Source organism: Chelmon rostratus, chromosome 11 (assembly GCF_017976325.1).
Source record: "Chelmon rostratus isolate fCheRos1 chromosome 11, fCheRos1.pri, whole genome shotgun sequence".
Taxonomy (NCBI): Eukaryota; Metazoa; Chordata; class Actinopteri; order Chaetodontiformes; family Chaetodontidae; genus Chelmon; species Chelmon rostratus.
Genome location: NC_055668.1, coordinates 19,094,610 through 19,238,788, shown reverse-complemented (window position 1 = coordinate 19,238,788; position 144,179 = coordinate 19,094,610). Strand labels below are relative to the sequence as shown.

Here is a 144,179-nt window from a genome sequence, read left to right as displayed (position 1 = left end):
TTGGTTTGGCATACATGCAAATTTTGTTGCATCAGAAACGTCAAAGGCATACACTTCCCTCAGGGTTGGTGGTAGACAACCTTACTGCGTGTATGTGAGTGAGACATTGTGTGTGTCTAACCTTATCGATGTTCTTATATTTAAAATAAAAGAAATGCCCATGTGTAATGTGAAAGGACTCACTTGTAGGGACAAACCCACAGTTATCACCTGACTCTGCAGTTTAGCTTTGCTCTGCAGCTCTACAAAGCATTTTAGCGTCTTTCAGCTCATTGTTTCGATTCACTCTGAACGCTCTCACTAGTGACATTTCCAGCTGAAGCAGGCAGCTGTTTTCAGCCCTGAAAATCCACTGTACACTACCTGCTCAGGACCAAACGGCTGGCAGACAAAGTCAGCGACTAGCTGCTGAACACAGTGGAGCATTTAGCAGCTGAAGAGCCAGATATTTCCCTCAGGAGTTGGTGGAGACCAAAACAGCTGAACGGAGAGTGGATATTGGACTTAATCAGGCGGCCTGAAACAACTGAATGATCATGTTGCTCTGTGTCTGCTGGATGTGTAAACAGGCAACTGCTTGTGCCTGATGACTGAGACTGCGATCATTTCATGCAGATCTAGAAGTCCATACTTGTGGTTTGACATGTTTTAGTCTATGACTCTAATTGCATACACCTAAAGAGTGATTCTAGTTCGCTAAGAGTTTGATCTTATAATTTCCATCAGATGTCTTTGTACTCACCAAAGTAATAAAGGAAGTGTTCAGACAATTGGGCAAGTTTTAACAGTTTAACCACTTTATCTTAATCATTTCACTCAGAGATAAAAAAAAAAAAAGGTGAGTGCCCCTGGAAATGTCAGTAATAAGTAATAGTAATATTATTACTAATAGGAATGATGGCTCAAATGACAAAATAAGACCTAGATTGCAATGAACCTGAATTATACTATAACATCTCCCCCAGCAATTCCCAAAGCATTTCACAGCATCTTAGATTGATTTCCAACCTTCCAGGGAGCCACTGAGCAAAAGTCAACTTAAAAAGGCTTGAAACTTACTTGACACAAGTGATTCATCAAAGTGGCATTTAGTCTGATTTACTTATTTTAATTACTCTGTGAGCTCTTGGTTCACATGACATCACACTATCTCACCTGCTTCTTTCCATACCTCTATATTCTCTTTCTCTCATCTCCTTCATTCCTTCATGGTGTCTTTCCTTGTCTCTTCAGTTAAAAAAACTGGTTGCAATTTACTCCTCCTGAATAATGAGAGTATGGCTCCCTCCATTTAGCCTGAGGCTTACAGAACTAACATCTGGGCTGTTTGGCAGGCTTGTTGGAAAGCCTCTTCAATGCTGCTCCAGATGCAGGCAAGGGAGGCCCAGCACACACAGATGGAGACACACATACACACACAAGAGTTGGCACACACACACACACACACACACCTACAGTGCACACATTGGAAACATCCATAGATGCATATACACATCGGCACTGTGCACGCTACACACATGAGAGAGGCTGTGTGTGCTCATGCATACAGATGCAAGCACAAATACAGATGTGGGGCGAGTTAAAGACACAGTAAGCTACAGACAAACAAATACACACACAAATCCAATCTCGCACCCAGATGGAGACAGAGCGGCAGCTGATGTGGTGGGCAGAGCCGGCCCATTGTTGGCACAGGTAACATGTTCTCAACAGCTGGCGCAGGTTAGGCATTCCTGGGAATTGGAGCCACAAGGCAAATGTTCCCGCTGGCTCGGGGGCTGGCGATGTGGCAGGCAGGCTGGCAGGCTGGCACGCCATCGCTCGTGCACACACACACACTTTACGCAGAATGGATGAATCCAGGAGAAAAAAGACACGTGAAAAAAAAAAGCACTGAATGAAATGAATTTGTTGATAGCGAGTATCCATACACACACAGCAACATGCAGCGTCATGAAGATGCTCAGTCTTAATCATGCGCACGGAAAAAGAATTTGATATGGTCTCAAGAAAGAGGCATGAAAACTTTTTGCGTCATCCTCTGCACAATTTCCATCATCCACTTGCTTTCTTCTGAGATAGTCTTTGTGTGTGTGTGTGTGTGTGTGTGTGTGTGTGTGTGCATGTTTTGTTTTGGTCTCTCTCCTCTGTGTGGAAGTGTATTAGCCTTTTCACTGCCTGGGGGCTCATTTCCTGCCGCAGCTGTTGGCTAGTTCCTCTGACATCTGGACTGAGGAGAGACAGACAGGCAGTCAGGCAGGCAGGCAGAACAGAGGCTACAGTGGCACTTTTCATTTCAACATGATCTCTGAGATCTTACAATAAAGATTTGAGGAGATCACAGTGCTGTTTGTGCATTCTTGGCTTGGACGGGCTGTTATGCATCTGCTCCGGCTGTATTTATTTAAAGCTCTGTCCATGTCAGTGTTTCCCGCTCTGCCTCTCTCGCTCCCTCATTGTTTGTATGTGTACTCTGCCTGGACGGATCTAACAGCTGCAAAAAGCCATATCCATATCTGGCTTTTGGAGATCTGATTTTTATTATCAGCAAATCGTGAACTAATTTCAAAGCACGTTGTTTATTTTCAATAATACAAATAGGTCTAGATTTTTTTTAGCTTTCTTTCTGAACAGTGGATGCCGTGACAATACAAAAACAGCAGCAGCTTGTCTCTGTAATCATCAAGGAACTCCTCATATGCAAGAGCGGTGTAGCATTTCAGTGTGTAGGTAATTTCAGCTCCCATAAAGCACTGCCAGCCATGTTTCATTGGTTGCTATGGCAGCTTTTGTGATATTCGGATACCTGCAGAGCAGCATTGTTATTTTCCTCTGCTGTTTATTATCATTTATGTTTACCTGTAAACATTGCTTATAATAGCTATGCAGAATGGAACCATAACACCATCCAGGGCACTCTTTGCAGTGATTATGGGTGCTTTGCTAAACCTGTTACATCAGAATGACATTATTGCTGTAATGAATGGCCCTGCGTCGTATTCTTGCTCACTTTCTAAATCTCACAGTCTCAGTCACACATCTGTAACACCTTTTGTTTTGCCGTCTCTTTCTTGACCTTCCCGTCTGGCTCCTGTGTTGCACTGCTGTTATCAGTTATCATCATCCATCTCCTTTTAGTTTCTGCTTAGACTGTCTCATTTTCCATGTCTCTCAATTTTCCTCCAGTTGATGTTTTATTTTCAGCGGAAATCACTTTGGTGACCCTCTGAGTTCTTCTTCTAGCGCCATCATCAGTTCAAATTCTACTCATAGGACTGACGACACTCCCATCAGCTGTACTCTGTGTTTAGGGCAAATTAGCAAATGTTAGCATGCTAGCACGCTAAACGAAGGTGGCGAACATGGTAAAACATGTTACAGGTTACACCTGCAAAAAATCTGTGTGTTTGCATTGTCATCGCGAGCATGTTAGCATGCCGACATTACCATTTATCTCAAAGCACTGCTGTGCTCCTAGACTGCCGTGTACTTCTGAGTCACTATGAAAGCAGACATGGGTTGAAGTTCCTCAAAACAAGAACTGTAAATATCAAGCTGCCAGTAAAGGTCACATCACATGCAGTCACATGCAGCAGTGGATTGTGGTATGGCTATCAAAGACCAATGTGCTGCTTCTCTGTGATCCCAAACGCATCCGTTTGCTCATGTGAGCACAACAAATTTGATTTTGTTTGGAGAGTACTCTGAAGATAACCCCAAAAAATTAATTTGGAAGGGAAAAGCCCTTATATGTCCAGCAGGGGTGTTTGTCTGTGGCAGGACGACTGGCCAGATGTAGAGTCCCCCCACCACTCCTCCTACCCCCCATTACACGCTCACACACACACACACACACTCACGCACACACACACACACACACCATCTCTCAGCTCAGCGAGGGGACGGCCGGCTGGCTGTTGGCTTGGAGGCGCCATTAACCAATTTAGCTTCCAGATGTCCATCATACAACCACAGCCAAAGCTGCACAGCTCTCTGTGAGCTTCACACGCACGGGTGCGAACAGCCCCCCCCCCCCCCCCCCCCCCCACACACACACACACACACACACACTGCTGAGCTGTGATGTGCTGATGCTGAGACACAAACAGATACATATATAATGGCAGAGACTTCAGATGTAGAAGACACATTTACTTTAACACATCACACACCGTGACTGCATTAGTGCTCTGCTCCGTGTGTGTGTGTGTGAGGGTGATATTTGATTGGCAAGCACAGATCCTGATAGATGAGACTCGCTTTTTGATCATTTCTAAAATGATCCTCCACCATCTGGAGAAAAGCAAGTTAAATACACAGTTGTTTCTCCTGATGTCTAGTCCCCCTGAGACACGAGCACACACGCATACACACACATACAACAGAATGTGTGCTCTCATACACATATGCATGTCTAGAAAGGCATGCATGCATGCACACACACACGCACACACACACGTAAACTCCACTTACACAAACACATATTCACTTTCCTCAAATGGACAGATGCTGCACCTCTAGAGGCACAGAGACCCAGCAGCTGTTCCCCAGCCAGTCAGATGGGGTACCATTGGTAGTTCATGAATATTTTACACTCAGTCAAAATGGCTGCATTCCAGACTCCTACAACAGCAGCCTCACTGGGCCAGTTGATTAGGTCATTAAACTATATGGACGGACTTCCTCCCAACGTAGGCTGAAGAAAAAGGTGTTTGAATACTTCTTAGAAGTTCTTTCGAGAAGTTTTGTGTGGCAGGAGTTCACTTAGGGACGTTGGGTCTGTAGTGTGAGTTGAAGCGTATTTATTGTGTTTTTAAGCCATAATTTTCTCTCTTTGAATCTCACTCACAGTTGTGTTAAATACACTGAATCCAGAACTGAGAAATGTCTGCTCTTTCAAGTTCCACTTTATTTTTTAACATTTGACTCATCATATCAAACTTGGTAAAAATGGGAAACTACAGATCTGTGGGACGCATAAAAGTATTTACAAGAGCAGTGGGTTAGATGTGAACATTTCTCTGCTGTTCCTTTGATGAAACCAAAAAATGATCAGGCCGTCTAGTCCTGATACAGGATCTGTCTCCACTTTGTTACTTTACTCACACCATGAGCTTACGAGGAGCGATGTGCACTCGACATATATGATTAGTTCGCATATAACAGCGTCTCTTCCAAGCTGAGAGGCGTTCTCCTTCTCACAGTGGCAGCTTGCTCCAGGGGCGTTCAGGGTGCTTGGATCTTTAATGGGTTTGGATATGCTGCTCACCTCAGCAACAAAAAAAAAAGGAGATCAGGATGTCTGAGGTTGAGAGAGGAAAGAGGGCCGCCAATTTTACTAATAGACATTGCTTCCATCTCTTTTGCTATCTCTCTGTTTCTGTCTCTGCCTCGGAGGATGGATTGATCTCATCGGCCCCAGGGCTGAGATTCAAACATCTGTCTGCCTTCCCCCCTTTCCCTTCCACTTCCTCTGTCAGCCAGCCAGTGTCTCCCAGGGAGTCTTCCCTCTTGCTTTCTTCTATTACGGGCATGATGAGGGAAGCTGTGGAGGACGCAGGCGGCTGCAGGGGTGGGAAGCTCTTGGATGGACGGACAGACGGACAGGATGTGTACCAATCGGTGTCCCTGTCAGGTGATTTTGCCAAGCCCGAACAGGAGAATCCCCCTCTCACTTCCTGTGTCTTGAATCATACAACCAATTTCCTTTATGTTCGGCGCTCAAATCAAAACCAGAATTTGACAAATGAAGTGAGACAATGAGCTTGGATGCTGCGTTCTCTGTTGCCCTTGTGAGCTGCTTTTTATGGGTTTATGTCATTATTTCGGCCCCCTGCTGCTTTGAAGCGGAGCTAAACAATTTACAATGAATTCAAATGAGCTTAAACATCTTGATCCCCAAATTTACCAGTAAATTAAAGGTCAGATTCACAGCAAGCAGGCAACAGATGGGGCAATATTTCTGTCCCCGCGGAACGAAATAAAAAGTGACAAATAAGTTGTTTTTTTCAGACTTAATAAATCAAAGGGGTTTTATATAAGCACGCCATTTGTAAAAGAGAACACTGTGTATTTAAAATGTTTCATTAAATGTGTTTTCAATGAAGAAATCCCCCATAAAGCACACTGAGACGCCACTTATGCTGCATCTTCATTAGAAAAAAAAAGGATCATCGTCAGAATCCTTTTCAAACAGCTGTCTGTGTTGAACACCTTTGAATATTAAAACCCATTGACAAGCTAAATATAATTAATGCTGGCAAGGAAAGGCAGACTCTGTGAAGCATACAGTCATAATGTCTCAGGGATGGCCTGAGGTTTTCTCTAAATCGCTTCTTCTGCCAGATTCATAAAATGCTTTTACTTTACTTCAGACAAAAAATAAACCTCTACTCAGGGCTATCTGCTGCATGGGACCAAAAATAAAAGCTGAATCCGCTGGATATTAGCATCATACACTTTTGTTTCAAATTAGCAACACAAATACAGTGAATAGAGGTAATATAGAGAATAGAGAATAAAGTTGATTGTTGCACCAAAGGCAGCAAGTCAGGTAAGAGTAGAAGAGGAACGCCATCAATTTTTATTTTCATGTCCAGTACTTTGATAAACATAACTCCCCTTCTGTCTTTTTCTGATTTTGAATATTTCCTCTCATTTAAGCGCTCAGTAATTAATTGTTTCAGTCCATGCCATGCACATCTCCACTGTGTTATGTTTTCAATGTATTTATTATGTACTTTCCTCTACCTATATGCCTTGGCAACATATTTTGTGATCAATATGTCATGCCAACAAAGCTTCATTGGGCTGAACCATACAGAGAGAGAGAATTGGAGTGTAAAACATGGGATCTACAGCGACCTCCAGAGGTGGAAAGCAGAAAATCAGCTAAAAATGTTGCTGCATTTACAGAACAACACATACTGATTCAAATCAATTGGGCTCTGTGTAACTTTCTTACATGTTTACTGTAGAAATCAAGGGAACAAACAACCAATTGGACAAGACCTGAGGAAGTGAATGATTCCCTCTAAATGTGAGACTATTTGTGAATGGGTGCATTTCATTTCCTCTCAGTTTTGAGTAGAAAAAGAGCTACCAAAAACTTTTTCCAGTGTTTGAATTCCAGTTTGAATTCAAGCTCTGCTTTGTAGGTCTACATCTTTCTACCTTTTTTTTTTTGCCTGCCTTCTGCTTTGTCTTTATTTTTCAGCTGTGGGAAGGATGAAATAGTAGTACAGATAATTTCAAACATCAGGCTGGCTCTGCTTTTTTGGCTCGCATGCACACACTCGGCTGTATTCTGGCATCTGTCAGAGGCTAAACAATATGTGGATCAGAGAGGGGAACGTAGGAGCTTTGAAAGAAGTTTAGAAAATTGCACAGGAATCTCTTGTGGTATTCACACACACATAACAGATTTCAATGCATGCAAGCCTATCTGAAATTTATCTTTCTCTTCACAGCATCCCATACATGGGAGCTACAAAAGAGACCAACAGTGAGTTGAATCTTCCACACGTCATGTTCCTACACACTGAGAGGAAGTTATTTTTTATTTATCTATTATTCAGAGAAATCTGCAATTATCCTCATAAAATGGTTAGACTACTTTATATTTATTGTTCAAATTAGCTAATAGTTTTAATCCATAATTCCATCCATTCTTAAATCTGATGTTCTGTAGAGGCCTCACGTTGAACTGTTCCTGCCCGTGGGCCTAATTGTATTTTCGTGCATGAACAAGGGCCTCATTGTAATGCGCTGGTAACGTGGATCCCAAAACTGATAGACACATAACAGGGTCATCATTCATTAGCATTTTAACAATTCCTTCAGCTATGACACCGGATCGTGTGAATTCATTACCATACAGGGCTGCAGTTCATCCAGCCATCTATTAGTAACGCCAATTAGTTTACTGGGACAGGTTTAGAGGATGCAAATAGGCCTGCAGACTCACTCAGGCAACCAGAGCTGCCCAAACTTTTTCATGTCAAGGCTCCCATGACAGACGTTCGATAGAGGTTTTTGTCCCAGTGACCTGCGTCTGAGAGGGTTTTTAAAAATTGTTAGATTTTACAGCAGCAGAGTGAAACCTCTGATCAGAAGTAATTTTTAAGTGTAATAAATTATTAATTTTGTCTATTTTTGACTACCTCCTTCAGATTTATTTCTAATTTCACCTTCTTATAACACAATTATCTTGCTCATTTTGTTTCTGGGGCCCCTTTTAATTTAGGTCCCTTGGGTGTCCTGTGTGCACTCTGATTAGAGCACTTGAACATCCCTTTCTTAAAAAAAAAATGCTTAACAGACCGCCTTTTTGGTGGACAGCAAGAAACACTGCTGCTGATGTTGCTCTGTGTCCTAGATTTGCTGTTCTCTTCTCTTGGACGTCATGTAGGAAACTTACAGCCCAAATGTCTCCAGCTCTGCAGCACATCACTCTGCAAAAGACACATTTTTCATAAAATGGGTAGAAAAATCAACCTCAGGCAGATAAATGAGAAAGATACAATCTCACATAAACTGTGGGGCCTTGGGTTGAAGACCACTGCAGTGATAAACAAAGTGCTCATGTTTAGTTTAATACTCCGCTGTCAGCGAAAGAACAGACCAGTCTTTGTGAATACATGCAACAGCCTGTTTAGTGTAAACGGCAGTTTACAGGTTAAACAGGCCATGCCACATAAAGCCTCTGTTTTTCTTCAGGAGGGAACAGCAAGTCTTAGGTTTCCATTAAAAGTGCCAGTCATCTTAGTGGAGATAATAACACTTTATTTTACTTTATTCATCCTACATTACTCATTTAAAGACTTCTATTACATTCCTTGTAAGTCATTTCATTCTTTGTGCTCTAATGACTCATTCTGGGCACTTTAGAATTTGATTCACCTTTAACATGCAGTGAATCAAATGAACACATCTGTCTTTCACACGCAAACCTGTTTCACGCAGCTAGATTTTCTCTACATCCATGGCCTTTGTCGCCAAGGGTTTGTCCTTTCCACTCCTAGAGCTTAGGCTGGAAATCTGACAGCACATCACAAGCTGAAGGCAGCCATGCATGTAAACTGTAATCAACACTGAAAATGCTGGACAGACACCATCATGACATATACAGTGCATGAATAATCATTACGTGAGTGTGGTTTCTCAGGATTATTTTGATTGTTGAACAGAGTCAATGTCTAAGCGAGTGCCATCTGTAACTCGAAGGGTTACCGGTTCATTGTTGATAATGCCAGCCCACACCATTATTCCTCCCCTACCTTACTGACACCACCCTCAGTCACTCTCATCTTGTCATTACATAAAACCTTTGAAAAGTCAGTCTTCAGGTATTTGTTGGCCCATTGTTGACACTTCAGCTTGTTTCTTTTTCAGTGGGGGCTGAGTGTAAGCCTTCCTTACCTTGGCAACGCTGAACACTCTGCACCTTGTGTTCCTGCACTTCATGAAAATGGTAGCACTGGAGGCTAAACAGTTCCAGGAGGCTTGTTTACTTGTGGCTTTTCTTCTCAGTTTGTTTTTTGCAACCCTGTTGACTGTTGCTGATGAAGCGTTTAGTTGTGCCGTGATTACATTTTAACAATTTGGCGAATTCAATTATTTTGCATCCTTACACTTCCTGTCTTTACTGTGTGTGTTAGGCCCCTTTTATGGCCCATTTCACCTGCAGGAAAAAGCTAATAATTGTGCACACCTGAATATAAGGCATGGCTCACGTTAAACCACACCCTCTCTCAGTCAACCAATTAGATCACATGAAAATGATTCCAGCCAATGAATGTTCAAGTTGATAGGGTTGCAAGTCAGTTACCTCACTGTTTGGGTGTTTATAAGTGGTGACTGTATATGTCAAACTTATAATTCATAATTGATACATCTGTAGACAATTTTTCCAATTCATTAACTTAAATGTTCAGTTTGAAAGCATCTGGTCTGCAAAACCAAATCAGGGTTACTATTTTTGCTTCAAAGGATAAGTCTGGTGGTATTCTAAGTATTTAATCCCAGTGAAAAGAGCAAAATAATGAATTATTCCTACTGACAAGTATTGTCTGTGTATCTAAAGCCTGATCATATTCATCCGTTGTTTTTAAAAACTGTTAAAAACATATCAATGAGCCACACATGTTGCGCTCGGTGACATGTTTCTTCAAGGCATGGACATGGGCAAGGTAGTTTATTTTGAGTCAATCCCACGTCCTGCTGACATCCTGCTGCTGTAAATACTCACCAGTGCGCCAAATCTGCAGCTAAAAGTAGTTCCCAGCGTGTACATCATGTACTCCTGTTTGAGTGGCATTGCTAAAAACGACAGTGCCCAGCTGTTTTAGGAAATTATTAACACATTGTGGTTTTGGTCTTTTCATAGGATTTGGTGACAATAACAAAAAAAAAAAAAAAAAAATGATGATCATCAGCCATCTCCTTTAAGTAATTGTAAACAGTAGCTACCCCAGCAGCCTTTAGGGGACCATGTTTTTTTAACCTCAGGTGCTGCACCTGTTTTCCACCATTAATAAAGACCTACAATTTTTTTTTTAACAGTAGCAAATAGTCTAACAAAAAGCTGTTATTATTTCAGCAATGGACTGCTAAGCAGTAACCAGCACCGCTGGAAACCAGTCGTGTGTTTTTCTCCAGTCAAGGTGGTGCACCTGCTCACATCAGCTCCGCCTCCCTCCTGCTCCAGCTTGACTACAGTACCCAGGCCGCACCGCGCCGCTCTCCACTCGCTCGCTCTCCGCTGCGCCAGTCCGCCTCACTGACTCGCAGAACCAGTTGGTTTGGCCCAGCTTCTTCTTTCCTGCCTTCTCACTGTGTGTGCTGCTGTTGTTGTTGCCTGGTGTCAACCTACGCCGACGAGAGAAGACATATCCCTCCCTCTCTTCTGTTGGAGGGCCGCTTCCAATTTGCCTTCACTTTCCTCCTCGCCGGCACCATTGGCTTCCGCGCCGTGCCAGTCAACTCGCCTCCTTTCCCAGCCCGAGTTGAGCAGCAACAGCTCGGAAACATCTGGCCGCCGCAGAGTGCTAGACTCCCCGTCCCTCCGCCTGCTCGCCTCGGCAGCCTGTTATGGAAATTAGTCCAAAGTCAATCTAGTTTTGTCTCCGAAGGAAAAAAAAAGAGGGATTTGACGGAGGAAGCGGGGAAGACGTTGGACCGTGTTGTCTGTAAGTGCTGCTTCTAATACCGGAGTCCGATTAAAGGAGGCTCAGGAGAGAGAGGGTGGGTTACGGAGGGGAAAAAGTAGCTAAACCTTCCTTAGCATGACTGTGTTGTCTCCGCGCACCAATAGTTGCTATGTTAGCTCTCCCTCCGCGGTGTTTTAGCAGCTGTTGTCATAGCACCGGGGCCTTCCGAACAACTGTAAATAGCTCAATATTGTAGCCTCTTCGCCTTACTTTTGTTAGCCACGATCGGGCTATAGCTAGCTGCGTGGGTCAGTGTGTCTGTGTGTGTGTGTCTCTCTCTTTCGGTGTTTGTTGTGTCTTCTGCTAAGAAATTAATTACAACCTCACCGTGTTGTCAGTTTGTTCGACGAGTCTCACAGCCTGTCAGCAGTACTTTGACTTTTATGCTAATTTTCGCTCGCCGGGACAAAGCTCATAAAGGTGTCGCGGTTGGACAATTTCTGGCTGCTTTAAACGAACTTAAGGGGTATATCATTGCAATTTATGCCAAACTTATTGATCACATTGTTGACTTGTGTGAGTCAAAGTGTCGTATACAGCGCTGTCACGGTATTAAAATGTGTCAAAGTAAACTAGAAATAGAAATAGTGCTATCAGTGGTTGTACGGCGAGCAGCCTGACACGACTTCCTAACACTGTAATTAAAGATGCTAACTGAAACTCCAGCGGTGAAGTTAATTAAAGTTTAAGTCGGATAAATTAATGTGTCCGACTATAAAAGCGGGGGCGAATTTTTTACCTAAGCTCATTAAAGATTGTAGAAGTTGGAGTCGACCAAATTTTCCAACCTGTTTTAAGTTTTAAGTTTTTTTTGTTTTTTTGGGGGGTGAAGTTCTTGGAAAACTTTAAGGAAAAGTTCACTTATGTTATCCAGAAATGTTTGTAATTATAAATGTTGTGCACACTCACATGTTGATCATCACCACGCATTATAAAACAAAGAAAAATAACTTTAATGTTTAATCTTATAATATTCCTCAACATTCATGTGCGTCTGTGGTTAAAACCTGATTAAACCTAACATTTTCGCTCATATTTGTTTTTTTAATGGTATAACGTCAGCAGGCAGCAATATTTTAATACTTTCACATGTGCATGTTCTATTAGTCTTTTAAACTTTATTTAAGATTTTCTGTGAGAGACAGTCGCAAAATAAATATAATTGAAAATGAAAGTAGTTTTGTTCCTACATTTCATAGCCTGATGCTCTCAAACGTGCACACTTTCACTAAAATGAAAGTAAAATAAGGCTCTTGTAATAAGTTTCTCCCCGGCTTATTAAAGGCTTGTACACCTTTTGTTCAGGATTTGCACTCATTAGGTTCTTTCTTTCTGACTTGTCCCCATTGTTTCCTCATTTCATTTTTGTTCCTGTCAGTCGTCCGAAGGGTCTGAGCAGGGAGGAGGGGGGGCGATTGGGTGGATGGATAGATAGACAGATAGATGGATGAATGAATGAGTGAGTGAATGAATGAATGCAGGACAAGGCGGCAGCGCTGAACCGTAAAGAAGTGGGAAACAATATCAGCTGCGTGCGTCTGTCAGTTGCAAATGTGCTGTGTTGGCCTTTGTTTATGGTTACTGGAAGGAGACAGAGATGTAGAGGGAAAGACAGAGGAGGATTAAAAAAATTCACAACACTAGAAAAAGGTTTTTTTTTCCTCAGAACCTCTGTATATATCCTGTAAACTTTCCCTCTCTCTTGATGGTTTTGGTAGCAGTGGGTGGTTGTGGTTGTCTGATTCGGTGAGTAAACTCTTTTCTGTTTTCTAAAAACCAAATCAGCATCCCACTGCATTTAGTAGACCCGGGGATTTTTTCCCAGCGCGAGAGAGAAAACAGGAGAAAGAGAGACGGAAAGACAAAGTTGCGTGGTGTTAGTGTTGGTAGAATGAAAGAGGAGTCTGGTGGCAGGAGTGTAGAGGAGGCAGCATATGGCTGTAGAAAGAGCACAGCTGGAGGTAGCATCTCCATCTGAGGATGATGTCAGAGCAGCTGACAGGCTGCCATCCACCCCACCTCCTCCTCCTCCTCCATCCCTCCACCGCCTCCACCCCTCCCCAGTCCTTTATTGTGAGTCTCAGCGGCAGCCTGGGAGAGTTAGTGCTGTGTGTGTGTGTGTGTGTGCGCACACGCTGTGTATGTGTGTGTTTGTGGCTGCCGATCAGCGCCAGTTAGGAGGAGGAGGAGGAGGAGGAGGAGGAGGGAGGTGGTATCTCGTTCCCCCTCCAACATCTCCTCCACTTTGCATCTGTCCCTCGCAGTTTGAACAGCGTGTTTTTTTTTTTGCCTGCCTCCCTCTTCTTCTTCTCTCCTCTTCTACCCACTCATTGATTCAGAGAGAGCGAGCGAGGAAGAGAAAGAGCAAGAAAGAAAGAGAGAGAGAGATACACAGCCATTCCCAGCCAGAGAGCCCAGCTATTCTGCTACAGTGGAGTTAATCAAGTTGATGCATACTGCTGCAGGTATTGTTTTGTGTGTGTGTGTGTGTGTGTCTGAGAGAGATGGAGTGAGTAGAGTCGGAGAGTCTGGGGTAGTGGAGTAGTTATTTTGTTTTGTTGTGGGGATCTCCGGTGTGTCAGAGCAGTGTGAGCGCTGTGTGAAACTGCTGGTGAGTGCTTTAGTAGTAAACTCATGTTGGTGCTGCTTGTCTGAGGGGTAATTGCAGTCCGGGAACGCTCCTGCTGTGTTTTTAGTTTGCAGTCTGGAGACCTGCATTTAAAACTTAGCTATGGTTTTGCGTTTTGTTTCCTATTTTGTGTGCGTCAGGCTTTCTGTTCAGATTCTCATTAGTTGAAAGCAAAGTTACAGCTGAGGAAACAGTTTTTAAAAAATCGAGCTTAGTATTTGTTCTTACGAGTTTACTCAGTCGTGAAATCATCATTAAATGTAATGCTTTTTTTCAACATGTTAATGAAAAAAGAAATTTTGTCATTTTTTCAAAATGTAGTTAAATTTGAGTGAAGGAAAAATGAACAGGTTTTTTAGTTAACAAAGCCAAACTTTAAGTGAAAATTTAAATGAGCAGTTATTAAGTCCTCATCATCTAATCATTTTTTTTCCTTTCAGTTGAATCGCACTCGCTGTAAAATTACTTGAAAGCATGTGCGCTCTCTACTCTGCCCTCTTTTTTTTTCTCCTCCTGTCGGCTGGAGTAGAGGAGACTAATTTAGAAGTTGCAGATTTGAGCTGCCTGAATTGGCTAGACAGCTGTAATCGCACTCCCTCCTAGTCTTAATCTCTTTATCTGGCTAGCAGCTGCCATATGGCCCCCGTCAGCTGGATCAGATGTGGGTAAGCCTCCCTCCCCGGCCGTCCCAGCCTCTCTCTCTCTCGCCCTCTCCCTCCCTGTCCCTCTGTGTCTCTCTCTCTCTCAGACCCCTGCCTGGGCTGGCTTGCCGGCCGGGCCGGGCGACGGGCCGCTGCCCTCCTGAGCCTCCGCCGATGGCTCCCTCCCCACCGCCGCCACCGTCGTCTTTATTTTTAGCCATCTTTAAGGATTAGGATTGATGCTGTGACGAGCAGGGCACTTACAGTGATTGTACTGTAAATCTTCTCTTCTGGGTGGTGGTGGGCGGAGGGTGGGTGGGGGTTGAGGAAGAGGGCAATTTCTACTATGGGGCGGATGTGCGGGGTTTTTCTTGTAAGATTCAGATGGGAAGGAGTGCGTGAGTGACGGATGGTGTGTGTGTGAGTGTGTGTAAGGAGGAGGTGGCAGAGGGGTTTGGCTGGACAGAGGGGTGGGGTGGGGGGTGGGGGTGGGGTGGGAGGTGGTACACCCTTGTCCCCGTAAGCCCCCTCATTAAAAGCAGTCTGAACGAGCCGGAGGGCGAGAGCACACACACATATACACAACACGCACACACACACACCGACATTCTTGGTTTAGCTTCATTCAAATGAGGTGATTTAACTGCTTTGGTTAACACAGTGCAGAGCGGGACCGATGTATTTTCTCAGGCAGGACAAATCGACTTGGTTAACAGGTGGGACTTAATGATTTTACAGATTTCATTCTCGTTATTGCCTTCTGCCATCTGAAATTTTGCCTAATTAGTTGTTCATTTATTTTATCAACTAGATAAATCTTTTTTTTTTAAGGACACCCGAAGAGCATTGCTGCAAGTTTTCTGCCTTTTTCCCCCCCTCATCTAATCTTACACCTAAAGCCGGGGCTTGCAGGTTAAACGGGGGACAAGCTGTTTTGTTTTCAACAGCGATATTTCAATTGGCCAGTTTTCCTGCTCGACTTAGCCTGTGGAGGTGGTTGGTAGGTAGGCTGGTACTACGTGTGTGTGTGTGTGTGTGTGTGTGTGTGTGTGTGTGTGTGTTGTGTACGTGAGGACAGTGTGTGCAGCTGAAAGCCGGTTACCTAAAAGGGCTGTGCCAGGCCAGGCCAAAGTGGGTTAATAAAAATAACCAGCGTAGGAGCAGCGACAATCCAGGAGTGCAGGCAGAGGAGTTAGAGAGATACAGAGAGAGAGAACGGAGAGGCAGACTAGAAGAATCTGTCGCTGGTGGTTTACCTGAGATTAAGTCTTTCTGTGGGTAAAAACTGAATCAGTGATTATTCTTTAATTACTTAATCTCTACTGTTCCTCTTTCTGATCTGTAGCTACCATCAATTTATCATCTTCTCCCCTTTTCTTTTTATTTGTTTTAAATGCAGTAAATAATTCTATAAATAAAATGAGCAATTGGGATTGTCGTTCAAAGGAATGTGTGCATGACTTTACAGTCACCTGAATGGTGTTTTTGAATTTCAGCAGAAATATTTCAGTTGATGTTGTGATTGTGAGGAAAAAATCATGGCTGTGCGTAGGTCATTACATAGAATACGTAAAAATTATAAGCAGATTTTAAATATATGTATTATCTTTGCTGCATGTTTTGTTGTTTTTTTGTCTTATTTAAATTAGTGTTTAAGAATGTTCTTCTTTTTACTTCTCGGTCTTCCTGTTGTTACTGACCCACCTTCTCCTGATGTGTTTCTTGTCTTTGTCGTTTGTTTTCAACATCTCATACTCTACGTGTTCTTGCCGTTTGTCGCTTCTCTCGTGCGTGTCTGTTCAAGTGGAATTTGTGTGCAGAAAATGCGTGTTAACAAAAAAAGTGATGATAGGAACAATGTCACAATCTATACGTGTAACTCATCAGTGTGTGTGTGTGAATTTTACCTCAGACACGTTTTTCATTTTACAAATGAAATGAAGTTTTACGTCTTGCCTCTTCTTAGAATCTCTCAGTTTCTGCTGTCGTTGGAATTTAAATAGTCTTTTGTAGGTTTTGCTGTTCACCTAAATTTCTTGCTGACTTTTTTCTTTGTGTATTTATCTTTGCTGCAACAAATATTTTCTTAAAAAGGTGCAACGCTTAATTTGAATCTTGCAAAACTTGTTTAAAAACCCACATTAGGTGTAAATTTAAAGTCTGACATCGTGGATGCTGAGACCTTTATCCGATGCATCTAACTTTGACTCTGGCTCTGTGTCTCTGTGTGGCTGCAGGTTATGAGGACGGCAGGATGGAGTTCCCAGACCACAGCAGACATTTACTCCAGTGTCTGAGCGAGCAGCGGCACCAGGGCTTTCTGTGTGACTCCACGGTGCTGGTGGGCGATGCCCAGTTCCGGGCCCACCGAGCTGTGTTGGCCTCCTGCAGCATGTACTTTCACCTCTTCTACAAGGACCAGCTGGACAAGAGAGACGTGGTGCACCTCAACAGCGACATTGTCACAGCCCCGGCCTTTTCCCTGCTCCTGGAGTTCATGTATGAGGGCAAGCTGCAGTTCCAGGACCTTCCCGTAGAGGATGTGCTGGCAGCAGCCAGCTACTTGCACATGTATGACATTGTCAAGGTGTGTAAGAAACGTTTGAAGCAGAAGGCCACGGCGGAGGCAGACAGCACGCGCAGAGAGGAAGATGGCGGGTCCAGCTGCTCCGATAAGGCTGATAGTCTATCAGATGGTTCTACAGGCCGGCCTGCTACAGCCGACCTGCTGCACAGTGACGAAGAGGAGGAGGGGAAGGCCGAGGGGGGACCACTGTGGCTGAGGCTGCCGTCTGCAGACAGACCAGGGACACCAGCCATGGCTACAACCAGCCCAGGGCATGGCGAGGCAGAGATGCAGAGTGGGGAAGGGCTGGGAGAGGGAGGTAAGCTGCTCTCCCCGGCTGGCAGCCCCACCAGCTCCACTGGATCCCTCTCACAGAGGTCCCACTGCTCCGTGAGCTCTCGTGGAGGGCACAGGGGCAGGAGGGTGTCAAACGATGCGGCTGACTGCGTCCTGGATCTGTCAGTCAAGCCGATTGCCGGTAGCAACCACAGTAACCACCACCAGTCCTATTTCAGCGGGGCAGCTACACCGGACAGCCTCCAAAGCCCATTGGCTGTGAGGGTGAAGGTGGAGAGGGGTGTGGCTTCAGACGAGGAAGAAGAGCTGGGAGGTGGGGACTACGAAATGGAGCACAGCGGCATCACCAAGGCGACGGTTCCCAGCACCAACGGGGGCCTGGCCCACCACGGGGTCGGAGGGCCTCTGTCGGCCCAGCGGAGGCTCGGCCTGGAAGCGCACCTGTCCGCCCTGCGAGAGGCCTCTCTGGCCTCAGAGCTGGAGCGGGACGAGAAGCCTTCGGCCACGGCAGACGACGAGGACATACTGGGGGGTGAAAACGAGCGTGCCCAGGCCGAGGCGGCCAGCATGGATAGTTCCCTGCTACCCTATGTGTCCAACATGCTGTCGGCTCAGCACACCCAGATCTTCATGTGCCCGCTGTGTAACAAGGTTTTCCCCTCCCCGCACATCCTCCAGCTTCACCTCAGCTCCCACTTCAGGGAGCAGGAGGGCATCCGCTCCAAGCCCGCTGGAGACGTCAACGTGCCCACCTGCACCATCTGCAGCAAGACCTTCTCCTGCATGTACACGCTGAAGCGCCATGAGCGGACACACTCCGGTGAGAAACCCTACACCTGCACCACCTGCGGCAAGAGCTTCCAATACTCACACAACCTCAGCCGCCACGCAGTGGTGCACACGCGTGAGAAGCCCCACGCTTGCAAGTGGTGCGAACGGCGCTTCACACAGTCCGGGGACCTCTACCGACACATTCGCAAGTTCCATTGCGAACTGGTCAACTCGCTGTCAGTGAAGAGCGAACCGCTGGCACTGCCCAATGTCAGGGATTGGGCGATTGAGGACAGTTCCCAGGAACTGTGGAAGTAGAAACAGACTGCTGGGTTTGATAAAGGGAAGGAGAGTGGAGAGTGAAAGAAGGGCAGAGAGGCATGGGGAGGTGAAAGGGAGGTGGCAAAGTTTGATATTCGGGGTTCAAGTGAGTCATGTTCTTGTGTGTCGCAAAATCTCATTCAATTGCACTTTAATAGCACATGAAAATGTTACTACTGAGTTTTTTTTGTTGTTGCTGTTTGGGGTAATTTTGTTTTATTTTATTTTATTCTGAACTTTTTACTTTTATTTGGCATAAGTTCTGTTTGGTGGTTTTCATTGCGTCTGAGGACATGGGTCCCAGTGAGAATGTCTCGCCTTTCTGAAGAGTTTTCACTCTGTTTCATCTCAGACACAACACTCCGACGCTGGCCAGCGTATCGGTCCCAGTTCACCAGACAGCAAACACCACTGCAGGAGTTCAGGTCGAACACACTGAAGTGAAAAAGCATTACAATACACTAAACGGGTACTGTGATCACCACAAGTCGATACCGCCACACACACACAGTTTGAAGAAGTGTGTGCGTGTGTGTGTGTGTGTGTGTGATACTGCACTACTCTGGCAAAAATTTTACCTGACTTGCGTGAGTGTGTATGAGTGTGTTTTGTGTGTATTAATTTTATTTTCTACTGGCATGGAGGTGTCGTTGGCGAAGCGCTCCCCGCTTCTCTCGTTAAGCTCTTTGGTGTTGTGTGTTCAGGGTAAAGCTGACTGACTGACAGACAAACTGATGGCACTCATGCAATGCACAGCCTCCTTTTTTCACTTCCAATCAATTTGAAGTATTTTCTAAAAATGAAAAGACCTTTACAAATTATAATTATTATTATTATTATTGTTATTAATAGAATTTTTCTTAAATGTAGCTGGCAGTCTTTAAAACATCTCTTGTTGAAAAGGTATTTAATTTAAGGTTGTTGTATATTGTTCTGCTATAGTTTTAGAACTTTAATCCGTTACAATTTTTTTTAAATTAATGATTATTATTATGATTATTTTGTTACTTTTTTTTGTAATGGGACCCGCTGTTGTTGCATGACGTCCAAACCTGTATATTTTAAAATAAAAATGTGAATTTGCTGTATTACTGTACACATTGTAATTGATCAAATATTTGACAATGGGCTTTCCTTTTCTTTTCTTTGTGAATACTACTCCAGGGTGCGGTCTGTTGAAAACTGAATATTATTCTCACGACTATGGAAAAAATGCATGAAAATTTGATTTTGTCTTAAACCTTTAATTTGTGGTTTTTGCATCGGGGGAAATGTTTGAACATAACACTTCTGACAGTGAAAAGTTGGATTTTTTTTTTTTTTTTTTACTATTCGTCGTAGGTCTGTCGCTGGGCTCCTAGAAGAATGTTACCGAATGTGTTTCCGTCGGATGTTGAAGCGAAATGATGAAGCATTTTAAGCCTGTGTCTATATGCACTGATCTCTCTGCTGTGTGTGTGTGTGTGTGTGTGTTTGTGTGTGTGTTTATGAGCGTGTGGCTTGGTTATGACCAGTCAATTTAACCTACTGAAGATCTATGTCCACCCAGCACTTCCTGCTCCCGCTCCTCCTCAGGCGTTAAAGTTCTCCACTGCTGTATGTTTGTTTTCCATCTCTCATGTGTCCGTCCTCTCCAGCTCTAGACGTGGTCGAGCCATTTCTTAATTTTCTGTGCTCGCTGGAGACTTCTATCAGGTCTGTCGGGCGCAGCTTCGTGGCTCTGACTTGGCTGAAGTGTGAAGAATAACGGGGAGAGAGAGAGAAAAGAGAAACTGAAACTGAGCTGTCCTGCTGAAAGTTGAAGGGTCAGATATCTCTGTCACACTGTTGCGTCACGTCGAGCCGAGCTGTGCTGAGCTGAGCGGTGCCGTGCTGATTCAGTACAGTAACCTGCCTCGGCTCAGCGCAGTGCATTTCACATTAGACGCAGTGGTGTGAATGTGATACGATGTCTGTATGTGTGCGTGCATTTCCCTCTTAAAACACGACCCTCACGCTGAGATCGATGGAAGAGAATTGGCAAGCCTGAATGCACCTTTTTAAGCTTAAAGACATAAAATCAGATTTTTTGCTGAAAAGATGCCTTTATTAAAAAAAACATTTTTGACGCTATGGAAGTATTTGATACTGTAGAGCATTGGGAAATAGTTGTTTAAAATCATGTATAAATTCATGCAATTTATTGAATTTATCTGAAAGTGATGTCTTATTATATTTTGATCACATGATTGGAAAACTTCTTTTTTTGTACGTGAATGTCGGTTTGGGGCTACATCAGTTTAATATTTTTTCTTTAACCTTTCTAACTCAAATTTGTTTTTGTTATAATTTCAGAATACCGGTCAAGCGTTTATACAATCCGAAAACATTTGACATAGAGACACCGAAAAATGAACGCTCCACTTTTCTCCTCACTTTATGTGTATGTGTGTGTGTGTGTGTAAATGTGTGTGCGCACGCCCCCATTGATGTGCATGTGGTGGGTGGGGTGGTTGCGTGTGCTGCCCTGTCATCTGGTGGCACCTACAGGCTTTGCCAATGCAACAGTGTGGGTGACACTGCGGCAGTTTGCACTGCGTCGTCTCATTTTCTTTTTCTCGAAAACGTTATTTCTTCACTGGCAGCGTCTCTGCATATGGGCTCACTCCATCCTGCTGTTGTTTTCATCATTACTGCTGTTTTTGTTTTTTTTTGTTTTGTTTTTTTTGCTCCGTTATGTTCCTCTGGTTGTACTTGACCGCCTTAAACTGCTGTAGTCCGGGCTGTTTTTTTAATTTTATTTGATTTTTGAAGTGTGAGTGTGGGGTGGAGTTGCGGGAGCGATGTCAGCCGCTCAAGACGCTGTGAAGTAACCACCCTGACGAGACATCTCCATCTTTTGCTGTGCTTACTTGAAAACAAAGGGGGGAGAATTTTTTTTTTTAAGTAAGGTATAAAAATAAAATGTTCAAATGTCAAAGACAGTTTATGAAAAGGCAGGCTGGTGGGTGGAGGGTGGGGGGGGGGCTGGGGGGGCGTGAAATGAGTCTGTTTCGATAAAGGACAATCACTGTCTGGGAAAAAAAACAAGCAGATTTTGATTCAGATATATTTGCTCCCTCTTGAGATTAAATTTTTTTTCTTTGCTTTTCTTTTATGTTCCCTTTTCAGATTTAGTCATTTTTAGCTTTGACAATCATAGTTGGGTTGATTTTTTTTTTCTCAAGGGGAGTAAATTCTAATTGTGTTTAGTTTTGTAATTTTTTGGTGTGCTGTTGTTGACATTTCTAAATTGTGTGCAAACTGCAATAAATTATAAGAATCTTGAAATTCAGCCTGCGTGTGAAGTTCTGGTTTTTCTTTTTTGCTCGGACGAAATAAAAGCAGCGACGGCTTGTTTTTTTTATATCATAATGTGTCATTTTACCTCCAATAAATCTGTGTTTCTGCTCACATTGTTTCATCGTACAGTTTCTCTTCTGCCATTAAAATCACGAAGATAACTTAATATTCAGTTTTCACATCTTTTCAAGCACAGTTTTGCATGGGGACAGTTCAGAAACTTTGGTGTGTGACCACGTCTTATTTACAGCTCACACACACACACACACACACACACACAGTTACAGGTTGCGGGAGGTTTTGGCATCTTGTTCCTCAGTGACTTGCGATGTGGGTGGAAGTTGTGTATGTGCATGTGTGTGTACATATTTGTGTGTGTGAGAAGCTCTACAGCGAGCCGGGCTTGGACACAGCATGATGGCCTGCACACTCACTGCGTGTGTGTGTGTGATGTGTGTGTGTATGTGTGTGCACAGCTCCTGATATATCTGCTGCACCAGTTGAGGTGTAGGCTGCTTCTGAGAAGAAAATGTGCAGCAGCTTGTTGAGATCCAAGCCCCTGCAACACACACACGCACACACACACACACACAGCCTCATTCCAAAGCTCCTCAAGTACAGTTTTCCCGCAAAGAAATCAGCTTTAGCTAAAGTATTGCTGCTCAGTAAACCTGCTCTTACAGATGCATTAAAAGCCCCTGCTCTCTGAGGCCAAGGAGCAGCGTTCATTAGGCCACAGATGGTCTCTTCAGTAAGCCCCCAACGCACACTCACGCGATAAGCTCACTCCTAATCTTTATGACATTGTCCTCTGTCTGAAGAATGCCTACTATTGGTTTAAGAAACTTAGAAGTGTTGAACAGATTTCAGTTTGGTGTCCGTTGAATATTTAAAACCTGTAACCACACAGGCATTTCATCCGATGAGATTTATGTTGCATTTGATGGCAAGCGATCATTATGTCGTAAATATATTCATAATTCTATATTTTACAGTTCTGGAAGACGTCTCCTTTTTGAAATTGAAATGATTTCCAAAAAGTCAGTGTTTTTTGAGGTACCTGCTCTCAGCACTGCTTTCCATCTGCATTTCAGACAGACAGCAGACATGATAGCTGCTGTGGAAAATAAAACAATCCTATCCTTTGGTCATGCGCTGCTTGGTGATCATTAATTGCAATCTGCAGCGTTGTAAGTGAACATCTGCTTATAGACAACTGCTGTCTCTCTCTCTCAGTGCGAGGAGGCCGTGCGAGGTTTGCTGTGAATGTAGGTCATTAATTTGTTTCTGTCCTTTGTTTACTTAAGGAAGGGGGACAAAGGGGCAGCTGCAGAACCATTTGGCTGTGCCCAAGGCAGGCCAGCTCAACATGTTGGGAGGCTGAGACCAGCTTGGGCTCCTGTCTGGGGCCCGGGCCCCTGCTCTCTGCTGCTTAGCGTGAGGGAGCGGCCTCTGCCAAGCTGCCAAGGAGGGCTCCCATACCAGGAGAGGGAGGGCGGGGGAGGAGGAGGAGCGGAGAAGGAGATAAAGAAGAAGAGTGTCGTGGAATCAAAGCGTGCTGATGTTTGACTGTTGTGCCATATTTTCAAAGCGGTTTCCAGCTCGTCTCTCTAAACTGACATCTGCAGGTTTGGCTGAGGAAATGGCCGCCATAACTTTGTTGCAACTTCCAAAATCAGCTCAAGACAGCTGTTTCCATTGGAAAGCTCAGTCTGACACACATGTTCATACATCTAGCTTCTTGTTGCGGTGCGTTTCTGCATGATGTGTGCAAAATAGTGAAGAATTGCTGTTTTTATGTCACAACAAACAGCATCTTTCAGTATGGATTTTGTCGTGCCTAAACAATTAAGCTTGTTACATATAGAATAAGAACAAAGCTCCGCAGCAAAGCCCACAACAAACACGATGTCAGCTTTTAGGCCTGACAAGACGCCCAGTTCATAAAGCAACTCATTCAGAGTTTGTGCCGCGCCGACGGGGAGAAAAGCCTTCTGCATCCTTTTCATGTCTGAGACTTGTTGATTCCCTGTGAAAAAGGAAACACTCCCAGGCCAGGTCTAGCTGCGGAAGAATTGACGGAGAGAGAAAGAGGAAAGCAGGGACAAACGTGTGTGTGTGTGTGTGTGTGTGTGTGTGTGTGTGTGTGTGTGTGTAAGTGATCGAGGATTGTCTGCATATTTAAAAGAGCCCCTTTGTCAGGCACTCAGCACAGCAGGACAGAAGGCAAGCAACAAGCGGCCCGCCTGCGAGCAGACAATACAGTGGCACTACACTGGCCGGGGTGGGAGGGAGGGCTGCGGGAGGGAGGCAAAAAAAAAGGGGGGGGGGGGTATTTTTTTTGGGAAAATCGGGGGGCACAGTGTCCCAGCAAACCATCCAGCCACCCACTGCACCCTCCTCCCCCTCCTGAAAACAAAAGGCGACGCAACTCGAACTTGAATATCTGTGTGTCTCTGTGAGAGGGGGGCCCCCAAGTACTACTTACCCATAAACCGCTCTGCTGCAACCCCCTGCACACCCCCTCACACACACACAAAGTTGTGTTTCCATCACTTTTGGGGACATTACGTAGACTTATATTCATGTCTTAGAGGATTACCCGAACCATAAGTACAACCACTACTTGTCTAAACCTCTCCATAACCCCAAAATTTAATGATTCATGTTATGGGGACTTGAGTTTTGTCCCCATAAATACAGCAAGTCCCCACAATGTGGCTGTGAAAATGGATTTATGTCCCCACAACCTGAGTGATATGCCTATAAACACACACACACACACAAAATCACACATATCAACATACACTCATAAGAAAAACTCAGATAAGATAGTCATTCAGCAGTTCATACACTTACTTGCAAGAGCACACACACACATACACGAAGAACACCGGTTTATATAACCTGTCATGCAGCACACACACACACGCGCACACACACACACACACACACACACACACTCACACACACACACACACACTCACTCATACACACAAACACACACACTCATACACAAACACAAAGGCCTCCAGCTGGTCTGTCTTTAGGGCTGGGCTACGAAGGGATTAAACAGTACTTGTCCTTTGTGTGATTCTTGTATGGAAGGAGAGCAGCCATGAACTCTCAACATAAGAGAGACATAGAGAAAGAAAAAAGAGAAGGAGAGAGAAAGGGATGGAGAGACGTAAATCTTTCAATCAAGAGCATTCATTTGAAGAAGAGGCATCTGGGATGAACAGGCAAATTAATTGGATTTAAGGTTAAAGCAACAATGAAGCAGGAAGAAAATGAAACCTCTGCTTTTCATCCCTCCATACTTCTGCCATCCTCTCCCAGCTGTGTGTGTGTGTGTCTGCCAGATAAGGGGCATTACCAGGGCGTGTTCGGGGTGTTGTTGGAAACTGCTGGCACGGGGACACATGTGCACGACTCAGCACTTTATCATCGCCATAGTGACCTGACGGGGTCACGCAGGGACGGGTCCTTTAGTGTCACTAACTCAACCTGCCGGGCTGCCGCTGTGTAGATGTTAACAGTGTTACTCTGTGTGTGTGTGTGTGTGTGCCGGACATCTGCTGCACCTGCCTGCTGAGTTGTACACATGTATAAGCACACACATACAGACACACACACGCACACGACAAGCGAGCAGCAGTCAGCCAGCTGTGGTGTTGTGGAAGAGTCAAGTTCATCCTCCCTGTCATGTCTTTCCTCCCGCTGAAACACAGTGGAGACATGTTGAAATGGACACACAAACACACACATGCACACACACACACACAGTGCATTCTGGGTGACAGCACATACCCCTGTTAGCATCATAAGCTGTGCGTTGTCGCTTACCATTGGGAGGGTGACAAATGGCAAAATTCACAGTTGGATTTGATGTGCCACAGCGCTGTCAAGATGCAATACGTTTTCAAATCAGCAAAAATGAGGAGCAGCATGTGTCTTACAACCATTTGTCGGTTTATAATAACCTTGATATAAGTTTAAGATTTGGAACTTTGAGGTGAAACATTCAAGTTCTTCCTGACCCATTTTGGAGAAGTTTCTCAGCAGCTGGCGACAACAGCAGGTATCATCTCATCTCAACTCTGAGTTATATGGTTCGATAGATTCTGAGCGAAACTCCGAGTGAATAAGTTGATTTGATTCTGTCACAGACAACAAAATAAACACATAACCCAAAAGAAATGAAGAAACCCAAAATAAAAAACACACACACACACACACACACAGATTCAATCTAAAATCTATTCCAAAATGAAAAAATGAAACACACTGTAAATTGCATGTAACACAATCAAGGTGTTACGCATAACACTGACGCATGGCAGCAGATAAAAACCCCTAAAAAATGCACCTCAGCCACTGAATTGAGAATTGGTACTGGACGACACCTACCTTCTGCTACAATGCCATGCAGTGTAATATGATACAATACGGCACGGTGTGATACAGTACAATATGTTACAATACCACATGATAATTAATGTGCGAGGGACTGAGCAGATGCAAAATAAGCAAATTAAACTGCAACTGTCTTTGAAAAACTGACACTGGAGCGTTTATACTGGCTGCAGTGAATGATGGTGCAGGACATCGCAATCTGATATGATACAGTGTGATGTATTGCCATATATGGTACAGTCCAATACCATAATATAGGCTGATATGATGCAAAGCAATGAAACACAATGCAATATGATACGATACGGGTCAATTAGCACCATTTGATGGTCTTCAGCAAATCTTAAACTTTTATCAAGGTAATTATAAACCATGGATTCTACTTTTTGCCACTATTCAGTGTTTTGCAACAAGGTAGAGAGACAATATGATAGGAAGATACAACACGGTACAATACAGTAGGATAAAAGAAGAAAAAGACTTCACACAAAGGAGGGATGCAAAGATAGACGACTGGGACAAGTTTAACAAGTTTAATCTTTTGGCTGCTCGGATAAAGATCACTGACTGTAATTCAATTAAAAATTTTGCCCAACACTAATGTCCAAATCAGCATGTGCATGTTGCAGTTTTACTTCAAAGTGCTGCACATGTGATGACAGGATGAAGACTCTCGTGCATCAGGCCACGCTGATCTCACTGACAATTCAGCAAAGACGATCTCGATTTTTAGCACAACTTTGACGAATTCTGATGTGAAACAACAACAAATTAGACCCAACATGTTGAACTATTATCTTAGCCTGCCAACGCAGAGATTGATTGCAAGCGCACGCAATTAATTTATGCAAACAGTATGTCGAAACATGTCCGCCGCGCCATCCATTTGTCTATTTATCATATGGTCGACGTTTTCTTGACACAAGGAAAGACATCGAAAACACTCCTGACAGCAGAGAGTGTGCATGAGAGGAGTTAACTGGCGCACATGCATGTATGCGTGCAGTTATTGTGTGTGTGTGTGTGTGTGTGTGTGTGTGTGTGTGTTCTCTCACCCTGTGATGCCAACCTCTCCGCTCCCTCCCAGCTCTGGCCAGGCACGACCCATCTGTCACATTCCTCCTTCCATCCCTTCTTCCATCCCTCCCCCATCCGCCGCATCCATCCCTCCCTCTGCGTACCCATCCTTCTTTTCCATCCCTCCTGTTTCTCTATCTGCCTCCATCCCTCCATCTCTCTCTGCCTCCGTCCCCCTCCATCCGCCCTCCCTCACACTCTTCTTTTTCTGCTCCTTCCTGCAAACGCCAAACTCCTAGTCTCTGCTCTCCATCTCGTCTTCCTCCTGAGAAGTTCCTTTTCAGCGTTCGCTCGTCTCCCTTTCACCGCTTTTCTTCTTGTTTTTATTGTCCGTGTCAGCTTTTGTGTACCTCTAAACGATCGGCCTTAAAGAGATGAAAACGAAAACATGTGGCCACTCCAGCTTGTGTAATAATAACAATCGTCGTCATCAAAAGATAACACAATCAGGCCCAAGAGCTTTTTTCCATCGCAGCCCCAGCTACTTGAGGCCAACGTGGGACCCTGCAGGCCCATGTAGAGCCCTAAGGCCCAGTGTTACTGCTCCATGCTGAACCAAACTGATCCAATCTGGGCTAGAGAGACAGGGGTCCTGCCTAGGGAACTGGCACTGTCTCCCTGTATGTGTGTGTGAGTAGTGTAGCATCAGGGGTGTAGCCTGGGGTGTACTGGCATGGCTGTGCATTGGATTATTGAAGGCAGCTTGGGACCATCTGTATGGTGGTGGGGAAGAAGTGGAAAGGAGGAGACCGAAAAAGAGTTCCTTCTTTCTTTTTTCTGCATCTTTAATTTTTTCCTTATTTTGCATTTGTGCAAACAAATGAAACTGAATCCACCAGCGTCAGTTTCGTCATCACGAAGGCCATGTATATCATCAGGTCTGCTACGTGTTGGACAGTGGTTCTCAATCAGAGGGGTTGGGACCCCTCAAAGTGGTAACAGACGATAGGAAAAAAGCAGGACAGGAAACGTGAGTCTTCTACATGAAAATATCAACCTTTCTCTTTTCTTTTCCACTCACGGGATGTCAGTGTTAGCAGCTCAGTCAGTCAACACTTTGATCCAGACTGAAATATCAACAACTATTGGATGGACCACCATGATATTCATAGTACCCAGAGGATGAGTCCTACTGACTCTGGTGATTGCTGACTGTTCCTCTAACACCACCAGCAGGTCATATTTCACTTTAACTTTTGCACAACATCACCTTCATGACAGATTCCCTCTGGATAAACTGCAATCACTTAACTGATCACTTAATTTTTTTTATCTTGGGCCGTCATCAGGTCAAATATACATTTTCCAGTTCTTTGGTTTATGACTAAATCCTTGCAAAACTACTGTCATTCCTATCAGCCTCCGCTGTGAGCAAATATTAGCACGCTAAACACGTACTAAACATGGAAAACATTATATCAGCTAAACATCAGCATATTAGCATTGCCGCAGCATTTTAGCATGACTGTAAGTTTACAGTCATGCTAAGATGCAGTAGTCTTGTAAAATACTGGATAGCTTGACCTCTTGAGGCCTATGAAAATATTCAAATGAAGCACCCTGACAGGAGAAAATCATTATTTGGCCAAAATGCCCACAACTCATTGACATATGCATGACGTGATAAGACTGCATAATTTTAAGGGTTGTTAGGCAAAAACAAGTAAAAAGTATCTGAGCTTTCGCAGTGCTTTTACACCAAAGAGCTCACAGTCTCAATGGTGGGCTAAACCGCACTAATCAGTAACATAATCAGTAAACCTGATTAAATGTGATACATGTGAGTCTGTAGGGAAATCCTCACACGGGAAGGCGAGAGGTCAGGGTCGGCTACAAAACAGCTTGTGAGAATGAAATGTTTTCCAGTGTCTCGAGGGATTCACTGATCTGCCTTTTCCTCCCCTGATACCAACTGATACCTAGACACAGGCCGATACAGAGCATAGATCTGACGCCACTGTCCTGTTTTCTCTCTCACTTTAAAATCTCACTGTGTGGAACTGATCTGTTGTTTTACGTGTAAGGTCAAGAACAGGATTTAGTTGTAGGTTAACTAAATTACCATCTTATAATTTCATAACTACACTGACTAAGAAGCAGTGCTTGTTGTTCAACGGTCAGCTGATACACATCAGTTCAATAAAGCCTGTATTGACGCAGATCCGGTAGCTCTATCGAATCGTTGTATTGTCAGCCGTCACAGAGGTTTTTATGTGGGCTTTCCCTTGAACAGAAAGTCTCTGAGGTGACCCAACGAATCATCTTGGTGACCCATTTTCATTCCTCTTACACGGAAGCAATTACACTGAATCAGGACATGGGCTGGTGAAAGAAACCTGCGGTATTAAGAGATAAGTGGAAAGCTTTCACTCCACTTACTTCCAGCTCTTATTTATACTGTGCAGGTCTTGGAGCGCTTCCCAGCACACGAGTGTGAGCGAGAGGTGGGTACAACCTGGACAGGTCACCAGTCTATCACAGCGTAGCACACATAAACAAACAGGCATTCACGCTCAACTGTGGTTTCCAGATCATCTCAACTGCATGTCTTTGAACTGAAGGAAGAAACTGGTGCACAAGGAGAACATGCAAACTGGACCAGCTTCGCTATTTCCAGTCGGGATGCAACGATAAAACTTCGTTTCTCCCAATAACAAATCTGGTTAATACAGAGGGCAAATTTATGACACAAATAAGCTGTATTTACTCTGTTCAAGTCAAGTCATGGCCAATACCAGATCAGTAAGGTCAGCATCAGCACCAACACGTTCAGATCAATGCATCTTCTTTTGAGTGGACTGAGGAGCAGCATGTTGCTCGAACAGCTTCGCTGTAAATCACAACATGAAAGAACTGTTGCTGCTCAACCACTTCAGAAAGTTTGTGTTGATATAAAACCGAAAATCACCTACGAGTTTGAGCTTTGAAGCTCTTTGGATGCAGAAATGTGCGGATCAACATTAAAAAACAGCTGTGTGGGTGCGTCTGTGCGTGCGTGTGACATGTATGGTTGCGAGTCTGTGTGTGTGTGTGCGTATTGTAGGTCTTCCAGAAGGTCCTCTCAAGACGGCAGACAGGCTGGCAAGCAGCTGTGGTTGTAACTCTCTTTCTCACACACACACACACACACACACACACACACACACACACACACACACACACACACCTCGGAACCCACACATGCACACGCACTCACTCTCTCTCTCTCTCCCTCTCTCTCTCTCTCACACACACACACACACACACACACACACACACACACACACACACACAAAACACAAGCTGTTGTTGCTTAACGACTGGGCTGCTCCAGAGCACATCTGCACTCTGCATTATCATTAGCTCTCTCCCGCATCCCCAGGATCGCTGACAAAGTGAACAATACCGACAATCACCCCCATCAGCTGCGGCCATATGGGCGCCATCCATAGCCGTAGCCCCCCCCCCTGGCTGGGTGGTTGGGTGGAGGGGATGAGGGGTAGAGTTGGTGGTGTTGGGGGGGGGCATAGCAGCAATTGTGCCAGCATCTGTTTGGCACTCACTTGCTCACTCGGCCATTTTTGAAGATGAGTCGGCCGAGCTGGCGTTGAGGAAAGTTTCTTTTTGCTGTTATCACAACAATCCTGATGCGTGCATGTGTGTGTGTGTTGTCTTTTTTTTCTAATTATCTCCCTTTCCCACCCATCTCATTTGTTACTCCTCCTTTGCTGCCTCCCTCTCCATCCACCTCTCTATCTCCACCTCCCTCCCGTTTCCCTCCCCTGGACAGTTAAATGTATTGCCAGGTACGCTCCTGTCGGCTGCGTCTTGTAATTGCCACCACCTTAATCCTCCGTCCTAATGGGCTGGGAGGAGGAGGAGGAGAAGGGGAAGGAGGTGTGTGTGTTTGTGTGTGTGTGTTTGTGGTGGAGGAGTCAGCCCAGATGGCACAACAAGGTGCGCTCCACCACTCTTCTGCTAGATCCCCAAATCTCTCCCTTCCTGTGGCCCTCTCTCTTCCCTCTCTGTCTTCTCTCCTCCTTGTCTTTTCTCCCTCCTGGACTTTGAACCCAGCTGGCGGAGGTGTTTTTTCTGGGATCAGCAGCAGAATCCTTCACTGCTGTTCTAATTATCTTTCAACTCCAAGCCCCAACTGTATATCATTCTTTTATATCCACATTCCTCTCTAACTTCTTTCTCTCTCTTTGCATTTCTTCCTCTCTCTCTGAAGCTTCAGTCGCTCCTTGGAGATTTTCGGAAAAACAGACTCTTCACAGCGCACATGTCACCTTGAGATAAGCGTTTGTTGATGCATAGTTTTAGCCTATTGGTGTTTTGGCTGTTGTTCTCGTGCGAAATATGAAAACGTTGACAACAGGTGTAGCCACTCATTGATTCTTCTTTTGTTTAGCTATTTGCTGCACGTCTGCTGTGCAGTTGCTTTAAACCCAGAAGGAATTTGGAAATACTTGCGGCAAACTACAGTGCAGAATCAAAGGGAATCATAAATTCCTTTGATTTTCATGTGCACATTAGATGATGTACTGCGTTTCTGCCCTCTTTCGACAGCGTTACATGATTGAGCCAACTCAGAAAAAGCTAGTAAGTGTTACAGAAAGATTATGTTGTTCAATCAAGAAGTAGATCTCTACATTTATCCAATTTAATGATATTTATATTATTTATTTCTATTTATAATAGACTTTCTACTGTAATTGGTGAGGTGAAATATTCTTTAAAGCAGCATTAATCAACTTTTTTTGACCGCCTGGGGTAGTGGAACAAGCCCTAAATTGAACATCGATATACCACCACATAAAGTTGATGTGGCAAACCTGTGAGCTAACAGCTGTTTATTCATCCAGTAGAAATGGAGCAACATTACCATTCATTCAGTCTTGTTTCTTGTTTCTAATGCAGCCCAGTATTCGCTCTCCTTTTAGCTCTGCTTTGGTCTCCACCAGTTCCTGAGAAAACTACCTGGCTCTTTAGCTGTTGAATGCTGCACTATGTTCACCAGCTAGCCTCTAACCTGTTTGTTGTTTGTTTTATGCAGTAGAAGTGATAATTTGAGTTGATGAAAATATTGATCAGTGCAGCTTTTAAAAAGTCTTAACTTTCTGTGTAGTTTATTAAATGTGAGACTTTTAGTTTAAAACACTTCAAAATTTACTAAAATCATCAACAGAATGTGAAGAAGTAACTGCCCTGACATCTATGTATCATGTTGCAGAGATATCTACTGAAGTTAGCACGCTAGCTAGCTAGCCCCGGGTCGTCCTGTCTCGTAACACCACTTTGTATCTCAAAACGCGATAGCCCGGTAGCGTAGCTCCCAATAGCTTCAGCTGGGAGATGTGTGTTTGCAGTGAGTTTGGTACGCTTCACAAGCACTCTTAACTTTTCTAGACTTTCAAAATAAACTTAAAAAATGTCGGGAAAGGAAATTCTAACCGTGCACCTGAATTAAAGTTTCTCTCTTTAACCAAACTAAGTCAGGCTTAATTGCCAATTTAACTTATTGTAAAACACCCTTCACTCCAACTCGACTTGAATCACAATACAATCACCTCGCTGCTGTTGTCTCCGTCATCAAACTGGCTCCGTCGGCCTCGGAGGCTGCGCTTGGTCCTGGTCTGCAGGTGTTCACTGGGAGGCTCCTGAGCCCGGTTCTCACCTCTGAGCTCCTGGTAGGGAGACAGATAGCTGCATGGCTAACTGAGCTACAAAGCTAGCAGCAGCTAGTAGCTACAGCCAAAGATTATAACGAGCAGCAGTTAGCGTTACAGTGATATTCTGCCCCCTATACATTTGGCTAACTTTCGACAGGTGGCCAATTCTTACATATTAAAAACTTTAGATCTATTTTTAGGATAATTACACTTCCTGTATTACATATATAATTATTATGTATGATGACTCAAACACACATCTTAGTTATCTCAGCTTGAAGACATAATCGGCACTCACTGAAACTAATGGACTGATTATTTGAAAACTGGAAGGTGTTCACATTATTGCTTTTCTGCAGGTGACGTTTCTTAGAGGCGCCAAAAAAAATCCCAATTCTCCGAAAATCCATTTGCCACCAGCTGTCAACTCCTGGTGTTTTTCCCAGTTGCCAGCTGATCTTCACCATCGGGGTCACAGATCAGTCAATGAGGTACTTTCTTTTCTCCCTGTTAGCCTTTTATCCCACAAAGACAAAAACAGGAAAAACCGGCCTTCAACCCCTGCCACATACAGGTGTGTGGACATGAGCAGAGGTGCTCATAGGTGTTCATATTCATACACACGGAAAATGTTTGTGTGTGTCAGGTTGCAAGCCTACCCTGCTCTTCTTCAACCCCCCCCCCCCCCCCAGAACAAGCGCCTCCTGGGCAAATATTTAAAGTCAAAACAGGCTGGGCCATAAAAAGCTGAGAGGTGGTGGTGGTGTGGCTACATCTGTCGGGGGGGAGGGAGCGAGAGATGAGAGGAGAGAAATGGGGGAGAAGAGGGGTGACAGCAGCTGCTGAAACGAGTCTGGACACTGCTGACGCCAACACCTGTCCATACTGGAGACACGCGGCTAGCAAATGTCCAGCCACAGCCCCTCAAAGATCACACACACGCAATAAACATGCCTGAATGTGGCCATCTAATTGTGTAATAAGCTATTCAAAAAACACACACATAAAAACACACAGATACAAACCCAGACTAGCGCAAACACACACCTAACCCGGCCCTTTGTAGCCCACCACACCCCTTTCCTCTGGCTGACCCCCATCTGTTGCCTCCCTGGGGAGTGTGTGCGTGCATCTGTGTGTGTGTGTGTGTGTGTAATGGTAGGAGGTCAGGGGAGGGGACGGGCAGGCGTTGGCCCCGGCTGCCCATTGATCAACAGCTGCTAGGCTTCACATGCTGAGCTGGACGGCTGGGAAGGCGACAGCAGCTGGGTTGGGGAGAAGGTAAAAGCTCCGGGGCCAGAGGCTGGGACCCGAGGTTGGAGTCGAGGTCGGGGCCGGGGGCCGAAGCTTACAGGCTGGGACCGGGAGCCAGGTTGAAGCTGGGGCATGGGCCGCGGTAAAAGTCAGACATGAGTGAGTTTTCAGCTTAGGGAAAGGGAGCCATAGGGGCAACGCGCTTGGGATGGAGCTGCCAGAGATGGGCAGCAAGGCCTTGGATGGCAGCCAGATGCTGAGAGGGGGATGGATGCCAGAAAAGAAACAATGACGTTAGATAAAGTAGAGTTTAGGCCGGGCTATACTTCAAACAAACTAGTTAGTGTCATGAAGACACATCTAAAGACAAAAGTGACACACTTGGTGTACCCATGAAAAGCGATGGAAGTGGTTGTATGAAGAATAAAAAAGATTCTTGTGTCCACACACCTGGCCACTCGTTGCAGGAAGTGGGAATGAAAGTTGGGATTGTGGGTTTTGGACCCAGCCCCCAGTTCTGACATCGAAAGCTGTGGGTGGAGCGGCGTTTAGTTCGATTATCTTACGAGCTTCTCATTTGACCCACTCTGACAAAACAGGGAAGATAGAGAACAACATGCGAGCAAATGAAGCAATTAGTCTTAGCTTACAGTAGCATAAAATAAAACACATTTGTACTCTGTCATGCAAGCACACATGTGAAATATAGTTCATACTTGTGGTTCGCAGTGATGGAACAAGTATTTACATCTTTCATGATAGCCTCAGATGTTCGGGACATTGATTCTTTAATTACTTATTGCTTTTAATCAAATCAAACCTAAGGACAAATATTTGTTTATTTGAAATCAAGCTAAATCTGGCAGGCTGCATCTCTTTGAAGTTTGTGCCACAACTGGTGGTGTGTGGGGTTAGAGACCAAACAGGAGCTGATATAAGAGCTGACAGCTGTTGACGGTGTCGGCCGTCACACATCTGCTGCGTTTGGGCTCTTTTACAGAGCGGCCACAGTTCAGGGGGTGAGGAGAAGTGAGGAGGGGGGGAGGAGGGAGGGGCTGGAAAGAGGAGGAGAGAAGAATTGAAGCAGGTGAGGGAGGGTCAAGAGAGACAGTGAGTAAAAACAACTTTACAGGCTTTTTACAGCCATGCATTCCACAGAGAGGGGAGAGACGTGGGTCAGCGGCAGAGCAGATGAGGAAGAGATTTTTTAGGTTGCTCAAGATCACTGAAGAAGTGGTGCAGAGCTGTCAAACACACTTAAATCACCCTGCGGAAAATGTTGGTTTGAACCAGCTGAATTTTATAACGAAATAAAAATCACCCAGTTTTAGAGGGAAAAATCATTGACCTGACCTTTAAACTTTGAGTTTTTCGTGGCTTGGCTGCAGGAGTTGAGACCTTGACCGAAGGAGCAACATGTTCTGAGCTTGAGTAAACAGACAACATTTCAGCTTTCTATTTTCATCTTGCTTTAGGGAGGAATGTCCCTTTAAAATTCGAGAACGGTCGGAAAATGTGGCGCAACAAAAACACATGCGTGGCCTAAATGTTACTAGCTAGTTGACCTTTGCACACGAGTCAGACCACCTTAACAGAGAGAAGATAACAAGAGTTGGAGGCAAACTCATCAAACGCATATTACCACCTTAACCCCAGACAGCATTAAATATGTCATCACTGCTAGTTAAAGGAAGTCTCTACAAATATAGTTATATCGATTTGATACCACTATCTAGATCACGTCCCTTTCATATAGTTTAGCTTAGCATAAAGGCTGGAAACAGCACGCCTGGCTCTGTCCAAAGGTAACAAAATCTGGCAATCAGCACTAATTAACATGCTGAATCTAATTTGTTTAATCTGAACAAAACTGAAGTTTTAAAACAATAAGTTGTGGCTTCATGGGTTGTTAACTTCCAGACTATTTCTTTGCTCAGAGCAGATACTTCCTGGAGTCCAGGCTAGTTGTTTCCAGCCTTTATGTTAAGCTAAACTAACAGTCTCCTGGCACTAGTTTGATATTTACCACGCAGAGACAAGAGTGGTGTTGGTATTCATCTAACTCTGCAAGAGAGCGAATAAGCGTTATTTCCCAAAATGTTAATCCAGTCCTTCAAGTGCTTTACGAAACGGAGAGATCTCATAACCACTGCTGGTGGAACAGGATTTAAAATGGCATAAACTGGTTCCTGAATATAACCTTTATGGTGACTCTGATCTTGTGTTGTGTTGTTATTTTCTTTGTCTGCAACTCATTGCTTTATCGCCTGACTCAGCAATTCTGATTCTGACCTCAGCTCCTCTGAATCTTTGAGGGTCTTTAAAATCATTGCTCCACAACTCTCCTAATTTGGTTCATCATGTTGCCAGCTGCGGCAGGCAGCTGTTTTCATTAAAACAGCTCACATACACTTGACTTTTCTGCTACCGGCCCAGCACCGAACGGCAAACAGCGTTAGCAGCTACATGTAGCTGCTGAGCGTAGCGGAGCTGCAAAAGGGCCAGTTTTAGACTTACATTCATCAGGTGGCGACAGACGTGACTCTGAATGAATGCTAATGTTGCTCCATGTCTCATATGACTTAATAGGGTGATAATATGTCTACATTCTGTTTACAGCTGACATCACAGAAACCAATGTGCCCAAAAACATCAAATAATACAGGTTTTAATCAAAAAGACACTGTCAAAATGTTCACCTTACAATGTGAAGGTAAAGCAGTGAAAAACAGCATTTTCTTCAGCAGTAGAGCTCAGAGACATATAGAGGATGATGGATGTGGTGGTATGTATACGCTCTGCTGTATGTCTTGGTATTTCCCTTTCATAAAGACGCCTTTATTTCCAGGTCAAAGGTCATGGGCTCATAAATGAAAGATGTTCAGTTAAAGAAAACGCCTTCCTGAATGGGTGCATGAATCTTTGTGTGCAGGTTTGTGCACGGGTGCATGTAGGTGAGCGCATCAGGCCGTGTGTTTGTGTGTGTGTGTGCGCGTCCGAACACCACAGTCGGCTGAAGGAGAGAACTCATTTGCTTGTTCATTTACTCTGCTTCCCTTTGCAGCACAAAGCAGCGGCAGCCACTGGACAAAGAGGCCTCGCTGTGGGATTCAAATGACGGAGGGAGGAGGGGAGCAGTGAAGGGGTTGGTGGTGGGTTACGGGGGGCGAGTTTGGAGGGTAGAGAGGATTGAGTGAGTTGTACAATAAGGGGGGAGGAGGTGATGGATGATGAGGAGTAAAGAGGACGGAGGGGTGGCCGGTCACAAATTTAGCGCAGCCCCGACCCAAATCGCGGGGCGGCGGTGCCCTTCGGCCTGCTGTGACGCCGTCCAGCCTCTCATCAACACAGTCACACAACACTGAGGAAGGCTAGGCTCCGTGCCAGAAGCCACTGTGTGTGTTTTGTGCGTGCTTCAAGGTGACACACTTTATTCAACGGGATGACCTCACTCTGGACAGCTGTGGAATGAACGACCAGCTTCCGGAAAAAATCAGCCAATACGTTTTTGTACTCGTCCTGTTCCTGAGAGCTGGACGCATCTGGGCGAATTCGTCATGTGAGAGAGTTTGTGGGCTTTTTAGAGGTTGTTGGTGCATTCAGATGTAGGCAAATAATGAGAGGAAGCTTGGTGAAGGCAGGGAAATGAGCTGCAGGTGAGGCTGCGGTTAAAGCCAAGCTGTGGTCATAGAGAGTGTTAATAGTGAACACTAACAGAGAGAGAGAGAGAGGTGTCAGTGCTCGGATGTTTTACAGTAAGTGAAGTAGTAATACCACAGTAGAGAAACACTCTATCACTAGTAGCATCAAAATATACTCAAAGTCCCAAAAGTAAAAGAATGGCTCACTTCTGAGTATGCACCGTTCTGCATATTTCATTATTGGATTATAATAATTGATGCATTAAAGTGTGTATTGTTTTCATGCTGCAGCTGGTAAAGGTGGGGCTCATTTTAAATACTTCATATACTGCTGGCAGTTTGTGAATTTCCTCCCAGGGATCGATAAAGTCTCCATAAAAATCATGATTTATTTCTTCATTATAATTTCTATTATTAATCTGAATCTGCTGAGTGACTAAGCTTATCAAAATAAGAGCAGTGAAGTAAAAAGTATAATATTTGCCTCTGAATTAGAGTGTAAACTCGCAGAAAATAAAACTACTCAAATGGAGTGCAAGTATCTCAAAATTGTACTTAACAGGACTTGAGTAAATGTACTTAGTTACTTTCCACTGCTGGATTTCAGATGAGTGCGGTTTGTTTGGCTTTCAGTGGATTAATGCTACATTTAAAACCATCTGTAGTCTCTGATATCGTCCACAAAAGATTCCTGAGGAGAGAACAAGTCTCAGTCGGGCTGTTAGTTCATTAACAAGTGTTTAGCATTCGCACTGATTTCTAGTCAAATGCCTCCCTCTAGTGCTCATGAAGAAGACTCGTCTATTGATCACGGCAAGACGTTGCCATGTCCCTCAAAAGAGTCAAATACTGTCCCTGACAAATCACTACAGCAATTAAGAGATATAAGAAAGGCTTTGTTATCTATTTGCAGAAACTAAAATGTAGAATAATGTAAGAATAATAAACCCCAGATGCCACAAAACAGTTTCTTACAGGTTTACGTGCCTCCAGTCTGGTGAATTATATATATATATACACTGCAGAGTGAAACCAGTGCTGCAGACAAAATGCTGGGTAATAATCAATGGTGGAAAAAGTACCCAGATACTAAAGATACTTCAATAAAAGTCCCAAAACCATAGTGTAAAAATACACCATGACAAGTACTACACTAAAAATGTACAGAAGTATTACCAGCAAAATCTACTTAAAGTATCTATTGTAGTAAAATCTGTCCTGTGACTGATTTATTATTATTATATAAAACATTATTACATTTAAACACTGTTGCATCCAAGCGTGAGCAGCACTTTACTGTTTTAGCAGGCTGAGGTGGACACAGTTTGGTAGTTTAGTCCACTGGATTCCAGCCCAGTGGTCTTCCCTCATCCAAAGGGGAAGGAGATCAAGCTGAGGGGTCATGAGAGAAGTTCAAACTAAATTTAGTGAAATGATGTATAATTTGACCTAAAACTGTACCTTAAATGACGATCTGAGGGGAAACGTGTCTTCGGTGGAACGGCTTAAAACTCGTAGCACTGGATTCATCTCAACAAAGTGTTCTCATATGGTTTTTTATTTGCTTTGTCTTTTTAACTCAACTTTACAACTGCAGACTTGATGGCCTATTTAAAGTGAGAAAGCCACGAACATGTATTAATTATTACCACCAAATTGTTTTTTTTTCACAACCTGGCAACCTCAAACATCTTCTTATCGATGGCTTGTAACTGACTCTAAAACATGAGTAAATGGATTATTAACCATTTATAGAACCATTACAAACTACTTACAAACCATTTTTAAAAGGGCACCTTATTGGAAAGTGGTACCAACCCAACTAACAATACTTGATCCAAGAGAAGAGACCTGCTGAGTAATTTGTGAGCAGACAGAATCAGTCAGATTGTTTAAAGGGCTGATTCAGGTTTTTTGAATTTGGGTTGTATGTCTCCATAGCGAGTGTATTACCTGCAGTAGATGGCAGTGAGCAGTCAGCACACCCACAGCTTGGAGAAGAAGCAGGGGTGCAGGTGTAGGAAGTGAAGCAATGCGCTGATGTCCACAGGGCCAACAGCAAAATGCATTTTAGCCACCTAAAAAAAAGGCCCAGCTAAGGAAAAAAACCCAAAACATCAGTATCAGTTTAATTGTATGATATACTTTTAGCAGCTTGTAGCAGCTAACAATAGCTAAAGCGGTGAGAGTATGATAGTATCTTAGCAGTTAGTATTGGTAGCTAGCAATTAACATTAACAGTATAGGTGAATCTAGCTTTATTGTCTTCTTCTGTTTCTCTTAGCAGGTAGCGGTTAGCATGTAACATTAGTTAAATGGTAGCATCGGAACTGTATTGTCTTCTTCTGTTCTTCCTAGCGGTTAGCATTAGCATTAGCAATAGTTAAATGGTAGCATCGGTACTGGCCACTACCTGGAGCATCTCTGGGTCAGTTGAACGTGGCGGTGCTGTTTGGATTGTGTAGGAGCAGTGTGAACTGGCACTAGGGGGGGTGACTCTGGGACGCCGGAGTTCACTGCCTAACCTCCTGGAGGTGTAGTGGGACTAAGTAGGCGAAACACTGTTGAAGGGAGGTTTCCACCTGATGACCCCCAGAGACGTGTTAGGAATCACTGCTCTTTGGCAGGTATAGAGGCAGATTAGAGCTCCAAGGTTCTTCACTGAGAATGAATCCTCTTTTTGAGCACAAGTATCTTGTGTTTAAATTAACTAGAATATTTTTACTTTACTGTGACAGCCCTTTCCAAAGGGGAAACTAAAGTTGTTAAAACCATTTATGCTCTCTTCAAAGCCATCAGACTCCTTTGAAAAATACAGTAATTCTACCTCACAGCTGGTCAACTGCTTATGTGTTTAGGATTAGTTTGGATTCACTGATTATGTCTCACTTATTACCGTGGGTTTACACTGACTAAGTACCTGATACAACCCCACTTCAACAGACCTGACCTAGTCCTTTAAGCGTTAAAAATCAATGGGCAGTTTTACCAGTTTATGTACTCAGAAATCATGAAGTTGAGAAGTAAACAAACATTATTCATTTGAGACATGACACCAAGTATAAATTCTTTAGCTTCAAACATACTGTTGACCACAGAGTTTGTTTGTGGGCCAGATGGAATGAATCAACCCTCATATTTGACAAACAAATGAAGCATTTTCATGATCACATCTGTCAGATGTATTCCAGGTTGTTTGGATTTCACACATTCATTGGTCAGTATAAATAGAACTGGCACGCATACTTGATTTAAGCTGTCTTCAGTGGGTTCGTGTGAAAATCAGATCTGTAAAATCAAATGTGAAAAACAACTACCGGAAGTTAATTTAGTCTAATGAGTTGAACCATTTTAAATGAGCTCCACAACACAACAAGCTCCTTGTTAAAGCAGACCTTTGACACATCACAGTTGGCAAAGCATAGGTATAAATATCAAAATAAATGATGGATCCACTGTTGGGGCTTACTTAGACACTTGAATAGAGCAGGGCCATCAGTAATGTTGTTAGAAGTATCTAACAGAAAAAGTATGAATAATCCTTAAACTTTAACAGTAACACATGTAGCCCTAACTAGCACTTTTTTCAGAAAACACTGTGAAACACATTTTCTTTAAATCTTGGAACTACGCAAATTATCTTCATTGGCTATTAAGAAATAGATGTAAGATTAACAATAAAAAAAAAAAACTTAAGGATGGAATAGATACTGGTTGCTAGCTAGCTAGTTAGCTCCATAGCTAAATATGTCAATAGCTAGCTTGATGGGTGGACATATCATTCGCTAGCTTCACGGCTAGATATCTCAATAGTTATCAGTAGTTAGATTTAAGATAGCTAGCTCGCTAGAAACCGTATATTGATAGCTAGGTTGACAGCTAGCTCAATAGCTAGATATCTCAATAGCTATAGACATATCAGTAGTTAACTTGATGGCTAGATTTCTCAAGTTACTAGATAACTTGATAGCTACCTCAATAGATACTGCATATCGATACCTAGCTTGATAGCTAGCCTGACAGCGAATAAGCTAGGTGCAGTAACTAGATGGCTAGATATGTCAAAAGTTAGATGTATTGATAGCTAGCTCGATAGATATTGTATATCGTTAAATAGCTTGATGGTTAAATATTTACTGATACATCTGTTTTCACACTTAAAGCCCAGTTATATTACAAACTAATGCTCTGCAGCCAATAATTGTTCAAACCCACAGAACTTTATTTTAAATTCTAGCGGACATCCCAAAGTTTCCACAGACACCAAATACCATGTCAGAATACATTTTTGGGAAATGTGATTTTTCCAACCTAAAAATGACTTTAATGTAAATAAAGGGGAAACCCGCATGTTTTTGAGTGTATATTGTGCGTACATAGCCAAAAACATTCATTTAGTCTTAACCAGATGTCAAGATAGGAGTCTACCCTTAAACTGAATGGGTGCAGGGAGGAAGGAAAAGTTTAAAATAAAGGGAAAGAAAAGAGAATGAAAAGCATTCAAGACAGAAATGAACACTGCAGATTTCAGGTTTAGAAAGGCGATTCAGAGAAAGTTGGCAGTGTGAGCATGTAAAGGGATAAATAATCATTATTACACAGCAAAAGAGGAAACAACAGTGCAGCTGTTAGGAAAGAATGACAGATACCAAACATACACTGTTCAGTAAAGCAGATGGAGAATCATTCTGGTTCACTGTTTTAGACCTCTTTGCCACCAGGAGGGGGCGCACGTACATGAGCAACAGTGTGTCCATCAGAAAGTCAAGTATGAAAATGACTTTATCAATGGGAGCAGCTTTGCTTCAACAAAAAGCAAAACTGCTTTTCCAGAATTCAGAAAACATTTTAAATTTAAGAGCTGTTGAGACTACACAGGGCTTTGTTGAGTTCACAGCTGTTTTCAGCAGTTACACACAATCTCAAGACTAAAAGCAGCAGGAAGAGTACATTTAAAAAAAAAAAAAAGAAATCCCCTCTGATCAGTGTCCTGAGAGAAGTGTTTCAGACTGAGTGGTCGAGCTTGGGTCACCAGAGAAGAGGTGGATCAGTTTTATATCATCCACAGAGAAGTTATTTTCCAAAAATTATTCCAAAACAATCATTTGACTAAATGCTTCCCAGTACAATTAACTTGACGGTTCACTGCTTCTTTAACACACTGAATGCAAATCTGTTCATGTCATCATGTTTATACTTAATTGTGTTTTGGAATAAAAACTCCAAACTATGTGATGTGTAAATACTTGCCTAATGCAAAACAGGTTGTGTTTCTAATATCTGACACAAAAACAGAAACACATTCAACTGCATCTGTAAATAATTCCTGTGAAAATAGAATATTTTAAAAATCTGTTGGTGCGTCAAATTACCACAATAAGTGGAAATTATATTTTTGGGACAAATTGGTACGACAGGTGCATGTGTACAATATATTTTTTTTTTTTCACCAAACCTTGTTCAGTTTTTTTGGAGTTGGTTTCCAGTTTCCCACCTCGAATTAAAAAAGATGTTATTAGTGGCTCATTAAAGGAGCATGCTGTAAGTTTTACACAGAGTTCAGTTTACTTGTCTTGAGGAGACTATGAACTGTTCATGGTCTTCTGTGGCTGTGGAGGAGATGGCCAAAGTCTGGTCTAATGCCACATTCATGTCATATTAAAATAATTCCATGTCTGGCTTGTTAATAATGTTCATATCAATATCCAAGTGTTAATTACAACTGGGACTTTACTGAAAGCTGTATATATACTGTATATATATCCAACTCAGCACTTTATAAGTGCCTAAAACCAAACACGGCCAACTCAGTCTGCTCATGTAATTATACCCAAATTTAATGTAGGTACTATATTGTCAGTTTACAGTGTTTTATAAATTCTGCAATCATAAATTAAAGTTTATACCACCTCCTTCATTTGTAAGATCATGTGAATGCTCAGTCGCAAACATGGGAATCTTTACCATCTCTACATCCCATATGACGTGAACTTGGCATAATCAAAGGCACCACTGCGCAGCATTGGACGCATGGGGATATGCACGGAAGGATCCAGCATTTGAGGAGTTTGACCCCATACTAGGGACTAAAAGTCAGGATATATTGGCCTGTGCTACTCCAATTATTATTATTATAAAATCTGCCTCCAAATAATCCCCCAACTGCATGGAAGAGCAATGCTAAATCACTAGAGGACCCCTTCAACAGAACAATCCAGGTATCTAAAAACCATATCCAGCGGTATACAAAATGCATTAAATGCCAAGTTTATGTCATTTTGTTTAGACTGTAATTATGAGCAACTGATTTGGAAAAACACAGCCTCCGTCTGCTAGCTGTAATTCCGAGTTGGATATTATCAACACTTGTTGGCAAAATGGCTGGAAAGGCATCACCATCACTGGCAGTTACATCGAATTAAAATCCAATAATGACACTGATACAGGAGAGTCAGTGAATTTAAAAGGAGCTACTCAGTTTGTGTGTATGTGGTTTCCTAATACTGTTAACGTAGCTTAATTCAGACCATTTAAATGATGTGACTATAAGACCAACAGTCAGGGTAACCATCTCGGAACAATACGTGAACAATCCTGAGTCACCGTAAAGAGAGATTTTCCTGTTCTTCCCATTCTGCCAACATTGTGTGAATGCAGCATCAGACACAGTACCATTTTTCCCGCCGTGACATCACACCACCAGCTAGCTCTGATTGGCTTGTATGGATGGTGTCATTTCATTGGTGAAACAGTGAGGAGTACCAGTTTTTCTCTAACAGCAAAATGCAGCCCAAGACTAAATTTATTTTAAGCCTTTTTTTTTCCTGCAATGGCAGAAGACTGGAAGGAGCAAGGAGAAAGATGACGACATGTCTTATACAGTATTTATAAATCCATATTTACACGTTTCTTTGTGTAAAAGTTGTTACCATTGCCTTCACATACATTGAACTTAAAATGCAAGAAATCATGGTAATAATAAGATAAACAAACAGTAGGATGTGAGTAGAAAGATGTTGGCCTACTTAATTTATACCAGATTCTCTGTGTGGAAAACTCACCTGTTAAAATTAAACTGAAAGCACGAACCGCCTCACAGAACAGGAAGTTCAGTGGACGCAGTCGCTAGCTACAGGAAATTTAAAAGAATATTTTTTTTGGTTGAATGACAAGGCAACATAAGAAGTCTTTACTCCAAACATCTGCTGGATGGCGGAAAAACAAAGACGAAAAGACACATTACAAATATTAAAGGATCCCTTTATCATGTCAGGATGTGCTGTAAACCTGGCAGAATAAAACATAAAGCGGATATAGTCCAAAGCATCTAAAGTGCCGAGGTTAAAACTTTGAAAGTGATTTACACCAGACTGGCACAGCGCATTTAAAACACAGCATAGATTAACAAAAAATACACTTGAACAAAGTTTGACCAACCAAACGTCTGTGGACAGTTCCTGCGGGCAGGTGTCCCGTGTCTGCATCGGTGTGTGTGTGTGTGTGTGTGCTGAGTCCGTTCCCTCGTGTCCTCTCTCAGACCTGATGGCAGCTGGTGTTGCCGAATGTTTTGTGTGTCTCAGGTAAATGGCTACAATATAAACGGGGACAAATGAATGAGGGACTTGACTGTCAAACTGTCCTAAAGTTCAAAGCTGTTAAAAATCCAGATGGAGAAGCTGGGAACCATTCATACAGGGGGGTCAGTCTGATGGGAGTCTGATCCAGAGAGGTCTGGTCTGTAACATGATACAGTCTGATCATACACCGATAAAGCATTAAGAACAGACATGATGATCATGTCTCTCGTGTCGGAGAGTTGAGACAGGTAGGTTGTGTGTGTGTGTGTGTGTGTGTGTGTGTGTGTGTGTGTGTGTGTGTGTGTGTGTGTGTGTGTGTGTGTGTGTGTGAGTGGGGGAGGGGAAGAAGGGTACAGTTGATTCGCTGCTGTGCATCCTCTTTGATTGTGTTTCTCCTCCCTTCGTCTAGAACAGTTGGATCATGGACTCCCGAGACTTGCCCACTCCGATCCACTTGACTGAGGAGACAGAGAAGCAAAGGTAGGGTTTCATTTCTCTACTGTAGAGGCTGGCCTGTTCTGTTGCCATGGGTCTCCGGTGTGTGTGTCAGTCAGTATGTTTACATGCAGAGAAACCAGGTAATGCAGGTAATCAGAGAACGTGTTTACAGTCAAACCTTCAGTGGTAGAAAACAACTGATTTAGACTCCTAGAAGCTACTTTCAGTTTAGGGCTGTCACTTTTTATTCCTTCTTTTTATTTGAATTTTTGTTTGAATGTGAGGTAAAATGAAATATTCAAAATGTAATGGCCGGTTTAAATAAAAAAAGTACAGTATATAAATGCAACAGATGTTTATCAAAGTAGTTTGCCTTGTGGTCCAGCAGGGGGCGTTCTTAACATTTACATGAGCTTGACCTATTGAATGTCCTGTCCACCCATGACTTCACTAAGCTAATAAATAAAAATAAAGGAGGACACTGGCGAGGAAAGCTGTGCTGATCAGATCATCATGACACTGAAGGATCTGGGAGGGACAGTGTGTGGAGGCACTGTGGGTTCTGACATGTAGACGGCTAAATTACCATAAAATATCAGGCTGTTTGACAACAGGAAGCTGTGATAACATCCAGGACTGGAGAGAGCAAACTGTAACATGTGGAGAGAAATCTGATTTGTGTTGATGTTCATTAATTGGTGAGCATGATGCTGCTGCCAGTGTGCTCTCTCTGTCTGGGTCAGTTTGGGTCAACTGCAGTTTGCATCTAAAGGTTCAGGTAAAGTTTTCCAGAGGACCGTCTTTTGGGAAATCCTGCAGGATTACTATGGGACACTGCTGTCAGGATGTAAGACCCAAGCCACGGGGGTGGATGAGTGATGGAAGAAATGTATATTGGTCAAATACTATCATTGGCAAATTGTTTTATGTGGCGATTCCGAATCCGGACAGTTAATAAATACAGGATATGTTCGACAGAGGTCTGTTTTCATGAAATGCTCCAAATAGGAAATGAACAAGCTTCATCTTTGCTGGTTATTTTATAATGTTATCATGATTAAGGATAAAACAATTAGTCAGTTAATCAATTGTCTGATTGACTGAAAATTTATCAGCAACTATTTCACTAATCATGTATCATTGACTGTGTGAGTGTGTGTGTGTGGGGGGGGTCATACCAGGCACTCCCACATGCTCCTCAACGTAGCGGACATACTTCTGGGCGTTCTCCGGCAGCTCGTCGAAGCTTCTCGCAGCCGAGGTGTCGCTGTTCCAGCCCGGCAGCGTCTCATACTGTACCTCCACACGCTGCAGCACCTCCTGATTGGCTGGCACAGAATCAATGAAAAGAGGGGTTGGGCGGCGGGGGTAATATCACACCATTAGCTTTACAGGAGACTGCGAGCAAACAGCTATGACAACAGATCGATATGTTTCTGCCATGAAATGGAGCTCTCTATAAATAATCGCATGGACTGGAAGAAGAGGAAAAGCTGGAGGCAGGCCAGCGACAGGTTAGACTACAACCTCTGATGGCGGAGATGCATCAGCTACACTTTCTCACTGACAAGGCCTGATGTCAAACATCAATAACAGTGAAGGGGGAAACACAGGAAAAACAACTGCATCTCAGCACATTTAGTCATTTGAGGCACATGTGAAGGGAAAAGGTAAAGATAAGCTTGTCTTTAAATTCTAAAATTTCACACTGCTGTGTACTAATACGTTATTCTCTCTACCTGTGCCCTGAGCAACCAATAGGAAACAGTTTTTAAAGACATTATTCTCAGCCTTTCAATTATTCTTTTATGTGCTGGAACTGATTCAAACACTTAGGCAACAAGCGCTCAGCCCCACGCCGGCTCACCTGGAAAGTGAGGTATAGTTTGGTTGTTGACTTTGTACGCTACGCCCACTTTAATCTCAGCAAACACATCAAGTATGTCCAGTTTGGTGAGAGCTAAACTGGGAAGGCAAAGGAGACAGGAAGGTTATAACAGACAGCAGAGCCTCTTACTGAACACACAGGTCACTGTGTCACAAACAGCTTATAACCAACCCTCATCATTCTCTGAGAGGAAAGATTTGCTTTGAATACAACACAAAAAAATACAAGCCAAATAAACAAGAAGGAATATAATATCTATAGAAGCTGCACACATCTGGGGAAACTCGACACGTTTATCAAGCCATATATGTATTGGGTAGGAAAAAACCCTCACTGTAATAAAACCTCCAATAACCACACATGAAACGTGCACACTGAACTCACGCGGTGAAGCCATTAATCATGTGGGCATATTTGATAAGCACCAGATCCAGCCAACCACATCTCCTCTTCCTGCCTGTGGTCACGCCCACCTCCTTCCCCCGAGTCTGAAGGAGCTCACCGACGTCCTGAACAAGACAACAAGATGAGCGCAGACAGTTTGTGAAAAGCGTGAATATGTAAATATTCTAAATATAACGGACACTTGAACTGATATTGATTATTTAAGGTGGGCCTTTTTTTAAGGTGGAGAAAATATTTTCTGCCATCCCCGTCTACGGCAGTACATTGTTTTGCTTTTGTGCAGGTGATACTCTCTATTTCTCCAAAGCGGGGGCATGCAGACCACCATTTACTGTAGGTAATACACCGACTGTCCATACGTACCTCATAAAACCCCACTTCAAGAAACCTGAACTATCCCTTTAAGATCGGGCTCAGCATTCAGGCCTCGGTTTTAGGCCTGAGCAGATGCCACTGACAGATTTACTGATCTTAACAAAATGAAGTTTATTTTGTATTATTTTGGCAGTGTAGCAAAACCTCCTCTGGGTGGCGCTGTCTTAAAGCTACTCACCATGCTGTATACTATACATAACACGCCATGACATGATTCAAAAGACATAGTTCTCGCGTCTTTATGTCATGTTTGCATATCTGCGGGTGGTATAAGTTACTGTGTGTGTCCTCTTACGTTGCTCTGCTCCGAGGGGAAAGCTCCGATGCCGACTCTGGTGGTGTACGCCTTGACGACCCCGTAAACCTCGCCGACGTTCTGAGGCGGCATGCCGAGACCCGTACACACCCCCCCCACCGTGCAGTTAGACGATGTCACGAACGGGTACGTCCCTGCAATGACACGAGGAGAAAACACTGATCGCACTTTTAATTTACACCTAGAATACTGCATGGACAAGCATGCGACAGAAGAAAAACGTGGGAAGATTTGTCGAGAGCAGGGGCTTCCAAAGTCTGACACTGTGACCCCCGCTCGGACAAAATCCAAAAAATCTTTACACCAGTAATATTTTTCTTTGTTTCACTTCTATTCTGTAGATAATTAAGCTCCAAGTTTTGCAACAACAGTTCCCATAATCCTTTGGGGGATTTGGCTATGGTTTCAGTGAGTAACGCTATGGGGTTAACATTTTGGCAAACTGGCACCATTAAAAGCATGCCAAATTAGCTGTTAGCAGTTCCTATTTGCATGTTACCCGTGAATGCACGGACAGCTACCACTGGATTACTTTGATACAGAAGAAAAATTAAAAACACCATGATTCTAAGGCAAATTCTAGCGTTACAAGGAGGGTCTCTTTTCTGATTTCTAAGGGGATTTATTGGACGTTTACTCACGATGAATGCCAAAAATAGCAATATAAATCACTCCAAAACTATGTCTGTGTGTTCCGACTCTGAGAAGGAGTACAATGTTTGACGTAATTAAGGTACTTTAAAACGACCTTAAGTGCTTCCATGAACTGTGCGTCACCCACAAGTTTTCTTAATGAAGTGAAGTGTTTGCAAATACTTGGCTAACCAGCTTCTAGATTACTGAGCTCCCTGAAAAGAAAGAACCTTGCCCATCTGACACTTTGAAACAGCACAAAACACTCTGCTAAGTTTACAGCAACTTCATCAGTCTGTCTCTTTCTTTTAACCATAGCCATGGATGTCCCTGAGGTGATAACCACTTACCTGAGCTCTAGCTCAGATATTCATAAAATGGTGTGCGTCTTTCAACTACTGCAATAAAAGCAAACAAAGATTGAGTTCCGCGCCTAGATGCTGGAGGCATGCAGATCATCCCGGTGTTCAGAGAGACTGTTGTGTAATCAGCAAAGAACAGGTTCGATGGCTACAGCAGCCAGTGTGTCCATCAGCAGTCATGTGTCCTGTCAAAGTGCTCTTCAGCTAAACACTGATGCCCTACATGCTCCCAAATTCCAAAAAAAGTCTTGCAAACACCAGAGCTGAGTGTAAAATGATACAGAAGAAATGAGGGCTTGGTCCTACTGTGACTTTTGCCACAGCCTCTAATCAAGTATAGACAGAGTCAGAATCAGAAATAGAGGACACGCAGGACACTGTGCCCTGATACCACCACAGTGATTACAAGCATGGTGTTTTGATAATAAGCAGCGCTGAGTCTCGACTGTAATTTAATCCGCTCAGTGCTGTCACTGCTCTCACTAATGACAGGTCTGCTCTGTTACAGTGACATATAATGTCTAGAAGATTAGCATGTTGTATCTGGGTGTCATTATCACAAAGGAAAAACACAACTGTCAAGTTTTCAAACAACCTTTTGAGAGTATTTCTGGATTAAATGATTACTCTGTACGTGTGATCGACTGACTGACAGACTGGTGATGCAGGACGCCCTCGTGCTCATGCACAGTCAGGTGGCATTAAGTGGTGCAACTGTGAGCGTGCACGTCAAGCCTGGATGCCAGAGCACTTCAGTAGCAGTTAGTAAACTTACCATCATTTTTAGTCTGATCTCCAAGCAGGCTTTTGTAAAGAACATCACAAAGCTTAAGTGTTTCAGGGCAACGTCACCGGGTCACTGTAAATGCACTCGACAGTGCTTGGTGATTAGAAATGACATTTATTCTCAGAACACAAAGACACTGGCATATTTTCAAAAGGACAATTGGAAAATTGGAATTTAGAAACAGAGCCAAAACAGGTTAAGAGTAAGGCGTGCTTAGCTGCGGTGCACATGCGCACTCACACATGCACACACAGCGATGTACTGACCAAAGTCTATGTCCAGTAGTGCTGCGTTGGCTCCTTCCACCAGGATCTTCTTAGGAGGACCATGAAGAGCCTCGTACATGTAGTGCACCCCGTCTCTCACCATGGGCTTGATCCGCTCCACGTAGTCCTAAAAACCACAACATACAAAATGTTAGTGCAAAGAAGAGAGTTTAATCTGTCTAGAAATATTTTCTGTTTGATTTCTTTTACCTTTAACTTGACCAGCTCTCCCTCTATGTCAATCTCCAGAGTGGGGTACATAGCCTTGTACTGCTGGGCCAATACTTTATACCTGCAACAGCCAACACTGATCAGCTTTGATCAATTTCCTCTCACTCAAAAATGGAAAAAAGCTACTTTTTGAATGCTGTGTTATGACCAGTCAGGAACTACACCCCAGGAACCACATTTAGGCTGCATTCAGAACTGACATCGGCCCTGCGTGGAAAGCATGCATGTGAAATAGCAGAGGGCTTCAGCAAAATAAAAAGTTGGTGTCATCTGCAAAAGAGTTGAGCTTTTGCTGGATCATAACTTGTAGTCATCAAGCAAATCAAATATATGACAACGTGAATGCCATTATTTCTACTATTTACTTTGTGTATGTTGCAGATGTTGTATCCTGTAGGTAAGCTACAGGCTGAAATGCAGGTTAAGATTCTGAGGTACTGAGGAAAAGCTTGATTGAGGGAAAGGGGCTGTAAGACATAGAACAAACAATACATTACTAAGAGACTTAAATTCCTATTCTTAACTTATCGCCCAAAGGTCTTTGGAGAGCGTTACCGTTGGCACACTGGGTAAACATAATTAAATGCAGATATCATCAAAACCCCAGACAGAGATAATCCTGTACTATTGGCACAGACCTTTCAGAGAACTGGGTGAAGTCAGCCAACAGGTCACATATCCTGAGACCACTACGTGCCGCCTTGGCTGAGTACACTGGACCAATCCCCTTCTTTGTTGTCCCGAGGCTGGATGGGGCCAAGAGAGGAGGGAGGGGAGGGGAGAAAAGGAGAAGTAGCATTAGCATGTCGTCTCAGTCTACATGTCTTTTTACAGTTTCAAAGTTCAATGTGTCATTACATAAATTACTGTGTAACTCTTTAACACCTCCGGACCCAGTAACAGTAGTTTTCACAGAGGCTTACAGGACCAAAAGTCCATGGGACTGCTTCGGAGCTGTGATTCGAGTTTAAGATAAAACGAGCTGACATTTGACCTGCCATGTCTGATTGAAGAAATGTTCTCACATCACCGAAATGGGTGCAGACCAGACCAAGCTGTTAACTGAGCATTGTGACAACAAAACCTTACATAAATAGTCCAATGCTAAAAACTTGTTATTATCAAAAACACAAAGCAGATGTTCCGCACTGTCATTGTGCCATTTTCTACATCTCTAGACTTTTTTCTCTAGACCAACACAGTATGCTCCCCTTATACATGGCAGAGTACCAGAGAAGGACGACTCAAATAACACGCTACCACCGGTTAACCATTTACACGTAACACACTCAAAAAGCACCTCTTGTAACTTGGTCTATTAAAAGGAAGGCTGGTCACAGCAAATTTTGCTAACCCTGCAAACTACAGAATAGAAATAGCCATAGATCCTCTATGGTTACCGAGTTTCATCATCAGCACCAGCCGGCGTGAAACATGCAGTATCCAATCACCAGTGTGCAAAGAGTGAAAGCCAACATGTTTTTGAGACTAGTTGCCAGTGGTGTACTCAGATCCTTCACTTAAGTCAAAGTAACAATACAACCATGTAAAGATAGATAGATAGATAGATATACTTTATTTATCCCAAGCTGGGAAATTGCAGTGCAGCAGCAGCATTACACACAGTGAAATAAGTGAAAATAAGACTATAAGACACAGGCTGCTACAGCTCCGCTGTCGAAGGGACAGATACAGGAAATCTTTCCTGCCACATGCCATTACACTGTACAATAACAGCTGAAAATAATAATAATAATACAATACTTCTATATTTTATTATGTATATAATTTTTTACTGCTTGCTATTTTGATATTTTATTATTATGTATATATTTTTTTACTGCTTGCTATTTCGATATTTTATTATATATAGTTTGTTCTTACAGTCACGGTACACTTAATTTTCACTGCCATTTGCATTTGATATTCCTTTTGTGCAATACTTTTTACTACTGTTTTATTATATTATTATTTTTTTATTTATTATTTTGTTATGTATATAATCTTTTTACTACTCGCTATTTTTATATTTTTACTATGTATAGTTTGTTCTTTATAGTCTTATTTTCACTTATTTCACTGTGTGTAATGCTGCTGCTGCACTGCAATTTCCCAGCTTGGGATAAATAAAGTATATCTATCTATCTATGTAAAAACACTATTTGTAATTAAAGTCTGTATTCAGAAGTTTAGTCAGGTAAAAGTACACAAGTATTATCAGCAAAATGTGATTTAAGTATAAAAAGTAGATGTACTATACCTTCTGACTGATAAATTACCACATATTACATTATTAGATATGTATAGACGGCTCTATAGCTACTATAAAAATGGTTGTTGTGAGTGATCAGAGCGGTGCATCAACCAACATGAGTTTGTTTCAACCGTTCTTTTACTCTGACCAAATATTTTCAGATTTGAAGTTTGTCATATGTTTGCAGCATCTCAGTGGAACTGCAGGACTGTAAGACTGTCCTTGTCAGGTTTGAAAACTGAGTTCAGGCTAAATTCTGGCTGAACCAGACTCATCTTCAGGTATCTTGCGAGATGCCTGAAGATGCTGGAAGTCCACCAGCCTGTCATACAATCTGCTTTAATCTTATAATGACTGTGCCATTAAGGCACCCTGGTGAACATGTGTTTTATCTCTCTCTCACACACACAGACACACACACACACACGCACACACACACAGTAGCTGGCTGGGTGTTTGGGGCTTTAGTTGCTGAGCTGGTAAAGACAGCCCAGCTTTGAACAGGACTACACTGAGTCTCTTTTCAGCTTAATATTCTGAATGCCCCACAGGCTCATCTTAACATTCCTCACATATGTTAGTAAAATAAAAATAAACCCAGTCATTCAGTCTCTCAGTGATGAAGCACTTCAGGCAGAGTAGCGTTGAGATTCTAAGCATGTGTGTCACTGTGGAAAGACATTTCTCTACGTATGAAACGTGAAAATAAATGAGTATGCAAAGTAACACAGAAGGAAATATAGATTTCTGTTCTATCTTAATAAAAAATGTTATGAATAGTATTTTAAAACTGCAATAACTAGGGGCAAGTTCTGAACACAATGTTGACATTTCACCTTTTTAGTTGATATGGTGATATTACACTTGCAATAACATTTGCACACCACTCTTATCAATACAATCAGGACTATTGTATGTTAATTGTTTAACCTTTGTATATATGTGGAAGAGTGCACACAACGCTGAGTGCCTACCGATGTGGCCCGGGTTCAGTTGCAGCTCAGGGCTCTATGCAAGGCTCAGTTGGTGACTGAGAGCATATGTTGAGGAGAGGAGAGCTAGTTCGGTGGCTCAAGCCTGAGAGCATTATGTCATCGATGTGATTGTTGTGGAAAGATGAACTAAGACAGTTTTGGTCAGTCTACTTTTTTCTGTCGAGTTCAAATGAAGTGTGTTCTGCGATGATAAAATTACTGTTTCTTTAAATGGAGTCTGGTGGCTTTGGTGAGAGCAATGTAACGGTTATTTCTGGTTAAACAAAAAGGGTCTTACTCTATTATATCTATTTAACTAAAAGGTCCACCTCTGCAAGGATCCTTTCCATAAGAGACTCTTACAATGACAATCTGAGCCTGCCAGTGGCAAAAACAAACAGTTTCGACACATTGACGGTACGCTGATGGTGTGCAAACCCCTGGAGCGATTACATTGCAGCCTGTTTTGTGGCTGCTGGCTGCACGGCTCTCGTCAATACTGGACTGGACTGAAAACTGTTGTCCCCATTACTCACTTAGACACAAATACATAGGACAGTAGGGTCTGAAACATAGATAATATCTGACCAGAATTTCTCCCGTTTGTCCATGACACTGAAATCTTTCAGGACACGACTGACGGGGAGATGCAGTCCAGCGTGCTCCTCAGCGCAAGATAAACCAGTTACTTACTGGTTGAAAGCTGCTGGGCTATCGAAAGCAAAAATAACTGAAATGGACATCTCTATTTTGGAGTCTAAAACACATGTCCCTGGCTGTTGGGTGTTGGCAGTGACTCACAAGATCCAAGATAAGTGTGTGTGTGTGTGTGTGTGTGTGTGTGTGTGTGTGTGTGTGTGTGTGTGTGTGTGTGTGTGCGCAGCAGCCATTTTTAAGCACCAGGTTTCTTACTTCTTGCCTGCTTGCTCTTGTCTCTGCTGTTCCTGAACGCCATCAACTGCTTGGTGGAAGTCAAACACTGTGGAGGAGGGAGAGAGGGGACACACACTCTCACACACCTCAGATAAAGCAGGGCTCACTCATCCCCACACACACATTTCTGAATGCATACATTCACACATAGATAGAAAAAAAAGAAGAGTCCAGGGGCGGACCTGGGAAAACTCACCAATATGTGCTCTGTCTGAGATGATCAACCTTTTCCCCCAGTCTTTTAGACCTACACACACAAATACACTTTGAGTCCTCACCAATTAAAGCACAGTCTGTTCTGTGACTGCCTGGTATAAACTGCAGGTGTTTAAAACAACTGTACGCCGCTCACCTTTTCCTTTCCGTTCGTTCTTCTCTGCCTCTTCAAACAGGCCTGGAAGGTGGATCACTACACCATTGCCTAAGGAAAAAAATGAATTGTGTGACATTAAAGTCTTTGATAAAAACAGAACCATACAGAGCTTTTGATGGCTGTGTGCAAAGATAAATCTATTTCATATAAATGAATGAATACACAAGCAGGCCTACACAGTACTTTGTAAGTTTAAGGAAAACTACAATTACCACCTCGTGGTTGTATGCCTCCGCCAACCAATCAGGTTGCGGCTTACATTCATGTAAACTCACATAATATATGTTGTGAATACTTTGAAGGATTCTAATAAACAGTATTAAGAGTATTTTTTGGCTAAATGGAAGTTATCACTATTTTGACAATGTGTAATTTTAGTGAGAAACATGTTGTCTTCACTTAGAGATGATTTCTCCAGAGGACTACAGAGGACTGATAAGAGTTTCATCACATGGTGCAACAACAATCACCTGAAGCTCAATATCAGCAGAACCAATGAGCTTGTGGTGGACTGCAATGCTTCAAATATGGATGATGCTGCAAAGAAGCTACAAATTGCAAAATGTGGATGCTTCACACATCTATATCATCTAAACAAGCAGTACAGTTTCACGGTGGACAAACAAGATTAGTTTCATCAATTCAGTATCTGCGCAGATGTGAAATCTCTCCTTCTGTTCCTAAGTTATGGTGTTGAATAATGGCCAGAAAAGTGTTTTTTGCAGAACATTACAGTGAAGTTTACATTTGACCTTTTGATATAATCATCGCTTCATCATTCAAGCCTATGAGACATTTAGCCGACCTTTGACCACCACAGTCTAATCAGTTCATCCTTGAATCCAAGTGGACATTTGCTCCAAATTTGAAGAAATTTCCTGAAGGTGTTCCTGAGATTTCAGATTCACGAGAATGTGACAGCGACAGACAACGGGACAGCCGAACAGACAGAAAACATAATTCCTCCGGCCGCGGCTGTTGCCAGCTCAGAGGCATAAAAATACATTCATAAAAAAACGTATTGTGGACCTTTTAGGAACTTTCAGGTGAGCTTTTGTGTTTTGCCGGATTTTTGTAATATAACTCTGATTATTGGTGTGGATGGATGACGGGAGCCGATGATGGGCCGCTGTGCACATACAGCATTTTTCTTTTTACACTGTAGTGCCGCAATTCAGCACTCATTCATTGCACAATCTCGCCTGCCTGAAACAGATAACGTACAGTCTGACACATTGCAACCAAGATTTTATTAGACCCATCTAACACAATGCAATAAACGTGAAATCATCTAACACGATCATCTAAATTTACCTAGGTGTGTACTAACAGCCTAACTGTGATGTTAAGGGAAGTGCTGTATTTCTATTAGATAGAAATGGCCATAACGATGCCTGTTCACAAGAGTATTCAAACAGCTGGCCCTAATTATCCTTTTAACTGGGTTGCAACTGGAGGAGGTAAGGTAATTACTTTGACCAATTAAATGTAAGAAATGTGGAAAAAGCAACAAACACTCTTTCAATGACATTATGGGAACAAATACAGGGAATTTTCAGCTCAAGAACAGCTAAGACCTGAACACAGATTTGTTCCCAGCGCTGGAGGCCATGAATGTACTTTTACACGCGGGGAGGCGAATGACAGTAAAATAAACAAAAAAACGTCATCTACTCTGGGACAATGAAACCATTATAATAACACTATGAGTACAAGTGATCAGTGTTTGTTTGTTGTTCTGTTTTTTTTTTTTTTTTCAATTTTAAAAATATGTTTTGGCACTACCAAGTAACACCAATAATAATAAATACTTAGTCGTTGCTTTAAGACTTTATTTGCAAAATGACAAGCAGATATAGTAATAACTGACTAGAGTTCAAGGTATGACAGGAGTAAAAGTTTTATATTAGGTTAACTTTCCTATATTTTGTAGTACTGTACTCCAGGTTAACAAAACACTGGTCAGATTTGGGGAAGATGTCAATGGTTTTATGCAAACTGAATCTGAAACCAGTGGACTGACACCTGAGTGAATTCAGAGACCTGTTGTTCTAGACTACCTGGTTGACTCATTTTCTTTCCTGTGCATTTAATGTGATTGTAAAAAAAAAAAAAACAACAGTCTGCAGCCTCACATTCAATTACTGTTGAGATATTTCAGTCTGGACCAAAGCGGTGGAGCATCTGACAGACCAACACTGCCATCCACAAAACCAAGCTGCTGGCACGGCTATAAATATCCACGTACATGAAAAACAGCATCATTGAGGAAGAGATGCCAAAGCTTTATATATCCAATTTGGTCTCCATTCACTGGGAAATAATCCTTTTGCAGCTTTTTATGGACAGCAGTGAGAAGAAAATGGCAACCATGAATGACAAACCAGCCTGCTGTCCTTCTAAAAATGATCTTAACACGTTCCAAAGCACAACAAACCCAAATGGTGATCTCAGACTCAGAGAGAGAGATTCTGACCACATCTACAAAGAAACTTAAAATAGTCACCTCAGCTCAGCACCTGCATTTTATGATTTTTGCCTCTTGGAAAGCTCAATGTGCAGAATGGGAATTAGCTGAGAAGAGGTGCCTTTACAGAGCTAACAGCTCAAGCATACAGTTCTATCGTAGCACTGTTGGGCAGTTCGGAGTAAAAGCTTCCACCAAATAGGACGCATTGTCATGAAAATCATGTTCTTGGCGTCTACTGCTGGGGTTAATGGAAAAATCATCAAAAGAAGTGGAGTGAAAATGGCGAGAAAACTCAAATAAGTGGCTGATGCAGCTCCTTAAAGTAAAAAAAAAAAAAAGCTCTGCATGAATGCAATTTAAATAATATTTTTGTGATATTTGTCCTATTTATCTTGTAAATAAACAGATCGACTGATAAAACGCAAGTGATGAAAATAAATTTGGGTGGGACTGGTACCAAATGCACTGCAACACCATCATTCTGAAGTGCATGTCACACATGACACACCAAGCTGCAAGTATTTCAGTGTTTGAGCCTGCAGAATAACATTAATGTGTCATATATCAAAGAGGAAAAGGGAGAAATGTGATTAGGTATTGACAGATCATACAGCCATACATATTAAAGTGCAGCTGTATGGAGGGTTGGGAGCCAGAAAGAAAGAGTAAGACACCATTAGCTAATGAAGTTACTGCAGATGAGTGGATGTGATGTAGCCTGCAGGCTGGCTCGGAGTCAAACTGGTCACATTCACCGTAGCAGTCGTCAAAACTCAGGCAATAACTGCCAATGACGAGTGGCGGGCTAAAAGGAGTCTGCGTCAATTCATCAAGAGAATAGCGAGAGAGATGGCCTTGGAGCGACGGCCTGCGCGTAACTGTGTGTGAGCAAATGGTGCGTGCGTCCGTGTGCATTACACACCAATGAAGGCGGTGACCTTGGGGTTGATGATGCCGCTGGGGAGGAGGTGAAAGTCGTACTCCACCGAGTCGACCACCACTGTGTGTCCTGCGTTGTTGCCGCCCTGCAGAGAGGAGACAAAGAGCGATGAGGAGAGATAAACAGAAGCACAGAGAGGCAGACTAATCGAGGCTATGTGACTTTGGCTGAGCTGGAAGGAAGGCTGAATAGTTTGGCGAGCAGCAACAAGCATCATAGATAAACCACTGGCTACTGTCTGTTAGGATGTGTGCTGCTGCTTAGAGACTCCTGCTCACCATGCACTAAGTCCTCAAGTAAAAGTCTGCAGCGTAAACCTACTGACAAACGTGTGCACAGTAAAACTGATGGCTGGCTCTGTGGATTATGTAAATGCCCCACACCCAAAACCACACACTGTCAGGACTTGCTGCTCCCAACTCCTGCATAAAACAAACAAACATCTAGCTGGAGGAGTAATGTGTTGTTTTACAACTGTCTAACAAGCTAGCCTGATTTTTTGGCAGTCAAGCCTGGAATATTTCCGTATTCTTATTCTTCCACATTCTCATTCTCTTCTCTTCCTTTTTTTTCGGGTCAGATCAACTCAACTCTCCTAACTGGACAAACATCTCGTAAATCGCTCATTTCAGGCAGATGAATTCCACCTCTTCATCAGGATGTGTGTGTTTGTGTCGTTTCATCACTACTAGCATAATCTATTCCCACAAAACTGACAAACAAGGCTGCCTATTCTGCACCTTTTGTGTGCAAGTTTCATTCACAAAGAGCAAAAGTCCACAAGTACAAGATGATCAATCCCACAGATTCTCTTTGAATCACTTCTAAAGCCACTTAAGAACAAATTTGTTCTAAAGTGGTTCTTGCATGAGGTCCAGTGTCACTGAGCTGCTAAACAAGCAGCTCAACCTCGGATGGTAACATAAGTTACAACTTCACGCACTTAAATACAAGAGGTGGCTGCCATTAACTCGCCTGCTATCACTTGATACAGCCCAAAATAATATGACCTGACAACATTGTTTTTAGCTAGGCAAAAGTAAATCAATCTGGGGACCCATCGGCCAGTGTTTCAGGGCTTCTGGTGTTTCCAGCGGACATCCTGGCCAAGACTTCCTCTTCCATGCACCGCTCATTGTTTACAGTCCGATTAGCAACTTGACCTTCACACGCGACAGCGACTCGACATTTTGGTTAACCTCTACAAAGGGTTATGAATGCAAGAGAGTTTTTAAAAAGTTAATGACTGAACGATGGGTTCCAAAATTAGATTTTCACTCTATTAATACTACTCGGACTACGGATTCTGATTCCAAAATCTTGTTCCTTGCCTACAGATTCCACATACATATACAAATATCTGACGTTAAAAAAGACATTAAACTGAAATGTTTTGTTGGTTCAATGGTTGATCCTTTAACCATTCAGGCAGCAGAACACAAGCTCAGATTTGGAGAAGTGAAAATGCAAACACGCCTGTGTAGGAGCCAGCAAATGGACTGCTAGGTTCATGAAGGTTAATGAATAGGAAGAAAGTTTCAAATCAAAGACTGAAGACTCTTTACTCTTCTATTTAACTCTGACAATATGTGCTCGCTGTGTGTTAATATAGACGCTGCATACAGTCCTGCACATGATTCAGCACAGCTGACAATGGAAATAAAAATACTAAAGCAGAGCCCAGAAGGGGAGCAGAAAGTCCGAGGACAAGACCGTCACAGTCTGACCTGCTTTGCTCCTCTCTGCTTTACGTTTCAGTCTGGTCAGCTTATACTCTGCAGCTCGTGGACTTACAGATGGAAAAAAGTAGAGGATGAAATCGGCAGTAAAAACAACGCAAGCAGAGCACAAAAAAAGGAGAGAAAGGAGAGACAGATGAAGCATTTTTGTTTCATGCTGCAGTGATAAGGCAGCTGCAGATCCATTCATGCCTCTGCAGCTTGCGTCACTGCTCACTACCTGAGGCGCCAATTCAACTTAGTCCATCCTGGAACCAGGATGTGTTCCTAAATGCTTTAGCCTGTGGATATAAATCAAGCCCAGCATGTGCTTTGACCACGTGGGTTTATTCCTGGCCACAGCAGTACCCTGAAGGTGGTGAGGGGGAACAGATGGGGGGGGCAGATGCCTCTCCTTTTTAAATACTTTTACGATCCATCCCATCCCCCACCGAACATAACTCTAGTTCTCATACAGTCCCGTGATTGGGCCTCTTATTGGCATCACGAGAAACCCTACTCCTGATACTCACCTGCTACCGTGCTGTGGTTTGTGATTGGCTAGCGCTGATTACCCACCGTGTTTTTAGACTACAGTAAGAGAGAGGATTTGATTTAACAAAGTGGTGTCGGGGAAGATGAGCTGTTTGGCAAGTTCATTTGCTCAGGGATTTTCCAGAAACAATAGATGGAGAAATATTCTCCATATATATTTACAGTCCATCCATACTGTAATTTTACTGTGGTCTATCCTGTACACGCAACATCTGTTGCATACGTGTTCTTCCTGGAAGAACGAACCCTCCTCCTGACGTTTCCGACATCTTTACCCATTAAAGGATTTTTTTTTTTTGCAGTTTGTCCTTCTCCGAATCCAGAGTCTAAGGATAGATGGTGTCGTAGGTCGTACAGATTGTAAAGCCCCTTGAGGTAAAATGTGTTTTGTGTGAAACCTGGATGACAGTTCGATGGACGATTCTCTAAAACCTCAAGTCAGGACCAGGGAAAGACACGGGTCAACTGGTTAACCAAGAATGAGTAATTATATGATATATAATATATAGGCGATTTCAATTCTAAATTAAGAATCAAGCAAAATGATCATTGGAATCAAAAACAGAATCAGTGATGTTTTTTTTTTTCTCTTCAACGCCGCCTACTTGCTCTTTTCCATCCATCCATTTTCTTCCACTTATCAGGGGCCGGGTTGTGGGGGCAGCAGTCTAAACAGGGATGCCCAGACTTCCCTCTCCCCAGACACTTCCTTCAGCTCTTCCGGGAGGACCCCGAGGCGTTCCCAGGCCAGCCGAGCAACATAGTCCCTCCAGCATGTCCTGGGTCTTCCCCAGGGCCTCTACCCAGTGGGGCATGCCCGGAACACCCTTGCAGGAAGGCGTCCAGGAGGCATCCGAAAAAGATGCCCGAGCCACCTCAGCTGGCTCCTCTCGACGTGGAGGAGCAGCGGCTCTACTCTGAGCTCCTCCCGAGTGACAGAGCTCCTCACCCTATCTCTAAGGGAGCGCCCCGCCACCCTGCGGAGGAAACTCATTTCAGCCGCTTATATCCGAGATCTCTTTCTTTCGGTGAGGACCCAAAGTTCATGACCATAGGTGAGGGTAAGAACATAGATTGACTGGTAAATCGAGAGCTTTGCCTTTCGGCTTGGCAGAGAACCTGGCAACTGACTGATCAATGGTCTCAATGGTAATACAGACACTGCCATTTCAATCTCGACTTGTTGATTTGATTTGTTTTTTGGGGGGATGCGTGGTCATAACTCAGCCTTTTCAGTTGTCTTTCTGTGGCTGTGAACTGAATCACTTACTTACTAATCAAGACTCCTCCTCAACGAATTGTCTTGTCAATAAAAGGTAAGAAAATAGTACAAATGTTGGTGACAATTTCACTCTGTCCAATGCGACTTCTTCAAAAGTCTTGTCTTGTTCAACCAAAAGTCCAAAACCCAAAGATATTCCATTTACAATCAGGTAATTGAGAAGCAGGAACCAGCAAATATTTGGCACTTTTGCGATGTGTAAAAGAAGCACAGTTCACTACAGTTTTTTCTTGTGTCAAAGATGACAATCAGATATTTAATGTCTGCTCGTCATCTTGTATCAAACAAACACTTGTGCTGTGTACAACACTGTGTCTGAGCGACAGGGTGCCATGGTGAACACAGAAACCAAGTCCTGATGTTGGCAACCACCTCCATTTTTAAGTATCATTTAACATGTCACTGAAAGTACTTCCAGCTATCTTGCGGTAAACTGATCTGCAGGTATGCAGGTATTTCTGCTAGGCAGGTAGAACATAGCTGACCTGTAAAGATCTTGTGCATACAACCTCTAGATACCAAAATGCCCTGTGAGAAGGCTAACAAGACCACGGTCTGCGTTAGCCAAACCATTGGTTTCATTGAACATCTCCATAGCAACTGTGTCAACTGCACTGAATCTGTATGGTATAGGTATTATGACATAATCTATGTCAGATAAAGTCTCCCGGCAAACAAACACAAAACAATGACTGAGCCCACAACCTAAACATGATCAGGTTCCTCAGAGAGCCACTCCAACACACAGGAAACGTCATCGGTTTAACTTGATCAGCCTGTTTCAGAGCCCTGAGGCCTGTTTCAACTATGCTTCTTATCTCCAAGCAGAGTACATAATTACCTAAAAGACCAACTCTTTCTGACAGGAATAGTTCACATGATTTACATGGCTGAGGTACTGTAGCGCAAAGAAAGGAAAGCCATGTATTGCATGTACTACTCTTGGTGCAGCCCAACATCTGCATGTTGGGTTTGCTGACTTGACCACACAATTTAAACACCAAACACTCACAATGCACAACAACAGCATGAAGCATGAACTATGTAGGGACAGATCCACTGATGTAATTGCAGCAACTCCACCAACTGCTGTAATGACAGTAATGTATTGACCACATTTCCTATGTTACATTTGTAAATGTATTATTTGGTGACTATGTTTAAAAAGGACTCTTATATAACGTAATGATTTTTTTCTCTGAAAGCACTGCTTCATGTTTTTGTCCTTTAGAATAAAACAGCCCATTGTTATTTCTGCAAATTGTCTATTTATCATAAAAAAAACATTTATCAGTAATACAGTTAAGATGGAAAAAAAATATAAGGGTTACATAGGATGTCAATTTAAGTGGCGCTCCTAAAGTTTGTGCTGGTGCTCCTAAAGTCTTCAGTGTGGAGTACCAGAGATAAAAATTAGTCTGGAGGCCTGCCTTTTACAGACTGCTGCTGGAAAATAATTCAGCTTTAGTCTTTCTCTGATTGTTTGATTTCTCCAGCTGTTTATCATCTTCTCAATTAATGAATTTATTGTTTTGACTCTAAGATGTCAGAGCATTGTAAAACAAAAATGCCCATAATACCTGTCCAGGTCCCATGGTGACACACTCTACATGCTTGTTTTGTCCAACTAACACAAAGATATTAAAAGTACTAACTGACAAAGCAGCAAATCTTCACTTCTGAGAGGCTGGAGCAGTTTTTTTTAAGATAATGACTTAAATGATTAATCACTAATCAAAATTAATTAATTTTCTGTTAATCACTAATCAAAATTAAGTAATTTTCTGTCAAATGGCTAATCGGTTCAGTACAGTCAAAATATTTTTATTAGCTTTTATTTTTGTGTATACTTTGTTTTAGATTCTTCGACCAATGGACAAACACAGTGAACAGTTAATTGCAAATATTGGAGCCTTTAAGGAGCTAATCAACAAATACCTGCACCATATACTTGTTAAAGCATGTTATGGATATATGACCTTCCACAATATTTACTGACTCTCCTGCTATGCCGCCAGTCTCCTGAGATGTGTTTTGATGGTAGCATGCCGAACTGTAAGGAACACCAAGCAAGACTGCTGGCAAAGCTCATTTTATAAAAAGATCAACGCACCCCTTCACTGCTCACTCATACCAAGAGGCCACTGGCAGACACACGCACGCGCACACACACACACACACACACACACACACACACACACACACACACACACACACACACACACACACACACACACACACACACACACACACACACACACACACACACACACACACACACACACACACACACACACACACACACACAATAATGTATGGAGGGGACGCTGAGCAGGACTGCTGCCAGAATGCAGTTTATTTTTGCGCGTCTCCTGCCTTGGCAGGACTGCAGGAACAAGGAGGCTCAGAGGCTCAAGAGAATCCTTGTTATGTCAACTTGTTATCAACAGAGACAACTAATAGTCCTCTGATTTCCACAGAAGTAATACGAGCAAACAAAAGATTAGCGACATTGTCTGCATTATTAAGGAGTCTAAAGGACATGGTGTTAAGTATATATGCAACTCACAATTACTTTCACTATTGATTGACCTGCCAATTATCTTCTCGATATGGTCTATGAAATGCCAAGAAGACGTGAAAGTGACACCTACAAATTGTTTATTTTATCTGACCAACACCCATTTCATTTAGAATCTAATACAAAAGAGAAAAGCAGAAACTCCTCACAGCTGAGAAGCTGAAACCTGCAAGTGTTTGGCATTCTTGCTTGAAAAAGGACTCAAAAATAATAGATTATTAAGCAGCAGCCAATTAATTTTCTTTCGACTGATTAATAAATTTATCAAGTAGTTGTTACAGCTCTAGTGTGAAACTTTGCTTTTCGGTACTGACTGTAATGTGGTCATAGCACAAAGTGTTTGATACTGATTCCCACTCTTCTTAGATCAAACAGCTTCTGATTGACATCATAGATTTGCCCAATTTAGACTGCATCTTATTGAGCCCGTGGTTCTGTTGTATGGCTGATTGTGATCACATAATGTTTAGATGTTTGATATTTGAAAAGTTAAGCATTTTTGTTCAATTAAACGAGGCTAAAATTGTTGCTGGCTGATTTTCAAATTCAGCAATATAGATATATAGAGCATCCTGGTGGACGAGTGATTAAGATGCATACAGCATAATCACGACGTCCCCATTTCAATTCCAGCCAGAAACTTCTGTTGCCCCCTCTCTCTGTCTGTTTCTATACTGTCAACTGTCCAAGAGCAGGCAAAAATGCCAAAACATAAAAAAATATGTATATATTTGCTTAAATGTGGAGGGAAAGGGTGAACGTGTGTCATCGTTATTCAAGGCAAAAAAGCAGACTTTTTAAATCAATCTGAGCCTTCAAGTAACTTCTAACAAAAAAGAAGTATTGTAATGGATCACATTTCTAAAGCAGGTTTCAAACCTTTAAATTAGATTTCATACGATGCTGAAATGAATTGAAACAAGTGGCTTCCTACTGACCTAAAATATATTTTTGTATTGGTAGTAATAAGGTTAAAAAATGCAAAAAAAACAAAACAAAACAAAACAACACTGCAACAGTCATGCACAGTAATGTTATTCTGACGTTATCGCCAATTTGCTTTTAGCTCAGATCAGTTTGTTTCCCCGGTCAGAAGAGTCAGACTCAGTAGCAGCAAAGTGTACACAGAAAGTACTGAGAGGCTGCGAGGGTTTGAAGTCTGTTCAACAAAAATAGGAAGTACTTCAAATTGTTGTGCTAACACACTATGAGTTCACACGTTTTATTACCCAGACAATCACTACTGCCAAAAAATAAGGTTACTATCAATTTGAGTCCAGACAGGTAGACTGTATACAGTTATACACCACACATGAGAGACTAGAAGTCCAAATATGGCCAGTCCACTACAGGCTCCAGCTTCCTGGGAGTAGATGTGACTCAAGTATGTGGCTTGAGGCCATCCCAGCCAAAGCTTTTTAAACATTTTAAGCGGGGGCTCAGTTCTCCCTCTGCTGCTTGCACTCACTGTCTCACCTATTCCTTTTCAGGGAGAACAGGGACATGAATCCTCCCAGTACCCACTGGGCAAAGAGCAGAAAAGGCCCTGGTCTATCCAACCGTTTTGCATGAGAAAACCAGGGTGCATGCAAACTCAACACAAAGCGCCGGGAGCTGAACCACTGAGCCGACATGCTGGCCAAGTCCAGATATAGAGTTAGTTGAGAGGTCACATAGCTTGATAAGATAAAATAACAACAATTACAATCATTTCAAGTGCTGAAACACTGAAGGTGAATAACAACTCGCCATTAGCTTGACAACCACTTTCTTTATAGTGCATGTGCTTTAAGTCCACAGCACCTATAGAAGATCGTTCACAATCCATTTAAGACAAAGCCTCATCTCATAGCTGCACACCCTTTTAACACGCCCCTCAAATCCTGACGTTGGATTGCTTTGGTACGAAAGCTACGTCTGTTTGTACAGTTTGACATATAGTTAAGTAAATGTTATCAATGTGTGTGCTTTGTTGTCTTGCCCAACGTCCCCTTCCATCCAGTCTGAAATGATAACGTGGTGTATGTACGGGCCCCTCAAAGCAGGACAGTGTGTATGAGGTATGTATGGATAGGTTTAAGTGCAGCAGCCTGCAGGATTAGCAACACTAGTTTGTTAATAAACAGACATACAGGTCAATAATCTGCTGGACAGTGAAAAACTGAAATTTGACAATATTTTAGATCAGATCTGGTGAGGTTAGCCAAACTGCAAGCCATGGGTGAAAATTTTAGTGGGCAAAAAGAGATGACCATTTGGAGAGGACAACCTCGAGCTGAACTTGCTAAAAAAAAAAATGAGATAAAAGTGAAATTACGAAAGTGAACCAGAGTTACAAGGAGAAGTTAGAAAGAGAGTTTTGCAATAACAATTTGCTCTGCCCTGGATGGTCTGCAAACTCAGCAACGCATAAGTGGTTCTTGATGGTTTTAAATGTGACAAACAGCAGGCACAGGAGTTCAGAGAGTTTTAACGTAGGTTTCACACCTGTGATTTTTCCGGTTCTGAAATGTTGTTCAGAACCGGAAAAAAATTGTGCACTGGATTCATAATTCACGGATCATTTGAAGAATGCTCTGTGGCCAAGACATCCCAAAGCTAGGAAGGGCCTGCTCTCCTCCTGTGCAGAACAATCAGGCCCCATCTTGGATTACATTTTTCAGTTGTCACTCTATCAACAGAGGGTGTGCCAAACAAACATAGTAATCCACCACTATCCATTATAATCCCAAAATTTGTAATGATTATAGGCCTGTTGCCCTGACTTTCCAAAAGTCATGAAGTCCTGTGAAAAACTGCTGAAACAAGATCGTGATCCTATTTTACAGATCTTATAGAGTCTCTTTTAACTTTTCCTTTAATCTGATGGTTCAGAAACCTCAGCAACAAGGCCAAAACACACTAACTCCTACAATGAAAGCGAGTAGCTGGATCTTGGATAGCACCCATCCCCGACACTAAAACATTTCATGTTTTGCCTTCTGGCCCTCGGTTCAGATTCCTCTGCTAACAGAAACAGGTACAAGCACTCCTTCACCCAACTGCCATTCTTCCTCTGAATGCAGGCTGAGGGAGGAGTTAGTGAGTCCTGCTCACCTGGCTGTGCGGTGTAGTTGCAAGGTGAGTCCTTACTGCACTGTATGTCTGTGCTCTTTTATGTACTGTACTTTGCTTTGCTTTGCTGTAAAACCAGTTGCTCTCTTGTGACAAAACAAAGTTGAAACTTGAGCATTCTGATGATTAATATTTAAGGTAATTTGGTAGTGAAAAATAATGACATTCAAAATTGTGGACAAAACGGACAAGTACAGGCATTCACTGCTCATTTCACTCAACTCCAATAACCTGATTAGTTCACAAATTGCATAACTTTAATGAACGTAATGCAGCATTCAAGACGAGGAAAAGGCAGCATTTAAGGCATGACACTGTAATGACCACAAACCCGGATGATACAGCGTAATATTAACATTACCTCCAGGCTCTGTCATTAAACTCCTCATGTACATAAGCCAGAGTGACTTAAAAGCAAACCTGCTGCCAACACTAGTCACTTCTTCTGCTAGCGAGCAGAACGATAACTGTCGAGCTTGGCTGCGCTGATGGTGGCCATAAAAGCCCAGTCAGGAGTGATGCACCTGGCCACTTCTGTTAGCCAAAGACACCTTCAGCCTTCTTGTCATGTGCAGGCGACAGGAGACAATTCATCACAGCATTATAGGTGTCTGAGTAGCTAAGCAGCTAGCAGGAATTCAAGGTGACATTAGCAAAACACTGATAACAACACGCTGGCTAAGATGTTGGTAAGCTAGCAAACTGACGTTAGCTTGCTGGAGCTGACACCTAACTTGACTTGTTTTAGCTCGCGAGCCGCCGTTAGCTACCTGCGGGATTTCCGGTAACTAGCTTAAACCGGGAACGGACGCATAACAAGTGAATGCAGCATGGGGCTAACCAACCTGACATCTGCACACCATGTCCGCGTCTTGTGCCAGAAGATCCACAACTTTTCCCTTCCCCTCGTCGCCCCATTGAGCCCCCAGCACCACGGTCACTTTGTTGCCGACGGGCGGTCTGGGTGCCCGTTTTGCCGGGCTGCCGCTGCCGTTTGGAGCCACGGTGGGTTCCTGACTCCCACTTTCCGACATTGCTGCTGGGTCGCTGGCTGACTATACTTGTGCGCCTTTTCGCACCGTGCTGTGCTGCCGCACCAAAGATAGCTGAGAGGACTGAAAGGCGCTGCCTCCACGGCAACGTTTGCACGCGAGGAAGTAACACGCCTTGCGCATGCGCACAAGTGTCTGATGTTACAATCACCGCTCACATTTTTGAAGAGAAAAACCCTGAATCTTAATTTAAAGCAGCTTTACAACTCATTTTAAAAAGTCGCTTGCACTTTTAATTGGGATGAAATTAAATAAATGTCCCTCACTTGTGTATTACTGTTATTTTATGGACTAAGACGAACTAGGTAGTTGGAATCCGGTAGCGGGTAAATCATCTTGATTGTTTCTACAATCTCAGAAGACACTCCCACTACTCTGGAGGTGTGTTCAAGTCCAAAGAGGTGCACTGGAGGAAGAAGTACTCATGTAAACGAACAAATGTATTAGCATAAGGATATACCGAAAGTACCAAAAGTAAAAGTACTTATTATGTTGAATGGCCCATTTCAGAATATATAGTACATTATTGGATTAAAATAGTTTTCATCTGTACATCAGTTTAATATTGAAACTGGTGCTAATTTTGATTACTTTGTATACTGCCAGTTCAATTTAATTCACAACTGAGAGAAACTCTTTTTCCTCAGAGTTCATTTATGAATTCAAAACAAGTAAACAAAAGTGCACTAAATCAAATACTAAAATTTAAGAAATACCAGCTAATAATACAGTTAAACGAGCAACATGAATATAATAGTCAGTGGCAGGTAATAATTAAAGTATTACAGCTTTCCTGTTTCCTCTGTAAGCAGCCACATAGATAGCTTTAGTTTCACTTACCAGGATTTACAGCATTAATGTATATAGATAATAAAGTGGGCCATGATTGTGATAAAATGTATCAGGAAGAATCTGACAATTATTTATCAGGTTCATAACTTTTATAGGACAAGCACATACAGTAGCATTGGCCAGTGCCACATACCTCAACATTTATCACCTCACCAAGGTCCTTTGCAAAGCCAAATCCTAGATCAGCTTGAATGCAAATAAACACATAGAGAACAACACAATAATACAATTACAAAAAACATAAATAACCACCTGATTGCATATGGCTGATCCACTTTGAGTATATAACTCCTGCTGTTGTCGAAGAAACAAAACAACACATTTTCCCATATTAGTGAAAAGGCGCAACAAATTCTGGATGCTACAAAAGCCGATGGATCCTTCCAGAAACTGAACTGACATTGACAATAATTCAGGGAGGCTGCACAGATACTTGCAGTTATTAAAGCAAGATGTCATGCTCATGTCATTGCAGTCCCTCCGCTGTGGTTTGGCACAACATTGTGGTGAATATAGTGAATGAACTGTGATTTTGCATGCATAGTGACAGAGGAGATGATTTCTGTGCATCAAGAATGCCTTCCAGAAATTTATGTAACTAGTTGACAGGTAACTCCAATCCCGGCTCAGAAGCTGTTTTCAGTGGGAGTGAATGGGATTACAGACTGAGTAATCGGGGGTTGTTGGAGCAGGCAAACATCTTAGAGGTAAACAGAGAGGATATGGCATTTTTCAAGTTTATTTTATTCATCGTGTATCAAAAAGGATGTGATACTCTAACATGCATCCTTAAATGTGATGCCTATGATTTTGCAGGTATTTAATGCATTTCAGTAAGTTGAATTCTTTAATTGGATCCACATTAGCTTCCACTAAATGGTTGCTAGTCTTCCTAAGCATTCTAAAATCACACTGAAACATAAACCACAGTAGGGTTCAAGCTATTGTCCATATTGTAGGCTTATAAAAAAGGTCTCTGAGCGAGACCGGTTCCCATCATGTTAACTTTGTTGAACTATTGTTGTGGCCATACAGAGTAAGAATATGGACCCTAAAAAGCAGAAGAGTCAGGACCCAACAGCACTCCTGTTTTCTTTCAATAGGCAGCGAGCATTTGAAACATATACTGAGACTCTAAATGGGACTGTATCTTGAGCTGTATCTTGTGCTGTATCTTTATTAATTATTTGACTCCCTCTAGTGGTGATCAGACATGCCTGTAAATTCCCTGTCGCTGACAGTGGAGCGTTAGGATACATGCCATTGATGCTGCTCCTTAATTTCAGCCAGTTTAACAGGGTTACACCTGTAACAATGGCTCCATGTGCCAAAAACAACATACAGCAATAGAATAGTTATTAGGAACGTAGAACGTAAAGACTGACAGTCCATTAATTCTCAGCCACTCTCAAACTTTCTTTCTTTTTTACACACTTGTCATTGTTGCGTGTACCTGTTTGTACCTGCTGCAGATGGAGGAGCACTCTGCCCGGCACAGCTCACGTCACGACTGTCCTTTCATCTCCTCTGAGCTCAGCGTGGGACAGATGGTCAAGTGTGTGAACAAGAGGCAGAACTGGGAGCAGCGGGCACGGGTCACGACTCAGGCTCCTCTTGAAAAAAAGGGCCTTTTATTAACCAATTGATATCATTCCAACAGGTTGTTTTTCCACATCAGCTTTGTTTTATGAATAGTTAGACAAACATGGTTCATTATCAGTCCACACTGGCAAGAGGAGTGCTGTAAGTCAAGGTCATTGTTAGATTACTATCTGTTGTTGTCTAACAGCTGTAATGTTTGCAATGTTCTTTGACCCAGATTTCCCAGTTTGATTTTGGCTGCCTGCCTCAAAAACACATATCTGCATAGCGAGGTCCACGGTTCTGACAAAGAAACAGACAAATACAAACATCCTGGTGATTAACAATCAGTGAAGTAGCCTGTGTGCTTTTTGCCAGATTAATGCCTTAACTAACTTAAACAGCCCACAAAAGCATCAGTGATTATATTTACATGTGCAGATTAATGCCGATAAATGTGCTCATGTTCCTGTCCTGCGCGCAGATACAACAGCTCATCAGCAAAAGGAGAAATTCCGCATCAGTAGCTACATTTTTGTTGGTGTGAAAATGCTGCGTTGTCTGGAGGTGTGATTGTTATTATTAAGGACTACAATTATTATTATTTGCAACCTGTTTGTAACAGTAAGACAGACATCTGAACTGTGTCTATCTTTAATCAGACAATGATTTTGACAGGCAGAGTATTACTGCTTTAATCGAGATATTCCCCCAGTTAGAATGTTCATATGCTTCAGTACAGGAAGAAATGCTTGATTGCCCTTTTTATACTGAATTTTCTCTACACAGCAACACACGTTGTTGATGCTTTTGTGTAAACCTTGAAAAAGCATGATTCCTATTTTCTGTTTCTTCTTAATTTCTTCACTATTAATTCAGCTCCAAATACCTCCAGACTTGTACTGTTGCATGGACTTAAGTGTTATTCCTGCTGACATATATGCACACAAATGTTTGCACAATGCACGCTTAAAAAAAGGGTTTGTGAGTAGAAAAAAACATGTCTTTTCATTTGTGTGATTATGCATTTTCCAGCTAATGGTAGTTTGTTTTTAAGAATATCTTATTTATCTTAAGTATTAAACAATAAATTATTAAATATTTTCAAACCCACATAGGAACACTTAATCCTTCTGTTTACCAGAAAAACTCAAATTCAAATTAATGAAATTTGGAGACACTGGAAAGCAAGGGTATGAAGAATCGTAATCTGAAAATCTTAGCATCTGTTTGACAAATGTAGTGCAGTAGAAAGTACACTATTTGCATATTGATTGTTGTGGTGAAGAAGTATAAAGTTGGATAAAATGAAAAAAACTCAAGTACAGTACAAGGAACATGATTTTTTTTTTAATTTAAATTTGAGTTTCTCCTCTTTATTTAGCTCGCGTCCATCCCCGCTGTTGTCCTGCAGGGGGCAGCACAGACACGCGACATGCGTCTCATGCGCTCTTGCTCTGTGGTTTGTTTACGTTTGTTTATTGTCACTTCCGTAGCCTCTAAGCTAGCACCACACGAAATTGACTCTATAAATCCTCCTCTTGGGGCCATTTACATCCATATAACGGTGATCTTAAAATGTCTTCTCGGCTGCTTCTCAGGGCTTTTGTTAACGAGCGACTGACAGCTGCTGCCGAGGAAATATTTCAGGTGTTTGAAAGAACAATCGCAAAATACGAAGAAGAAGCTTCCAGCTCCAAACAGGAGATTGAGCGGCTCAAAGGTCTGCTGCTGGAGTTTGTGTCAAAGCAGAAAACAGGTCGGTTTAGTATGTATATATTTTTTACCTGTTATTGTCAGATAGAACTGGAATCATTAATCTTAAGAGGCATCTCACCGAAGAAGTTCCTGTTACCTTGTATGTTTATTTTCTGTACTTGTTAATTTATTTTTCTCTTGTTGTTTTCATGGCTCTGCATCAAGCTGCTGATTGAAGAATCTCGTTATCGCTTAACTTGTGTTTATTTTGATTATTTATTTGTTAATTTTCTTTTCCTTGCTGTACATGATAGTGAACTGATTATACTGGAATGTTAGACCGTTAGTCAAGCAAAACAAGATAATGCAAGATATCATATTCAGCTGTTGGAAATTATAGCAGACAATTTTCCCTTTTTTTTTTCTTTTTGCAGCATCCACAACTTAATCGCTATTTTTTTTTTGTGATCAAATTTTTACTTTATTGACAGATGCATATGCAGCAATACAGAAAAAGATGACAACCAGTGCCTCTGAACAAGAGCAATATGCATGCCAAGAATAGAACAATAACAATAGAAAGTAATTAAAAGACCATAAAAGGAAAAAGAGAAACATCCCATCCCACCCCACCCCACCCCAATCCAGGGCACTACTCTTAGAAATAATTAGTTTAAAAGGCTTTTGAGGTGTACAATCAGTGATTGCCACATTTCTATTGTTTTTCTTTTTCGCCCCATGCACTCGGGCTGTTGATACTTCCAGGTACACAATATCTAGATACATTAGAACCCATATTCGAAAAGAAAGCAAGTGTGGGGGCTTCCAACGCGTGGCCACCAGCTTTTTTGCTGCTGTAAGTCCAGTTAATAATGCTCTCTTTTGGCTCAACGTTAAGCCCAAATTAGAGAGATCATTTAAAATGAGTAACGGGCAAATGAGGACAATCAATCCCAAATATCTTTCTTAATCGCTATTTTGATGCTAAAACTGATTAAATGTAAGAATATAAAGAATGCAGGAGTTTTAAAATATTTACTCTTTTTCTGCAGACTTATCTCAGTCGTCCATCTGTAAAGAGGAAACTCCCTGTGAGCAGCAGCTCTGTGAGCAGGAGCCGAGCCTCAGCATCTGTCAGAGGGACCCAGAGCCTCGACACATTAAAGAGGAAGACCATGAACTCTGGGCCAGTCAGCAACAAGAAGAAGAACAGGTTGAAGAGTTTAAGGATGCTGGCGACTCATATCTGCTTCGGTCATCTGTCTGGGAGAAAAATGAGCAGGGGGACATAAAACCGCCCTTGCAAAATCAGACTCAAAACAGTGAAAGTGAGGAGCCGTCTCAGGAGCTGCAGGAAACTAAAACCGTACGCTTCATTCTCCCTCTCGCCTCAACTTCACAAACTCTGACCCAAAATGAAAATGTCCACGATGGGAGGGAAAACGAAAGACCTGCTGCAAGTTATACAAACCAAACACAGACAGACCAAAGTCAGAGCGCCTTTATAATTTCCACAGAGTTATCTCATTTGAGCTCAGTTGCACCTGACTATCGTTGTCATTTGTGCGATAAATCTTTTTCCTCCAATCACCACTTGATAAATCACGCTTTTCGCATCCACTCGAAGGAAGCAGACGTCCTCTGTGCTGTGTGTGGAAAGACCTTCGAATCCAGCGAAAGTCTCAATGTGCACCTCAGATCGCACAAGGGCTCAAAATGCTGCCACGTGTGCGGTAAACACTGCAACGGTACGACCGCTCTGACCGAACACATGGCCAGCCACGCCGGGGTGAAACTGCACCGCTGTCATGTGTGCGGAAGAGAGTGCAGCCGGAAAGGAGATTTAAAGATACATATGAGGATTCACACGGGCGAGAAGCCTTTCTGCTGCTCTTACTGTCGTAAGAGTTTCACCCACAGCGGACATCTGAGGAAGCACATGAGAAGCCACACAGGAGAGAGGCCGCACCGGTGTGACGTCTGCGGCAGAGGGTTTCTACAGAGCACACACCTAAAGTACCACCTAAGGACTCACGCTCAGAAATATTGACTTGTTCATCCACCTCTGATCAGATTGATCGAACCTCTAATAAAAAAGTGTAATACAACCCTGATTCCAAAAAAAGTTGGATGCTGTGTAAAACAAATAAAAACCGAACGCAGTCATTTGCAAACAAACTGTGTTTAATGACAGCAGTTTTACAAAGTGTTCCTGAGCCCATGTAGAAACATCTTTTATCCAATCATGTGTTCACAAAGTGGTGAACCTCACTCCATCCTCGCTTGTGAGCGGCTGCGCCTTTCCAGGATGCCCCTTTCACATCAAATCATGATACTATCACCTGTTACCAATCAACCTGTTTACCTGTGGAATGATCCTAATAGGTGTTTTTATGACTCGCAGCTGTGGCTGGAGGCATGTTTTTGGGTTGTCCGTCTGTCTGATTAGATGTCTCAGGAACACCGTGAGGGAATTTCCTATTTCACTTGGATGAACTGATTAGATTTTGGTGGTCAAAGATCACAGTGACCTCACAAAACAAATTTCTGGCCATAACTCACGAATTACACCAATGATGACAAAATTTCACAAAAATGTCTCGTATGATAAAATTATTAAATGATGACATTTTACATGCAAAAGTTCAAAGGTCAACTCCACTGTGACTTCATAATGTTCTGCAAAAACATTTTTCTGGCCATTATTCAATACAATAACTGAGAAGGGGAGATTGTGAAACATTTGGTCAGATACTGAATTGGTGACACTACTTTTGGGCGTCCACCTTGAAACTGTGCTGATTGTATCGATCTTCTGTGCTGTTTGGTTGAAGATTTTGTGTGAAGCATCCACTTTTTTGTATCTTCCTTGCAGCATCATCCATATTAGAAGCATTGCAGTCCACCACAAACTAATTGGTTGTGCTGATATTGGGCTTCAGGTGATTGTCGTTGCACCATGTGGTGAAGCTCTTTATCAGTCCTCTGTGATCCTCTGTAAGGAGTCTCTAAGTGAAGACAGCATGTTTCTCATTGGAATCATACAAGTCAATTTAGTGATTGCTTCCATTTCACCAAAAATTACACTTAATACCGTTTATTAAATTATTTTAAATTCTTCACTACATGTATGAGTCTGGACAGACATGGATGTAACTTGACTGGTTGGCAGAGGCAAACAAGGCGAGGCGGTTATTCTAATTTGAGCATTCACAACTTTCCAGTCTTTTGTTGCTCCTGTCCCAACTTAAAATTCAGAATAATCACATATTAGCAAAAATCAACAAAATGTATGAGGTAAAACATTGAAAATAAGGTCATTGTAATTTTATTTACTGAGTATGTATCAATTGATTTGCAAGTTTTCACTTTCTGTTTGATTTATGTTTTACACAACGTTCCAACTTATTTGGAATCGAAGTTGTAATAACATTTAAGAGCAGCTGTCAAGTCATCACATGATTGATCACATGCATGCTCAGAGCAGGAATAGCCAATCAGAAACAATGATTTTCCGTACGTATGACATATTGTTTGTTCTGTTTAAAAAAATGCTTGAATTTTACTAAGCGATATGTTTTTATTTTGTTTGTGTAAAACCCTTAATAACCCCTTAAATTGTTTGAAATTAAAACAAAAAGAATACCAAGCTGGAGCGGAAAACAAATTCTATTAGCTGGTTTTCATCATGAAAGTAAAATAAAATTCTTAGTTTGCAAGTCGGAGTAATTTAAGTTTCGCTCTTGGCAGCGTGATAAGTGCAGGCTCTGAGCTGGACTGTATGTTCCTCTTCATTGTTGACATGACCTGTGTTCTGGTGGGAGCTCATCACTCAGTAACAACCAACAGGAGTTTGTTTTTCTCCTGTAAGACTCATTATTTGGAGTAATAACACTGCTGTTCATCATTTTTGATCATTTTTCCTTTGAATGATGTTTAAAGTGCGTGTGCTGCTTTGTTGGCTGAACTCTGACTTACTGTAAACTACAAAGAACAAACTGGAACAGGATTCACTTTTTTTGTTTTTTACTATGATTTATCAAAAAAGTTTTATAAATTAAAAAAACACTTTCACATGAGTGCTGACTTCTCGAACAATAGATTCTATTCTATTCTGGTCTTTTCTGTTGGTTGACATTTGATTAAGAAATTCCAGGGACGTTTCCTGTAGAGCTGCGTGGTCATACTTTTCCTGTCGTTTTGGTCATAACTCTGTGTGGGTTGGTCTCCATTTCCCAGTACACAAACACATCTGATTGATTGTTACTGTAATATGAAAAATATATTTATTCATTAGAGTGATCATATTGTATTTGTTATTTTATTACAGGTGAGACTAGGAATAGTATTTGCAAGTTGCAGGTGAGGTCACGTGTGTCCTTGAATGTGACTTGATGAAATCCTGTCACGCTTTGGACTTACTTCATGTTTGTATTTAAACCGTCGGTTTGGGACTGGATCACCCACAATGCATTTAGTGCTGACAAAAGCACACTCCTGGGATGAGGATTGTGGTTGTTACGCAACATGAACTTCTGGGCAGAAACAACCTCATGAATCACTAAAAACAATGCAAACATGTGTCCCGAAATTTTATGACTCTGGTCAAACCGAACCCAAACCTTTTTTAGCTCAGATTCCCCAACAGACTTTGATCACAAGCTTCCATGTGAACATTTATACTAACCAGTTGTTCCTGTGAGTTTTAGGAGAAGATGCTTCTATCTGGGGTGTTTGTGTTTTTCGAGGCTCTAAAGGGTGAATATGAAGCCAAACTAACAGGAGGGTCATGCAGCAGTAAGCATGATGGTCTCAAAGTATCACACTCTGACATAATCTATTCAGTTGAGACACAGCCATAAAAACTGTGCCACTTGTTGAGACCGACAGACATTTGCCATCTTCATTGACAACATGCAGAAGAGTATAAAAAGACCGCCTGATCTACCGAACCTTTAAGGCAAAGAGTGAGTATATAATCACTTTCTGGTCTGAGAGGAATATGGTTTACCAGTAGGTGGTGCTGCAGTAGCCTTTATTTATCCAGCAAGTCAATGAGGGCTACTCAGAGTCCACAGAAACTTAGCTACAGTTTTTCTCACTGTCGCTTTTTGCTGCTTTTTTCATCACACAAAAGTTTTTGCAAGCTGTTGGCAATGTTGTTGCAAATCAAAATTTTCCTCCCCCTCGAAGAAGCTACTCCTGCAAGGGTTTGGACCACAGGCTGTGTATTTTCATTGATTTATTTATTTTATGTTGTTTGCACTGACACTTACAGTACTTCTCACTTTCATAGAAGAACAGCCCCAAAAATACATTCACACGCTCACCAGGTTTTGATCCACTCGTCCATGACTTTTTGGTCTAATCAGAGGACCATAAAGGCCTAAAAAAGTTCAATTTGGACTAATCCCAGGTGGCCTGAAAATCTCACACAGAACAGGAGCTCATTCAGGAATCTGCTGTGTTTGGGAAGCTGCTTCAGGCGATTCAGATTTTAGCTTGTAAAGCCAAAGAGGTAATCGGGCCTCAGTGACCCTCAAGCCTCAAAACCAACTACCCTAATCTGGTTATGTAACCCCTCTAAAGACACAGGATCACCAGTGAACACCCCTGGGTCCTTGGGAACCATTTCCCACATGTCTAGACTTAATGGGGATTCAATCACTCGGATCTACAACCTGATCATAGACCAAACTAGCTGTTAGACTGCTGTCCTGTATAGTCTCATGTGTGACCCAGACTATGGCTACTTGAAAATTGTCCCATACTTTTCTGAATAAAAAAAGAGGGCAAGAGGTTAATCTTCTGTGAAGTTAAATTATGTGAAACTTACTCAAGGGAACTGGGGGGATTTTCTGTATGTGGGTCAGGCTGTGTCCCATAGATTAACACAGAAGAAGAGGGGTTACGTGTGAGCATGTGTGTGTGTGTGTGTGTGTGTGTGTGTGTAGGGTGTGTGAAAAGTGACATTTTGCACAAGCTGTTACGCAGAATTTCGCCGGCACTCGACAATCACCAGGAATTCCACCGGCCCTCGGTTGCATAACTGGGTCATTGAGTTACTCAGCGACCCACCCGGCGAAGTCTCTGCACAGCCAAATCAGCAGCCAGATGTGGATGGAGGCGATCCAAGGGAGCTCCTGGTACAAAAGGCGCTGGGTGGAGGGGGGAGACCTGACAGGATCATCCTCACGGGCTGGGTTTGATGTGGAGGAGGACAGCAAACATCTGGTGGACGTCCTCCAGAGGCAAACATAGAAATAAGTTTTCTTTAATTATATTCACACATCTGTTTTAATGTGGGAGTCGATGGGAGGAGGACAAAGTGCAGGAACATGAGCCCTGGTGAAATATCTCGAGTTTATTGGACAGATGCTCAAACACTGATGAGGATTTCTGTTTTTGTTTTGCAGCCCATTAAATCACATTCCTGCGGTAGATGTTTTAGATCCGAGGTGTAAATTCAAAGACAGCTTGTTTTGTGGAAAACCTTTGAGGAAGTCCAGATGATGCGTTTGCCCTGTTGTTTACTTTCTATCGCTGATCCCAGTATAAATAAATCACACGCCGGACCTTTCATGCATCGAAGAGCTCGGCTATTAAAAGCAGAGGGAATGACTGACGCTGCTGCTGCTGCTGTCGCTGTGGAGGAGGTGTCCAAACACCTCACATACCTCTGCACATGTCCTTCACAGATCTGATAGCGGGATCACGTGATGCCTCGCTCGTCATCTCTGACCTTGTTTATGTGGCGTGGTTCACCAAATGAAAAAAAAAATGGGGTGCAGCCTTGTGAAATATAACATTTCTGTCGTATGGCTCATACAGGAGAATTGTGGGAGCATTTTTTATCAGCTGGTCGATGCTGATCTTTAAATGCTGTTCCTTCCTCCCATCATCAGATCAGTCCTCAAATAATTAGATTCAGTCATCACGACCAGACCTCACATCAGTGGAAGATCTCACCTTTCTCTTAGACAAAACCTTTCTCTGTTATCACAATCAGGTAGTATACACTGTTAAGTGAGACTATAGCTGTCCCTCATGCCTCTAATTATGCATCACTTTAAGCTTTAATATGATTTATACAGACCAAAACAGTTTTTTGTACTAGGCTGTTTGTTGGGCATTTTAATATGGGGGTCTATGGGGACTTACTCGATTTTGAAGCCAGCTTCATGTGGCCGTATGAGGAACTGCGTCATATTTCAGGCCCGGCGGTTGCCGCTTGGAACGACGCTCCGCAGCAGCATCTGCGCACAGAAGCAAAAGCATGATTTTTATGGTTATACTCAGACCCTCGCAGCTCTTGGTTAAGGTCAGGCAAAGATCAGGATGTTGGTTTAATATTGAAAAAGTCCAGTCAGTGAGTTGAGCCATGTGTCTTCTTTAACATTTGACTGAAACCATCATGTTTATAACTTTAACCAAAGTGTTTTTGTTACCCTAACCTAACCACCACTCAGGATGCTAACATTCGATGGCCTGTATTTAAGTGCTGAGCTCATCCTGACCACTTCTCTGTGACGTGCAAGCTGCAGAAAACACTGTCTCCAGTCCTGTAAAACACGGTCAGTCAAATCTAGGTAGCATTACCTGTCCCTCAAAATCTCAGGCTGCTCTGACTGCTGTATAGCCATCAAGCAACTGCTGCTCCAGTTGATGGCTGATCAATAAATGAGATGTTTGGGGTTGATGGTGGTGACCCAGCATCCCCTTTGATGCATCACTACGCCCCTGTTTTTCTGACTGTGGCCTGTGTTTGCAGCTCTGAACTATCAGCAGAAGTGGTGAGCAGTTCTGAATAAAGACATTTTGAGCATGCCCCCTCTCTTTGACCCACTATCTGGCTCTATAATCTGGTGGTTTATTTGTAACCAAAAAAAAAAAAAAAAAAAAAAAAAATCCAAAGGAACCAGCTGGCCTGCTATTTGTCGGAATCTGGACCAGTCACAGACCCCCCCCCTCCCGCCTCCCCCCTGCAGACTCACAGCCCGTCTCTCCGTGCCAGCTGCGTAATGCGGCGCGCTGAGATGAGTTTTGCTGCTGAAAGAGACGCGAGAAAAACAGACGCATGAATGCACGAACGTCGCTGCCTGCGAAGCGACGTGCTGCTCGGGCTGCGAGGGCCGGGTGTGTGAGGGTAAGTGCGCGTTTCTCCTGCACCGGTGATAGAAAGTAAAGGACGGCGTTCAGACTGCCAAAAACACCGAGCCGTGGGGAGGGAGAGAGTGCACGTTGCTCTTCTCTGCTCGACAAATGCAGATGTTTGGTTTATAGGCGTCTCTGCTGGAGCTGCTGGAGCTCCTGCAGAGACGGTGGCAAGGTCAAATGGTCACCAAGTCGCAGTGCGCTGCTTGGACTCGAAGGGAGCATCAGTGCAGAGAGTGAGCAAGGGCATTGACTGATAGCTGCACTTTGCATCATGCTGCTGCTTTGATAGTCTATATTAAGGCCAGGAATACCTCTCTGTCAGTAATCCAGCATGCATGTTGTTGTAGCTGCGGAGGAAGTTGAAAGCGGACCTCGCTTTGGACTCCGGGTCAGAGGTTGAGACTTGGACGCGGTCTGAGTTGAGGCATCACAGCAGGTGACGGTGTGAGAATATAGATGTTCCTCACACACACTCACACAGCAGGGGTCAGCATGAAAGAGCTCTGAGAATAGACCCCGTTGAGCCAGCGACCACTACTGTATCATGTAAGCGCTTGGTGCTATGATTACACACACACACACACACACACACACACACACACATTTCAAACCCCCCTCTCCCCAGTGGGCTTGATATAATGTTGGCGGAGTGTGTTTGATAACTTTGGGAGTTGTTTGCTTTTCAGCGGTCCTGGAGCTTTGAGAAAGCTGCTATTCTCACAGTGATAAGCTGTTCCATTGATGTCAGGTTTCACATGCAGTGACAAGAGACTGGTGGTGCCAAAGTGGTGAAACAGCCAATAATAAAGCAGTTGATTATTAGAAGATCAATAGATAGCAATTTTTATGACTGGATAATAGTTACAAGTAGGCTGAAGCCTCTGCAGGGTGAGGATTTGCAGCTTCTTTCTATCTCATGTCATTAGAAACTGAATCCGTTTGGTTTTGAACTCTTGTTTTGACAAAATAAGCAACTGCAAGACGAGCTGATGCGCATTTATACAATTAAAGGGGTGTGTCAGCAATGTAGTTTGCACATCCAAGCAGCAGAAGCCGAAATATCCTGACTTTTTGTCCCCTGCGTGGGCCTATGTTTCCCATAATGCAGCTGTAGTAACATCTACCATCAGGCCCTCCCTGCCTGGTGAATGTCCACACCTTTCCCTCTCTGAGCCTCCAGGTTGTGTTCAGGCTTTCTGAACACAAAGAGGACGATGTATCTCGATGACTTTCCCTCTAGCGCCGCCATGTGGTTGGCATGTGATTCTCATGGGAGTATCTCAACAACTGTCGGAGGGGATGACATGAAATCTGGTACGTTCATGTCCCCCTGAGGATGAATCTCAATAGCTTTTTCGTCATTTAGCGCCACCATCAGGTCAAAATTATGTCATTCCCCTCAGCCTCAGCAGCATCTTGTCATCAGGGCTAATTGGCAAATGTTAGCATGCTACCACTTTTAGAAGGCGACTAAGTATAGCCACATAGGACTGATCTATGACTATCGATCAATTGATCGACTAATGGCTTCAACACTAATATTTTGTGTTTGCTGTGTGTGTGTGTGTGTGTGTGTGTGTGTGTGTGTGTGTGTGTGTGTTAGTGTGTGTGGTCTGCCCAGCCATGTAGGTTATATACGCGGTATCTTGTTCTTGCACATATAAACTGACCTGGATCCTAAAGAATGGAGTGAAGGAAGGAGGGAGCGACGGTTGAATTGAGAGAGTTCCTATGGTCGTCTAAAAGAAAATGCCGATTTAAAAACTCAGAAGGGAAAAAAATTTGAGCATATTTGCTTAGAAAATAATTCTTGGTGCAGTTAAGTTTAGTTTAAACCCACTGGAATGTGGTCTCATTAACTTTCCATAAGTAAATAGCTCACATTTGTTTTTACATCTTGAGTAAAGCGTCTTATATACACACACACATATAAGTTTGTTGTGCTTAGAAGAGGCAAACTGGGGTCAATCTGACTTTTATCAACACATTTTCACACATATTTGTATTTATCCCTTTAGTAAAATAATACCGTATATTTAACAATAAAAGAACGTAGCAGTTTCCTAAAGTTTCTGCTGAATACTGAAGTGGTAAGAACGCCGTTTTTCATCAGGGGATGATATGACACAACTTCCTCTTGTTGGTTCGGGACTGCTCCTTGGAATAATAACATATGTTTGCCATTTAAAAACATATGTTTAGCATTTTAAACTGTCAGATAGCACTGGAACATCCTCATTGTTGCTTCATGTTTGCTTCTTTTAATTCACGTACTATCTACATAGTGCCTTCACTCTGCTGATGAAGTAAAGAGCTCTTTAAACGACTTTATACCAAAGAGCAAATAAACTGACTGACTGGATGTCAGATTCAGGAAGAAACTTAACTGAAAGTGTGTGTGTTTCTGCTACACATCCTCTGATTCAGGTCAGCCAAGGTACTGAAGCCAGAGGAAGACTCCTTGTGCGAAGCAGAGCCTGCTGGCTAAGCTCCTTCCAGAGAGGAAATTAGCCTTAAGACTGAATTTTGGGGACATTTTTCACGAACGCACACTCAGACACACGTTCACACACCCTCTCTGAGGTTTGTGGTTTTGTTGATTCTGACAACATTGCTCAACACGGCGAGACTGCTTCGTTTTCTAGACGACCACAATTTAGCTTGGGCAGTGTTTAGTCAGCCAGCCTGGTTGACCTGCTCTGTCCCCGCATGGTGCCGTGTTGTGATAGGTTCAATGACCGTCTGACACAACAGTGTAGCTGGAGGCTAACGTGGTTAAAGAAAATATTGTACATGCAGAGCTGGAATGACTAGTACATTAATTGATTAGTGAATGGGCTAATCGATATATGACACTTTGTTTATTATTTTAAACTGTTAAAAAAAGGAAAAATACTTGTAGTGACTTGTATACTTTTTGGTTTTTTGTCAGACAAATAAGAAATTTGAAGACTTCTAATTATGATTGACATGATCAAAAACATATTGACATATTTGCCGATAATGTAAATTCTTCATTGTTTGCCACTTCTTCTGTCACTTCCTCTTTTTTCCTGCCTTTACTGCACATTACTAGCTCCAATCACAGATATATCAACATCCCATAATTGTAGAACGCACATATAGACATAATAGACTTCAAAGTCACAAAAACACCTTGACGAGACATCTCGTTGTCTTAAGTTAAGTACTTTTTCATTCTGTTCTTTGGTATCTGTAAATTCCAACTGCTGTCAGGTTTCCATTTGTAAACTGAGGTTTCACATTTCATTGTGTCTTATAATGACCGCTCAGCTATGCAGCGCTGTGAAAACAACAAAACCATGTGTGAAGATTAGATTAGATTGCATTCAACGTTGTTGTCATTGCACAGAAAACAAGTAGTGAGACAAGGAAATGCGGTTTAGCATCTAAGCAGAAATGCAAACAGCAGTAAACTGCAGAGTAATGTGCATATGTATAGAGACATATAAATAACAGTGAGGGTTATATTTGAATAGACTGAGATGAATACACACTGAGCTATGGACAGCATGAGCAGCAGTCGCTGTAGGCAATTTTAGGTGCAAGTATAAATATACAATGTGGGTGTAAGTGATGAATGAGTAATGCCAGTGGTAGAAATCTGGGATGTCTGATCCGAGAAATCTAGATGTCTGAAATGCCGTCAGCTGACTTTAAATCAGCTTGTGGCCTTTTTTGTATAAGAATTCAGAAGCATTTAATAGTGATATTAAAATGTGAATGTTGCTCAGTAGAAATGTTGAATGAAATGTTGAATGTTGTTGGGACATGCATGTGGCAGATGAACCTCACTCAATCATGTGGGTGTCACGCCACCATGCAGTCGACACGCATGTGGAGGGGTCTGGTAACAGCCGCAGAAATGACTCCATTTCAACCTGCAGACAAGCAGGGAGGCTCAGGAACAGAAGAATGAGTGATTAAAGTTCATAGATAACAAATGTGCTCTTGTCATACAGAGATGTTTAGCACCAAATCTGTACATGAGAAAGGAGTTTTAAAGCCTTGCACCACCCACGCAGGCTGATTAGACCTCTTCTCAGGACCATGTGGGTGACTGTGCTTTACTGACATCTTCCTCAATCTCCTTTTAGTTTTGTTGCACCAGTAAGGGTCAAACAAGTTACACTTTTACCATTTTTATTGTACATGGACTTTGGTGTTAATGTCATTTCTGGCATAGCTCCCCCCACATTAAGGCACAGCTGTAATTACCCAGAATAAGTGAAGGCACCTGTGTGGGTGTGCAGCACCATTAAAGTTACAATAAGACTCTCGGGTAGAAGTAACACTACACAATCCCATATAGATAAAAGTACTTAACGTATTTTACTTAAGAATACTCAAAACTGCTTTTGCAAAAGTACAAATATAGCTTTTTGAAGACTTCTCCGTGTAACTGTGTCAATTACAACATGAAACGCACCCTGAGAGACACTCTAGAAGCTGGTGGCCTTGTTTTCTCTGTAAAAAAAGTTTAAATGCATGTCAACAGTGAGCTAAAACTTGCTGTAAAGCTGAGAGGAGCTGGAGATTTAGGCGATTAATCTCTGCAGGCTCATGACCACCTTCACAATGTCGCATCGTTGTCATTTTGTCATTTGATGCACTGTTGTTATAAAAACATGGATTCTAGCTGCTTTAGAAAGTCAGCTGAGAATCGACCTCCAGTTTGCTGCAGCTATGTAAAAGTGTCTCAGACTGTGTTGGTACATTGTGACGTCACTGTTGGGTGTTCTACAGATGCAACAAAATACCTCTGACCCTGCCCATGGTTAAACTACTCTTAAACCGGTTACAAAAAATACATTTTCTGTCTTCCCTGTCGTGGTATCTAGGCAAGCATTTCTCTCTGTGGATAATCCACAGAACACACAGTGGGCAGTTTTCATTGGTCCACATACAATAAGAAGTGCTGATAGTCATCAGATACTCATCAGGGTCACCTCCAACAGGCTAATTGACCCTTAACATCTGGAAGAATAATAAAAAATATCATTGTATTAATCAACAAATGATTTTTCTTTGTGTATACATTTTCCTCAACAACAATAGCCTGGAGTATTGTCCTTGAGGATCTGATGGCTTCAGCAGATGACCTCCAGGCTCTAGCGAGTCAAGCCCACAAGAGGAGCGTGTCGCAAACAGCCGGGGCTTAATGGTCTGGTGTCAATAAGACTGGAATACATAACTGGTGCCGTCTCACGCAGCAGGAGAGAGAGAACAATTGAGTAATGGATTTCAAATGGGCAAACAGGATGTTAAATCGACATAACCGAGCCACAGAAAACATGGTAATGGCAGAAGTCCAAAATCTTAAAAAAATAAGACCTTGCCCTCAGTTACCTCTGATTGAAAGTTTTCCTTACTCAGAAGAGGCCGACAGGATGGCTGTCAGCTCCCGATAAGATAAGAGGATGGGCCAGGATGAGGACTGACTGAAGAGAAGAGTCAATCTAAAGATGGTCACGAGCTGAGCTGACACAGGACCAGAAGCGCTTTCACAGCTCAGACTGAGCTAATTCAGATTTCCTGAATCGATTTAACAGACGACGTTATGCGCAAAGAAAACATGTCTCACTGCGTGAAAACACACACTTTTGCACTCACACACGCACACTGTCCGCTGTGTGTTGAATTTGACATGTAGAGCACACATCGCTTGTACAGCAAAGGCATAATTAGTGTCTATGCAGTGAGGTGGGTGTGGTGGTTCATGGTAAAAGTAGGCATGGAGACTTGTGACTGGATAAGACCTGACCTGAACTTCTTAATCAACGACGATAAAGATCTGTGGAGATGTCACTGATTGGGTCAAACATACTCAAAGCTTCAGCCCCTATCGACCGCGGCAGTTTTCCGCCCACGTGAGCAAGTGTGGATTTAACCTTTAACACCGACCCCGTCATCAGCGCATCACTGCCTCTACGCATGTTGAATTGAAGCCTAACCACACAGCCGTGCAGAAATGACAGGAATGCACGCTCACGCACTCCTCCTCCTCATGCCCTGAACAGAATCTGAACTGTTAACGATGAATAATTCCCAAATTTATCGAGCAGAAGAAGAGCAAGAACTCACTGTTGGCCAGAATGATTGACGTGAACTTTGCTTCAAAGCCTGTTTCAGCTTGTCTCGTTTATGTCATATGAATGATTGGGCTTGTTTGGCCTGGGTGTAATGCATAATGATGTCATTGATAGATGGGAAAACACGATGTTGACCAGCTGTATTTACAGAGCAAGAGCCTAAAAGATAGTGAGGGATGTTATTTATGAGATTTCAGCTCTAATTTATAGGCCATGATATCTAGAATGTGTTTTGCAAGGTTCTTTCATTTTTTAGATAAGTTTGCGCCCAAAATCTAAGCCTTTGTCAACATTTAGCACATGCCAAATTGTTGATAAATGAGGGCAATAAAGACTGAAGGGACGAATGCAGAGAACTCAACAAATAAAAGTCTGTTTTTGAGGATTTTGGGTGATTTCCATGGCTGCAGAGAGGAATGTGAGCACCACCAAAGCAGAATGTCAGGACATAAGCCAATTTTGAAGTTGCTGGACTTCAACCAGAGTTGAATCCCATAATGGACTGTCTCAAACTCTTCCCTGAGTGCACCACTGGATTTAGAGGAATGTGTTGTCTCTGCAGCGGTAGATTTGCGGATCATCCATCGTGACACGGATTTCATATGAGTGTGTGACCCTTTCAGACCGTTTGCACTCCGTTGGGAATTTGAAGGGCCTACAAAGGTAAAGATGAGGAGGGATTTCACTCTCATAGACCTCCCTGAGGAGTTTTTTCTTTGTTTGCCTGTCTTCGTCCCTTCAGTCCAAACCTTAATCCCTCAAAACGGAGCCAGGCCTCGAAGTTCTTAATCCCAAATGGGATTTACTTCACTCTCTCTGTGTCTCCTGAGCCATTTAGAGGTTGAAGAGGCCATCCACTGGAATTCCTTTTTCTACCTCTCTCCTCTTAAATCTCAGTATGTGGTCAAAAAGCCACTTCCAGCCCATTCACGTCATGCCCTCCTCCTCTCCCTGAGCTCGCCTCTCATGCCACAGACTTCACAGGATATTCTCAAATTAGACATGTATGATGTTTATTTGCTCATAAACTTGTGTTCTAAAAATGGCGTGAGAGGGAACTGTCCGCAGGAAGCGAAGGAGTTGATGACATAAGATTTTCATCTGACAATGCAAGTGCTTACAACCATGCAGCAAGGAGGCCATTGAATGTTCCTCCAGGTTCTTCTTGTTACAAGCTGGGAAGTATGGGTTTCCTAAGGCTTGTTAGCTTTGCAGGCTATACACAGTGCACCTGCACTGTGTATAGCCTGCACAGGGGCCCATCTCTCGAGCAAGTGGGCCCCAAGCAGAGCTGTGGTGAAATTCCTTCTGGTCACTAGCCCCCAACCTTCCTTCACTCTGATTTTATTGAGAGATCAGTTGATATATGTATCCTCAAGTGTGCACATCCACCACTGTCGGGGAGTCAGTAACTTTATTGAAAAAGACGTCAGTTGCAAGCAAAGTATAACAAAATTATAGGCTTATTCTACATATACCATAAAACTAAAGAAACTATTGAAAAGATGATTCAGTTGAATTACGATTTTCTTATTTCTCTGGTGTTCATGTCATATACAGATGTAATGATGATTGCTGGGTGATATGTTGTCGTCCAATCTTAAGTCTATATGTAATGTAACTATTTTGAGTGAAATACATGAGGCGCTCCAGTCCAGAGCGCAACGGTTTAAATCCTGAAACTGAGACCATTCTTTCTCTACACGGTGCAGCCAAACAGCAGCTAACAGACAGTAAAGACCTCCACATGTGGACTGACATTGTGTTCAAAGTCACTGTTAGGATATGAAAGGAAAAGAGGGAGAGAGAGAGAGGAAGAAGAGGTCAGATATAGACTTAATGCCTCTGATGAAGGATTACTTGTTTTGCTTTGAAAAGCAACTTGTGTGGTTATTAAATTGAAATCCCATCACTGCGTGTGGGGGAGAAACAGCAGCACTCTGACTGTACCTGCTTCAGTAGCAGGATCAACCTGTTGGAGAGTGCAGGAAGCAGATCTCAGCGCCGTCCTGACAGTTGTGCTGATATTTGTGCTGCTGTAATGCATAAAGTTGGTGATTTGCAGGTGGAATTGGGTGCAGGTGTTGATTTCTATATATTTTTGTTGGTCGGGCAGGTGGGCTGGCTCTCATGATGGGGCTGGTAAATCCAGTAGAAAAATAAAATCGAAGTGTGTGCGTGTTTGCTTCTGAACTGAGGAGCTCAAGGGCCCGTCGTAATAGCCTGCACTGGGGCCCATTTTTATCAACTTACACCCCAGTTAGTGGCAGTTATAGTGTCACCCAGGTGCCTCGTAGAGATCAGTTGGTGGCAAAGACCTCAACCACCCCTGTGCACCTGCTGAACTGCAGTTAAGTCTGTTTTCACTGTCGTTTCATTTCCATTCAGATTTCTCAGATCTGCATGAATGTTCAATGTTTGATGAACGAGGTGTCTCATAGAAGCCATCCTTTCTCTTTTTTTCTTGCCGCTGCCTCACTGCTTCCCTCTTTTACTCTTATTTTCCTCCTCCGTGGAAAAACCTCATCAAGGCTGTAGGCCTACCCACTGAGAAGCCTTTGACTGGCTTTCCCCTTTGGCTACACAAGCCTGTAAACAAGCCTCAGGGGGAAGCAGAGAGAACGAGAGAGCAGAGACATATTCAGCTGCAGGAAATAAAGACATTTGTATAGCCAGTGAAGTGTTGTGACAGTAGTCCCTCAGTCCTCAGCTCCTTGTCTGGGGTATGTGTGAGTGAGGACGCAGCCAGTGCTCCTTCACACATGGTTTCTGTCCATAACCGCAGTGAGCTTTTTTTAGACAGGGGGTAGACAGGGTGTGGATAACTGCGTACCTACCACGACTATATGAGCAAACAGCGGAGACCAATGCTTAGAGCGTCCAGACTCACATGCGGCACAAAAACAGACCATAAACAACGCCTCTGCACGGCGGGACAGACAGGCTAAAGTGTTATGATGGAATTATACTGTGGTGTCAGTTCTCGCAGACACGTAAGAAAACAAGCTCTTGAAGCAACACCAGAGAGGACTGTAATGTGTTGTTTTCAGATAGAGTTACAGCCTTAAGTATTTTTCTTGAAGTCAGTCATATGTTGCATCTCATTTAATGGACAATAATTTGATATTTCTAATTGCCCACATGAAAAACTCTTTAATGTCAGTTTTACTGAATGCAAGCTCTCTCAGGCACACTCTGTCCTCCCTGTCTTTTACTCTTATTGTATCGTCTACGACTGAATTCTTCAGACTGTTAAACGCAGTCAGCATTGACCTTCAGAAATTCGTGTGCTGTCCTTGCATTTGGAAAAACACTGTGGTGAAGTGTGAATAGGGCAGCGATTGCATGATTCATGGCTCAGTTTGACAACAGCTCCCTCCGTGGTTCTTTACCCTTCCTATACATTCACACAGACAAGAGTGCTTAATTGTGAGTCAGTCACTCTGTCCGTCACTCATTGCGTTGTGGAACTTTCGGGTAAACCTCCATTATACTTATGGGGAAATATGAATAAACATGACTGGCCCATAATTTTATAGCAAGTTATTTAGGACAATTTGATCCCAACTGCCATACTATAAGAGTTGTTGTAGTTGTGGTGCGTCTGAACCTCTAGCTTGCTCCAGAAAAATAGAAATAATGTCTCGACCGTGCTATTCAACTCAGAGCAGCAAATTAATTGCATTGTCCCTCAAACAAAGTCAAGCAGCCAGCAAATATCTCAAAGACTGATTGTATTCACTGCGTTCAGTGACCATAATTATTACTGCACAGGACTATGTGGTATATACTGTGAGACAATATGAAGTTGTTTGCCATATCAGTATACTGTGGTATCTTTGGGTATATTAGACCATTGTACACATAACTCACTCCTTTTATTGCGGTTATAGTGGTGTTTAGTGGGCCTATAACAGCTCAGATTTAAAAGTTATATAATGACCATGATGGTGATTTGTTATCTCTCTATTTCTCTATTGCCAGTAAGTGATTATTGAGTGATACTGACTGACTGGAAGTCCCCTCTTGCTGCACCATTGACAGCATCAACGGAGGATATTTCTGTTAATGCGTCAATAGAGAGATTATTGATCTCCCAAAAGACGGTTCAGAAGCAGTCACAGAGCTGGCAGACTGTTACATATCCAGAAAGTCATGGGTGGCAAATGACATTTTAATGTGGTCGCATTATTTGCCTCGGACTCCTCTAGTGACGAGTTGCTGATGCCTTTAAGGACGATCCGTAATTCTTAAATACGAGTTAAGAGCGGTTGAATCGCCTTTGCTGAGATAGTGTACTGCAAAATAAAGAAAGTTAATAATTGTCTGCAAAACTAAATTGATTGTTGACTTCAAGATATGCGATTGTCTTCTTAAACTGTCACACGATCGATCTTATTTTATCGCTGAAAATGTGTTCGGCGCGCCCTCGCGTCACTTCGAGCTTGACTTTTTCGAGGGGTTTATTAAGGGAACACGGGTCTCGATCTGTTCGCCCGAGCTCTGAAGACACAGTCTGGACCAGACACGCCGAGTCTCCACAGATTGTTATGATAAGGTAGGACATCCCAGTTGAGTTAATTTAGAGATTGTTAACTACCTGAACGTTACTGTCCGTTCCTTATAACCGGAGAATGACGGCTGTTTATCTGTATTCGCTTCAAAACTGGCCGTTAAAGGCGAATTTAATGATAAAATAACGTTAACGGTTACTCTTTTTAGATGAACCCCTGCCTTTTATCAGATTTGAGAGGCGATTTCGTTCATCATCGCGATTCCGTGGCTCGTTTTGATGCCTTTTCATGTTTCTGAGAGGCAAAAATGAAGACAAGAGCGCCGGTGTTTGGACGCTGGACGCCAGCATGCCTCCTTTGTTGACTGCTTGAATCGAGCGCCAACTTCAAGCGTGGTCCGTCCGTCCGAGCCGTGGAGCTAGCGTGAACTGACATTAGCTTCTGCAGCATTGCGTTTAGCCAGCTAACAGGAGATAAACGTTACAGTTAGCCAAAGTGTTGTGGACAGATAGCTGCCTGGCCGAAAAATGGGAGACTAAATAGACTGTAAACTTTATTTTTACCGGCAAATTTTGTTTAATTATAACGTCCTCTGCCGCGAAATAATAATAATAATAATAATAAAACAAGCAGTATCCCAGAAAACGTGTTAAAAGTAGAGTCCTAATTGTTGCGCTTTCTGCCTAATTTTGGGATGTGAATTAACGAGTCAAGAGACGCTTTTTACAACTGATTAACGTTATAAATGCCATGAGATGGTCTCCTATTCTAGACCAAGATTTTAAGTAATCCTGGCGATAAATCATGCGTCTCTTGGTGTCTGTGGGGAAGCACGTGTGTGACTGGCAGCGCTAATGAAATGTCCACTGGTAGCACGTGGAGAGGCACTGCATCACATGATGTGACAGTAGAAAAACTTGATAAGAGTCCATTGAAATCCATTAAGAGGCTTAAAACAGATGTTTGGTTCTAACGACAGGCACCAACATTCCTGCTGCAAGGTGAACGCATGCAATCTGTGTTTATGTAGGTCACTGTAACACTAGTGTTTCCTTAAATGTGCCTGTGGTACCCAGTAGTGACTTAGTTGCTTGGTTACATGTTTGTATTGCCATAGGATGTGTAGCATGATATTAGGGGTTAGTCTTGTAGTAGTCTGACATTTATGACAGGATTGCTGTAAATCCTAAATGGCGATGGCTTTCTCTGTGAGTGAGTGTTTCCTGGCTTGGCTCCATGTCACACGTGTGTGTGCTATTTACGACTCTGCTGACCCTGAAGCAAGGGGAAGAGCACACCAGAATGGTGGCTTTGTTTTCCACTGAACAGCTGATAGGACAGAAGTATCGATCCACCATGAGCCATCAGTTTTTATAGGAGTGGGAGTTGAGCTTTCCGGTCTGGTGACTGGGTTGACTGGTGCTGTACGCTCAAAGCGTGTTAACTAGTTTTACAGTGAACAGCATTTACCCGTCGTGGCTGGTGGCAGGTCCTCCTGTCAAGATAAGATTACGCTAAACTGACTCATCAAAGGGACTATGGAAAGCAGGACCCCCTCTAGTCTTACTCATTAAAACTCATCAGAGTTGACTGTAGTGCAGTCATGGTGATCAGTGGTTCCAGTTCATCAGTCAGACACTTGAACCCACTAAAACGACTTGCAGCTGGAGCTTGGCTTTGTTCCTGCTCTCTCTCTGAGTGGCGCGAAATGATTTGTGGCATAAAGGGGCGGGTCAGGACAAAGACAATGGATTTAGAGAACCTTTATGCTTCCTCCCTCTTTTGCTGTGAGATTTTTTTTTTCCATTATCTTTATGTCGCTCTCATTAGTGTCTCACAAAAGTCTTTTCCTGTCTCTGTGCTATTTCTTCCTGCTTTTATTTGCATTATCCTGATTACATCCCACTTTTACAAAAGCATGGTGCTCTCTGTATCTGGATGGCAGTTGCTTAGGCACAAATTATATAATACACGTAACCTGCCTGCAGTTGGTAACAAGCAGAAATCCCAAACTATGCGTACAGATTTCATTAGATGTCATCAGATACAGTTCCTTTTTAAAAGGGAAAATGGAGTGGAAAAGGGCATTGTTTGGAAAGAAGCTGCATCCTGTTTTCATCGAAGCCTGAGATGAGACAATGAAGATGATTTTAGATTATCTGATTAAATAATTTAATTGTTTGAATAGAGAACATTTACATACATTTGTGCATTGTGTGCTAAGATGAATTTTGTGTTTTGTTTGGATTTCTGACCCTGGCTTCCCTTTCCAGAATATAAAGGTCCAGTCGCTGTTGTTAGAGGTTTGTTTGAGTTGAATTTATCGGTCTCTATGTCCCTTTGTCAATAAGAGCATTGGGACCCTGACAGTGTTACCTAGGCCTGCTGCGTCTGCTTGGTTTGTCTCTGAATACCCAAATGCCTCTCTGTCCATGTGGAAGTGATGAGGTGACCATGTATTTGGCCACCTGTCAGGGTCCTTCTGTTCACACTCTATGTTCCCTGAAATGAGCTTTGGTTCAGATTGTGAAGTCGTTTAATCTGTTGAGTTTTATCTATTTTTTCCATCAACAGGATTTTATTTGGCCACTGGTATAAAGCCAAAGGCCTGTGCGGACAAGCTGTTTAAAGGAACGGCTACTGACTGGACTGTGAGGCTCCCCCCCAAACCACAGTGTGTGCATGTGATGGGAAGTTGTTAGATGTTTAGGCAGTGTTGCATTTGCTGCCAGGGTGACTGGCTGCAAATACTATTAGAAGTCACACTGACAATACATGACCTACTTAACGTTCAGAAGGTGACCCAAGTTATCACAAAATGTGATCAGTGTGGATAACTGATTGTTCTTGCAGGTGCAGATGCATGATTTCCGCTGGCAATCGAAAACACGAATTGTAATGCCAACTACAGGGTGGACTTGTTTTGTTTTTGTTCCACTGTATCATATTGTTGTAAACTGAATATTACTGCTTTTCGACTGCTCGTCAGACAAAACAAATGATAAGTCTTTATCCTGCGCTTTAGGAAGTCAGTTTTTCTCACTTTTTTCTGACTTGTCTGGCATCTAGTGGTTAGGTTGCAAATTGCAACAAACTGAGTACCAATTGACAACTTTAAGCACGACAAATCCATAACCTGTGCTGAAGAGACAACAGAGAGACAGAATTCCAACATGACACTTTTAATGTTGTTGCTCATTATTTTGTCTTGATTATTAAAAGAAGGAGACCATACATCTTGAGACAAGGTGGTCTATAAGGCTTTTCTCATTCATCTAAAATCTTTTCTTTTCAAGATGAAGTACCAGACACCCACATGTTCTTCCTTTTTCTCAGTCTTGTCTGTTGATGGACTTCTAAAACTGAAGGCAGAGTCAATAATACTGTCCTTGAAACAGGAGCAGAGGAAACAGTGAAATGGGAATCAGGGTTGTTAAAGTGAATGTACTGCAGTGTTGAGCAAGGTGCATTTTGTGTCTGTGTGTGTGTGTTGGTCATTCTAGGAGCGATGTGAAACCGGAAACCTGGTCGTCAGGCACAGATGCAAACGTCATATGGGTCATCAGTGACTAGTTTTACGAGCTGTGCATAGGAAGCCTTTTTAGATAGCGTAATGTCCAGGTCCCCAATAACTTGACCCCACTACCCAGCGACTGATTCCTTCCAACACGGGGAAACTCTCTTGTTTGCACTGTATCAGTGCATCCTGCCTCTGCTCGTTTTAGGACCACATATTTTGAGAATACAGGCCTGTGTGGCACCCAGAAGTATTCAGTTTCTCCTGTTTGTCCTGCATGCAACTGGCATGGTGGGAGGGTTAAGAAAACGTAAAGGCCCTTGAGACTGTTTTGTGTGACATTGCACCCACTAATGTCAGCAATTAGATTTAGTGGTCCTTCCACTACTAGCTAGTTAATTTCAGTTAATTGTGTTCGGGTTGTATCCCATTTGTGAAATAATCTCTAATTAGATTGCTAGAATGGAAAGCAGCAGGTCTTTACATCCTAGAATCGAATAGAGCTCGACTAATACTGGATTTCCAGTGCTGATGCTGACAGTAGACAAGATTTTTTTGCTTTAAATTATCATTATGAGTAAATGTTGATTGCTAAGGGCTATAAAATAATGAATAAATTTGAAGTGTTACCTAATTCAATATATGTTTTAAATTTAGAAGGTTCATTGACATGAGCCGAGCGTGCCTGTTGCTAATCTTCTGATGATGTATTAAAAAAAAAAAAAAAAAGAGAAACTGGTTAATTGCTTGCATGGCATTCCAGTCTAATGCTGGGCAGAGGAAATGTCACAACTTTTGATGAGTGTTCACCATCTATAAGCACTGGGAATAGACCTCGAGGAAAGGGGCTATTCGCCGCAGCATTAAAGCTATTCTTTTTGTCCGCCTGGGAATAAAAGTGTCCCTGTTAGTGAGGTATGCTGGTGAGACAAAAAAAAAGGTACAGCTTTTCTCTTAAGATTTACCCATGTCCAAGATAAAATATGTATTTAAATTATTTTTGTCTCCAGTTTTCTCCCCTTTTATTATAATATCCTGACTGTTAACCTGTGGAGCGCTGCGACAGACGTGTGTTACACCTCCATGACAAATGGGGTTAGCAGCCAGTTCTCTTTATCTGCCAGCAATGAGCTTCACCAGGAGAGCATAATGTCCCGGAGGTCCACTGTGCAGGCACAGGCAATAAAAACCCCAAACGAGTGTGAGTTTTAGCTTAGTGGCACCTGTGCACCAGGGTCAAACTTTCTTTCCATGCAGATATTTGATTTCAACAACTTCTCTTTAAATCAAAAACCAAAACTCCTTATAGCAAAATGCTTTGAAGTAAGAAATACACTATTTTGGGGTTAAATGTTGCCAAAATAAACCCGCACTGTGTGTTGGGAACACTGCTATTTTCTGTCTTTGTAGCAGTCCCATTGGCCCTATTTAAAACTGAAGAGACCATATTCCTTCTCTTTACGCTCCTGCAAGCTGCTTATAGTCTGGATATACTTTTTGTCAAGAAAATGAAAACAGAATTCATTGATTATCAACACAGAATGGTGACCTTGATAGTAAAATATGCCAACTGTGTTTAAAAAAAAGAGCTTTGTGCTGCGGTTTCACGTAACACATGGGTGGATTAGAGTAAAAAATCATCTGACCAACAGCAGACACTTGTGGAAATCATAGGGTCTTGAGAGGAGAAGCCTCAAGCAGGAAATACAATTTTTTTGCAAATAATAAGATTTATTTGTGGTATGACCAAACCAGGTTTTCAAGTTGCAAATTGTGTGCATAATTGTGACTATGACAAACATACTCTGACAAGCTAGAACCCTCTGAACTATTTGGCAGTATCTGAGCTATATTTTTTACCTCGACAGTGGAGGAGGAAACAATAAATTACTGTCACTCCTGTTAAAACTTTTCTCTTTGGAGTACTGATTGTTGGAGTTGGACGTCACTGAGAGGCCGGCTAGTTAAAGTGTCAGACAAGTGCCAAACTGGAGTTTTGTACCACTCTACAGACTGCAAAGTGCCTGTGTGACTGTGTGTGGGGTGGGCACCATTTCAACACCAGGCAACTCCTGCCAGCTGGCTCATTTTCATGACACATTGGGTTGAGAGAGGCAAACTTTACAGGAATCTGGGACATGGCTGAGCCAGGGTGTTTTAAACTGTGACTTGCAATGGTGTCTGTAATACCACTGGCTATGAGTTTGGATTATGTTGTGGGATTTGATAGTGTTAAGACAACAAGAGGAAGAGATAAAAGAAGGCAAATCAGTTTAAAATACTAATTTACCAAACCTGGCTGAGGCATTGTCAAGGCAAAAGTCTATAGGAGGGGGCACACACGGAGAGTTGGGTTCTGACAGCTACTTTGGGGTTTAGACCACCAAACGAATGGCTAATATTAATATTTCAGATATTGACATCAGTGTTTCTCTGACTGCTTTGGAAGGTCATATAGGCCACAGGGGTCGGTTCACTGTCGATGTCTGTCCACATTTGGTTTAAGACGGATTACATTAAGAAATTAGTTAAGACTCTCACACTGATCTGAAATTAAACAAGTGCATATAAAGTAGGTGAAAAACTGAAATAAAATACTTCTTTCAGGGGAGGTTGGAGGGCCGGGGTGTGGGTCAGCGTGAGGAGCGGTTCTGATACATCGATGACATGCTAATATCGGCTGATATATGACCGTGGCAATTTATCAGTCAGGCTGGATTTTATTCGCATAGCGGGTGTGCCTGGTCTCGTGGTAAATTTCCATGTAAGCAAGCACATATGGGCGCCTTGTTTGAGAAATAACGTCTCGTGTCTGTTACGCTTTTGTACCATCTCACATGCCATACATACCCTTCTCATAGACTGCCGTTTCTCAGATGACTCTGCTCAATCAGCCCAGTTTATCTGGGATGCATGATACTTAATGGGCTATAGTGTTTGTGGCCCCCTTCATATAGAGCAGTCCCTGTCCTTACTTAGAGCACACTCATGACCTGACAGATCAAACATGGGATTCAACATTTCATGTCTGTCAGCAACAACAACAATGTAGCCAACCGGGAATCTAATCATATGTGAAACATCTGATTTTAGACTATTGTGACAAAAGGTAATGCTGAAATCAGCGTTACCAATCGAAATGCATTGTATGCCACACATACTTTGAATGCCTTTCCTTCACTTCCTTCCCATAAAACATTACAGATGCTTCTTTAAAGTTTGAAACCTGCAGTCATGCTTCTTCTTCTCAGTCTTTGCTGATGCGTCTCAGCATTTCTTGGCGCCATGTTTATCAGTGTATTGGTGTTTCAACATTAATCTATAGTGCTACCAGCAATCAAAATCATTACTATTAAAATGTGTGAGAGTACAACGGATCACAAAACCCATGGTTCGTATCATATCAGTGGCCTTAAGTTGGATGATTTTCAGATTAGCAAAAAAAAAAAGAGGTTAGGGATAAATTTTATACATGTATATGTTGCAATAAACTAGATCTGTTCAGATCACAGATCAACTGTGATCCTTCATACCACTAACGATGGGTGGCCAATCAGTCAGTGCATTTCATTTTGAGTTGTTGCATTTAAGTGCTCATGATCCATGTGTTTACTGAGACAACCTAAACTTTGCCTTGTGTTGTTTAGCTTGATGTGATGCCAAATTGCTCTGTGTTTTTCAAGAAGGAAGTGCCTTGAAGAAAAGTTATTCTGTTTGGATAAGGTGTTACATAGCTATCTGAGCACATGTCTTCCATCAGATCTAGGGGAGAAGATGCTAGGAAAAAGAGGGGGGGGGGGAACATAAATGGTGTTGGACAAGAGTGGAGATGAGAGCAGAATGAAATGGAAGAAAGAGTGATACGAGGTAATTAAAGTTGATATTGAAAAATAGGTCAGTGGAACAGAGTGGCACTGTTTACTTGAAATGATAGGAATCTGGACATTAACATCTCTGTGCCAAAAGAGTGTCATGCATGCTTGTGTCGAGATAGAAGAGTTTGAGGTGAAGGGAAGAGGGAGGGATGGACACTAAGATGCAAAGAGGGCAGGTCCAATGGGCAGCAGACATTAGGGTGTCAACCTAAGAAACCTCTGTATGCCATGGTATGCAGCATGCAGAGCTTGTTCAGCCTTTGCGGTAGTTGCATCTGAGGACAGAGGAGCCTTGACAGAACTCAGCTGTACGTAAGTTTATAAAAAGTGGTTTTCTTTAATGGTTAATGGGGCAGAAAGTGGTTGTTTACGCATCTTTTTGACACTTTTTAGCACATTTAAAAGAAATTCAATGCTCTGCAAGGTGATTCATGTGTTTCTGACTGACTTGAGTTTAACAGTCATCAACTTAACCTCAAAGCGGCAAGATTTCTTTGATTTATGTTGCCTGAGCATGACCTGAGTGACCACTTATTGTTCTTGTGGCTTGTTTGTCACTCACTGGAATGAGGAAGACATGTTCACAAAACAATCATTGCAAAGTCAAGTTGTTGCTATGTCTCTGCCACAAAGCTTGAGGTTTTCTACTGCTGGTGCTGGCACGCTACCATGCTGCCACTAGAGGTGATTTTTAACCTGACACTTTTAACTGAATTGATCAGTTGTGTTATTTTTTGTTCAAATTACATTATGCAGCCCACTATTTAATTGCTGTTTTGGTGCATAAATTCATTGGCTCATTAAAATACCTAAATATAGAAAGGAGTGACTTGGCCGCTGTTGACAGGCATGTAGATGCAGTAACACTCCAAATGTTGACCACGTGTGACATACATTTGTTATCTGTACATTTCAGACCTGGTGCCACCCTGATTAACCTCTGACTGAGCACAAGCCTCTGACGGTCTAACAGGAACCATGACGGCCATCAATGCACCTCGGGACAAGTAAAGAGACTGCCTTTGTTATAGTTTCAGCATGTGCCAAATGAGATTTGGATGAGATCCAGTTCATAAATTGTTGATATAAAGTTGACTTCATTGACCTACTTTCATGTGAACTTCCCTTTTTCTCTTTCCCAGATACAATGCAGTATGGATCATTTTCTTCATCCTGGGCTTGGGAACCCTCTTACCGTGGAATTTCTTCATGACGGCAACGATGGTCAGTTCAGCAACATTTTAGAACAATTGCAATCATCTGAATGTGAAAATATTTTCAGCCAAATGCAGTTAATCATTGGAACAACAGACAGATGGAAGTGAAATGAATAGCCCTGTTGGTGGCCTTGTGGATAGTTACGAGTTAATTAAGAGGCTGGGCTCCACTTAGGGGAAGGTCACCTCACTTAGAGAAAACAAAGATTGTTTGTTTGCCTCTCCTTCCAAAACCACCTGGTTTCACTCAGGATGGCTGACCTGGCTGCAGCCGGGTGGATTTCCACGGCAGTGGTATGGCCTCTCTAATCTCAGACTATTCTTTGTGAGCTTGAAGGGGTTAACTTCTTAAAATGTGGAATTTCAGTGTCATTATCTCGGTGGAGTTCATTTGGACCCATCCTAAGGGAGAATTTCTGTTGAAGATTAAATTGCATATGGAGCTTATTTGTTTTGACAAAGAAAAGTTGGAAATTTGAATAAGAGTAAAGCATTTCAGGCCACCTTGAAATCCACACCTTTTGCATTTGTAGACTGTATATTCATCCTTTGAGTTTAATTTTTGCATCATTAAACCACTTCATTGTTTTTCCATTCACTCAGTTGTCAGTTAAATTACCAGTAACATAAATTACCACTCTAAAACAACAGTTCTGCAAGAAATCCTACACTCGTGAAGGTTATAACTTTCAGGTGTTATTGAAGCTGTTTTAGAGTGTCGATTCAACTCTGTAGTCATTTTGAAGGCCGTAGCTTGTGGTGCTGTTGAATGGTATTATGTTGAGAGGTATTTCTAATATTTAGTTCACCCTCACTGATGTAAATGGGCTGAACGAAACATTAAAAACGCCTCTCAGAAACCAGAATTGATAGATGGCTTATTTTCCTGAAATGTTGCATAACAATAAAGTTGTAGTTCGTGAAACACACTACATGCTGCTTACATCTCCACAAATTACATTCATATAACACACATGAACTTCATTAATCGATTGTTCACTGCAGCTGTTACTGTTGCAAGAGCTGATAACCATTTTAAAAAATATGCATTCTCCATTCTTTTCTTTAGTACTTCACGAGTAGGCTGAAGGACCCGGCCAATGACCTCTCCTCCAATCAGACGGCAAATGCGACTTTGGAGGGCGGGGACACTCGCAATGTTTTGGAGTCAAAGTTTAACAACGTGATGACGCTCTGCGCCATGGTGCCTCTGCTCATCTTCACCTGCCTCAACTCCTTCATACACCAGAGGTAACCCCACCCTGCTCCGCACTGACATACATTTATATCCTTGCAGGTCAGGATTTTATTTTATCCATCACAGGGAGAAATGTGGTAACACAGACATTACATTCATAGGATGGACTTTCTTGAGTCAAATTCTACAGCTTTACTTTCCCGCACTTTCTTGCTACCCTCCTGCTCATCGGTGCCCCTTGGTCATGCCTTGCCACTATAGGTAACATGATCCTGTTATGTGAATGTATGTCTGTATACCTTCGGTATGTTTATTTTAATTAGAGTGGGATTGAGAGAGATCTGGGCTGGACCCCGACCACAGCCGACTCTTCCCCTGCACAAACACACCCAGGAATGCTATGTTCTCTGCTCCCCCCGCCATCTCCTTCTTTACCTCTCCCTGCATCTCTTCCAAACTTTATCTCTGTTCTTTTTCTCCTGCTGTCCTTCGCCTCCTAAATACACTCACTTTATTTCTGATGCCATTTCTGATGACTGTTGTGTTCCAGTTTTCTGTCAGAAAACAAAGCAGTGCTCGGTGTGAATTGACCCAACATAGTGTATTTTCCACTTTCTGTTGTAAAGACCTCAAATTGACCCTTCTACGTCATAACAGGAAATGATAATAATATGATTAATATAAGTAGTTGGATATTAGCTTACTTGAAACTTGTGTTAAAATTCACTTGTAACATCTGATTTTTTTTTAATGATTGGACTTTACCTAGCACTTATTTGTTAAATAAGTATACTAAAGCATACTAAGATGGGTATGTGCTTTCACTGTGTGTGACTCAGGATTCCTCAGAAGCTGCGGATCTCTGGCAGCCTGACGGTCATCCTGGTGGTTTTCATGTTGACGGCGGTCCTTGTCAAGGTGGACGTGGCCCCACTGCCCTTCTTCACACTCACCATGATCAAAATTATCTGCATCAACTGTGAGTTTCTAAATACATCGTAATGATACGATGATATGATATTCCATTAGTCACTGCAGAGAAAGTCTCTCAGCCTGCTTAGAAAGGAAGCTCAGTGAGTCAGAGAACAAAATGAGGTAATAAAGTGTACAAAATAAAAAGGTTAACAAAACAAATCGGAAGGCACACAAGAGGCAGAGACACGGCAGCCCTTCCTAATCTAGCCTAGGAGACAGGATGGTCATTAGACTTTGGGCGTGTGCAGGGAAAACGTAGCCTGAGAGTCAAACTGAATTACCATTTTGTTTAACTTAGCCTGAACTGTGTTTATGTTAGCTGAATTCTTGGTGTGATTAAGGGTTATATTGTTGCCTGTGTCGTGTTTTGATACCAATTAGTAGCGTATCTGTCCTGTCAGTATGATTTAGATACAGAAACAGTGGCAGTGGTTGGTAGGAACAGAACTTCTAATCAAACAAATATGTTGGTTTAAGAGTTTCTGTAAGTCATCTTACAACAGCCTGTACTGCTGATTCCCATGCACTTGTCCCCATTTTTATGTTGGAATACCTCAGCTTTAATAATAATAATAATAATAATGATGATGATGATGATAATAATAAATCAGGTTCGTAGGAACACTGAGACACAAAAGAACAAAGCTATACCTCATTTGGTAGAAAGTAGTTTATTATTCGGATTTTGGAAAGTACAAAGAAAAATTAGAGTACGAATGGTCTGGATTCACAATGAGGGATATCAACATTTCTCCCGCCATCAATTTTTTGTTACGTTTCCCCTGTTTGGTTCAGATATTCCTGATTGGTCCACAAGCCTCTAAACACAGGATTGTATGCCATTGCACTTCACCCATGTGATTCAAGGTTCAAGGAGTCTTTATTGTCCCCGTGGGGCAAACTGCTCTACAGCCAGCAGTAACAAAAAACAGGCAACAATCACAAAACAACAACATATTGCACAGAGGAAATATTAGATGGAACAGTAGATTAATCAGTCACTTGTTCAGAAGACCTATGGCAGCAGGGACAAAAGAGTACTTAAGTCTGTTAGTCCTGCATCTTGGCAGGATGAACCTGCGGCCTGACGGGAGCAGCACAAACTCACCAACCAAGGGGTGACTCTCGTCAATGACAATCGAGCAGGCCTTATTCAGGGTCCTGAGCTTGTACATGTCAGCAAGATCATTGAGGTCAATGCCTGCAATTTTGCTGCACACTCTCACTATTCCCTGCAGTCTGTTTTTGTTCTTGAGGGAAAGTAAGCCGTGCCAGCAAATAAAAGAAAAGGTCAGAATAGACTCAATAAAACAAGAATAAAACAATAAAAAATTCTCATAAAAGTGCAGTCGACATTAAAACTCCACAATTTCCTGAGGAAATACATGCATTGATGTGCCTTCTTGCAAGCAGCATCGACATGGAAATCAAAAGACAGCTTGTCATCAATGTTAGTACCAAGATATTTATAATTGTGGACCAGCTCAATGGCTTGATCCTCAATGACAAGAGGAGGAGTGGCTGACAGATGTTTGTGGAAGTCTATCACCATTTCTTTGGTCTTTGACATATTAATACATATAAAAGATGAGGAACACCAGTCTGTGAATTCCTTCACTACAGGGCCATGGTCAGGGTCGTCACTGCTCAGTAAGGACACGATTACTGAATCATCTGCGAATTTCAAGATGTGACGCCCCACATGTTGGCTACGGCACTCGTTCGTGTACAAAACAAACAGTAATGGTGACAGGACGCAGCCCTGAGGTGATCCAGTGGATGAGACGAGAGTGTCTGATAAAACACCATTTAGCCTCACACGTTGCGGTCTTTCTGTTAAAAAGTCCATTAGCCAGGCTATTAGATCAGGAGAGATGCTGTGGAAGTCCCTCAGTCTCTCTGCTAAAATGTGTGGCTGTATGCAGTTAAAAGCAGATGAAAAGTCAATAAATAAAAGACGAGCAAATGCTGCTATTACACAAGGAAACAAGTGAAACTCCTGCCAACCTGTGCTGTTTCAAGTACTGCGGTGCCAGACACTCATTAAATAACAAACCTAGTTATACTTACACTCAGGTACCCACGTCAAGATGATTTCCTACCTCACCTTCCTGTGCTTGAATATACTTTCAATCATCAATGCTTCATGTTTTCTATGATTAGAATATACTCATGCAGTGACAATATAAATAACCCAATTTCCTTCAACATCGGTTAGCCAGATAGCTGTGGAGGTGGACAATTGCTCTGTTCTTTTCCATGTTTTGTAATATCCATTCAGTTGCCAGTTTATAAGATACAAAACTAAGTCAGTGTAATACAGCAGAGCTGAAGACTGAGTTTAATTTCTCTTATTTTCACTCTGTGTTTGTCTCAACGTTCATTAGAAACTGTGAGCCTGACAGACCACATTTATATCAATGACAATAGAGTAAGTATTAGAAATGCCTCTCAGTATAATAGAGTTCCACAGCAACACAATCTAAAACCTCTAAAATGACTGAAATTAAATCAACAGCTCTCTGAAACAAAAACTCAGCATTCTAATCTTAATTTATCATGAAGGTTTTTAGGCTGTTGTATTAGACTGCATTGCTTTAAGGATGGCCTCACCTCATTTCCATGTTAAACTCACGCAAACAAGTATTTCCATGAATCTTCTCCTTCTTTGATCAACCTCTTTTGCATCCACTGGTTTGGGAAAATCCTCCACTCTCTCATACCACACTGAGCCTCAGAACACGGTCTGATCTCACTGCGTTTGTTTATTTACCATGACTCACTGAGCAGCAGGGATAAGCTCACCCCCCTCCTTATCCCCGTTGGGCCAGTCCTGACCCCAGGTCCTCATGAGGAGCAGCCCATCGTGTTTGATGTAGAGGGGAGGATGCTGTGACCTTGAGGCTTTGATATTGGCGTCGATGCATTCCTCTTAGCGGACACATGTTAGAAGATTTCTGCAGCTAATCAGCTTCCAAAGTTGCGATTTTGGATTAAATGCATGTAATCCATTGGCGTGATGCAAGTTCGTATGTAAAAGCCTATTGGCTACAACTTTGTGTAAAGCGACACAAAGAAAATAGTGATGTAACAAGATATGCAGAACAAATACTTTGCTCCATGTTGTTTTTAGAAAGGGTGTCATCTCTCTCTTGTTTGTGACGCTGGTTAATTTGTTTTATGGCCTTTTCCTGCTGCTGTGAGACAGTGTTTTTTCTGTATGAAAGTGACTCTTTAAAGTATACAAACTGTTAACATCGTTGCCTTGTTTTCTGTGTCCCTCCCAGCCTTCGGGGCGATCCTTCAGGGCAGTTTGTTCGGGCTGGCAGGGATCTTGCCTGCCTCCTACACCACTCCCATCATGAGTGGACAGGGGCTGGCCGGCGCCTTCGCTGCTTTCTCCATGATCTGCGCGCTGGCCAGTATGTCCCAGACACAAAGCACAAGTTCACCTCTTCTATCATTACAATTACGGATGCACAGGTGGACAAAATAATACGAACACATAGAACACAGCACACCGACCGGTGCTGAACATGAGCTCTTCAGGAGGAAGCACTGGAACCAGACAAGTGAAACTTCTGTTGCGGAACAAAATAATGCACGTTCTCTGTCCACTGCAATGCTGTTTCTTTTCATGTCATGAACATTGAACAATTTGTAATTTGAACTACTCTGAAAATAGTGACAGAAAGTTACATTTTTTGCAAAGATTTATTTAAACTTTTAAAAGAAAGTTTGAAACACACATTCACACACAAAAAGTAGTAAATATTAAGTGTGTTTCGTGGTAAAAAACAATAAATTCTGTTCTTTGAATTTGACCTCCTTGACGATACAAAAACAGAAGTAGTCCTTTCGCACTTGTTTCTGTTAGAGTCGTCTTCCTCTTTGTGCTGGGAGAGTTCTCTCTGGGAAACATTTCTCAGACCTGCTTCTGCTGTTTAGCTGTAATTAGTAAGATTACATCTATGCTGTTATTACTCGAGTGCCACTGTGTTCATGTTTGTATTTGCACAGGATGATTTTTTCATAAGAGTACAGTATGTTCACTGTCCAGGAAATACTTACAATGTCTGATTATTGTCAAGGATGTAAAAGGTTTTTATTCAACCTGATGATCGTAGTATTGATGAGCAGATATTCTTTCAGGGCCTCATGTTGCTGCCCGAATTGCTGGTGGTTCAGCTGATACGATTAGTTGGTTAATCGATAAGTCAAACAACAGACACATAATCCGCAACTATTTTGATAATTACTGAATCATTTAGGTTATTTCCCAAGGAACAATAGGAAAAAACATATCTTGCTCCTCACTTTTGCAGATTTGCCTTTTCCTTTTCTTTGGCCTATTCAAAAATAAATAAATCGTATATTAATTGATAATCAAAATAATCATTAGTTTCACCCCTTGTAAATGATATAACCCAACATTTGTAATTCGAAATGTAATTTTAAAGGAGGAAAACTGACTATAAGAAATTTGCTTAAAGCTGTAACCCACAAGAAAAGCTGTCGAGTTAAATCAGCACTCATGGTGGTCTTAGAAAGCCAGTATTGACTCTGTGTGTCTTGTGTTTGTCTGTAGGTGGCTCAGCCCTGCAGGACAGCGCTTTTGGTTACTTCATCACAGCCTGCGTTGTTATTCTCCTGGCCATAGTGTCCTACCTCTCTCTGCCCAGGATGGTAAGACCTCATTCCAACATTCAAATGTGCACCAATTTCCTTGGTAAACACCAAACAAATACATTTCCAAATTATTTGTTTGGTGTTTCCTTTGTAAACTTCAGGCAAGTGCTGAGTGCCTTTAGATAAGTGTGTTTAGTTCGGTTTTATTATTTTTTTGACATCAGTCCAAACTCTTCAGTCTGTGAGGTGACACAGCTGCCAGTGAGAATTTACAGCATCTGAGGGAACACAATGTCCTCTCTGAATCCTTTGCTCGGCTGGCTCAGTGGAATTGGCTCATTCTGGACTTTGTTTTTGTCAACAGGAGTTTTTCCAGTACTATATTGAGAGCAATGGATCCAGACCCTCTGCTGATGAGGAGAACAAGATGGACTTGCTCAAAAAAGGTGCAAACAGTGTTCTCAAGCCTGCTCAGATACTCACGTTCCAAAAATTGATAATTAATTGAAGGCGAAGCCGTGGATACATGTTTTTGTTGTAGGTTGACCTCCGTGCTAAAAATTAGAGAAGATCATGGTTACAAGCAAAAAGAGCACAAGTCTTCCAAAAATCTTGGAGCTATAACTTGATATTGCTACACATGTGATCCACAAGGATCAAGATCACCTCCACAGTTACATTGGGGGGAGCAGCTGTTTCCCCCTGCTTTAATTTCCCATTTTCAAGTTTTCTGTTAATGACATCCTCAATATAAACACAAGTTTGTCACCTGATCGCTTATTTAACACTATAGGTGTACGTTTTCTGTCTGTTTGGTGTATTTGACTGTAACAGGATGTTATCTGGTTTAAAGAGTAACCTTTGGCTTACGGCGCACAGAAATTTTTAACCTCTGGAGGTTCTTTTATCTAAACATAAATATTAATATAACAGTTGTGCGCACACCTACTGAAATGCTGCAGTGATGGTCTTAACTGCACGTGTAACTTGACCGACAGCTGTTTGTTTGTTTCTCAGAGACAGCAGAGAAGCGACCAGTCATGAGTCTGATGGGCGACGAGGCCCAGCCCACCGTGTCTGTATTGAACATCTTCAAACAGGTAAACAAGTGACTTTCTCACATGTGAGCACTAATGAAGGATCAGTAATCCTGCAGGTGTTTACAGCCATTCAGCATCCCATCACCAGTGAAAGATAGCCAGCTCCATTCCGATGACCTCTTTGTGTACATACATACATTGTACTGATTTATGATCACCTTGTGCTCTGGAATCAGATCTGGGTGATGGCTCTGTCGGTGTGCTTCATCTTCACTGTAACCATCGGAACATTCCCAGCCGTAACAGTCGAGGTCAAGTCCACAGTTGCGCATGGAGGCGCCTGGGGTGAGTCTCCCTTTCTAACCTCTGTCCAAAGCTGTTCTGCTTCAGAAGCTAGCGAGACATTTGAGAGGGATGACTACCAGAGCCAGGCCTTGACCAAACATTCCCAAACTTCTCTGGAAACATTTTTTGTTTCCTAACAAGAAGATAGTAGACTGGGAAGATTCTGACCTCCAAACCACAGACAGTAGGATTGGATGATTTTTTGGGGGGATGAGATGATTTGTGACAAACGTGTATGAAGGCCTTTAATTCCTCAGTAGTGCGGACTCAGATGTTTGTCCTTTTTTCATGCACTAGATTAATCTTAACTGTTGCTTTCACAAGATTAGATAAAATAAGAAACTATATGAATCCCCTGCTGGGGAAATTCAGTGTAACAGGCAGCATCAATAGAAATAACAGTAACAGTCATAGCAGATCTATGTAGTTTAAACTGAAAGTGTAGTGGACATGGCTTTCTTTAGGAATGTGAGAGCAGCCTGTAAAAATACTGTTTTAACCCCTTAAACACATACAGCATCTCCTTAAAGGAGTACTGCACTGAAGCTGTGTCTTTTAATAAATCCTTGCAATGAAAGGTTTGCAGCTTTTGCCCTCATGGAACACAAACTGTTGTCAGCTTGGATTCACACGACGCAGTCGTGGCAGAATACCAAAGTACATTGAGACATTTCAAAAGATGATTTGATACTGTCTTTAATTCTGGGTCACCATTGTAATCCATACTAACTGCTATGAACCCAAGATGACAGCAGCTGCCATCCTCCATGAAGGACAAAGCTACAAACTTTTCAGCTCCACCTATCAAGCCCACAGAGATTTGGTATTTGATTATTTTCTTTTAAGCAAAGGCATCTGCTCTCTTGTTGTCGCTAACAACAGCTTGTTTGTTTTGCTCCATTCCCAGAAACTTACTTCATCCCCGTATCATGTTTCCTGCTCTTCAACATGATGGACTGGGCTGGCAGGAGTCTGACGGCCTTCTGTATGTGGGTCAGTAACAGCACAGATGCTAAGAGTGCTCTGCCTTTCTAACCCGCTGTGAAGGATTGGGCTTCCTCTTTGGGTTCGGAGCCATCTGGAGTAGTTCACAGGCTCAGTCTCAACTTGTCTGATGGCCCTGTGGTGCCACGGACAACCGACACACGCTTTAATGAAAGACTTTGGCCAGCTAAAATGTTTACACACTAATAAATCAATGAGTCACGAGTGAATGGTGGAAAAAATGGCAGCCGCTCAGTTTGAGTGGAAATAAAAGGGACGAGTTTTGTTACTGAGATCAGAGGTTTGTTTTGGAGAAAAGTGTGTGTGTGTGTGTGTGTGTGTGTGTGTGTGTGCATGTGTGCGTGTGTGCGTGTAAAGGAAGTGGTTTTGGTGGTCAGAGAGGAGGCTGGTGATTTTGAAGGCTTTCTCACTCCTCCCTGACTTACACATCTGGATGAACTGCTAAGAAGCCCTCAGCTGTTACACATACGAGGAAGGTGTAGTTGTCATGAATGCATTTCTGGCCAGTTTCTATTCAGCTACAAGCTTTAATGGATTATTTTAAGTTCACAGTGTCACCTGCTGTCTTGTTTTTCGGCCCCACCTCCTTCATATTTAATAATCCAGACTGTACTGGGTATTATTTTATGTTCCTGGACTTTAGTGTGTCAGGCAGTTTGCACTAAAACATTAATCACCACTTTTGTCTGTCATAGTTCCTTTTCTTTCTCTGCATAAATTCAGATCTCTTAAGTTTCTCCACAGAGAAAGAGTGAAATTTCGTGTGATCCAGAGGAAAAAAAATCAAATTGAATCAATTCATTCTGTTCAGTTAGTTACCCCCAGTCTGACCTGCACTTGAATGCAGCGTCTTGGTACATTAGTGCAGATAACAGCAGTCAGCTGCTCCAGCACCATGTGAGCTTATCGTCATAAGACACCACTGCAGGATCCTGACGGCTTCCACTGAGGTCCTTGGTGACTCCGGGTCCTTTGCTCAGTCATGTCTTTAAACATGTTTCTCCCACTAAGTCAGGTATAAGGTCCTTATACCCTACTTTTAAGAAAGTTAAAACGATTTGTGAGGATGTTACAAAATTGGTTCATTGAACACAGCCTTTGTGTGCAACACATTCAAAATCATATATTCATGATTTGACTCAAATGTCTCAGGAGGAAGTTAAACATTGTAAAAAAAGAAAAGAAGGTTATGAAAACATGGACAGGTGTTATTTCTTGATATCAATTAATCTAGACATTGGTAATTGTTTAGTCTATAAAAGGTCAGAAAATAGTGAAATACTATCATTTGAGAGGCTGGAAACAGAATGTGTGGCAAGTTTGAATGATAAGTAGCTTAATTGATTAAACAGTTGTCAAATATTTGTCTGACAGTCATCTAATTTATTCATCAACTAATCGTTTTAGCTCTAATTGCATCATGCTGTAACTACAGCTGCAAAACTTAACCCCCACTGACAAGCCAAAAACACATAAATACTCACCTACATACATTCCTGCATGCACCAAAGCAGCCAGACTAACCTGTTGCTGTGTTTCTGTCCAGCCGAACAAAGACAGCATGTGGCTTCCTGCCCTGGTGGTTCTGCGGATCATCTTCATCCCTCTCTTCATGCTGTGTAACGTCCAGCCTCGTCACTACCTCCCCGTGCTGTTTTCCCACGACGCCTGGTACATCATCTTCATGATCGTCTTCTCCTTCTCCAACGGATACCTGGCCAGTCTCTGCATGTGCTACGGACCCAAGTAAGAACTCTGCACATACGCGCTGTAAACACTCAGACTGACTAGTGCTAGTTTTGCTTCATGTGTGAGTTTTGAGTTTTGTTACTTTTTGCTTTACTGTCCCTTATGAATATGACAATGGAGATTAGACTAGCTTAGCATTAGGAAAAGGGAAAAGCTAGCCTGGCTCTCTTTGAAGCTCTAAAGCACCTCTGAAACTCTAAATGAACTGAAGTGTGCTCTGTTAGTTAAACCTGGACACAAAGTGAAATGTACAAACAGCTCATGCTGTGTGCAGAAACTTCGTCTTGGCTGTAACAGCTGGGTACTGACTTCCTGCAGTCAGCCTCACCGTGAGGTTGCCGGGCAACCAGCAGAGATGCTGCACATGTGTGGATGGATAATGTGTTGTTTGTTGTTAAACAGTAAGAGCATGTAACTCCTCTTAAAACCATAAATTGATGTTTTTACATTAGTTTGTGTACAAAGTAAACAAATGAGATACGACATGTAGATCACTGAGCCTCAGGGGTGCTGAGGCAGATGTTTTAAGCGAAGAGTCAGGCTAGCTGTTTTCCTCTGCTTCCAGTTTTTACGCTAAGCTAAGCTAACAGGTTCTGGGCTACAGTGCCACGCCTTGGTCAACTTTAACTATATTGTCCCCGAGGAGATGTTGTGTTTAAAGGGGAGCGATTCATTCCTAATGACCTTTGTCCCTCTGTTGTCTCTGTACAGGAAGGTGCCACAGCATGAGGCAGAGACTGCGGGGGCCATCATGGCTTTCTTCTTGTCCCTCGGCTTGGCGCTGGGCGCCGCAGTCTCATTTGCTTTCCGGGCCATGATCTAAGATCCCCAGTACACCCTTCAGTAGACGTAGATTAGACCACCCGCCCTCCAGCACACTCCCTGTCTTTACACTTTATGGGAGAGCCTTTAAATAATTGGACTAGCTGCGCTCCTCTACAACAACGTCCAGCTGAGTGGAGACGGCACAGCAGAGTAGACGACTAGAGGACCTCGGTCCTCTGAAGTGCACAGTAGAGACTCGTCTCATCCAGCCACCTCAGCAGAAGCTGAAACATGTTACTGATTTTTTTTTCTTCCAAACTCTGCAGCACAGTGTGTTAACCTGTGCTCGCCTCTCCTCTTTTTTTGGGGGGTATTTTCCAATCGATGCCATTGATCAACTGGTTGTTTCTGTGAGATAAATTGAAGAGGACAGAGTGCAACTCAACAAGCAAATCAAAACCAAAAGTGTGACAAAAGAAAAGTCAGTTGTCGTAGACTCATCATGTAGAAGACTGTAGAAATTCTTTAAGGTGTGTTTAAAGTTTTCATCACAAAACTGCCAAACGTTGAGCCTAGGCAGCGTTAATGAAGACGGCCTGCACGCAGCATCCCAGAGCCTCGTTTAGAAAACGTTCCTTTGCACTAGTACAGTACAAAAAAAATACAATTTCAATAATGTTTTTACGTTGTTTAAAGTTACGCTTCTTTCACTATCTTTGAAACAGTCACATTCTGTAGAAATCATATAAAGGTCTGACGGTGTGTAAATAAAGTCTTAACACATTTTTATAAACAAGGCTCTTGGATTCTGGCGTTGGGCTCGTGTACACTGACCGCTAAATTCAGCCCATCAGTTTGTTAACCGTGATTGTCGACGTGGTTTTCTTTTTCACGATGTTTGCACATGAAACGTGAAGCGTTACATCACTCTGGACTGTTACAGCTTTCAACTCTGATCAAACCAAATACACAAAGACAGCATGGGAAACTGGTGAACTTTGAAGGGAGGTCATGACCCATCAAACGGCTAACGTGTAAACCGCTTCGCTCCGTCTCCGCTTTCAGTGTTGACTCCGGTCCCTTGTGTGCGTGTGTGTAAGCCTCCTCATAACAAATCAGTCAATTCTCAAAGAATGTAAGGAAGGACTAAATCCTGAAGACGAGGTTTTAATCAATCATCTGGGTCACTAACTGCTGAACACCCTTCGTCTTAGAGAGTGGTGTTTTGTATTTGTCGCTCTGTAGTTTTAGGTTTTAGATGAAGTTGTTCCAGTGTGGATCAACAGTCCTTTAGTTTTTACTGTTTCTGTGTCTTCCTGCTAAACTCGAAAGAGATTTCGCCATAAAGTATGTCTGACCGCAACGAAAAGAAAATTATGAGGCTTTCGGTGACATGAAATGTGCCATCGTGAGTTTCATTTGGAGACTTTCTTGAGCCTGTGACGTTTCTCATTAAGCGTGTTCAGATAAGTTTTATATCATAAGTAGTTTTTAGTATATTTTTCAAACTTTACTAGTTAGTTTTATTGTTATAAACGGGGAGGGGGATAAAAGGCCTTGTGCCTGTCAGTGTTATGTTCTTTCTTTGCATTTTTGTGGCCTTTTGAAGCTTTTTTTTTTTTTTTTATTAAAAGTTTGCTTTAATTGTACACAGTAGTATTCATAACTTCAGCTGTATACATCCTAACAGTCTGTTTAAAAGCACAATGTTGGTCTGTTCTTCCATACGGTGTGTTATGGTCGGTATGGGAGTCTGGCATAAACCATGAAAATGTTACTTATATTGCAGCTTAAGCCAGTTCTGTGAGAAAATAAAACTGTGTATTTTTAAGAATCTGGCTCCCTCTGTTGGTCATTTTTGGAAATGCAACATCTCAGCAGCAGATCAGGTTAGAAATGATCTGGAGGAGAATATCTTCTATGGTATGAAACATCTGGATCCAGGGGCTTTCTTAGGTCCCTCCAACACACTTAATCCATTTGAATGTGTAGCATAAACTGGCTGCGTTCAGCTGATAGCTGCTGATCTTTTCCTTGTGCTGTGTTTGCATGTGACTCAATAATGAAGTTAACTGTGTTAGTTCCAGAAAAATGCAGCCTTTCCTCTTGGTAATTTGTCACTGACCTTTATAAAGCAAGGCCACAGACTATAAGATAGCTACTTTTCGATGTTCTCGCTCTCAGTTTAACATTGAGAGAATAAGTGTGGAACTTGTCTGACTCACTTTGAGGTTTTGCAGTGCAGTTTCTCTCCTTTGTTTACACACATTTCTTAAAATAAACCTCAAGTTACCAACTGCTTTAGCACAAGTTTCTCCAGCCTTTGCACCCAGCTCACAAAACCTCAAATCTTCCCTCAAAAATGAGGCACTAGCATCAAATATAGCAATTGCAACTTTAATATCAAATGCATAAATGCTTTGAACAGGTTGATGAGTAATTTTCTTCACTCGGCTCTGTAAAGCTGAGGGGAGCTGCAGAGTCAGCTTCTTTGTAGTTTCATAATTTTATACATTGCCATTTCTAAACCTATTGATTACAGCCACTTTAAAGGAGCAGCAGTTGCTCAATAAAAATTTTTGCCCTCCGTTTCACCTGTCAGGCTACGTATGTGCCCTTTCCTCATTGATGGAGGTTGTAACTAAGCAACCTGAAGGAAATACCTGCAGACATAACCCAGGGATGAACTAGGAGGGTTGACGCTAGAAATAATCATTAAAGAGGAGTTATCTCTGCAAAACATATGCAAATACAACTGAACTTTTGCTGTGTTCAATGGATGAAATGGGTTGTGACGAGCTGGTTTAAAGATAAGACACAAGATGAGTGTGTTTGGAGAATTGTGCTTACTGTACGTTTAAAAGCTGCATGAGCAAACAATGGAACGTCTTGATCTTGGTTCAGACTAAATAACATCTCTAAAGGAAATAATCTCCTAAAAGAACAGACAAAAAGGAGCCAACATAATTTAATTGATGATTTATTCTTAAGGTAAACATTTTATTCAAAAATAAATTACCAGAGATATCTTTAAAAGGCAGACAGACATTGTCTCCAACCCACTCGACACAATCGAAAAAATTCTCCTAGTGTTTGTACCACGTTTAACTCATTAACGGCCGTCCTCATGAGGAGAAAACTAGTGTAAACCCTACAGCAGCAACTTATCATTCTTAAACAAACCACAGACTGTTAAGTTGATCAAGAGAAGAAAAAACAGCCACTGTCAACTGATTCACTATAAAATGTATACAAAGTTTATTTAAATATTTAATTCAACATACATGCCCAATTTGTACTCAGAAACAAACTTTTTCTGAACACAGAAAGAGAGAGACTGTACAGTACGAGACTGGCGCTTGAGGTGAGAGATAATGTGGATGGAATCGATGCAAAAGAGCTGAGACAGATGTGATGCAGCTGTTGAACAAAATATAACGGGGCAGGTTCAGTTCATGTAATAACATTAAGTCAGGGTCCTATTATGGAGCGATCACATGTGAATTGCTTGACTGATTGTATAATCTTTTGCTGAAGAGAGGGATGAGAATCCAGTGATTAGACTAATCTGCCTTGAGAGAAGGGGGCAGAAAGGGTGAGGGGAGAATCAGTTCTTGTCAGTTAAAAGAAAAAAAAAATCAACATTTTGGGAGATATGCTCACTTACTTGCCACAGTCAGCTGAGAACATTGATACCACTCATGTCTGTCAGTTAAATATGACACTACAGCCAACGGCCGAGTTAGCTTATCTTAGCATAAAGCATGAAAACGAGGGAAACAGCTAGCCTGGCTCTGTTGAAAAGGTAAAAAATCTGCACCTCTAATCAATATGTCTGTTTAATTCACACAAAAAACTGTTCAGTTTGTGTATGAATCTAACAAACAAGATATTTATATATATACACACACACCCTGCTAGTTACTGAGCTTTAGAGGTGCAGGGCAAATCTGCTTCATCCTCCTGCAGTCTAGGCTAAGCTAAGCTAACTGGCTAAGCTGTTGGCAGTAGCTTCATTTTTGTACTCTTCTTACTCAAATATCAAGCAAACAAGCATAATTCCAAAATGTCAAACTGTCTGAGTTTTAGCTAAAAAGGATTGATATCTCTGACTCTGACAGAAGCAAGAATCTAACTTAGCCTGTAGCTCCTAAAGATGTGGGGGGAAACAGGGCTAGTGCAGCTTTAATGAAAGGCGGTGGAAGAGCAAATGGTTCACCATGACAGTCCTCTCTGGCTACCTGAGCTCTAAAAGCTCTTAGCTAGCTTAATGCTACAACACAGCTCTTAACGCCACGCACATGGCCAAACACTGGCAGGTCCACTACAAGACACTAAAGGTCAGATAAAACCCGTCAGCTCTACATTAAAAACAGATCAAACCTCAGCTGAAGGGCTCGAGGCTTCCTACAGGTCTCTTAAGGATTACAGTCACAAAATATTAAAGGGAAACACGGAGACACGTACTAAGGGAACTTGCCTAGAAGCAACCTGAGGCCAGGCTTTGACCATGTTACCTGGTTAACACACCTCCAAACTTAGTGTGAAGACATGAATGAAAAGAGGGAGGCAGGTGAACGACTACGTACAGTTTAGCTTGATTTCCTGCACTCGTCTGTTTTCAGGTCAGATTTGTAGGAGACAGATCAATCTAGCGGATAGCCTCTCGATCCAGCTTGTCCATGATAGGGTTTACAACTTACTGTCAATTCAGCTGAATTACTAAAATCCGTTTCCTGATTTTACTGAAATTGTTAAAAAATAAACATCACCTCATCGTTAGTTTGTCTGTTAGTTTGCTTGTGCTTGTAGGACACGTTAATAAACTGAGCTCTTAACTGTCCGGCCTGTAACACAAAACCATTAAATGCACAGAGAAGGGTTTTAGTTTGCATCCATTGTTGATAACAGCTGCCCACAGCGGTGTCAGTTTTCCCTGAATTACAGCTCAATCCTGAAGCGAGTGCAGTCCGCTACCAGCATGTCAGTTTATGTGTGTGTGTGTGTGTGTGTGTGTGTGAGAGAGTGTGTGTCAGCCTACAGTACGCATTACAACACAAGATTCATCTATCACAGCATGGCACACTGGAGAAGTCCTTCATGTCCTGTTTTGGCGAGAGGCGCCGCCGCCGGCTTCTCTGCTCAGTCCTCTCATGAACGTGCAGTTTCTGCTCTGAGGCACTGGGGGGCGATGAAGAGCAGGGCAGACAGCGAGCCTACAGGTCCATAACAGCAAATAAAGACAGGGCAGCGATGTGACGATGGCCGTATGGGAGGGGGCGGGGGGAGGTTTAGCTTTGGTGTTGAACTAGTTCCACAGTTCTAGGATTGAACACGTTGAGCGAGTGGGCGGGAGGGTGATGAACATGATGGGAGGAGGAGGAGGAGGAAGAGCGTCAGTGAGTCTTTAACTTGGTGTGCTGCGAGCCCTGTTCTGTCAAGCTGGCTTTGATAGAGTTAACCACCGTCTGTCTGACGTTGTCTTCCATATACTGTTCACTTAATGGCTTCAAAACCTGCAGGAGAGAAGGAAGAAGAGGACTCTGTGTGAGGACGAATCAAGTGAACTGGTCTGAAAACAGGCTATGAAGGGGACAAAGAAACTGAAAGAAAGTAGGTTAGGGAAGAAAAACGTTAAATAATAAAAGGAACAAAAACAGGACGTAGTTTCCAACATGCCGACCACAGAAAGACTCACAACAAACCTGAACAAAACCTCTTCAACTGAACAAAAACATTTAAGAAAAAAGTCATCAGTCATCCAAGATAATTAAAAAAACCATTGGGGCGGCTTCAAGTCCTTGAGATCCTGAGATGGGCCTGGCCTGCCAGTGAAGCTCAGAGGGGGTCCACACTGAGGGACCCAGGGGGTAAAGTATGACAATACAGCACCATTGGGCTGAAAATGAACCATAAAAAGCCAGCAAACTGCGTGAGAAGTAAGTTTAACAGTCTGTAGATCCGCCAGTCGTCCAGCAGCTATTTAGTCTTCTTGTAGTTGTTGTTGAGAGGAGACAGAGCTCCGAGTCCCAGCGTCGCTCCTGATGGGAATGAAGGGAGGAGCGAGACGGGCCAAGCCAGGCGGCTCCTGACAGGCTCCAAAAGTTTGGAAAACACCTGAGAGGACAGCAGGGAGGAACGGGAGAGTTAAACAAGAAACAGGACTGACTGACAGGCAGACAGCAGGTGGAGGGGGAAAAAAAAAGATGAGAAAGATCCATCCAGAAGTTTGGGGGGAGAGCAAGGAGAAACAGAGGAGGACAAGAAAGAGATGAAAGACACCTTCGATGCTGAACCATACACATGTAAAAGAACATGGGGAGCCTGGTAGCAGGAGGTGGAGGAGGAAGTAAAAGGAAATAAGGTGGGATGTGGAGAACAGCGGGCAGAAGATGAGAGAAATGGGACCTCTCACCTTTCTGACCGTCTTCTGTAAAGCAGCGGAGGGAGGAAGAGAGACAGAAGGAGAGGAAGGAAGGAAGAAGTCAGAGGAGACACGAGGGCTGCGTTCATGGTGAATCCCAAACATGCATGACACCAGAATAGAAAAACAAACACTGGTTTCGTATTTGTACTCCTGAGTCTGCGGGTCAACAACAGATGGAGGGCTGAAGGGAGAGCAAATAAGAGTGGGTGCTGATGGAGTTTCAGTGTGGAGGGAAACAGTGATTCCTCAGAGTTTGTGATGGATGGACGTGAAGACACAGAAGACAGAAAGAAACAAAAAGTGATGGAAGGATTCCTGTTTCCCAGGCTTTTTAAACACCTAGAAATAAAAGGCAACAAAGGGAACTTCAGGGAAAAACATATAAAACAGTAGAAAAAGCACACATTCACAGGCGTCTTATATAGTTACATTCCTGAAGAAAAAATGAGTCATTCACTTCAAAAGGTAGCTTGACCCAGTACGCATAAGAAATTCTATTGGCTAGAGCTGCCTAATCCGATCTTAACCTAAAACTAAAGCCCAGTGCTGGGTTTCTGAGGCAGATCCTGATATCTAATATAAACTAGAAAAAATCCAGTAACAACATATTCATTTCTGAACATGAACACATAAAATTAAGAAAAATCTCTGATAGGAATCGCTTCAATGTGGCAATTAACCAGTTGTGACCTGGGCGTATATGTACCGTATGTACTGAGTGGGGTATTTTACAGTTGAAAAATAAAGCTGTCAGTGCTCTCTGGTGGACAAACTATGACGGACTGAAACATTCATTTGATTCACGGATGCGACAGAAAAATTAATTCCCATTTTTATAACTGGCTGGTATTTGTGCTTCATAAATAGGTTTAACAGTCAAACATCTCTGGTTTTAGCTTTGTAAATGTGATGATTTGCTGCTTTACTCTGGTACATAATGAAATAATCATCAGTTTCAGCCGCAATGTAATGAAGACATTGTTTTTATGCAACCTCAAATGTGTTCTTGTTACTTTTTGGCAGACGGTTTCTATTGAAAAACATCAGTTCTGGCTTTAAGTACCTGATATAACTCCAGCTTAATACGAAAACACCATAACAGCAACAACAAACATCACACACAAACACACACACACACACACAAACTCTCCTCCCTCCTCTCACATCGATTACCCACCTGTTCCCAGAGTGTCTCGGCCACCAGATCTATCATCGTTCCCACCTCCCGAAACTCTCCAGAATACTTCACATACGCCCAGGCGCACAGCGACAGCAGTGCTACACCCATGACCAGGTTAGCCAGCACTGCTAAGGTGCTGAGACCGATGAAGCCCGTCACCCCAGACACCACGTAGGTGACAAACATGACCGCAAAAAGCGTGGCGGGTGTGCGTGCCGCGTAGAAGATGTTTTTGCCGTCGTTGTGCTTGGAGAAGTTGCCGTAGGCCTCGTCCAGCTCCGACTCCAGCTGGTTCTGGTAGCGCTGGCAGAACTCCTCGCCGCCCATTTTCTTCACGGAGCGGAAGAATCGCACAGAGTGCTCGCGGAACTCCTCGTGGCAGCGCTCCAGGTCAGCCGGGGCGATGTACGGCTTGTCCCCACCGCAGACCTGGAAGGAAAGGATGCTTCAGTGTAGGTGACAGAAGAGATTTAACACAAAACTAAGACTCAAACTTTCAAACTTTGCAGTAGCACAAACTAGTTGGATATTCACTAGGCCCTGTTCTGCTGGACCATGACGACTTCCTGCTATCCCTCAATGAGCCCTTCACATCTTCATCTAAACTTTACATTACTGAACTGATTGTGATTCATGAAGACTGCGAAAGAAAAACACGTCCTTACCAGCTCCATGTTCTTGCTGTACATGTCTTTGGCTCCTGCCACAGCAGTCAGGTTGTTGGCTTCTGCAGTCGCCTGACAAACAGGAAAAGACAATGAGATTCAAAACCTAAAAAGTGTGACCCATACTGAATGAGATCCCTCAGTTTTGAGACAACAACTAACCTGCAGCATGGACTTTGGGTGAGGCAGCTCCTCACCTTGGTAGATCTTTATGTAAGCCTGCAGGAGTGTAAAATAATACAGATGATCACACCAGTGTTTCCAGCGCAGTGTTAATATTCTGGCAGCTAACACATGTAATTAACAGACTCATTTTGTGGGAAATAGATTATGAAATACTGTCATTACTGTGATAAATGTGTTCGCAATTCATAAATAATGTGCTTTACTTTGGATGTGAACACATGCTGGTAGAGGGTTATGCATGTACTCATAGAACTGGAGTTACATCCACTAACTATTGCCCACTCCTACTGTTTAACGACCTGCGACTTCTCAGTGTGAAAACTACTGCACTTTAATAACATCCTGCAGGACCTTGAAGTACTCTAGCAGATCTCTGCAGGTGACTTTGTTGCCTCCGATCTCCTTCTCTACCAGTCGTTCTGGGGCCAGGAGGAGGGGCACCAGCTTGGCCAGCTCTCTCTTAAAATCCCCATCGATGTCTGAAACACACAAACGCACCTCGATTGTCCTCTGAGACGCGAACATTTCAGTCAAGCATGCTTTAGCTACCACTCTTCATTATAAGTACACGCAGCGCTCTCAGTTTTCGCACCCCTCAGCCTGCCGTCAAAGTACGGGTTGGTGGCCACCTTGAGGCCAGGATGTGGCAGCAGGAAGCAGCCGATGCTGGAGAAGCAGGAGTGGATGTGCTTCCTCACGTTCTGCAACTCTTCATGTTGGTTCTGTTTAACCTGTGTCAGCAGAAAACAATTCTCTCAAAGTGAAAGTGCGTTTTGAGTGATGTGCAAATGTGTACACACATGACTGAGCAAATTTACACACAGCTGAACAGATGATGGCAAGTACAGTACAGTACAAATTCAAGTACAGTGTCGTTCAAAAAGAGGCTTGGTGTGTTTGACAGCCTGCTGTGCAAACATTTAGCAATGTGAAGAAATATCATTGTTTCTCACCTGTAGTCTTTTCTCCAGGAAGTTGTTGCCTCCTTCCAGTCCATAGTTGTGTTCATAAGGATAACTCCAGTCTCGAATCAGGAACATCAGGGACTGAACACACCACCAACATAGCAGGCACACAATGAGACCCAGTAGTAATTTAACAGGCAGCCTTCATGGACAAGGTGCACATTCAATGGTATATGACATTCATTATTTAGGAATATATATAAATGATGTACAGAGTATACATGTACACACAGTGATCAGCAGCGAGTACCTGGAAAGGCTTCAGGTAGATCTCCTCCATTGCCAGCCGGCCATATTCTGTGAAGAGCTACATATGAGAGAAAACAAAGTTATGATCAGAAAACAGAGGATACTGTAACAGACTCCGGTGCTGTGATGACACCAACCTGCAGATGCTGCAGGTCGTCCTCCTGTATGTTCTGGGAGAGATTGTACACCTGAAAACAAAGAAATAAGCACAAAGTGAGACATAAATGTTGACATTTTCATCCCATTTAGACCTGGCATTAAAATGAGATCTGTGTTCAGGCATGTATCTGGATAGACAGTCTGATCGTGCCTTTGCATAAAGACCTGGTATTTTTAATGTGATCAGATCTCTGACCTCCAGAGAAAAACTTGTGTGGGCAAATCAGCTCCAGACTCCCTTAAGAACTCACTGAGTTTTGTGCGTTGTCGAGAAGGAAAACTTCATAAACTTTGTGAAACACTGTTTATGACCAATTTTAATGATTTGTCCCTCTTATAAATTCGGCAAATGTAATATATTAAGTTATTCCTTTCTTTGTATAAAAATCTTTGTCCTGGTGTGTTGCATTACCAGCGTGTAGGCTCCTCTATGACTTGATAAATCATATGCCTTGTTACCAGCAGATCAGTTAATGCAGTGCACACCGTAGCACAAACTTATTTCTTACTGTTTATCATTACTTTCCCACCCGAATCACTTTCATTTTTCATGTAGTTCTCTTGTATAATGCATCTTTTGCCTCTTTCGTGGCACAAAATAGATGTGTCATTAGTAATTACAGCCGTGTCTCTTTCAGCCTGCTCTAATTTTGAAAAATAATCTATATTTTATGGTTGCTAGAAACAAATATCTGTACCAGTGTTATATTATTTAGCCTGTTTGGATTGTGTTTACACCCATCTAAGATCCAAACACAGATGGGGGTCAGGCTACCTCCAGATGTGGTCAAGCAGATCTGATCAGGACACATTAACACCCTGCATTAACGTGTAAATGGGATATTTAAGCGAAAAATGTTAAAGCTTATTTTCGATCAGACGAGACATGTTTTAAGTCTCACCTGTACAGAGCTGGTCATCGTGCTGAGGGCGAACACAGTGGCACAGTCCTTTATGGTGGACTGGCTGTCAAATGCTCCCTGAGTGTCAACGAGGAGCACAGCAACCTGTTGGGACGAGACACAATAAATGGAACATGCTGCCAACTTCCACTTGTAGACAAAGTACGCTGATGGTTGTTTGAGAATACTAATCTGACATATACCAGGCTCTCCCCAAAAATAAACATCAACCATGTGTGACATTTGAAGCTCACAGGGATTTATGGTATTTTTTGTTTGATAACTGTCTACCTTGCTGCCATCAGGCTTGTCGACCACAAAGACTTCACTCCAGATCTGAATTCCTGTGGTCTCCCTCTCGCAGCCTCCTCTCCAGGTGAACCCTGTCAGGGGCTCGTCATCGCCTCCCATCCACGACTCACTCTGCGGTGGAAGCAGGGAGGAGTGGGTAAGGTGAGAGGTAAGAGACACAGGAGAAGTGATGAAGATTGGTTGAAAAAGGGAGGAATTGGACAGATGAGGGGTTAAGTGTGAGGGGCAGAAGAGACAGATGGTGGAGAGGAGGTGGAGAGATAATGGTACGAGAGGGAGGAGTGAAAACATGGTGTAGGTCAACGAACTGAAGTCCACCAGCATTTGGCTCAAATTAGCACCTGGAGGGAAAATTCATTTTACAAGAGGAGCTGCCTTTAAATAATGTATTGTATTGTAGTGTTCAAGTGTAATTTAACTACCCCCATCAGGGAAACGAGCCTTACATTACAAACCTGTCATCTATCATACAACGATGCCTGAGAAAGTAACTCCTGTCTGGGTGATTATTAGATCTTGGTAAAGGTTTGTACTCTAGAGTTCTCTATTCTTTCCCAAAAGCACCTCACGTAACAGAAGTTATACCTACATCCTCATGTTTTACAGCGTATTGTCTACACAGTAACAGGTGTGAATAGAACACCCTGGGAGACCCTGAATGAAATGTGGCTCCCACAGTAACAACACTAGTGGCGCTGTGGCACAAGGCTTGAATGCGAGACTGAAAACACAGCTCAGAAAACGACCAGCTCATAGCAGAGGATTTACTGTTTAACTTGTCAGGGTTGTTTCACTGAGCATTACAAGCCCCTCATCACAAAAACATTTCAGATATGACAGGAAACAAGAAGGTCAGAATAAAAGCAACTCATTGTGACCTTGTTTGTATTTCCTGTTGACAAGTGAGGGGACTGATTGACCACAGACAGAAATGCGTAAACAGCCCTCACAGGCAAATACCTGATTTGCAAGGCAAAATATGCATGAACTCTGGTTCCTGGCTACTGTAACATGAAATCTGTGCTGAATGCCCGACTAGGATCTTATCACAATATTTATGCCGTCTGCAACATTAACTGCTGTATACAACTGAATATAAGAACCACAGCCTGAACAAATGGCATCAGCGCGCGTTGAAAAATGTGAACACGTGCAGATCTGGCCAGACTTGCATGAATGCCCGTTTTCATGCTGCTCAACAGCTGCGAGAAAGGGTCCTAACATTCCTCCGTCTTTCCTGTTGTGTGTGTTTAAGTATGTGTGTGTGTGTTAGAGAGAGTATGTGCAAGTGAGTGAAAGGTGATCCCGGCTGCCTCTGAGTGTCCAGCTGCTGCCTCAGGGTCTGAAGGACTACTTTTGATACCTGTGTTAAAACAAGTCGCAGTTGTTGGGTGGACATTCTCAAGAATATGGATGTGTGTGTTTGTGTGAATGTCTGAATATGGAATGTACACTTTGTTTTATTCACATTCACAGTCTTTATTTCAAAGGCCAATAACCACACAGGAAAATTAGGCGTTCAATCGGGACTTTTTAAATTTCACTACCCAGCAGGCGGAGACCAGTTACACCACCCTGTTTTATTGATACACCTTGCTGCACCTTTCACTCACCTGGTTGAGTAAGTATCTCAGTATGAGGCCGAACAGGAGGCACTTGTCTTTGCTCGTCACATTCTGGTGCACATGCCAGTTCTGGTTGTAATCTCATCTGGTGCACTAGCTCCTCTAACCCACCTGTTTTCACAATCTCTACAGCGTGTGAATGTTACACAATATGAAAGCCCCGGAGGAGAGATGAGCTGTTTTATGTTTCTTTAGCACATGTAAACACACCTTCAGCAGGGGCCTTTCAGAATTAGAACAAATTAGTGAATAATGTAATTGCCAGATCATGCTGACACTGTGTGCAAGAACTACATTTTAGAAAGTACATGAGGTTGGGACAGCTTATCAGGGGTGGGAAATAATTGTTTAAATGTGTGTTATATCAGGACTGATATCAAAGTTAAGCCAAATGTATTGCAACAATCTGACTCATGGTTCATGATTCATTTAAAAACAACTGCATGAGAGTGCATTTTCTGGTCATGATAGGGTATTTACATGTAAGTAAGAGCCTTATTAGCCTAGTTTAAATTGATAAAATTAATACCTAAATGTCTGTGCCTAATTAATAGATCAGAATATTCATAAAAACGACACTGTGGCATTCAACATCTTAAAAGGACACTTTCAAGAATTCACCAGCCATTGAAAAAAATGCAACAAACATGTTTGAAAACAGCCAAGTAAGTGTTACAGCTGCATCAACTTATCTCCTCAGAAACTGTGCATGATTCAGAAATAAATCTGAACAAGTGTGAATAAATCAGTGGTTTTTAAGATGTCTGCATCTGCAATAAGCATTGCAGTTATGGTATAATTGGCAGTCATACACTTGAGCTGCAATAATTAGTTGATTAATCGATTAGTCTATACAGAAAATGAATGGGCAGCTATTGTGATAATGGATTAATCGCTTCGAGTCAGGGTTTTGGACTGCGGATTAGGCAAAACAAGACATCTGAAGAGCTCACTTTGGCCTCCAAGTTGTGATTGACATTTTTCACTCTTTTTTTTTTTGCCTTTAATCACCTTAATATAATAAATCATTAATGGAAATAACTTACTTGGGGCCCTTCTATACACATAGTTGCTTAACAGTCAAATAAAAAAAATAAATCTCAGTTCTATCTGCAAAAATTTCCCCGGAATTATCTTTTCAATATACTGCAACACTCCATTTTACATGATAAATTCAATAAAACAACACCCCTAACCACATCACTGTACAACTTATCATTTAAGTGAACGTTGTGAAAAAATGTAAGCACGTTACCGCAGTCCAGCCCGTGTAAATTACAGACAAACATCTTTTCTCATCAGTTAAACTTCACTGTTTATATTTCAAACTAATACTAATCCCATCGGTCAAACGAAAAAAAATGTTGATGGGATATCATTTTGTCTTGATTCTAAACTTTCTAATCAATATTCAGTGTCGCATAAGGAACATTTGTTATTATGTGTTAAATACTTGACTGAAAAACTTTTCTCTCTCTTTTAAGCTCCAGCAGTATGTTCCCTTGTATGTCCAGAAACAGTATGAAAATCACACAATATTTGTCTCACCTGACAGTGCATGTAGCGTAGCATGAAGTCCAGCAGGAAGGACTTGCCCTTGCGGAAAGCCCCGGCCACAGACACGACCACCACATTCAGGTCCTTCACGTGATCCTGCAGCAGGATCTTCTCCAGCGCTGCAGCGTCCAGCTCGAAGCTGTGCTCATCCTCGTTGGCCAGGACGATCTGGATGGGTCTGGCCTTTTCTTCCTCTGCCGCAGCCTGAGGACACGAGTTTGCAATCAATCAGGGCTTTCACTGGCATCGAGAGAGGTTTAAGTGATTACACTGGTGATGAGGCAGATTTCACGGAGAGAGACAGAAGAGAAAGGGAACTGAAAATCACAAGTCTGAGATCAGCCAAAGAAGTTGGAAGAAAGGGGAAATTAGATGACATGAACACATTCAGACGTTCTTCTAGATTAAGTACAGAGTGGTGAAAAAAGAAAGAGAAACAGAGACCTCCAGTCATAGCTGCATCAAATCATAGTTAGATATGGTATACATGCTTGACAATAGACAGGAATAGAGCAGGAAATACAGTAACACTTTACCTCTTCTTCCAGAATCTCCTCGTCTGGTGAGGGGGTGTGGCTGGCGTATTTGCGTGAGTTTGAGGCTGTGGTCCTGGGAAGCAAATCATCCTCCAGCACTTCAGGCCTGGCTAAAGGAGGCCTCTGCTTATGCCGAAAAATGGGGACATCTTCCATCCCACTTAAGTCTTTAGATAACAGGGCAAAGTAAAGAGAGAAAGATATGATTACCCTAGTTAGATAACAGTGTTAGTACAGTACAGACAATGGAAGTAAAATGAGAAGGAACAGGATTCATTGACTTAAGTTTGTTTACGTGTGACAGGCTATTGTTGTGAGACAAAAGTGAAATGCCCTACATGTGGTCAAATTATAGACAGGGATCTTTCCAGCATTTTGTGTTGGGCTAAATACTGTTCTCCACTCTGGACCACACATCTAGGTCAAGCTCGAAATAGCCCTGCGCTGGAAATCACAAAGGGGCAGCAAAAAGGACACGAGAAAAGAGAAGGACACCATTTTCACATTTCTCCTCTCAGTCATTTTGATGTTCCTGTGAAGGTCTTTCCTTTTAAAATCAAAAGCACATGTTTCCTCTGAAACTGCAAGCTGCCTTCCTTCCTGTCACAGTGCCACAACTGCAGTATAAACATGTGTGCTGAACCATAAACTGTACTGCACGCACATAGGTAGCTTATCTTGGTAACAGGGCTGCAACTAATGATAATTTTCATTACTGATTTATCTGCTGATTATTTTAGCAATTCATCGTTTGGTCTATATATTGGTGAAACTATCCATCACAACAAGTGACATCTTCAAATGTGTGTTTTGTCTGACCAACAGTCCAAGACCCAAAGATGAACTTTATTTTTAATCAATTAACCAACTCGTCATTGCAACGCTAATGGTTTCATGTGACTCAACTGCATTTCTTATTTAAAATTTAAACAATCGTGAAACTAATCTTGTAAAATAACATTTTAAGCATTGCTAACTTTTTATTTCTAAATCAACTGACCTCCATGAAGCCTTATTCACACACATATTCAATTATTTCAAGTTGCTTGAAAAAAAGGTTTTGCCTTCAACTTTATCACAGTTTACCCTCATTACCTGCTTTTCTTTACAGATACAGAACTCACTAGAGCCGGTTTAGGATGACACTCCCTGACAACTAGCACTGTGCATTGCTCATTCAAATATTATACAAGTGATTAGCCATTCAATTGTACTGAGCTGGCTCTCCACATACAAATTTAGGTTTTGGCAAACCACCAGGACTCCACAGATTGCTCCTGTTATTGCGTCATGGACACACCTTGGATGCACCAGCTGTATTCAACAATAAGACAAGTAACACAGCATATACTCAACTTTGCAATGATGTCATCTACCTCGAACAAGTCAAAACAAATTGTGATGGCACATCAAGACGCCTTACGCAAGGCTCTACACAAACCGTCCCTTTCAGAAGTTGCTTGTAAGATGTGAGTGCAGACCAATGATTTGCCCTTGACTTGATAGCCACACAGATGCTGCCTAGGGCAGAGTCTAGTGAAAATTGTCATGAGCAATTAACCTGTACATTACTTTCCTGATTAATCAATTAATTTCCTAAAGCTCCATGTGGCATCTTTAAATGTTTTGTTTTGCCAGTCCAAAACCTCAATCCTGACAAGAAGTAGTTGGAACTACGCAATGCTGCTTTTTGTTGGTCGTCTAAACAATCAATCCAACTAACCCTTCAGCTCTAATGGTGAGAACTATGTTAATATAAAGGCAGATATGAAAGCTGTGAGCTAGATTCTTTATTCTGTTATGTTTTTTTTTTAATGCAGCTTGAAAACTACTGATTCAGACATCCAAATCAAATGTCTCCAAGCCTGTGTGTTAAAGTGAGACAGCACTAACAGCAGTGAGACAGAACAAACCTTCTCAGACAAATTTGTATTTGTTTGAGAGAGTTTGTGCCTTGACTGCTGGATGCTGATATGACACCTGTGGTTGATACTGGTAGAAAGCAGCTTATGCTGTACAAACAAGTTTATTAAAAACTTGTTCTCCATGTCAAACAATGACTAGACTAATTAGATTTCACACTACCTTACCTCACATTATTAACATAAATTTCAAATTAGCATTTTTCATAGAAAAAAATGGTTCTGTCTCTTCTCTTTGAAAAAAATAGTGCTGGGCATTATTAATAAATGGAAAAAAAAAATTAATATCACTTACCACAACTATAAAATCAACAGCATGATTTAGATGAGATATAGGAAATTACTTTTAGCTGATTTGCTGTGTGCTTGTTTATGTGTGTGTTTGTATATCTATATCTATATCTATATGAAAGTGGTGGGCGGCCAGTTTTGAAGTTTGAAAATATTAAAGGTCCACTGTGTAGGACTTAATGGCAACCAACCGAATACAGTGATCCCTCGCTATAACGCGGTTTACTTTTCATGGTTTCGCTACTTCACGGATTTGCATCGCGCATTGTGTTCTGCATTCTGCTTGGCTAAAAAGTCACTCCGCTTCTTCTCTACCTGTGCGTCAATAACGTTGCAGTTTAATATGTACACGTACGTAAAACATTCACATTACGTACGTACGTCGAGTTTTGCCTATCACTATGTTCTTCTCCCGAACAAACACACCTGCACCGCGGGCTTCAGAAGAAGAAAACACTGCAGAGCGGAGTCAGGATGCAGCAGCTCAGTCTGAAGAGCAGTGAAATACACCTAAGTCACTAATTGTCCGACTGTACTTTGTATTTTTTTCATAATCATTTTTAATTTTCTCCCGTTTAATCCAATTACTCGGGTCGCGGTGGGCGGTGCTAATCTCCGCAATTTGAAGCCTTCTGTTCACATCGATGATTAAAATTATTATTTGACAGTACAGTACAGAAGTTATTTGTTAAAAAAACGTTTCTAAAGTACTTTTATTTGTGAAACAAATGCTTGAGCCTGTAAAATGGTCTGTTCTTTCTTTTCAATGTATAATAGAGTATTTAATTGTATAATAATTGTAAAATAATAATAATAATAAAGGTTTCTACTTCACGGATTTTGCCTATCACGGGTTCTTTTTGGAACGTAACCCCCGCGAAAAACAAGGGTATACTGTACACCTAGCCTCAATCCTCCCTTTACAAGTGAGCAGGGGAACCAACAATGGCTGTGAAACTTGGCGCTCTCTAGAGCGAGTGCTTGATTTGTCCATTCTGGGCTACTGTAGAAACATGGTGCTGCAACATGGTGGACTCTGTGGAAGAGCACCCGCTCCCTTTGTAGAGATAAAGAGCTCATTGTAAGATTACAAAAACACAACGATTCTTATTTTCAGGTGAAAACTATGAATATTATTTTCCATTTCTGCCAATATGTCCCCCTAAATCTTACACACTGGTCCTTTAAGTGCTACTCTTCTTTCTCAAGGTGACAACTGTAAATGGGGCATTCAAAGATCATGCTAGAGGTGCTGCAAATTCCCAAAGGGGCAGCAGCAATGCTGTGCTATCGTTTGAGTAGCTGGTGTAAGCATGAAGCAGTTACAGTAATCTGCTCTGCACCCAAATTAGCCCTGCACATTTTCCTGTCTGTGGCAATGCAGGTTTCCCTCAAGTCCAGAGCAGCACTCAGCAGGATGAAGTGGCACAGACTGCAGTTATAGAGGGGACCCACACAAAGACACTATTCTGCTGGGACTGCATGGAGTCTGTACTGCAGCAGAATGTGTGTGAGAGACAAAACACAATAAGCATGCTAGAAAGCATAATAGCCAGTGAAACGCCATTAGCTTTGCTGATATGTGCATTCACTGCTACACTCACACTTCATGATAAAGTGGCTAATGCACTGTACTACTCGTCAGCTGGCAGAAAATGAGGGCACAACTAAAATTAGCTACATTACTTCTTATCTTATGGAGGCACTGAGCAGATGTTAGCTGGCCTACATGTTTCTCTGCACTCACAAAGTTACCAAGGGATGTGTTTGTACAGTACATCATGCACACAAAGCATAAAGCATTGCACATAAACTCAGTTTTGCGTCCCTCCAGATCTGATGAGGGTCTATCTTTAACTATGCATGGCAAGAATAGAGTGTGTCTACGCAAGCTAGCCTACATCTCAACACTGTGTCCCAAATCAGCTCTGCCTTCCCCGGACTCCTGCACTATATCTGAGGCAGACTTTGATATGGCTTTGGTGCATTTAACTAAACCAGCTGTCTAAATATGGGAGGTTTCGAACTTTAAAGAGCCAATTTCCCTGGCCTTTTCAAGACATTTGGTTTGAGAATTAACAAATCTTTAGGACTGAAGTTGAGTACATACATGGAAAATACACTACTTTAAATATGTTAGAGGCAAACGTTCTGCAAGCAAGATTATGCAGAAATATTTCCTGATGTTGGTTAAGATACTTAAGGGAGAACACTGGCACTTTAGGTGTTTAGAAGCAGGGAAAACTCCAAAAATCTCCTCTCTACTGTTGCAACATTCCAGTGTTTCTCAAGCAAGGTTTCAACACCCTCTTCTAGCCTCGTCTGATCCAGGCTGCGCATGTTAAATAATCTGGACAAAATTGTTCACACGACCAGGAAACATGTCAAGACAACAAGACTGCAGAGACTGAGTTTATGAAACAGAACGAGGAATCCACTGTAGCCCATTAAGATGCAGTTACACTGACTTCTCTGCACAGCATTGCCAAAAGACAACCTGACATGGCCTCCCTGGACAAGAGTCAAGGAGGGCAAATGTTCAATTGCAGCAAGCAGACCAACAGGGAGTCTGTGAGGACAAAGTGCATATTAACAGCAGCCACAGTTCGTGAATGTTGTTGCCACAGAGTCAGCTGGCCTGTATGAAAGTAGACATAAGGGTTATCATGATATGGGGCTCTGACAATATTTCAGCGACGAGCTTTGGAGACTATTTGCTATTTGCTAACCTGTCGTCACAAGGTATAGAAACATAACAACAAGAAACTTAAGCTGAGAGTGTGCTGTCATACTGGCAAAGGAAAAAGATGTTTTTTTTCTCTTTCAGGATAGAAAACAATATGTCTGTACTGATAAACAGGTAGGGCTCTGACTAACAATATTATTAATTAATTGTTCATTTCTTTTTAAAAAAATAAATCAATAAATTGCTTGCTGCACAATTTCCAAAAATGCCTTGTTTTGAACGACCAACAGTCCAAATCCCAAAGGAGTTTGAAATTACATGAAGCAGAGAAAAACAGCAAATATTCACATCCGAGAGACTTGAGCCAGAAAATATTTTATCTTGATTAAACAATTGCAATGATTAATCAATTATAAAAGTTATTGCCGATGCCAAATAACTAATCGACTGCTCCATAAACAAAGTGCTGGCAATAGCCTTCTTTCCCCCACTTGCCAAAGCAACAAATTACAACATACTGCAATAAATCCAGTGTGTGATGATAGCACTGTTGTCACAGATGGAGAATTGGGTCATTGCTAATTTACCAATATACACTGTATATTTGGTGTTTTCAGAATGAAAAACTTGGTCCTGATACTGACAAAAACATTGTGGTTGTTGCCTAATGTGACAAAACACAAATCACATTTACTTTGAAAAGCTTGACAGTAACAGCATCCACATTTGGAACTATGTTAAGTTGATTTAGACACCACACTGGCAGGAACCTGCATATAATTCAATGCAAGACAAATCAGCATCAGGTGTGGAGCTCTTAGCAGCAGGAAACATTGTGCTCATGGTTGTACCTCAGCAGTCATATTTTTTTCATTTGTTGTCATTTAAGGATCGCATCACAGTTTTTCTACTGTCTGAAAACAGTAGTCAGGTGATCATATGAACACTGAAATGTGTTTTACTTGCTCTAATTCTATTTCCTACTCAAAGACCCCTTTCAATGTAAGTGATGAAGTTACCACTACAACCCTATCATTAACAATTACTGTGTTTTTTTTCTGGCTGTAAACTGCTCAAGCATCAGTTGCATTCAGGGGACACAATTAGCCTCGTAATGAAGAGGCTAACTGTGCTGGTGAACTGAACAGACTAATAATAGAGTCTTTAAAAATATCCGAGTCATTAGCGGGATGAGAAGATTAACGTATGCATGTAGTTAGGACCTGAAAACCCCTTAGAGGAAACCCGTTGTTTTAAAGTTCAGACACGGCGACTGCGCGACTAACCGCCGGCAGGTTTCCAGACAGGACACCGCGGACAACCCGCTGCTCCTCCGCGGGCCAGGTGAAAGTGACGGCCCGGACAAACGAGCCGACAGGTGTCGCGGTTTGTATCCGGGTCAGAATCAGTTTCAAACATCAGGCTTTTCAGCATAAGTTACAGACAGAAAACATGTTTTGACAGAGCGAAAACACAGACTGAGTAGTTTCCACACATTTCGGCCTGTGCTGCCACCGTTGTTACGTTCGCGAACCGGAGGAGACGTGTTCTGGCAGGGGGTTCCACATTTGGCAGGACACCGCGGGTCCCCCCGTTGAAAACAGAAGCGTCTGGCTAACGGAAAACCGAGAGTTTGCCACTCACAAAGACAAAGACGACCGAAGCAAATCACTTAAACAAGTCCCCTCCTCGGCTCGGCGCTGGGCCCAGTGTTTTAAATCTATTTCACAAAATCGACAGCGGCTTACCTTCGTCAGCGACCCGCGTTTTGCAGTTGGGCTCGAAGTGATTTCTGCTCCTCAGCCCGCTCACCTCCGCCATCTTGGACTACTGAAACCTGACGTGGCTGACGTCAGAGAGGCTTCTTTCTTCTCGCGCTGGGAAGTTCACGATGCCCCGCAGTGGGTCAAGCACACCGCACAGCAATGCAAACTATTTCTCCATTTCACAACCTCTTTGCATGTGCTGTCGAAGGCGCACAGTCTTCAAACTACACTGAAAAATGCGTTTCTTTGACAGGAGACTGGAACCCGAAGTCAGGAAGCTGCAGGGCAGGAGGTGATGTCCTCAGCATTGTTCTTGGACATGTGGGGCTTTTAGAGTCAGTCTTTTTACATTCAGCAGACAGCTTTTAGCAAACAAACAAACAAACAAACAAACAAAAAAAAAACACTAAACAGGACAAATATTTCAAATTTTACAAATGTTTGTTATTTTATTTTCAATGAACTATAGAGTTAAGCATTAGCCATGTTTCCATTAGGGCTGCAACTAACAGTTATTTTCATTGATTAATCCGTTGTTTCTCGTTTAATCAACTGGTTGTTAGGTCTATAAAATGCCAGAAAATGGTTAAAAATGTTAATCTGTGTTTCGTAAAACCAAAGACCATGTCCTCATATGTCTTGGAAGCTGGAATAAGAGAATTTTGACTTTTTTTTCTTAAAAAATTACTCAAACTGATTTGTTGATTGTCAGTATAGCTGGTGAGTAATTTAATAGTTGACAACTAATTGATATATTGTTTTAGCTCTGGGTTTCATGCAAATTTGGTGCAAATTTTAACAAAATTGGCAGGTAGCATGGGTCGAGAGTTGAGATTCATGTGACAAGGGTCCAGTGGTGTAGGACGTATTCAGGTCCATAATTAGGTAAAAGTACCACTAAAGGAATACCACACTGTAAAAATACTCTCTTACAAGTAAAAATCCTCAATTGAAGACATTACCTATGTAAAAGTATGGAAGTATAATCAAGAAAATGTACTTCAAAGCAGAAAAATGACTCCTGTGACTGTATATACTTCAATGATTAAGGCTTATATGACTGAGTACAGTACTTGAGTAAATGCACTTAGTTACATTCCACTGCAAGGGTTCCTGTTTTGACTCAATCATTACATGATACTCATTCAGGGACAGGGTGGGACATTTGTTTACTATTTGTTCACTCTTCTGACCACAGCGTCGCCGTCTCTTCCTGCCATCTACTGCACGGCTGGGCCTTACGCACATGTTGTTTGTTTCGAGACTTCTGTCACATGCACTCCATCCACGAACGTCATCATCATCAACCGTGTTGGTTTCCATCCGGAGAATGTGAGATAGGAATCTTGGAGGAAATTGGATCCGTTTCCTCAATATGTGTTGCAACTTCCACACTGAAACATGAGCATGTACTTCTAGCCTTCAGATTCGCTTGGTTGCTATGAAATTTTGTCCGGAAATTCATGGTCCCCGAAGGATGAATCCTAATGACTTTGGTTAGCGTCATCCCAAGGTTCACACTGGTAGTTTGCAGTAAGATGAAACTAGATACAGACATTTGTGTCCCCCTCAGGATGAATCATAACCATTATCTGATCCAAATTTCATTTGTCCAATACTTTTATAATCAAATGCCTGCAAAGCTCATCAGCCTCAGCTGTACTGTGTTTAGTGCTAATTAGCTAATGTTAGCATTGTCTTTATGTGGTGGAGGAAATATTCAGATCCTTTACTTACTAATTCTACACTGTAAAAATACTTTGTAAAAGTAATGAAAGTCCTGCATTAAAAAGTGTAAAAAAGAAAATATTAAGTAAAAGTATGTAAGTGTAATTAGAAAAATGTACTTCAAGTATCAAAAGTAAAGTACATAATGCAGAAACATGTCCACTGTGACACCATTACATTATATCTTTAGATTATTTTTCCTCATGCATTAATATAAATGCAGGATTTTCCTGCGTTAGCTACTTTTTATTGGATTGCAACTGATCATTATTTTTTATCATTGATTAATCTGTTGATATTTTTCTCCAATAATTGATTGATTGTTTGGTTTGTTTCAAATTCTGAAAATAGTGAGAAATTGCCTCACATTTTCCCAGAGCTTACCAGTCGTGTACTGTGTAATTTATAACAAAAGATTTTATAAGCTTTTGTAGGTTTGACAGACACAAGACTAAATTTGTAAATTAATAAGAAGTAACTAAAGCTGTCAGTTACTATAAGTAATACATATAATACTCATTCTTTTATTTACTCACTGTTCAGCCCCTCTTGTGGCCTCCACCAGGCATGGTATAATGTCTACCGGCTGAACCACTTCCTCTGTGTACTCACTACTTTGATGAAGGTTATGTTTGCTTTCACAGTCGGACTGTCCACAGTGAAGATACTTGTCTTATCTGCTGTGTTTAGCCAGATATCTGTGATGCACTGGAGATATGCTGTTCTCCGCTCACTAACTTTATGGTGTTTTAACTGCTCAGTGATTATGACTGCTGAAGAAAAAGTCATAAAAGCTCTTCAGCTCCGTGGACAGACTCACTTCATGTGTTTACCCAGCTGTTCACGTCTGCCGTTGTGTACTGACATTGTGGAAAGACTATCTGCTGACAGGGATGCAGAAATAGGACGGCAGCTTTTCTTCGAGCCTTGTAATCCCATGTCAGATTTCACTTGGCTGGGGAGGCCTGGCGTTCAGCTGGCTGCACGGGAAGATACAAGTTTACACCCTTTAATTACACTGAAGTATGAGGTGATTTTGATCTGATAATGACAAGGGTCTCCAGTCATGCTAATGGCTCTGTGAGGCTGTACTGAGGCACCGTGGTGCTTTAAGAGAAATGCTAACAGCAGCATGCTATATGTGCACAATGACAATACAATTCTGATGTGTAGCAGGCGTACTGTTACCATGTTCACCATCTGAGTTCAGCATGTCGACTCGCTAAAAGGAGCTAATTAGGCCCTAACGCACAAATGGGCATAATTGGACTAAGTTGTGCAGATGTTTGGTCATAAACCAAAGTACGAGACTAATGAAAATTCTGATGGTGCTACATTACATCACAAGTCATTCAAGGGGATGTGTCTTTACCAAATGTCAACTCATGGTGGCGCTAGAGGAAAAGTTGAGATCATCAAAAAGTCATTAAACCTCATGTCTATACAAAATTTTCTGGCAATGATTCCAGATGGATTTAAACAACCCAACTTGGTATCTATGTAGTGCTTTAAGAGGTTTTACACTTCATTATAAACTTTGGAGTATTATCCCTATGTACGTTATATTTGAAAGAGTTGCTACTCTTGTCTGTAAACCTTTTTGGAAATGCATTTCTTCTTTAAGAAGTCTAAAACTACTCAGAAAAATGTACAATTGAACTTCACAACAGCTGGGCTGTCCATCGAGATCATGTGATACAAAGAAAACCCTCCCAGCAGCTGCTAAATGGACCTTGCAGTGAGTTGGTTTTGTCAAGGACTTTAATTGCTTGTCCTCAACAGGTGTGTTTGCATTAACTGCTGCAATGAGGTGTGTTTGCACTGGCATTTAGCTAATCTAAATCCTCACTGAAGCTGTGGTACCTCAAAAAGATGCTGTTTGGAGAAAGTGATCAGAGGCGCTGTAACTTTTCAGCTCTAACTTCTAACTGACCTGGACACACACCAACACACACACACACACACACACATCAACACAGTTCATACACAGCCAGGGGTATGAAGACAGAGGAGGGGAAAAGGAGGCAGGCGAATTGAAGATGCCTTCAAAGCTCACCCTGAGTAACCCTGCGCATGAGCCAATCGGGCGTATTTGGCTTACTGTGATTGGGTGTCGTGTGTGTGGGGTTGTCCTGAGGTACAACCCCACACACACCGGAGGTCCCACTGCATCCTGGGATTAGATGTGACATTTAGGAGTCACTGAAGGACTCTCTTGTCTTTCCTGTGCTGCACATTCAGAGTCATACATAGAGCTTTTTGGCGATTTTAAACGTCAGTCTTTTGCAGGGAAATGGAAATTTGAAAGTTGTGCTGGCACAGGCTTCTACCCCTTAATGCTCAACAAGTATACTGAAAATACTGATCAAAACGAACTGTCGGTATAAACTCTGGCCTGTTACAGCTGCTGTGGTCCTAAGTCTTTATTTGGGCGGCAGGTTCCTCAGTGTGCTCTGCTGTTTCCTCCATCTTCTTCCATACACTATACTGGATGAGGTCAGTGGTCACACATACAGTACGTAAAGGTCAAGACACACACAGAGAAGGAGGAGGTTCATGGCCGTAAGAGTGACAGATGGAAAATAATTGGTTTTTAGAAAGAGCCAGGGGGAGCCGAGACCAGCCGTGATAATCTGTGTCACTGCTCGTCTATTCTTAGCGTGTCCCGTTGGCCTGCAGAAATATGAGAGACGCATGTGATGACAAGCCCTGATAAATTTAGAGAGAGGGTCACAGAACAGTGACAAAACAAGGACTAAACTCCAGATGTGTGGACTGCACAGCATGTGTCCGGAAGGTATGCAGGAGTGTAAAGTCTTCTACCGGGGACCTTTGTTGAGGGATTATTCCCCTGCGTCCATCTTACTTCTCCCTCCCAAACTCAAATTATATTTGCACACTGGTCCCTTGGCCTCATGTTGCAGCCAGGTTAGATGAGCTTTGCATCCACTCTACATTTATTCAAACTCATGAAACAGTGGAGACTGAGTAGAGGGCTCCCTCTAGTGTCCGCAATTTGAAATAGATCTGAAAACAAACAAACAAACAAACAAACAATAAAGCGACAAGCTGCGATAAGAGGGGTCCAAGCACATTAGTTTAAAAATGTTTCCCACAAGAAAAAAGGACACAAAGAGCTTAAAAAAAACAGATACATCTATACAAAAAATAGTTTAATAGTACTACTACTACGACTACTTCTACTACTAATAATGATAATAATATCATGGTTTTAATATTTCATAACTAGGCTATGAGTTTAGAAAGTTCTTTCTTTGATGAAATTCAGTAGCAGTGGTGGAACGTAACTCAGCACAATTAATAATGTAATGCACTTGAGATAAAATATGCACTGTTTGTGGTATAAGGCATTAGGACTCCAAAAAGTTAAGACAACATCACAAAAGTTGGAAAATATAAATAAAACAAAATTTTGCCGTTTCACATATATACATACATATAATATTTTTTTGTAAATATATTTTTATTCTGAATTTGATGCAGCAACATGTTTCAAACAAATTGGGACAGGAGCAACTAAAGACTGGGAAAGTTGTGGAACGCTCCAAAAACACCTGTTTGGAACATTCCACAGGTAAACAGGATGATTGGTAACAGGTGATAGCATCATGATTGGGTATGAAAGGAGCATCCTGGAAAGGCTCAGTCGTTCACAAGCAGGGATGGAGCGAGGTTCACGACTTTGTGAACACATGATTACACTTACACATGACAAGGACAACATGCAGGCAACATCTCACCATTAATTTACATTAAACACTATATGTCAATATCCATCTGCTCCTACTGGATGCTAATAGGAGTCTAAACTTGTGAGAGTTATGTGTTATGTGGTAATATCTACCAGCAGGAAGAATGTCTCCAATACTTTTCACATGATGGAAAGAAATTTAAAACCATTTACAAATCTTTCCACTTGTTTCCACTGCTACCACATGGTGGCAGTGTAGGCCTGGCAGAGTTTTGTGAAGCCAGTCAGTTTGAAGTGAGAAGCGTTCAGAACTGTTATTTTAGACAGTAATAATAATAATAATAATTATTAGTCAGTGTCTGACAGACTTGTATTGATATTTCTCTGTTTCTCCTGTTGTACCTTCACTTCCTCACGTCCTAACGTTTTAGACCTGACGTTTAGACTCTGGTTTGAGCTTCAGTTGCCAAATCAAGAACTAAAGCAGCATTTTATCATCTCAAACACATGGAAGGAGTTAGGGGTGTCATGTCTTCATCTCCAGCAGGCTGGACTGTTGCATCAGGTCCTGGTCTGACCATTAGACACCTTCAGCACAGTCAGGACGCTGCTGTGTTTTAACAAGGCACATGTGACCCCTGTTCTTACATTTTCACTCTGGCTTGCAGTGAGTTATGGAGTAAATTTTAGTGGTGATGCTGGTTTATTAGTCACTTAACAACTTGTGATCAAAATGCATCTCTGATCTGTTTGAAGACTATAAACCATTAGGTCTCCTTGCTCTTTAGGAAGCAGAATCAAACAGGGCGAAGCTGCTTTTAGCTGCGATGCTGCACATAAATGGAAGCAAAAACTCTCTGGTGTCTTTGACTGATTGATTTCTCTACGGGACTTTCATTTCTTTGACTGAATGTGAAACAACTTATAGCTCTTTACTGCACTGCAGCTGCTCCTTTACTGTCTTCCTGATCTATGGTTTTATTATTATTTTCCTTTTATTGTGTTTTTAAATGTTGCTCCAATGCATTTATTTTCCGTACTGTACGTAAAGCACTTTGAATCGTCTTTCTGCTAAACAAATAAAGTTGCGTTTCCGGTAATAAACTGCAGTAAGTAATTTAACAAAATGCATCTACGATCATTTTGATAAAAACATTAGAAAAATTGTTTTCATCCTCATGCACTTGTGTTTGAATCACATCAGGACATCAGGAGAGATTTCATTTCTCAAAATGATGATTTAAATTTGATTTAATGGACCTGATGTCAAATGTGTTCTCACAGATGATGAATTCAAACATTTCTTTCTTTAGACTTTTTGATTTTAACAGACAACATGTGACGTGACATTAAATTTAAGAGAGATACATAGATAATAATAACATATAGATAATAATGCTAATAATAAAAATAATAACTTTTTGTATCTTATCTATACATGGTTGCAAAGTGCTTCACAAAATGCATGAGAAAAAAAGGGAAAGAAAAAGTAGCAGAACAAAAGAAAATAAACAACACAACAACATAGAAGTTACAAATGAGGCATCATAAAGGCCTATAAAGAACCTTATGTTTTCCAAATGAGCCGAGAAGAACCCAAGATGAACTGAGTCAAAGGAATCGCTTCACTCTTACTGTAGTTTACTTTTAAAAAAATAACACATTTTTAAATGTGCATTATATTGAGCGGTGTGGTTCACACAACAATAATAACGTATCATCAACATAAAGACTTATTGTAAAGCCATGCACCAGTTTTGACTCTTTATTCATGGTCTTATTGCACATGGCAAAGGCTCCGATGTGAACAGAAAAATGGCAGGTGAGATGGGACAGCTCTGTCTGTGGACAGGACTGGATAACACACTAATCACATAATATTCTGAAGGTTTGAACTGAGGCTGCTGGTTTGTGATAAAGTGTTAAAGTCATAAAACTCATAAATATGGCCACTTTGTCAAAAGGAACCAATGGGAGCTGGCTCTGACCATCACATGTAGGCCTCCTCGTGTTATTGGAGGAAAGTCTTCCAGGATCCATGTGCATAAAGGTGGGGGTTATCTTTTCTAAGCGCCCTTTTTGCAAATAATTAATTTGCCACTTTTTCTTTCTTTGTTAGCTGGTTGGAAAGGAGGCGACATATCCTCCTGGAGTCTCAGTTTCCTGTCTGAACACGATTCTTGAAATGTCTTCAACACATTAACCTCCAGTTATTCCTCTGCAGGTATAAAAATGCAGCCTGATCCCGCACAAGCCTTTGATGCTGTAACACCTCACTGTGTTTTCCTTCCACTCAGCAACAGGCTCATTGTCCCCTCTCTCCTGCTCCTCATACAGTTTGGCTTGCTGAATCAACAGCATTGTTGCCAGGTTGTCATGGCGTCTGATTGTTGAGTATCATGTCACGCGCCCCGTCACAGCCGGACGTCCCTCCGAGCCTGCGGCCGATCCCATGGTCGCCATGACGTTTACCTTGGCAACCGCAAGAAGCTGGCAAAGACGGGGGAACCGGGAGAAGTCGGCGGTGTGGTGTCACCTCGTGTCACAGCCACAGAAAGCCGGGCCTCCCGTGTGAAGCCTGCAAACACTGACCAAAGTTATGTACGAGACATTTTCACTGAGGTTCTGGATTTGGAGGTAGTCAACCTGAGGAGGTGCAGAGAGGGTGGATATCTCTAAGAGCAAACACCTCTTTAGCCTGACTTTTACACTGTGTCTTTAATTTGACTGATTTTTCTTATTATATTATATAGTATATTTAGTTTTTTTATATTTTATCATAGAAATGCGTTTATTTTTTCATTTAAACTCATCTTCTTCATATCTTTATATCTTCTGCACTGTGTTGCATTGGCTGTATGACCTGTGCTATATAAGTAAAGTTTGAATAACTGATTCATAAGTGTTTCTTATGGAAACACCTCATGTCATGTTTCATTATCAAAGTAACTTGGATTGAATTGGATTTATTCATGCACTCTTGCTTTCAGGCATAAACATAAAATAAGAAAAGGCCACATGCTGTTGCATGTGTTCCAACGGTGTGTTTTGTAGTTTGCAGTGTAGACAGTGAGTGGACGACATTATTGGCTTGACAAATAGCAACCAAAAAAATAATACACAGTAATGCAAAAACCCAAAGCTGAATTTTTCCTCCCAAATCAGGAGCTTCCTTATTATAATATGGTGGTGGGAGACGTCTTTAGATCTTTATCTAAGTAAAGGCTGCACTAACCCACTGTAAAAAATACTCCTGCAATCAAAACTGTACATAAGTATTAGCAACAAAATGTACTTAAAGTATCAAAAGTACTGGCCCCTTTCAGAGTTTCATACTATTATATGTTTTGTGTTATCTGATCACTATTATTGATGCAGGAGCATGTTAGATACATGCATATTACATATTTTAAATTCTAATTTAAAATATTGTATTCAGTTTTGGGTAGATTAATCTACAGCGCTGCATCATTTTATAAGATGATCATTATTATTTTGTGTGTAAAATCCTAAACTATATGCCAAATATTTGTAATGTAGTGTAAATGTAAAAAAAGATGTAAAGTAGCAGACAATCAAAACAAAACTGTAAATGTACTTAGTTACTTTCCACCACTTATAATAACTTCCTTTTATCACAGTAGGGCAGGCAGTTTTAATATTCACTTCAGTCTTTTGGTGAATCAGATTTTTTTTTTTTTTAATCAAGCACAAGCAGAATAAAACTTTCGCTGCGACCATTGGTAAACCAGGACCCGGGCCTCTCCAGGATCCTGGTGTCTCCAGGACTCCGAGCCCTCAGGGGCAGCAGTCTGAAAGGGAAAACCGGGGAGGAGACTCCAGGGCCAGGCTAGCTAACGCACCGGCAGGGGGTCTCATCACTCTCTCCACACTTCTGCTGTCAGGGCTTTTGTTTCAGCAACATTACTCACCCACGAGGCCCTGACTCCCAGGTAACTCCACTGCTGAGCTGCTGCTGCTGCTGGAGGGGGGGGGGCAGCGCACAGCCTCAGCACCACCCGAACAACATGTGGATCAGAGCCAGAGAGGAAGAAAGACACATCAGCCTCTGGACATGTTGTGCAAAAACTCACCGCTCAACGCTCTCTACAGTGCAGCTATAAAATACAGACTGAGTGACCACAGCTTGGCCAGAGAGATTGTACACACTGTACACAGACGTGTGACTCCTGTCGAAGATTTCTTTCAGTTTTTTTATTCTTATTCATTTTTTGTTTTTTGTTTTTTTTAACCAGTGCTCCTGCAGTTTGGAAAGTTTGGCCTATTTGGGGCTTTGCGCCTCATTTCTCTTAAATCTCCTCCAGTATTTTCACATTATTTTTGACAAATGCTGCTGATTGACAGTTAACCTACTATAATATAATAATATAAATCAAAGTCGAGGTTCATAAGCAATAAAACCACTCCAATTTAATACAGTCAGGATTTAAGCTGCTGCAGTCCATGATCATGTTAGCTAATGTTAGCAAACTTTAGCTCAATAGCCTACTGCTGTATAAAAAGCAAATTATGACTATTCTCAACTTGTGCCTCTGTTGCAGTAGCTTAGCATTTTAGTGAAATGCTAAACAGTAGTGTTGGATTTAGCATGATCCCATTATCACTCCCATAAATAAGTGCTTTGTAGCTGCTGTTCAGCAGTCCTGCTTTAAATGTCATCGTCTGAGTAGTGTTTCCATTATTTCGTCCCATCCCTGAGCAAAAGTCCACACATGGAGGGGTGGATGGATGCGTCACTTAA

At 42.1% G+C, this 144,179-nt stretch overlaps 5 protein-coding genes across 10 annotated transcripts; 3 read left to right on the top strand and 2 right to left on the bottom strand.

Annotated features, from left to right (window-relative positions):
* The first annotated feature begins 10,797 nt into the window (after positions 1–10,797).
* Positions 10,798–21,408, top strand: zbtb18 (zinc finger and BTB domain containing 18). 2 transcript variants are annotated; one of them, XM_041947461.1, is made up of 2 exons: positions 10,798–11,189; positions 16,718–21,408. In XM_041947461.1, exon 2 carries the CDS (start codon positions 16,735–16,737, stop codon positions 18,430–18,432), a length of 1,698 nt encoding a protein of 565 aa, XP_041803395.1. In that variant the 5' UTR covers positions 10,798–11,189; positions 16,718–16,734; the 3' UTR covers positions 18,433–21,408. The 2 variants fall into 2 exon arrangements, with proteins under 2 accessions (XP_041803395.1, XP_041803394.1); XM_041947460.1 differs by lacking the exon at positions 10,798–11,189 and adding an exon at positions 13,571–13,675.
* Positions 21,409–41,996: 20,588 nt separating this feature from the next.
* Positions 41,997–69,378, bottom strand: adss2 (adenylosuccinate synthase 2). Its single transcript, XM_041947182.1, has 13 exons — positions 69,113–69,378; positions 59,000–59,102; positions 55,587–55,655; positions 55,431–55,481; positions 55,214–55,280; positions 51,712–51,819; positions 51,053–51,134; positions 50,843–50,969; positions 48,774–48,928; positions 48,083–48,207; positions 47,678–47,775; positions 46,989–47,138; positions 41,997–45,830 (listed from the first exon to the last, which is right to left on the bottom strand). Exons 1-13 carry the CDS (start codon positions 69,299–69,301, stop codon positions 45,778–45,780), a joined length of 1,377 nt encoding a protein of 458 aa, XP_041803116.1. The 5' UTR covers positions 69,302–69,378; the 3' UTR covers positions 41,997–45,777.
* A 3,877-nt stretch (positions 69,379–73,255) lies between these two features.
* LOC121613652 (zinc finger protein 180-like) lies at positions 73,256–75,673 on the top strand. The gene is made up of 2 exons (XM_041947183.1): positions 73,256–73,511; positions 74,503–75,673. The coding sequence occupies exons 1-2, from the start codon at positions 73,331–73,333 to the stop codon at positions 75,498–75,500; spliced, it is 1,179 nt and encodes a 392-aa protein (XP_041803117.1). The 5' UTR covers positions 73,256–73,330; the 3' UTR covers positions 75,501–75,673.
* Positions 75,674–81,575: 5,902 nt separating this feature from the next.
* LOC121614193 (equilibrative nucleoside transporter 1-like) lies at positions 81,576–114,383 on the top strand. 4 transcript variants are annotated; one of them, XM_041948000.1, is made up of 13 exons: positions 81,576–81,596; positions 100,543–100,633; positions 100,769–100,850; positions 101,913–102,094; positions 102,881–103,020; positions 106,304–106,438; positions 107,605–107,702; positions 108,010–108,091; positions 108,663–108,745; positions 108,922–109,030; positions 109,938–110,023; positions 111,582–111,781; positions 112,496–114,383. In XM_041948000.1, the coding sequence occupies exons 2-13, from the start codon at positions 100,605–100,607 to the stop codon at positions 112,605–112,607; spliced, it is 1,338 nt and encodes a 445-aa protein (XP_041803934.1). In that variant the 5' UTR covers positions 81,576–81,596; positions 100,543–100,604; the 3' UTR covers positions 112,608–114,383. The 4 variants fall into 4 exon arrangements, with proteins under 4 accessions (XP_041803934.1, XP_041803933.1, XP_041803930.1 ...); XM_041947999.1 differs by lacking the exon at positions 81,576–81,596 and adding an exon at positions 92,228–92,278; XM_041947996.1 differs by lacking the exon at positions 81,576–81,596 and adding an exon at positions 99,800–99,934.
* Positions 114,384–115,521: 1,138 nt separating this feature from the next.
* On the bottom strand, positions 115,522–134,048 carry atl2 (atlastin GTPase 2). 2 transcript variants are annotated; one of them, XM_041947363.1, is made up of 15 exons: positions 133,960–134,048; positions 127,313–127,479; positions 126,768–126,980; positions 123,574–123,705; positions 123,283–123,387; positions 122,359–122,409; positions 122,223–122,279; positions 121,961–122,053; positions 121,600–121,738; positions 121,359–121,486; positions 120,984–121,040; positions 120,822–120,893; positions 120,154–120,585; positions 118,965–118,979; positions 117,929–118,666 (listed from the first exon to the last, which is right to left on the bottom strand). In XM_041947363.1, the coding sequence occupies exons 1-15, from the start codon at positions 134,030–134,032 to the stop codon at positions 118,529–118,531; spliced, it is 1,872 nt and encodes a 623-aa protein (XP_041803297.1). In that variant the 5' UTR covers positions 134,033–134,048; the 3' UTR covers positions 117,929–118,528. The 2 variants fall into 2 exon arrangements, with proteins under 2 accessions (XP_041803296.1, XP_041803297.1); XM_041947362.1 differs by lacking the exon at positions 118,965–118,979 and having other exon boundaries at positions 115,522–118,065.
* Between the last annotated feature and the right edge of the window lie 10,131 nt (positions 134,049–144,179).

Coding starts and splice junctions, on each gene's coding strand:
- LOC121613652 (XM_041947183.1), top strand. CDS start 73,331: ATGTCTTCTCGGCTGCTTCTCAGGGCTTTTGTTAACGAGCGACTGACA. Junction 73,512..74,502: donor TGTGTCAAAGCAGAAAACAG/GTCGGTTTAGTA, acceptor CTTTTTCTGCAG/ACTTATCTCAGTCGTCCATC.
- atl2 (XM_041947363.1), bottom strand. CDS start 134,032: ATGGCGGAGGTGAGCGGGCTGAGGAGCAGAAATCACTTCGAGCCCAAC. Junction 127,480..133,959: donor AACGCGGGTCGCTGACGAAG/GTAAGCCGCTGT, acceptor TGTTATCTAAAG/ACTTAAGTGGGATGGAAGAT. Junction 122,410..123,282: donor CGATGACCAGCTCTGTACAG/GTGAGACTTAAA, acceptor CTTTGTTTTCAG/GTGTACAATCTCTCCCAGAA.
- LOC121614193 (XM_041948000.1), top strand. CDS start 100,605: ATGACGGCCATCAATGCACCTCGGGACAA. Junction 100,851..101,912: donor TCTTCATGACGGCAACGATG/GTCAGTTCAGCA, acceptor TCTTTTCTTTAG/TACTTCACGAGTAGGCTGAA. Junction 107,703..108,009: donor ACCTCTCTCTGCCCAGGATG/GTAAGACCTCAT, acceptor TTTTGTCAACAG/GAGTTTTTCCAGTACTATAT.
- adss2 (XM_041947182.1), bottom strand. CDS start 69,301: ATGTCGGAAAGTGGGAGTCAGGAACCCACCGTGGCTCCAAACGGCAGC. Junction 55,656..58,999: donor CAAGGTCACCGCCTTCATTG/GTGTGTAATGCA, acceptor TTTTTTCCTTAG/GCAATGGTGTAGTGATCCAC. Junction 45,831..46,988: donor GGAGCATGTGGGAGTGCCTG/GTATGACCCCCC, acceptor CTGTCTCCTCAG/TCAAGTGGATCGGAGTGGGC.